The sequence below is a fragment of the Corvus kubaryi genome, unplaced genomic scaffold (genome assembly GCF_017639235.1).
Source record: "Corvus kubaryi isolate FWS band 111438036 unplaced genomic scaffold, C.kubaryi_AGA036_p1.0 split3-73, whole genome shotgun sequence".
Taxonomy (NCBI): Eukaryota; Metazoa; Chordata; class Aves; order Passeriformes; family Corvidae; genus Corvus; species Corvus kubaryi.
The window spans coordinates 36,581,046-36,725,224 of record NW_024582091.1 but is presented as its reverse complement, the minus strand read 5'-3'; the positions used below and the strand labels follow the sequence as shown (position 1 = coordinate 36,725,224).

The 144,179-nt window shown below is 41.4% G+C and overlaps 2 long non-coding RNA genes across 2 annotated transcripts; one reads left to right on the top strand and one right to left on the bottom strand.

The window, feature by feature from the left end:
• Positions 1 to 30,425: 30,425 nt before the first annotated feature.
• LOC121659200 lies at positions 30,426 to 121,464 on the bottom strand. Its single transcript, XR_006014205.1, has 11 exons — positions 121,177 to 121,464; positions 116,157 to 116,365; positions 60,830 to 60,993; positions 58,175 to 58,244; positions 46,564 to 46,805; positions 44,996 to 45,131; positions 44,070 to 44,132; positions 39,816 to 39,909; positions 35,599 to 36,657; positions 33,641 to 33,808; positions 30,426 to 33,320 (listed from the first exon to the last, which is right to left on the bottom strand). It is a non-coding gene; the product is annotated as an uncharacterized LOC121659200 (long non-coding RNA).
• A 3,750-nt stretch (positions 121,465 to 125,214) lies between these two features.
• Positions 125,215 to 134,922, top strand: LOC121658980. Its single transcript, XR_006014127.1, has 2 exons — positions 125,215 to 125,778; positions 134,501 to 134,922. It is a non-coding gene; the product is annotated as an uncharacterized LOC121658980 (long non-coding RNA).
• The last annotated feature ends 9,257 nt before the right edge of the window (positions 134,923 to 144,179 follow it).

Sequence of the window (144,179 nt, the reverse complement as noted above, 5' to 3'; positions counted from 1 at the left end):
TTCTGTGGCTCTGTGATTGCACTTTGACTGCCTGCAATCTGTATCAAAGCCAGCTCTAGAGCAGTCTCTGCCTGTGAGCACCCCTGTCTCCGAAAGTCCTTGCTCAGGGGCTATTGCCCTCTGTGCACCTGCTTGAAGTGATTACTGGCTGCTTTGCAGAGAGCAAAGATATGAAGCTATCATAGAAATATCCAAACATGTAAACTCTGAACAAATTCTGGGGCAACTAATTCCTAATCCATCTCTTATGCAAGATGTATCTATTTTGTGTGATCTGGTAAGTAAAAAAAAAAAAAATAAGTCACCAGCTACCATTCACCTGAATGTTGTCCTAGAATCGGCTGCTGCTTATAGCACAGCAGCCACCCATGGCCAAAAAATGATTAACTATTTGTTTATCTCCTCTCTGAGACATTTAAGACTCAATCAATTTTCTTTTCTGCTGCTGGGTGTATGCACTGTGTCAAGTGGCTGGACAGGAAAGGGCTTACATAAGGTTATTAGGGGATTAGGTAACACTAAGCTACAATTTCTCTTAGGAAGACACAGCGAGGTACAGTGAGGGGGCTGTCTGTCTTGGTGGCTTCTTCCCCAGGCCACAGCCAGGTGTGGCAGGTCAAAAGAATGAGGAATACACTGACAAAGTGGTTTGGGGTTTTTCTGTGTAAGTGGGAGGGGGGGTTGTATTTGTTTGGGTGGGTTTTTTTTTTGGGGGGGGGGAGGGGTTTGTTGTCATTTGTTTTATTGTGTTGTGTTTTGTTTTGCTTTTTACTGGATAGTGGGGGAAATCAACCTAATTGCATGAGGAAATATAATGATGAGAATCTAGCACAGAATCCGTGTAATTTGCCTGGTCTGACAGTGTTCCTGTGAAATGACACCAGTACTCACAGGAATATGGCCCATGGTTTTTTTTTGTTTTCTTTCTGCAATCCATCCAGAAAGAGCTGCCAATCACGTTATAGTGTTGGCTTTACAATGTACCACGTAGGTATTTTTTTCAAAGAAATCAACTGTAAATTAGCTTGATTTTTCTAAATCAATATTACTTTACCATATCCAGATAATTTGTCCTATGTAAAGATAAGCATTTGCAAATTCAAAACATTTAATTGCTGATCAGTGTTCCAGCCTCATGTCAACTGATTTATGAGTTAACAGTCAGTGAGAGCTGAGTGCTGCTTTCATTTCCAGTCAAGGAGGTTGTGCTTGGCAGGCATCATAGTTCTGTTATGTTCGGCCAATGAATACTTTTGTACAAACCTGTACAAAGTAGAGTAGAATATGGAAATAATGTTTTGAAGTAGAAAGTTCTGTCTAGAAGTGTCTGGTATATGAGGGAAGGTGAAAAAATAGTTGGTCAATTTACTTTTTCTATCACAGATGTCTAGGTACCTCAGTTTAATATGGTGTGCTGGTTTGGACAAATTTGGAGGAAAATATTCTCTTATAGAAGGCAGGTTACAACCATCCCTCCCCAACCAGGTTCAGGAAAAAATAAATTTTCCTCAGAGGAAAGTGAAAGAGATAAAAACTATTTATTTAACAAACACACAGGAAAAGGATAATAGTGCTAAATAATAAAACCTCTCACTGTGGAGAGAACCCTGGGAAGATTTCAGAGTCCTTCTGTAGATGTGGTCTCTCCTCCTCCTCGGAGCTGGGTCAGTGTGGGCCCACCCCAGGGCCTCGGTGGAAGATTCTGGTCGGTTTTGATGTTGAAACAGTCCAGAAGAGAAGAAGGGAAAAAACCGAAGTCCCAGGAAAACAAGTTCAACTCTCTGTCTCCCTCCGGAGAAAAGGAGCTGAAAGCTGGCTGAAAAGCAAGCAGGGTGCTTCCTCCACTCTTGCTACCGCAGCAGGAGAACACAGAGGAGTGTGTGTCTGTGTCCTTGCACAACTGCTTTGAAAAGTTCACTCGTTGTTTTCTTTTCTCCCCCCTCTCAAGCTCAGTTTAAAGGCACAGAAAACGCACAAAATTAATTTCTGGGCATAGAGCAGCAATAGGGGATACACATCATAAAGTCACCCCAAGACATATGGTAACACTTAATGATTAACACAAAGAACAAATAACTTTCTTCAATTCATCCACCCTGCTTGGATTTCTAAACTTCTGTGGAAATGACCACATGCACATATGGGCTCCTATAACAGCAAACTTTGAGGTTTATTAAAAAACAGAATTCATCAATCTAAATGTGCTAAACCTTTGGTAAGGACCATGAAAAAGGCTTTTTAGATACTTCAGTCAGCTTTTCCAGTACTGTATATCTGGGCAAACTTTTGCTCTGTCTTGTTTTTTCTCATACCCTTGTTGACCTTCACTTAACCTTAGATGCTTGATTTTCTGAAGGTATATTTGAATACCTGCTTCCATTGTTTTTTATCCCAAAGGGATTACAGAGAATTGGATGTTCTGTGATATCAACAAAGGATTTGCAATGTCAGGCTTTTGGAAACTAAATTATGTGATCATTCAAGGTATTTCAATGTACTGATACCACTAGTAAATGTATCAAGTGCAACCATGTACGTGTGGGTACTAGATGGTATGTATTGCTACTTTGGGTCTCAGTCATTTGAACTTTACAATCTCTTGGTTTTCACAAGATGAATTTTTTTTTTTCCTTAAGGAGAAGCATTCTCAGTGCTCCATAAGTCACAGAATATTCTGAATTGGGAGGGGCCCACAAGGATCATCTGTTTCAAACTGAAACCTGAAACAACTAATTTGTACTCCCTGTTGATTTCTTTTGTACCTATTGGCATCTTTTTAGCTACGCTGGATCACAATTTCTCCATTGATAAAACAAGATAAAGATGAAAGAATGTGACAGAAACTTGACACCATAATTGTTATTATTGCTGCTAAATTGGTTAGAGTTGAGGATTTCTGTTTTGTTGATATGACTGATATAAATATTCATAAACATTTCATTTCAAACTTAACACACTCCAGAACACGTTGAAAGTTCCAGATCCACAATTTCCTTCATGCCCACAACAAACCCCAAAAACCAACCAAACAAAAAACCCCAACCAACCAAACAAAAAAGCCCCCAAAACTAAAAATGAAATCAGATTAAATAAAAATCCAGTTGAGATAAAATTTTGTCTTGCCACTAGGGAAAAGCCCTGAAGAAATCTGCCCTGGCTTTCACAGCACACCTGAGAATGAGTCACTATGTTTTGATAATCTTGTATTACCAAGATATTTTCTTTTTAATTGCAACAACAACTAAATATATTTGAAAGAAAGCTACATCTGCTAGGTCGTCTTTTCCTTGGCAGAATTTAGCAACAAGTGTGCTATATAGTTGGCTCTCAGAATGACTAGCTAATGACAAGCCTGGGTGCTTGATTCTAGTCTTCCAAAGCCAACAGGATCCCAGTGCTGGACAAAACCCAGCAGAAACAAGACCAGAACTGGTCTGGCTTTTTCCTTTCCTGCTGATGACCCTTACCTGATGCTTTTTCCTCACCCAATTGCCTCACATGGGGCTTTGAGGGAGATTCCCAAGAAAGGTCGCCAACTGAATGTCTGCTCTTTTCATAGGCTTGCTGTAGTCTTAACAAAGTATGCCTAAAAATAGTAAAAATAACAATAACAGTCATATTCTGTGTGTGTGCCATCAACCCTAAGGACATGAAAGCCAGGCACCCATTGTGCTGACTTAATGACTGTTATAATGATTGGCATGAGAAAGGAACATCACAGTTCCTTTGATACTTCAGGGAACAAAGGCACACTTTTCATCCCCGAGTTTACTTACAAGTCTAAAGGATGAGACTGAACAGTGCAAAGAGTTGGCAGTGTCAGTGTGGGGGCAGGGTGGAAGGGAGAAACCCACGGCTTTTATTTCCACATGTAGATAAAGGCTTGTTTTTATTAATTCTCCTCTATGAGTTGAACCATGTGCTGTAGCACTGTATCACTTCAGAGTGATGTTGTTTTAACAGAAAAAAGGTATATTCCAGCTTTAATCCACTCATAAAAATATTATCACAAATGCTCCTTCTAATATGCATGCCTCAAGAAGCAAACATTTATGATCCCTGATGGTAGAAATGTGCCCACTAGTACTGTCATGTTCTGGTTTCCCCTGTCTTTGTTTGGATATTTTCCATTTTTGTTTTGTCCTCCTTGCGGCTATGGGTGCAACCTTATTTTTACACTGATCTGCTTTATCATGCCCCTTTGGATGAACTTACAAGAGAACTTCAAATCTCAGCATGCTTCTGCTCTTGGATTACACCAGCATCCATTTGAATTGAGAGTACTCAAGGCAGACAGGCATGGCCCTGGGGCTTTGGACACAGTCTAGACCTGATATGCAGTGATGAACTAGGACAGGGAGGATGTCACAGGTTATGAAATGCCAAAATGGTATAAGATGTAAGTAGAAATAGATGAGGAGTAGGCTGCAGGTCAGCTGTTGCAAAATATGTAACCAGATTGACTGCTCAGCTTATTTCAAAACACTGGGTTCCCCTTTTAGACTTGAAAAATAATTATGCACAGAAATCTGTTCTGTTTTCTAGAAATGGAAAGGAACTGGAATATCAGCAAGTTTAGTGTCCTTAATGAAAACAGAATTGCCATTATTTTGAGTGGAAGATATTAGCTATGATATTTGACTTGTTTCCCAAAAGACTAAGAAACAATAATATCTTTTAATGGCTACAGTTATTTCCATATTTTACTGCATTTTCTTTTTCAGTTGCCTCGAGGTTTTATTCTTTGCCAGTAGTTGTAGGGCATGGGTAACTTGTAATTAGTCAGCAGATTACAGATCTATTGCTGATTTAGCATCTCAGAAAAAAATATTACAGAGTGAAGATGAACTGTGCTGTTTAATTACAGCAACATCGAATTGCTTCAGTTAATCACTGAGTGAATATACTCTAAAGCTTTTAAATCAAAGTTATATAGTAATTTTCAATAATCCCACCATGGAAAGATCCCCATGACTTAAGAGCATACAGCCTGGCTATAACAGACTTGAATCACCTGCAAATTGTGTTTATCCTCATTCAGCTGCTTATTTTAAGTCCAAGTGCATCTCACCAGTACTTACATGAAGGCAACAGCTCATCAGTGAGCGTGTATCCTGAGCAGGTGGAAAGACCAAGCCTCTTTAGCATATTGGCTTGGTAAATGGGAAGCCCTAGTCAGTCTTCCCAACAACACCCAGGGTCAGCATGGTGGGACAGAGGCATTCCACACTGGGCAGATATCCTGTCTACCACTGCAAGCAGCAGCACAAGAATACCAGCATTTGCATGAGAATTTATTTCCAAATTAACTCACATAACTTGAATACTAACCTTGTGATTGCTTGGAACCTTCCAAAAAAATCCCTCACTTAGATGCTATTTATTCTTAATGTTTTAATGGTGAGTTTTAGCAAGGAGAGATTAAGGTACAACCTCTGGTATTTATTGCCATTTATGGTGATTTTAGGAGAGATCTATCTTTTGGACAGAAAATAAATGAAAGAATGCTGTACCAAGACTTTTTTTTCCACCTTATCTCTTTTTCTAAAATTCCATTTGACCATTTGCTATGATAGTCTGAGTTGTTAATTAAATTTTAATTGTTAATTAAAATAATTAATATTTAATATGAACATTTAAATCATAATCCCTTTAAGCACATCAAAAAAGGGGATGTAGAATTTGAAATTTATTACTGTCTTCCAGTTTAGTGTTTGCATTTCAACATCTCAGAAGGAGAACATTGGAGAATAAGGTTATGGAATACCCAGCCTAAAGACCGAACTTCTTGCTAGGGTTGCTGCTTTAGGGGATTTTGAAAAAGAATACAATGTCACACTGTGCCAGAGGGTTTCCTGATCCTGGCCATTGAGAACTGCTGATAGCACTGTGTTACTGGAATAGGAACTGTGGCAAAAGGCATTGAGGAACCTCTCTGGTACCAGCGCCTGTTCTGCAGCAGTGCTGAACATGAATTATTCTAGCTTCATGTCCTGTATTCACCTGACCTCGACTTCCCTTTCTTTACAGTCCAAACAAGACAAATTGCTCCATCTTTTTACTGAATTGTATTTTTAACTTCAGAGGTAGTCTTCAATTTCCATTCGGGATGTGTCAAATAATTTTTACCTTCTTCTTTCCTTTCTTTCCTTGCATTTTTATTTGGGATAGAAAAGAGTATTGCATGCATCTCTGGGGTTTCCGTCATTGGAAGGACACTGACTTCTTGGAGTCAGTCCAGAGGAGGGCCACCAATTTGATTAGAGGGATGGAGCACTTCTTCTATGAGGAAAGGCTGAGAGAATTGCATTTGTTCAGCCTGGGAAAGAAAAGTCTTTGGGGTGACCTAACTGTGGCCTTCCAGTAGCTGAAGGGAGCCTACAAGAAAGATGGAGAAGGGCTTTTTGCAAGGGCATGTAGTGACAGGACAAAAGGGAATGGTTTCAAACTGAAAGAGAGTAGGTTTAGATCAGATACAAGGAAAAACTTCTTTACTATGTGGGTGGTGAACCACTGGAACAGGTTGTCCAGAGAATTTGTGGATGCCCCATCCCAGGAAGTGCTTAAGAGTTGGTTGGATGGAGCTCTGAGGAACCTGGTCTAGTGAAAGATGACCCTGCCCATGGCAGGGAGTTGGAACTAGGTGGTCTTTAAGGTCCCTTACCGCCCAGGCCATTCCATGATCCCATGATTCTACGATATCTGGAATAAATAGCAATATCACAAGAACGTTTGTGCTGCATGCTTGAAAAATCGTGCCTGTGGTCATCAGCAGCAGGAGGAGAGGGTACGCTCAGGAGTTCCAACCCTTCCTGGTGGCCAGCACGGCCCTGCGTTGCCCAGACCCGAGGCGGGGTCCCGGGGGCAGGAGCGGGGCGGGGCGGGCGCAGTCCCGGGCGCTGCCGGCAGGGGGCGGGAGGGAACCGCCCGCAGCCCCCGGGGCGCGGCGGTCGCTGCCGGAGCCCCGGCGGGTCCTGCGGGATCCCCGCGCCGAAACCGCTCCCGAACGAGGGGTCCGGGGACGCTGCAGTGCTGCAGAGCAGCCTGACGGAGCACCAGGACGTGTGACTGCTAAAAGGTCTCCCTGTTTTTACTAAACGGCCTAATTTCTGTGACCTTCAGGAAAGTGTATTGTCGGAATAAAACCAGAAAAAGTCGATTTTTCAATCCTCCTTGCAGAAACTGGCGCCTCCTTTTCAATCCCCACCTTCATCTTCTGCTTGTCATCCCCTTTGTGCAAAGACTGATCATGATGGCATGACGTGATGCTAAATGGGGAATAAATGGAGTTGCTCCCAAGTGAGGTTTGGCTCTTTATTTGTCCAGTGTGTCATCATGTGCCCACTTCCTAAAAAGCAACCCACAGCAGTGATGTGGATTGCTGTCACTACGATGAGTAAGACCAGGAGAGAAAGCACAGGGCTGAAAATAATTTGTAGAACTGTAAAAATGCTTACAGGACTAACTGAGCCAAAGTCATGCAGAGTAATAAAAGACATACCAGATGCTGTAAACAGCCTCCTTTTAACATTAGCAAAGAGTAATATTAAAAAAACCCAGCTGATATTCATCAAATGCTACTAAGTGCTTGCAAAGGCTATGGAGCTGAAAGCTCACTCTGAGTGACCTTTTCCACTTTGCATTTTGTGGATTTGCCTTGTTCCAACACCCAGAGCAGCCAGCATCAACTATCTGCAGGGCATGGTGATACAAAACTGCTGAAAAAAGAAGGTCACAGAAGCCATGACTGAAGATTTTCCTGCTACTGGCACCCAGAGGCGTAGCAAGAAGTTTGGCTCCCAAAGATGTCCCTGAGAGCAGCCAGGGGACAGGCAGACAGCCCACTTGTGTGTGGCACTGCCAGCAATCCCTCCAGGGTCAGTCAGGACAATCTCTGGGCAGCTTGGGACCAGAGCAGAGCTGTCCCAGCGGAGAATTGGTTTCACTGGCTCTGGATGTGCGTGGCCTGGGTGACCTCCTAAGCCCACAGTGTCCAGGGGGTTGAAGGGCCGGGGGTTGCTGCAATGTCATGTTTACAGTGTTGTGGTAACCTACCCAAGATTTAGCAAGTCAAGCAGTAATTGTGGCAGGAACACTCAGAGCAGGTCATTTACACTTGTAGTTTGCAAGGCCCTCAATTCAGCTTTTGTTAGGGAAAATAAAAATAGAGCTGCTGCCTTGAGTACTACTGAGCAAGACAATAACCAGTGGCTGGCTGCAGATTGCCTATGAGGTTGATTTTTGGGAGGGTTAGCAACACTGTGATATTGTTCCCATGCTGTGCTGATATTTAGTCCTGTCTGATACAAAAAATGACAGTTTTAGCAGCTCGGGGTGGTGTAGCCTGACCCACTCTGTTTATGCCCCCCCAGTTTCCTTGTGGAGGACTTTGCTTTTCCACTCTGAAATGCTCCTTCTGGACTGTTTATTGAGCTTGGAAATGCTATCCTTATTGCTTTATGTACTGAAATATAACCTCTTATTCTCTGTCTGTTCTTTTCCTCACACTTTCTCTTCACCAAATGGAGGTGAGAGGTACTGATCTGTTTATAGCCACTCACTTCCCAGACCCCCATATTTCCTGTTTATTTACTTTAAAAAGGTCTGTGTATACATGTGCAGAAAATGATGAGAAATTTCATGGCAAGTGACAAGAGCCACAGCTGGGAGTAGCATTACCTGGGTCTGCATCTGTTTATTGGCAGGCCCCTAGCAGGTGAGATTTAAGAACACCCTTAACTTGGAGCCTGCCAGGTGGTCTCTGGGGTCTCTGCATTGCCATCAGATTGCTCCAGAAGAACTAAAGCCACAGGTCAGATCCTCCCCCCACAACTGTGTACTGGAGGACACTTTAGTACTCACAAAAATGATTAAAAAAGAACGTCACAGACGCCAGGACTGAAGATTTTCCTGCTACTGGTACCCAGAGGCATAGCAAGAAGTTTGGCTGTAGCTTTTGCAGCAGAGAGCTGAGTGGAGGAGCCTTCTGAAATGGGAACCGTCTGGTAGCACGAGAATTGCCTTTGGCACACCTCTCCGTAAACTACACCCAGGCATTCCGGTGTCGCTGAGAGGAAACTGGAGCTGGGTCCGTGCTCCCTGTGAAAGAGAGCAGCTGGGAGGGCTGGGGGGAGGAAGCAGCGTGGGTCTGGTGGCTGCTGGAGCGTGTTTGTGCTGGGGCCGAGGGTGCTGCGTGGCTCTGCTCGCAAGCTGCAAAAACAACCAGCCGGCCTATAATGGCTGTTGTTATTGGAGAGGCTGCGAAAATGGGATGCGACCATTTCGGCACTTAAAGGCATTAGCAAGCTCCATAATTCACCTCACTGTTCTTGCTGACATGATTAATTTTCAAAGGATCAGGCATGATTGTGTTAGATGCTGTAAATATCGGAAGCTTGCCAGATTCTGTAAATGTTGGAAATAATTTCCCAGAAATCTTTTTTTTCAAGCTGGTTGGTTAAAGGTGGCAAAAATAAAATTCTTATTGCTTTAATAAACAGGCTATTAACAAACATTGTGATAGAACAGCAAAGAACACAGAGATTCAATTTATGATTATGTCATACTGTTTTACAATGACCTAAAATTTTATATTGAAGAGGAACACGCATTGTTTTAATTATCTTGATGATACAACAGCTTTATAAAACTTGTTACAGGCTCATCAGTTCAGATGCAGGTATGATTCATACTAGCCATAAGAATATAATGTCACCACTGATAATAATCATTGTTCATAAAACATTAAACACAGTAAAAAGAGCATGTATTGTTTAAGGTTGCCAGCACCAGGGGATTTCCACTTTTCCCAAGAGTATAGAGCAGTTTTCTACAGTTTCCCCATGCATCTGCTCAGCTCAACATCTGCAAGCCTACCTCTGCACGTGACAGTTCAGCTGCCAAACCTGTCGTGTGTCATTACACAACCTTCCTTGTCTGCCTGTACAGAGTTGTGGTATGTGGCTAAGTCCTGCGGTAGTGCAGCTAGGTTAACTCACAGCTGAGAAAGGCTGTCCATCTCTGGAGGCTCCATGAACAACTGGGACACCTCAGGAATGGTGCAGGTTGCTTTCTTGATAAAAGTGATTTTTTGGAGTCCTTCCCCTCTTTATGTTCCATGACGTTTTAATAGTTTTGATTGTACTTGAACACCTGCTTGACCAGTAGACATGGCCTGTCAGGATTCTTACTGTAGAATATGGCTTTTTGTCTTTAGAATGAGCCTGGTTTAATTAGAAACTGACTGTAATATTCTCTTCATTTGCACCCCTAGTTTCTCTGAAGCTGTGCCTGTGGAGTGCTTTCCAAGGCCATACCTGCAGACCCTGATTTCTGCAGTCATCCTGTACTCTCTTGTAAAATCTTTACATTCAGACACTGTATGCAAACACAGCATACTGGCTGTAATGTAGTTACAGAATAGGATACAAATAAATCAGTTTCAGCTGCACTGCACTGTAGCCAAAAGTTTCCAAAGCATATCTGGAACACAATAATAATATAATTTCAGTAGAATTTAATGAGGCTGTAACTCCAGAGACAGGTAGTGGGAATAACTGTAATCCAAGAGTAAGGCCTTAGTTTCCTGAATCCTAAAATAGATTAATGGTTTCAGTGGATGTTCTCCTGAATATATCTCAAATAAAAGACATGCTTGTTTTTACTTTCTTTTCTCTACTGCACTCATCATATCGCTTTCTCATCCTCATCTGTTCTTTGGCTTTTGCCCTCCTTTTATGAGTTCCTCTCATGCTCCCATATTATACTGGTTCACAAAAGTTCACTCATAAAAATTTCAGTATTTATTTACCTTGTGCTACTTTCTTATTATAGAATCTCTGAGTGTACATTCCTGATTCCAGAGTAGTACATGGGGCTTGGAACACCTGGCTGACAAAGTCCATGCATGTATCTGGGATAATGTGCACACACACACACAACATTTTACAGGATTCTTTTCACTTATGCACCAACTACCGAAGTGTTTTAGCTTTTTCTTCTGTTTGTCATAATTCTTTTAAAACTAAATAAATGTGATTTGGAACAATGACAGGTTGTTTCTTGTGTTCATTAGCATAAAGATTCCTTGTGAAATCCTACCTCACATTATTACAATTGCTCATTTGAGTAATCACCTGAAGTTTTACTTCGTGATTCTCACCCTGATCTACTCAAGGTATACCATCTTGTGGGTTGCACTGCAGGAGGACTGGAACTTTAAATTATATTTGACTTTTACTTTACATTACACCTTTTATAACTTTTACCTTTTGCTGCTTTCTGTAGGCAGCAGGGTGTCTGGGACACAGGCCAGAGGTCTGCATAAAAATGGGCATAAATCATATAAATATATATATATACACATATGATTTTTTTTAATGTTAGATTCTTCAGTTTTCATTTTTCATCTATTATTCATTTTTTGCCTTCAGTTAGATCCACTCTCTCGTCGCCTTAAAATTCAAGTGGTTTGCAAAGGTCTCTGATTCGCCACTGACACCACTTCACTATAATGCCAGCATCATTTGAATTGTATATGAATAGTCACAGCTTTCATTGGAAAGAGGAGTGCAAAAGCCAGGAAAGAAACGTACTATCACCTCTCCCAGGCCACCTGCCTGCACTGGAGGAAGTAAGAAATTCCAGGACAAGCTGTTTTTTAAAGCTAGCACAACAAATACATTCAGAAGACTTTACTTTATAAGTCATTCCAAATGTTGGATCAGTTTGTCCTCTGAAGTAATAATATGATGCAGCTACTTTCAAAATCCATCTGCCAGCAAGACTGAGTAATTAAACTTCTCTCTCCCACTCCCTCATGTAGCCTCCCTGAAATGCCCTGAGGTCTGTCCCTCCTTCCCTTCTGCTGTGAGGCCTGAGAGGTCACCTGGCATGGGGCAGGTGGCTGCTGGTGTCCCTGCAGTAGGAGACCAAAGGGTCTGGGGTGGCCAGGCTGCTGGCCTAAAAGAAACCTATGGGATGCAGAAGCTGCCTCTCCTGACAGGTGCCTTCATCCATGTGCATCAGCACTGGTGCTGTGGTAGCCAGTTATTTTGCAGCTAATGCAGTTAAATCCCTGCCAGCCTCCTGAACCCTGTCTCTGCCATATATCTTGGTGAGCTGATGGGGATTTAAACAATATTTGACTTGGAGGTACTACAAGGCAAACGCATAAGCCATCAAAGGCATGTTTTATAATCATGGCTTAGCGTGATTCTTTTCTTTGGCATTTGACCGAAAGAAAAAAGACAAAAAAAAAATTTTAAAAGCCTTATGATTTTAAGCATGCAGAATGTCCCAGCCTTCTATAATTGTGAATCCATTTTCCCATGTTGAAGGGGGAAAGTTTACTCGGGAGTAATAAACAGGTCCCGTGGGACTGCAGCATGCTACTGCAGTCATGCACAAAGTGAGTCGGCCAGGAAAGGGATGTCAGCCAAGAGGCTTCAGTCCTACACTTCAAAGGACAACACTCATGGGCAACAGCTTTATTTTCCTTTTTAAAATGCTCTGATGAGCACTTTGCTGCATTGCTAGTGATACTGCTGAGAGACAATGTCCTATGCACATGGAAATATAAAAGGATGATTCTTGTCTTTTCTACGTCTGCTGTGATGTCCCAGAAAGGTGAACTACATAATGTAACAAATTTAAAATAACTGCACACCCAACCTCATTACCAGGCAGTGGATGAGAATCAAGTTAGTGGGATACTATTTCCTGAGAAGAGGTCATTGCTTCTCTGTCTCTCATTGTTTTGACCTATTTATAGGTTTTTAAAACATTCAAGCACTTAGGGAAAAGCCTTCCTGGAGAAATCTATTTGGAGTGGGTTACCTCCAGATGAGGTAGGTCTTATTTAGCTGGGCAAACATCAAGAGCAACACTGAAGATTGATAGTGGGTGGGAGGGACACCTATGTGGATGACATGACAAATGTTCAGGCCAGCCCTGCTGTCACCCCAAAACCAAGGTAACAGTGCACAGGGAACTCTTTCTCAGCTGTTTCAGGGCATTGTCTCTGCCTGGATAACCCCTCTGAAGTGCTGCTCTGCCTCTTGAGACTTGCTAATACCCATCCCAAGACAACATGTGAAAGAGTATTTTCACACTGCATGTGCAGCAATATGCAAGTAGATTTGAGAGCCTGGGAGACAAAGCCAGCCCTCCCGAGCATGATGCTCAAACTGAGGTGAATTCACTAGGCTGGGAGGTAGAATAGGATTCTAATGCAAAGCCTACATTTCCTAGTGCAAGCATTCAGTAAGGTCCCCCTGCACTGGACAGGGCTGGAATGGATTGCATCTTGATTTATAAAGTGTCAGCCTCATGGGTAGACAGAACCTGGAATTAGCACCCGGTGGGTTGTGCAGCCTCATGGATAATCTCAGCATCTGTTGTTGTAAGTGCCTACTGACAAAACTTGAGTCTGGGGGCGTGTGGGCTTATGTGTGATCTTTATCACATTTATGCAGGACTTTGCTCTAGAGATATTTTCTTCTTCATCTTTTCCCTGCCAGTTGACAGGTGTAAGCTGCTGCTCAAGAAATAAGACTTTTTACCTGTTGCTCTTTACCTTGCCACTATGACTGCAAAACTATTTAACTCACTAGTGTCTGCACTTTTTCATCAGAGACCTTAGGATATGCCATCAAATTTTCTACTGCATTATTTGGAAATCAGATTGTGTTGTTTTCATGAAAAACAATTTCAAATGGGAGAATTAATTACTATGAACCTATTTCTAACTTGATCAACTATTAAAAAGTTGACAGGCTTCAGAATGCAATTTCGTTCCCTGAGTAAGGTTCCTAACTTCCTATTATATTTGGGGTTTAGAGTTTATAGCAGCAATAAGTTCAACACTGGTATGTATTCAGCTGCTACTTTCATGGCAGTACCATGACCTGGTGACAGTTCTCTTCTCCAGTCTGAAGCAGAGAAGACAGCGTGGGATGATCAGCTGATATATTTATCACAGTCCTGGAGCCAGGGTAATGAGAGAAGTGAGGACTTGGAAATCTGAAGACTACTACTGCATGACATTTCAAAAAAGCACAAGTTGGGTAACAGTGGAGTTGCCTAAAACTCTGATACTTAAGTTATTAGTAAGGGTGAACATCTCTACATTAGATTTTGTATCTTTACATTCTGTATTAAACAGCTTCTGACCTCTGCCGCTCTCTGAAGGTAGAGGGTTACTCAGCTCACGGGATGGGGCTCTGAGCTAAAACCACTGCCCAGCCCATGCAGTGCTCAGCTCCTTCATCACCTGAATGGCAGCTGACACCTGGGCCTGGCCTTCTCTTCATGCCAGCATTTCATATGCTGCAAATGAGAAGTTCAAAGGCATTTCTGTTGCAGATAGGAGAGGGATCAGACTTCCAGGCAACAGAAGCACCACTGGCCTGGTGAAAATCCTACATAGGCTTGTTGATCTCGCCATAGCCTCCTTGGAGAAGAAGCATATTAGTGGGGTTCTGCTTCTCATGCCACTTTTTTTTCATAGATTCTCAAATTATTGGGTTTTACATCATCTTTGCTCAAGAACAGCCTCTTCTCACCTCCTCTGGAGCAATTGCCAGATTCTGCATTCTTTGACACTACCTTCTATTTTGATCACCTAGTAGAGCAGAAGCCATATGTGCACTCCTTGTACATATTTCATCTTGTTAGAAAGATATGGTCATTTGCAATCAAAGCAGGCCTACTGAAGGGTAACTGAGGGCACATTTAAATGTCTCTGTCAGAAGGCAGCCAACACAAAAGGCAAACAGGTATGTTCTGAAGATCTCACCATTATTCCCTGAATAAAGGGCAAATAAATGCTCCTAAATGTACCCATCCAACATCCATCTGTAGTCAATTTAGAGTAGGTTCATCTTTGAAAGGGTCATTTTTGGGGGTTTTGCTGAAAGCAAGACAGGAGGCTTTATGTTCTTACCTGGACTAGACACCTCTAAGCAATGCCTTCCTGGTCCAGTCACTCTGGAACTGATCCTTCAAGCATAAAGACAGACACGTTTGGCCTATCCTGGAAAATTCATCATCAAACAGAGAAAGGAGAGGTTTTATTCTGTAACGTCAGTGGTCTTTGCAAATATGAATTTTAGCAGGAAAGTTCACAGACTACTAGTAATCTGAAGTTTTACAAATCCAGTTGAAGGAGGCCAACAAAAAGCTTGGGCTAAACTGTTTATTATTCTGGAGATTTGTTCCCCTGAGACTTCCTAGAGGGCATTATTAATGCTGACTGGCATGAAGACTTTGATCTGGCAGCAGAGATCCTCAGAGCTGGGAACAGCTGCATCTCATCTTCCCCCAGCACTTCTCCTCACTTTGGCCATGGAGAACTTCCTTCTCAGAATCCAAAAAGGAAATAAAATCAACAGAGGAAGGCTGAACAGCTAATTTAAACCTGTCTCCAAACTGTTGCTATTTGCTGACTGACTAATACCTGGGAAACCTTGCTGGGAACAGATGCACACTGATGTCTCACCTTTTCAGCTGGTCTCTTTATATCCGCCAGGAAGGTTGCTGTATTCCCTGGGAGAAGACTGTCTGTTCCTGGCAAGAGGACAAGTGACTCAGGAATGACTCACTGGTGCAGGAGAACCTGCTGGCAGCCAGACACTGTCCTCAGTAGTGGCAAAAGTCCTTTCTGCAGCTCAGTCATCAGGAACTGCAGCAAGCCAGCCTGTACCCGGGTGCTGCAGTGTGGCACTGATGGCACAGACTGGTGAAGTGAAGGAAGCCCCAAGGACATGCAGTATAGCAACAAATCCTCTCAGAGCCGGCCACACAAGGTGCCCTTCCTGCTTTTGCTTCAGCTCAGAGGGGCCAGCGCATGTGCAAGTCTACTGGCTTTACCCTTGAGATAATTTTTCTTATTCTGCTTTGTTTGCCACAGCAGACAGTGCCACAGCCCTCACATCCATCACAACCAGCTGGAGACAGCTCCTCCCCAGCTTCCCCATGCAGCCCCATGGCTAGGCCATGGAGATGAGGAATGATGTTCCTCACAGCTGCAGTCACAGCAGTCAGGGTGCCAATTCATCACCCTTGCCTCCGCTGCAAGAGGCACCCAGCACAGTCTTTTCACAAAGTGGATCAAATGATCCTGGGCTTGTTATCCTAGGACCCAGCCAAATATGTTTACAATGGCTGGCATTTAATTCAGCAAGTAATCCAAAGAGCTACTATGTACAGTTTAAAGAGTAAAACGTTATTCCTCAAAAGACTTTCAGGCTTTGGTTGTTCCTGACATGGACTGTTCCTGGCAGGCTCTTTTCCTCTGAGGTCCAAGTCTTGTCTTCCATCTTAATGTTCTTTGTGGATTTGATACTTCTCTGTTGTCTTGTGCCATCTGTAAAATATCCAGTGACAATGATTAGTTTAGAAACTGACAATAATTTGAGGAGAGCTGAAGGTAAATTCTGTACATGGATGTAAGATCAGAAATGATGAATATTCTCACTGCAGGTGGGATAACTAGCAATGTTATCCCACCTGCAGTGAGAAAAAAAAAAAAACTGTAAAACTATTTTCCTGATGTCATGTGAAGAATCCCTGAGAAAATGCTGGAGAAAGGAGAAGTAGTTAGGCAACTGACAACTGCAGACGTGCTTTTCTGCTTGGGATGCTGTGGATCACACTCACATGGTTAGTATATGATCCCAAAGGAGGAAAGATTAAAGATAGCCACTCTGTTGATCAGAGATGCCATCAGCTGATCTGAGGCCACACTAGTTCATGTGAGACCCTGTGTTCTGTCTTTGTGATACCAGCATATCCCTCTGGGTGCTGGGAGTTGTCCCTTCGGTGTGTCATGTGTCTGTGTTGACTGCTCCCCAGGGCTGGTGTGACACATGGGCCATTCTGTAGCACTGCCTGAGGCAGGCAGGGAGACTTCTCTGGTGTTGCTATGGTGTAGCAGTGACTCTTCACAGAAACCTCTTCTTTTTTTTGTGTCTTATCACTCTAAGTACTCTACTTTCTGTGTCTGTTGGATGTGCAAAAAAAATGTTCTCTCGTGGCAAAACAAATTCTGATCGCAGGTATGAAAAAATAAAATTCTTGTGACAAGTTCCTCCTCAGAGGGATGTCACCAGCCTCAGTGGTATTTCATAGGAGTCAAATGTGGCCTGCTGACCTTAGAGATCAAGGGGTCTGGGTCCTGGATTCGAGTCTCTGACAAACAAGCTCAACAGTCTTTTTCGGTGAAAGATGTGGAGAACATGGGAAATCTAGCATACACAATTTATTTTAGGTAAAATGGCTGATGGACACAGAAGGACACCAATAGCTCAGCAAGATGCTGAAGGAGCACTGTTTGTCAAAGTGTCAAAAAGTGGATGACAAAACTGGCCGATCGGAGTGATACAGCAAGCAGTCAGCAGTGCTGTTTTATCAGAATAGGGCTTGCCCCAAGCATGGTTACCCTGGGATTAAGATATCCTACAATGACCAAGATTATTCTGCCTGGCTATTAGCAAGCTGTGAAAATAGTATCACAGAGTCATAGAATCATTTAGGTTGGAAAAGACCTTCAAAATCATTGAGTCCAGTTATAAACTTAACACTATGGTGTCCACCAAACTTGAAGCTGGTACAAGACACATTAGGTGCAGTAGCATACAAATAAAATATTACTAGGTCCCAGTTTTAAAGGAAGAACATGTATGAAATTATATGTTTAGGTAAGAAGTGCAGAAGAAATCTAAATAGCTGCACTACACAGTCTTTCTTCCACCTCTGATATGGCTCAGGCAGTAGTCTGTGAAAAGCTTCAGGTTAAATCTACAAGAAGACTTAGATATCAGATAGGCACTGTTGAATGTTGAATCTAAAATTACATCCACAGAATCTGTCTGTTGGCTGCTCTTAGTCTTGGAAACACATGAAGGCCCTAAACATTTGCGCTCCTGTCACTAATACCACTTGTGTCTCCGAGCGTACCCTATGTGAAACACAGTGAGGGGTAAAAGGCCTCTGACCTGCCTTCAGATGGGTTTGCACATGTAACTGGCACACCACAGTGCTGTGCAGAAATACCAGCCCAGAAACCTGAAGCTGTGAAGGCTTGCTGGGCTGATGCTGCCAGCAGGCAGAGTAGTCAGGGCAAATGTCTGCACCGCCATGACTCCCAGAGTGCAGGCTCACTTAGCTGCACTCTGCTCTGAGAACAGGGACAGGCTGCCCTGTGTGTCTGCTGGGAGGCTGAACAGGGCTGATGCAGGTCTGGTTTCTGCAGGGCTGTGCAGCTGGGTGCCCATCTCAGGCCATGCTGAAGGGCTGTCACAAGCAAGATAAATCTTTCCTGCCCCTTCTTGCCTACGAGATCTGAGCTGATAAGAATTTTCTGGAAATGACTGTCAGATGAGGCTGAAAGCTAAACGGGGAAGATGGTGACTAATTCCACCTGTTGATAAATTGCTTAATGCTGAAAGCATTCACTTATTAGGATGAGCAGTGTTTAAGTCCTGACTTGGTGAAAAGGATCCTGGACCTTATCCAGCCTCCCAATAATTTCCTCAAGCAGAGACTGATCATGTGTTCTGTGGTGAGGCTCACTGGGCCTCTTGCGCAAAGCAGCACAGCCTCCCTGGTATAATTGAACATGTATTGGTCCTGAGAGAACTAAAAAAATTCATGTTTGTAATATAAAGTGAATCTGGAGAAAGTTCTGGGTCTGCTCCAGTACCTCTCTCAAAGTCTTGATACTGGATGTGCCTATAAAGACTACCCAATTTGATGCTTACGTTTACGGCTTCATCTGCACTCCTGGCAGATACATGGAAAGTAGAGAAAACTTCCTTTACCAGACTTCTGTTCCCATGTAGCACTGAATACCCTGGGCTGGGAGATGGCATGAAGGTTATTTTCAAACCCATAATTATGGATTTGTCTAACTTAATTCTTTTGCAATTTATCAAATGAAGGAAAGAAAAAGTGATCTTTTGACTGAGGCAGAGGGCTGGCATTAATGAGTTTGGGACTTTATTCATCTGTTCCCTAGGTTTCCTGCTTGGCCCTGGGCAAACTGCAATCTGCCCATGCCAACATTTCCTCCTCTGTAATGTGCAGATAAGGGTGCCTACTTCACAGGGTTTGTGTTAAGCTAAATTTGTTATAATATTCTCATGTTTTCAGGATTTTTTTTCCTGAGATTTGCACTTGTACTGGAAGTACAAAGAATTATTTTAATCATTATTGCTAACAATAATGATGAATGCACTTCAGTTTGGAATGTATGCCTCTTACGTGTTTGTTTATAGCTTCAGAGCATAATAAATAATTCTGAAGATACAATCTCTTCATCTTGTTCCCCAGCCCTCTGCTCACCCTGCATGAACCTGCAGTTACACTGGCAGTCCTAGCCCAGAGCTTCAGGGTTAGCTTGGCCTGCCACATTCCCTCATGGAGTTTATAATCAGTAGGATCATCTCTAAGCATAGCCTCCCTCATCACAGTATTACCCTGCTATGGTTCCCCAGCATTTGAGGGGAAAGAAAGCAGCATTTGAGGGAAAAGAAAGAAGCATATCTCTCCTACAGGTCAGCAGTGGTCTACATAGCTCCACAGGCAATGTCTTTGCTCCAGGGCTTATGAAGATCCTACATGAATTGTGGTGATTATAATTTCATGCTCCTGTGAGTGTGAATAGTATTGGCCTCACCATATTCTTGTGGCTGCATGTACTGATGGTCCCATCTTCTCCTATTATATCCCTCCCATAATTTTATGCTTCCCCCTTCTCTCTGTTTTTTTGTTGTTACTCTCCCCTGAGAAATCTCAAATATCTCAAATTGCTTAATTTTTTCTTTTTTTCCCTTTTCCTTTGATGTATTCTTCATCCTTTCTCCATTCAGTTTAGTATTTTGTCAATTTTTCATTGGTCTTTCACTTCAGGGAACTCTACTTTGTAAAAAAGCCCATACAGCTGGGTAACAATGTTTGCTGCTATCCAGAGTCCGGGGGTTAACTCCACTAAGGATGATGTCTGCATGACCTCTGCATGGTCCTCACTGCTTTGAAAAAAATCCCAAGGAAATGGGGCATGACAGTAACTTGAGGAGAACAAGCAGCCAATATTCCATTTAAAGGCTGGTGCAAACTCTGAGAGAGATGGTCCAGCTGCAAATTAGTTATTTTTAGAAGATGTACCCACATGATGACATGGCCACTCTCCTCTCATGAGTTATGAACAGTGGGCATTAAACACAGATGGTATCAGATGTCACAGAGTAGACAGATCCCAAGAGATGAGGGGGACCACAGTCCTCAGCCACATGTATCCTGTATCATTTTTCTTTGTGAATGTGGTGCATGGGAAAGAGAAATCTCAGTGAAATAGAGGGGGTTTTGTCATGCTTTTGTATTCCTCTTCTTTTTCTAAATTATGCATCACATTTTCTACTGTCAACTTTCTCAGTGCTGAACAAGACACCATATTAAAACATTTTTGAATTGGAGGGAAATTAATCCCCCTGCCTTCTGTCTGAGCTGGTCACCCAAGTCCCTTGGTTGTCTTTCATTTTCATAATTCTGCTAGTATTGCAGATGTTTTTTATCTCACCTCTCAACCAAAGAAGTTCCTCGTCCTTGCGGACCAAGTCTTGGTGACTGGCCATGACCATGATCCATTGCACTGGTCTATCCCACAACATGTCCAGGCTCTATCCTGACTTGTCTCTTTGGGAGATCATAGCTGTCAGCTGTTACACTGTGACCCTTTTTAAACAGTGATGTCACCCACACTGGTTCGTGCCCTCACTAAGGTGATGGTGGATCTGACGATATTTGTTTCAAGTTTAGCACTGGGACCACAAGGAAGGGAGTGTGTTGATGTCATCCCAGAGAAGATATCCACGAATCAGATCAGCATGTTCTGGCCAGCTCAACACACCAGCTTGCCTTTCAAGTTGCTTCATAGAGGAATTAGGTAAGCAATAAGGGAGCAAAGAAGACTCCCTTTTAAGAGCTAGTTTCAGAAGGTCTGTCCTGTGTCAAAACAGCTGAGTTATCTTGATTGAGTCACCTTGGCCCAGAGCAATGATTTGAGGTGACAGTTTCTTGGAGGAGCTGTACCACGTATTTTCTGTCCTTTAGTTCTTCCTTTCTGTCCTTTGTATGCAAAATTTTCTGCTAAGAACAAACACCTTCCCACCTGGGATTCATGGAGCTCCTTTATAATCCTGTGAATATTTAGCAGCTCTAGTCTGCCTTTCTCTTAATGGTTGTCTGCTTGAGAACACTCAGAGGTGCAATATTCTAAATAACTGTAAATTCAAGGAAACAATCCCCTTCTCAAAAAATCTCTCAGGGGTAAAAATAACTACAGAAGTAAAAATGTGCGGGAGAATGAAATATCTAGTCAAAGAAATGAAACTTTATTTGTTTACTTATCATCAAAAATATCTTGCCTGTTAGCAAGTGGAAATGGCATATTACCTATGCCATAGGTATATACCTAGATGTGTTTAATTTTTTTCCTCTGCATGAGGACCACTATAGGCATTAGTAGATGTATAGTGCAATGTAAGGTACTTACAGGTAAATTTGCTTGCTGACATATCTCTGAACAAAATTCAAGTGTTGCAAATAGAAGGCATCAATGTAATTTATTTTTAACTTGAAAAGAAAGTTCACAGGATCACTGGGGTTGGTAAGAACCTCTGAAGACCATCTAGTCCTATCCCCTGTCAAGGCAGAGTCACCTAGACCTGGTGACCCAGAAATGTGTCCAGGTGGGTGCTGATTGTCTCCAGAGAGGGAGACCCCATGACATCCCTGGGCAGCCTGTTCCAGTGCCCTGCCACCCTCAACGTAAAGAAGTTCTTCTCATGTTGAGGTGAAACTTCTTGTGTTTTAATCTATGGTCACTGCCCCTCGTCCTGTCCCTGGGTACCACTGAAAAGAGTCTGGCACCATTCACCTAGCACCCACCTTTAAGATATTTATATGCATTACTGAGATTTGCTCTCAGTCTTCTCTTCTCCAGACTAAATAGGCCCAGTTCCTGCAGTGTCTCCTCATAAGAGATGCTCCAGCATCCTCATCATCTTCCTGGCTCCCCACTGGACCCTCTCCAGTCACATCTTTTCTTTCTTATACTGAGGAGCCTAGAACTGGACAGAGCTTTCCAAATGTGGCCTCACCAGGGCTGAGTAGAGGGGCAGGATCACCTCCCTCCACCTGCTGGTCACACTCTTCCTGATTCACCCTCCTGGCCACAAGGGCACTGCCGGCTCATAGTCAACTGGTCATCCTCCAAGACTTTCAGGTCCTTCTCCACAGAGCTGCTCTCTAGGAGGTCAACCTCCAGCCTGTGCTGGTACTTGGGGTTATTCCTCCCAAGGTGCAGGATCCTGCACTTGCCCTTGTTGAACCTCATGAAGTTTCTCTCCACCCAGTTTTCCAGCCTGCCAAGGTCCAGCTGAATGGCAGCACAGTCTTCAGGTGTATCAGTCATTCCCCCAGTTTCATATCATCATCAAACTTGCTGCGGGTACATTCCATCCCTTTGTCCACGTCACTGATAAACAAGTTGAATAAGACTGGACCCACAATTGATCCGTGGGGAACGCCACTGACTACAGGCCTCTAACTGGATTCTGCTGTGCTGATCGCAGCCCTCGAGCTCTGCCATTCAGCCTGTTCTTGTTATAGCCTCAGTGTTCCTAAATAGACAATGCTATAATGAGTACAGAGAAGAAATACACTTCTAGAAAATTGTCTGGAAAAGGATATCCCTGTCTATGCACTTTAGCAAAGTTAGCTCAGTCCTAAGGTCTGAGAGTAATAGTGGTACAATACCAGACTTTCTAGTAGTCTTATGTACCTACACAGTACTTTATGTACCTACACAGTACTTTATCAACATAGGCAAAATGCTGTGGCTGGAGGCAAAATTAGGCATTGTATGTACAAACACAATAAAATTAAACATTTTATGCAAGAAGATAAACTTTCTAATGCCTTCATAATAGAAGAAGATTTTCCTTGTAATTTCTCTAACCAGAACTGGATCTGAAAATTCTCATCTTAATTTTTGCTCTGATCTTTGTGTATTCCATCTGCAGTAGTGAAGATATGAAACATTTCCCAATCTTTCTACTCTCCCATGCAAAGGGAAAAGAAACATTGCATCAATATTTTATTTTACTTTTTCTCCAGATTTCTCTTCATATCAGATCTTCAGAAGAAAAACAAGTTGTCTAATCTGGGTTTCACATCTCAGCTGCTATTACTGTATAAATGATTTTGCTTAGAGACAGCTTGGCAGCGTGTGACACTCCATCATCAAAACCCAGCAAGCCTCAGTCATGTGTTTAGTGCCATCTCGGCATCTTTGTCTATAGCAATTTGTCACGTCCTTCAAAAAAACAGAAGTCAGATTTTGAGAACTTCTACCTATTAAATGCAGAACTCCACAGAGGGGATGAGATTTTCTATTTTGACAAAAAAAGCCTCTGTAGAAGAAGATTTTGAGAAAGAGCTATGTGAGGAAACCTCGCCAACATAGCAAGGGTCCGAATTGGATAACAGGAGCAATAACAATACAATGAACTTTTATTTGTATTTATATAGATTAATTTCTTAATTTAATTATGCTATTATGCACACAAATTTGTATCAAATCCAAGAACATAAAACCAAACTCCATTTAATGAAGACATAATAACACAGCAAGATCCCACTGTGTAATTACACTAAGGCCTTGATGAGTAGCCAAATGAATCCGCTGTCCTTTCCCTTGTCCTTTGGTGACAGTTGTTTGTTGTTCTGCTTGAACTGAAGCAAATTTTTTTTTCACTGTGAATGCTCGCATTAATATTTCTTGGAGTCTCCCCTGTAGCATGGGTAGGTTTAAAAAAAAAACAAACCCCAGAGCATAGCGTATGACCTAAACACTAGAAAAGTCAGGCCAGAACTGTGCAGGAACTTAATGTGCATTGCCAGGAGACAGTTTCCTGCTGCTGTCATGGAAAATTTACGGACACTCAAGATCTAAGGTGGCACTTTGATGGGCTGTATTTGCAACATGTGTTCAATCACCAACTGATTTTAAAAAAATATATTAAGTTCAAGAGGGCTGTGAGATCACAGTAAGCAAAAGGTCATTCACCTGTGCTTTGATGGATATGGTTACTGTCTTTTTTTTTTTGTGATGGCAGGCACCTCTGGCATTCACATGGCTGTTCGGACCTCTTTTCATCATTTTGGATTCAGGATACACATGGGCTAAGCTGCATTGGTAGTCCTACTACTGTTTTCTGGTGGCAGCTCTGAAAAAAAACATTGAAATAGAAGGGAGTGTGTGTTGTTTGTATGTTTAACACATTGGACTTTTCAGAGAACAATGTTGTCCTAAAGAAGACCTGCATAGATAATACTATCTGTGGTGTGGTGCTGAGGTGCATCAGGAGCAGAGCTCTCTGCAGCTTTACACTTAGGTGTGGGACCCTGGGAGAAAGGCCGACACTTACAACACTTCCTCACTCAGGTCTGCAGTCACTGAGACTGAAATATAACTACAGGTTCACACTTACAGTGTTTTCAAAGACTTATAGAATAGTTTGGGCTGGAATATACCTTTAAAGATCATCTAGCACAACCCTCCTTTCGTGTGTAGCCTCCTGCCTTGGTTTGTTTCTCTTGCCGCATTAGGCTGTAAGCTCTTGCCTCCAGGTTCTGCTAAAATAGTAATGAATAGATTCACTGCATGTCCTTTGCATGTGAGCCATATTCTTCAGTCTTGCCTGGCTAGGTATGACACGGTGCTTTTCCTGCTCCCTAGGTGGATAAACACTCTCAGCTGGTGAGAGTAAATTAATTTTGGATGCAAGTAATATTCAAGGGTCTCCATTGGCCTGCTTGTGCTTTTTGTTTTATTCAGCTCTGTTGTCTTCAACAGCTAATTTGGCTAAATAGAGATAATGAAGAAAAAAGTGAGAAAAGGCATAGCTGAGCTGGTAAAACAGGCTTTCATATGGCAAGTGGGCCCTTTTTATCTGGTAAGCAGGACTTAAGGGCTTGATTCTCTGATATCCTGTATCTTGTGACACTGGTAATACTAAAGCAAATACCTTTCTATAAGTTGGCAATTTTTTCTATCCACTTTGCATTCAGGCAAATACTGATTCAAAGAGCCAATCCAAAATCATCATAAATGAATATTTATAAGAGAAAATAATGAGTGAAATGACAAGATAAAGGGGAAAAATGTATTCACCTACATGGCTCATTCCTATCCCAGCTGAAAGATTAGCTTTTATTATCATGTTATTTAATGATCCCAGGAAATGTTTAGCATTTCTAACCCATGTTTAAGTAGCTGTTGCTGGCCTCCACATATTTTTAACCCATGATGTAAAAGCACTGCATAAAGTCAGCACTGTGTGTAGCATAAGTGCACTCATCTATTGAAATCATGTAATCAGAAGTGTTATTTTCATAGAATGAAAGAATCATTTACGTTGGAAAATACCTTTAGATCATCAAGCCAAACTGTAATTTTGCCGGTAACTGACAAAAGTTACTTAACCTTCTTAAAGCCTGTGGACTGACACCTTTAAAAAGTCTGAAAATTAGAGAGTTATGGTAGAAGAGCAGCCAACAATTTCATAGTTTGCCTTGTTTTTCTTTTCTGGCAAGATAAAAGGGCCTGGGAAAATTCTCCTGAGTTGAATTGCAGCTGTGTCACAGAAATGACACGACTACAGGAAATAGTTGCCTTATAGCTGCTTGCTGGGGTCCCAGATGACTTCAGTGACGTTCGCTCCATGTGTGTGCATCAGGGGCAGCAGAGCAATGTCCCCAAAACCAGTGCTCCTTGGGCCCCATGGGTTTCTCTGCCCCATTCAGTCTTTCTGTGACAACGGTGCTCGGAGGACTGCATGATTTTACAGGGGCTCCTATACCATTGCTTTACTTACTCCACAGAAAATTATCCAACATGAGGGACACTTCTATTGTTTTTGTCAAAGAGAAATATGAAATACTTACATCCCTTTCCAGTTAATTAGATAATTATGTAATTTTGTATCAAAAGAGGTTCCAGTGATTAAACTGTTGAAAGTGGTAACTTCAATTATAGGAAGCCTCCAGGGACAATATTGCAGCCACAGTACTAATAAATAATTGCCGTCATAATAATAGGTAACACAGAGGCATGCTACTTCTCAGTTGTCCTAATGGCTGCATAACTTGATAAGAAGAATACCATTGCTGATAGATAAGAAAATACTTGATATTTTACTAGGTCAAATTTAAATTGCTCTTTTAAAAATGCTTTTGTAAACAAAGCAATTATTTTCTCAGGTATGACAAGTTTGCATGCTTCCTACTAGGAAAATTAATTACTTGGGAATCAAGATATACAAAGTCACACAAGACAAAGAATGACATAAAAAAATCACAAAAAATCACATGTGATCCATGTGCTGAAAACTCCTGTCAGAGCTTGTAGTAGCAAACAAATCAGTGATGTGCAGGTTTCATAACTTTCTAGTTAATTGTTAAGACTAAAAGGAAAGTAAGCACATGAAAGACTGTAATAAAATAGTACTAATATCTTTGAAGATCAGAAGATGTGCATATCTTCATCTATTTTGCTTTTCATTGTAATTTAAGATGCTAAGTTAGCTTATTGTACAAAATTATTATCTAAAATCAAATGCTGGGGTTTTTTTACTGTTCTCCCTTCTATTTTTGTATTTTACTGCTGTTGCATTTCAATCCAAATGTCTCCATTTAAACATTTTGCAAATACATGGGATAAAATAATCCAGGAATCCTAATGGACAGCTTTATGAAGCGCATTAGATAAATGTAAAGCAGACAACACTAGTATTCATTTTGCAAAAGACTTTGATGAAATTTTCATTCAAGAGTTGTGTAAGTACCAAGCTAACTATTGGCATTTTTGTATAATAGTCCTTTAATTTCTAAATTTTGTAAGTTTTGGTGCTTTTTTTTCACAGATTCGATTTCTGTTTGGTACTATGAATTCATCCTCCTGCCAGCATCCTATAGAGAAGGAACTGAATGAAGAGTGGAGAAAACCTGCAGGGTTCTCCTGTCACTCTGAAATTCATTTACTCCTGACTCGTTTTCTATAATGATATATAGGAATTCTAATTAACCATTCTGTAACTGCTTGACAGCAAAATAGTAAACATTTGTAAAGTTCTTTCCTGGTTCTAAACTCTGTTTCACATCATGTTTTATTTCAAGGTGTCCTAGACTTACAGATGAGAAAGATGACAGAGTAACAAATGGTGTCTTTCCAGACACCTCTCTTAGTGTCTGTGAAGGTACTTCACAAGCAGCTTCATCTTTGTTTTTATCTTTCAAAAAATTATCTTAATGGAGCTGGTTGTCTGACAGAAGGGAAGCAGCTAATGATGTGTGGACAGAAAGGAAAATGTAGGTGATACATTAGGAAATGGAGAAAATGGCAGATCCCTCACTTCTTCAAACATACACACAGAAATGCTGCACTTCAGAAACACTCCGTAATTATGGAGAGATAGTGTAACACAGAAATAAACCCTTCAGTGCACTGCTGAATGCAGCAAATGATGGGCATTTGGTTGGGAATGAACTAAAGAGATGTGTAAACATATTTTTTTATTCAGGCACTGGCGTTTTTTCCTTGGCAAGCCATTAGGACAACGTAGGAGGCACACATGGGATGAGGACACCATTAGCATTCGTCTTCAGAGCTGGGCAGAGAGAAGCTCTGTGTCGCCCTCCTTCCCTCGCTTCCATGATTTCTGCAGAGTGAGAGTACAACCTGGTTTGTGGCTCTTCAAGGAAAACCTTGTCCATGCATGCTCAGAGCAGGACATGACTACACACAGGATCAAATGCTGGCTGTGACTGAGGCCTTGCTCCTGGTCCAGCGTCTCTGCTGGAGATAGAAGATGTGAGGAGGAAAAAACCCCAAAGGCCTGTGCTGGCAGGAGCCAGGAAAGCTGCTGTTGGCAGTCCATAAATGCAGTGGGTAATAGGTTCTGCTGAGTTTTTTTGCAGGACAGCTTGTGCAGCAGAGAATGTCATGCATACATTTTTTCAGGACCCAGTTCAAGCTGAGACTTGATTCTCCCTGTCCTACTTTTAAACCAGAATGATACAGTTAATTTCAATAGGCAGGCACAGGTTTACTGCTGAGTTTAGTAACCCAGCTCATTCAAATATTCCCTTCACCTGAATATATGCTTACAACTGTGGTGTGCAGAGGGGAGAAGAAAAGCCTTTTCCCACCATGCATGATGCCATCAGCAGATTGCACACTGGACAGTGCAATTCAGATCCTGCACACAAAATACTGGGAGTCGGGCTCAGGACACATCCATAGCCCACACATAGTGGATTATAAAATAATAAAACAGTAATAAACCTGAAGAGATCCCCTGATGCCTGCTTCTACTGCACTCCAAGCATGATCTATTCTTTCTTGCTCCAAGCAGGTGGCAGTGTGGTGGGGACTTGATCCCTTTGCTCTAGGGAAGCCTCCTTCTCAAGTACCAGCCTCCTCCTATGTCTTGCTGGGATTCACTTGGCACACATTAGCTAAAAGGAGCTGCAAGAAAGCTGGAGAGGGACTCAACAAAAATGTGTAGTGATAGAACAACGGAGAATGACTTCAAATTGAAAGAGGGTAGGTTTAAATTAGATATTAGGAAAAAATTATTTACTGTGAGGGTAGAGAGGCACTGGAACTGGTTGCCCAGAGAAGTTCTAGATGCCCCAATCCTGGAAGCTTTAGGCAACCCGATCCAGTGGAAGGTGTCACTGACCATGACACCATGACTGGGGATTGGAATGAGATGATCTTTAAAGTCTCTTACAACCCAAACCATTCTGTGATTCTATGATTCATGTGGCTGGCAGCCACCAGAGCTGCTCCTCAGCTGGGAAGAGCAGGGAGTCAGCAAGTGGCCCAGCTCTGTAGCAAAGGGCACCTGGAAAGCAAGGCTGAGAGTGTTTGGGTTCTAAGGTTATGTTTTGGGACTGAGGGAAAGGAATGTTGGAAGGGCCAGGACAATCTAGAGAAGAGGCCACCACTGCCTCCCATGCTGGCACTGGCACCAGCAGCAGCAGGTCCCTCTCTGCAGCCCCTAGCTGTAGTGCTGCACTGCCCCTCTCCTTCCCTTCCTGAGGCAGGAGCCCAAGCCTCTGTCTTTCAGCTGCCATCATCTTCCTCCTGCCACAAAGATCCCTTGAGCAGGCCGTGCCCGGGTGTGACACGCTGCCCCTGTGGTGGGGTTGTCTGGCTAGATACAGCCCAGCCCAGAGCGTGTCTGCGAGGGTCATGCAATGGGTGTGCAACACTCAACACATCTTACAAAGGTCTGTTTTGAGACAGCAATGATGACATTAATAATGACTGGCCTTTATTAAGTACTGGTGTAACTTAATTAAATTCACTGCAATTGGATCATCAGTTTTGACTTTTTTTTTTTGCCAAAGGAGTAATCTAGAGACAGCCTGCAGTCACCAGGGAGAGGACAGCCAAATGAAATGTTCAAGCTGGAATCAACTCAACAGGCAAGTTTAAGCCTGGCTTTGGACATGGATTGAACAGTATGGTCAGACACAGTTTATACCCTCAGCTGCTGTGAGCAAGCCTAGCTTTAGTGAAGGTGAGACAGCCATTTCCATCCATAGTGATAAATCCAGAAAATCTAACTTCTGCCTGGTGAACTTAAAATAATGCAGCAGTCTCTGCACTTGTGTAGGTTAGAAAGACAGTATTATTTTATACTGCTTTGCCTAATTCCATATGGAAACTGAAAGGAATGTTAAATGACCATTAACATGGTCATATTTATATGCCTGTACCATGACCTCTACCAGTTAAAAAGAAATTCCATCTCTAATCTAAATAGTCAGACCAGTAAAATATTTGAAGCACAAAGCAGGCCTGAGTGGGTGTGCCTGCCCCTGTAGTCAATGCCGGTAAGATAGGAAGAGTTGGTGCTATTTTAAACACAACCATTGCACTTTTCCTGCAACACCCCTGCATGTACATCTAGCATGGTGTGCACTTAGCTCCAAAATGGGCAGTGAGGAAGCTGACAAATTTTGTGTGTGTTTGAACTTTCATAACCCCCTCATATGATGTGCTGCAATCTCTGCAACAGCGAAAGACTTCTTTCTTCTTGCACCCTGAAGAAATAAATTCTCATTGCTTTTTCAAGAGTAAAAAATGAGAAAATATTTTTCAACTTTACTTTTCACTTTTTCTGGCTGACCCAGTGGACACCTGTAACTCACTAGATCAATTATAATAACTTCTTAATTCTTTCTCATTATTTTTCCTTAGTTCTCTCACACTGTCCTTCTCTCCTTATTTTCACCCAAATTTGTCAACCTTCCACTTCAGAGCCTAGTCTTGTTTCATATCGTCCCTTAGTTTTAGAGTTTTTCAGACTTCTCCATTCCTGGGGACCAGGATGGAGATTTAGCCTTTTGTCCCCTACTTGTCTGTCATTCTGGGGAAAGACATGTGACAGCACACAGGAGTCATGAGTTTTGAATGCTTTCATGCTCTGGGATTGCTTAATCTGTTTTCTCCCCCCAGCACCCACTTTTCCCTTTTCACACTGTTTTTGTGGAGTGAGCCTGACTGCTGCTGCAGGAGGAAAAGTCAGACTGGCACTGGGTCTCCTGACACCCCTCTGGGAAGCCAGGCTTCTGCAAACCCTGCCTGACCCAGGTGCCACATGACTTCAGCCCATGCTTCTTGACAGCAACAATAAGGAGTTGTTAGTTATCCTTTCCATTCAGGTATCTTCATCTGCTGTCCATACTCAAACAAAACTTTAAAGCACTTCTGTGGCATGTTAATATATAGAAAGTGCCCAAGACCATGCAATGGAAGAAAGGAATGAAAAGGTGAAGAATTTACATCACTGGTTACATCTTTTTTCCTTCTTCTGGACTCCTTCCTCTGTGACCATGTACAAGTCACAATATTTCTGTGACTCAGTTTCCACTTTAACAATGAAGTAATAATCCCTGCTTTCTAGGAATGCTGTGACGATAATGCTTCAACCATTGCATACTGTTTTGGGATCATCACTCAAAAAGGTCATAACAAGTGACAACAAGAGTCCAGGCCTCTGTCCTCAACTGTTTTAGTTCACAGCATTAAGAACCTCCTGGAGAGGGTTCACTAGCCTCAGCTCTGGTGAGACACTTGCACTACCCTCCTCTCACAGGGAAAAAGGCAGAAAAAATAGTTTTCTCTGTGAGACTCTATACAAGGCTTGTATGTTCTAACACCTTCCATGCACAAGATATGTTGTGCCATTACTTAAAGACAAGAACTTGAAGAAACATAACAGTTAAAGAAGTGGCCGCCAGACAGTAAAACTGGAATTGTTCAGTCTGCATTTGTGCGGGGGTATAAGTGTCCTGCTACAGAGAAATGGTGAGCAATTACCAATTCCAATCTGTGGTAGGAATTTTATTTGAATGAGGATTTAATCTGTGATCTGTATATCTGAGTTCAGAGGAATTGCTATTATGTCTTGTCCTGAGGTGGCTAATGAGCCTTTTCTCCACTGATGGGTCTATGTAGCTCTTGTCAGCAAGAACTGTAGTAAAATTTTGGTACCAACAGGGAAATAACTCCTAGTGCTTAGCAGTATTTCTGAAGCAAAATCAAAAGCAGAAAGCCATTCTATTTTATTCCTCTTTTCCTTTTGGGAGGGAAGCCACAGCAGCTCACTGTGGCTTAGTCAGTAAATCCCCAGCTGGGATTTGAAACTCATGACATCAGAGAACAAAGCATCTTTGCTGTGCTAATGTAGGCAGCAGTGATGTGTCATCAGCTACCACGCACATGTTAGTGTATCATGAGGGTTCAGTTCTGTTTTATCCACAAGGAGCAACCTTATACTTTGGTACTATGTAAACACTATGTCTATTCATGGTCTCTCTCCTTGGGTAATGGTTCTCACATACAAAGTAGCAGCATGCAAAAATCAGTCTGCTCATGAATGAATTGCTTTGATCAGGGCATGTTGTTAGTGTTCTTTATTTTTAGGTAGTGATAAAAGAAGCTTCTTTTGTACGAGAGTCACAGGCCAAGGAAGAAAAAGCATGATTTGTATAAAGTGTCAACAGGAACTCATCCATGCATTGGGTTTCCTGGAAAGCAGAAGGTAGAGAGTAGCATTCAGAATACTCTTTTATGCTATAGCTATTTTTTGAATGCCAAAAAAAATAGAGCAGGAGTACAGAAATTGCTGCCTAAAATCAGGTCACCAGTAAGCTTAGCTCTATTTTCCTTTCTTAAAGAGTGCCCAGCTGCCACAAACTCAAAAATAACAGCCTTTAGTTAACACTATCAAGAAGTCGAGCTGGTGCTGGGTATGTCCACACGCTAAAAGCCAAAATGTGTATCAGGGTTTTATGTGCGACTACCTGGCTCCAGCTATTCCACAGGACCTGTGTGTTTGCACAGACCTGTCCTGTGCAGCTTCCTGTCACAAGGTGAGGTCTTATCCTCTCTGGCAGTGGGGGGAAACATCTGTGCACCGTTCCCACGTGGTGGTGGATGCTGAATGGGAAAGTCCCAGTGCACCACAGAGCGCCTGCATCCACCAGAGCTGCTGAGTTCCTCACATGTGGAAAACATTCCATACTGTGCTGTGGCTTCACCTAGGCGTGGGCAACCTTCCTGGAGGCCACCTGCCAGGCTGTCCTGGTACAGTCACCCTCAGTCACCTGTGACCAGTTTCCACCTTCCCCCAGCAGCGTGGGGGTAGTGCTATGTCTGGGGCTCAGCCATGGAGGGAGAAAGCCACATGTGCTGGGCCCCAAGAGACCAACTGCTGCTTACAGGTATTTCTGCTCTCTGTGGAAATGTGCTTACAAGGTTTTTGAAGGTGAATATGTTGGTGTATTTTCATAGTCCAGCTTACATATGGCTTATATTTCCTGTGCTGTTTCTTTACGTGAGTTATCTCATTTCTGCTCCCCCTTCCTCTCTCTCCCTAGTGCCTTTGATAATTCAAAACAGACTGCAGTTAAAAAGTGAATTATGCCCTTCTAAACATCTTCTTACATTTTTATTACAACTCAGAATATTCTTGCTATTACTCCATCTCTCCAGGAATATAATTAACTAACTACTTGAGGGATTTTTAAAAGTTGTATCATAGTCATTATTTCAAGAGTCTTCACCTTTACAACATCAATTTCGAACAAAAAAATGTAAGTAACTGGCAAGATTTTGAAAAACTAGGTATTGGATCATGGCAGGAAGGAATCATCCTCTTCAAAGTTAAAAATGAGACCTAGGAAGAGAAGATAAACACATTAAGAATACTAGAATATTACCTATTAACCCATTTGGGAAATAGCAGCACAGATGCTGTGCCTTCACAGCAAAGGTGAGGAAGTCAATCTGTTCATTCATTTCAGAAATATTATTACAGCATATACAACATATGAGGGCAAACTACCTTTAAGTTCATCTTCTATGCATTCCAAAATGTTGCCATTATATCCTCTTTCCTTGAATACTTTATACATCTCACTGAAATTTGTCATTTTCTTTCACAATTCTAAAACATTATTTGACAATGTTTTTGTACTAAAGTATTTAAATATGTACCTTAACTGTTTCCATTAAGAATCAGTGCCAGATTTAATGCTGTCACATTGCTATCTGAAACCCTAGGACTGTGTTGTTAAGAATTGTAGTGCTCTAAGCCATTACTGTAGAGGTTGTAGAGAAACTTGTATTAAGTCCCATTGTGGGCAACTGAGGACTTGACAGTTTCTGGAAAACAGCAACAAGTAAACTTTAAGAATGCAGACACTCAGTAGTGACAAAGAATACCATACTTAGCAGAAAGGGCTTGTGTATTGTGCTGTGGCACTAAATTCTAGACATGAAAAATCATCCTTGGAAAAGAAAAGCCTTTTCTAGCTGAATTGTTGTGAAAAATCTGGAAAGAGGACTTTAATTAAAAGCCATATCTAGTAGAAGTACAATCCTATTGACATTTAATATCAGTGATAGTCATCAGAGAAAGGGTAAGAGGGCCTTGTACAGATGCCATATGTAAATCTCTGCAGCCTTTTGTGCTTAAGTTTCTGCCTGTCATTTTGAATCTGTGCTAGCATGACAAAGCAATGGTTTACAACCAAAACACTTTATTTTATAATCTCAAGTAGTACAAAAACTTATTCACAGAAGCTAAAAAGCTTATAACTTTGTGTTCTGTGTATACAACACAGGTTTCACGTTTAACAGTAACTCAGGATTTTCAAAGTGACACAGTCATCAGAGAGGGGTTATGTGGTGTCTTGCCTAATGATAGCATGATAATCCATTCAAGAGCTAGAAATGGCCCCAAAGAAGCTATTACAGTGAGATAATGTACTGAAAAAGACATAATCAGAGCCCATAGAACTGGGAAGAAGCCTTCAAACAGAAGAGTTTTAACAGCGATTGTTCCCAGCAGAACTATGAAGCCTGTCTGGCTATACCCTATTGAAGAGGAGTCTGAGAGGTGCAAATATTCATGAACTCGGCTGACAGCTGAGCAGCAGATTTCTGTGCTCCTGAGGGCACTTGAGAAGCACAAACTGCAAAAAATCACCCAGAGAGAAATTAAAGGGTGAGTTACAAGTGCTAATAGCCTACAGGTTGAAAGGAGTCAGCATATCCAAGCAAGTGCCCTCACCCCCAAACCCAGACACAGTGGGGTGCCCTGCTATGGCTCAGACTCGCCTGCCTCAGCAAGCAGTAGGGACAGTCAATACATGTTCATTTGGGAAAAAGTAAAAAAAAGGATAGATCAGGAAAAAACATTTTTTATAACTAAATACAGAGTTTTCGTCTGACTTGGTCTCCATCCATTGTTGCAGGCTAAAGCACTGAGTTGTCCTAAATTTTGTGCAAGCCACAGACTGAGTAGCACAATTGTTTTATTAGCAGTAAGTGACACCAGAGATGATGTCACGAGACCACAGCTGCCACTAAACTTCCTGAGAAGCCAATATCAGGCAGAGATCTTGCTGTAGGTATGGCAATAAACTTTCCATTTGGCATTCCTACGCAGCACAGGGTGTAAGCAAATAGGCCTTCCTGAAATCCACGATTTTTTTCTAGTTCTGCTTAGTAAACTACATATGCTTTGAGAAATTCTCAGTCAATTAGTCAACGCTTCTGAAAGCTGCAGACTGCACTATATGGTATCAAATTTGCAAGAGCTAAATTTGCTGTGTCCAATTAATGTCAGCAGCAACACATAACAGGCAGTAGTTTTTAAGAAGTTGCTTAGTGTTGCCCAGGGTCAGCTCTGGCTGAATGAATGGGATTTGGGAGAATTCTGAGAAATCAGAGAAGCTGCTCAAAATGAATATTTTTCTACGGGGCTTCTGAAGGGTGTAGAACTTTGTTCAGCAGGTCTCAAAATGAACCAATGCAATGATATCTTGGTGGCTTCTTAGGATGAAATACTCCCTTCCACAGGGCTTCGACTAGGTAGATGTAAAAGAGCAAGGGGTTTATGTGTGTAAGGAAATAAATATTTTATAAGGGAACAATATCTAGTAACTTACACAGCCTCATTTCTCACTCTCAGAGGGCAATGACACACAGGAATCCCTAGAAAAGCAAGCTGGAAAAAATATGTCAGATTTGAATGTGATTTACATCCTCCACAGACCTCAGTGCAGATAAGTATTTTGCTCGAAAACATTAAAAAATTGTTGAGATAAGAGGCACAGCAGGCTGTGTTGATGCAGAACAAATGAAAAGTTTTGAAAAGCCAAGTTCAGGTCAGTGCCAAGTGCCGAACTCTGCCACAACCACGAGAGGCAGGAGTGAGTTTTCCAAGCTAAAAAAAAACCCAAACCCAAACCAAAAACCAACAACAACAACAAAAAAACCCCAAACCAAACACGCTTATATACATAAAAGAGCACAGGAATTTTCCATGGGGGTGGGGAACAACAATAGAGAAGTGATGACCTTGGGATGGCGCCTGGAGCCTGAACAGCTTGGCTATTGTATGGAAACAGCTGACTTCTGCACAGGAAGCAATCATTGATTAGGGACTCCAAACCCCTATCTCTATTTTTTTCTGTCCCCCCCCCCCCCTTTTTTTTTTTTGTACATAAGGCAAAGCTCCCGAGGGCTCTTCAGAGTCTCACCAAACGCCCCTGGCCTGCTACGCCCGGGTGCATGCATCACGGGCGGCAGGGAGGCAGCAGCCAGGGACCCTGCGGGGCCCTGCTGTTCCTGCGCTCCGGCTGCCAGGGGACACGGGATCCAAGGGCACAGGGTCAGCCTAGAAGGCACTTTTGGGGACACAGTCACTGATATTCTGCAGTGGACCTGGGATGTGGCCTTCTGTTTCTTGTTGACTCTGTGGGCTTTCTCCCAGGTATCCTAGTTTAAAAAAGAAATTTTCATTATTAGCGCTTTAATGTGTATCCCCCCTGCAGCCTTTTTTTGTAACAGGTTTTTCCAATGAGTTAAATGTTAAATTAATGCTAGATGGAACTTTGTCAATTTGAGGATGAGCTCCTTAAAAGAATACTGTGTTGAAAAGCTTCAGCCTTTACTGACTCAGGAATAGGGATGCGGAGAACAAAATGAAGCACAAAACCAGCCTCCTGGAGAGCAAGAAAAGTTGTAGGTTTAATTGCACACCATGAGTTTTGTTAAACCGATGTACGCTGAATGCACAGAGAAAAAAGACAACCACAAACTCTGCAGCCAGCTGGGTGGAGGTCAGTAGGGAGGTGCTTGCAATTCTTGTTGATTCAGCTGGGAAAGCCAGCTCCAAAGACACGGGTAGCACTGAGTGGGGATGGAGGTAGAAGGACAGAAAGGGGGAGGACACTGAAAAACTGATTAAAGTTCCTTCTCGCATCTCCTTCCAGTGCAGCAACCAGGGAGGAAAAGATAGAGGGGACAGCAAAGAAGCAGAGCTTAATTAATTGGCTGGAAAAGCCACAGAGGAAAGGGAGCCTTGCTCTGTAAGCTGCCTCAGTCTCTACCTCTTCCCAGGAGCTTGTCCTGCTGCCACTGTGCTACACACACCCCCCCCAACCTCTCCCCCGGTGTTTTAGCTCATGCCCCATGAGCAACAAAAGTATCATGGAGAATTTAAACAACTCCAGACTTAACCAACAGCAGAGCTAGGGTTTTTCAGATTTTAATGATGGCTTTGTGTGTCTGTGGACGCAGTTAGGAACTTAAGCTGCTTTAGGCTTAAAATATTTAGACTGTAGTTATGCTGACATACTTTATCTACTGACACCCACATTTGATATTATGCTGCATATTCACCGCTTGCCCAGACCAGGGCAACCAAGAGGTGCTGTGACTACCGTGCCCCACTGCAGTGCTTTACAGATCTCCTACTACCCGGTAGTTTCAGATGCTATGGCAAATTGCTAAAGATGCAGCACTGTGACAAAGCAGTTGAGATCCATGTTGATGAAATATGTTACTTGGTCGATGAATTTTACATGAAGTGATTCAGACTGCTATCAGCTAAAGGAAAGAAGAGGCCAAGGGATGATAGTCCCTGTGCAATAGGATGTTTTTAAGGTATCATTTAGCTAAATCTCTAGGAAATACCAGTGGAACCAGAGGTCGCAATATCATGTTTACTCTTTTACTACTCTGTTTGAGACTCTAGACTTTTGGTTAATAAACTGGTCTCGTTTGTGATGACTGTATGGTTTAATTTCCACCATGCTTTGAGTATCACATTCAGTGAAAGCAAGTAGAAGCAGCTGTTTAGTCTGGCGAGTTTGTGGGAGGATGGCTAAACCGGGAAATGAATAAAGAACAATTCTAAAACTGATATAAGATGTTATATTCCTCCATCACGTCCTTTTAAATCATTGCCAGGAAGTCTCACTTTGCTCTGCTGACCTTCTCTCTGTTTCAGGTACACTCCTAAGTGTCAGTGCAAGTCTTTTAGGTAGTCACTTCTAGAAAAATAGATTTGGGATTTAGACAGATGTCTTTTCAGAGATGCATTGAGAATAATTAAAAATACAGCGAGCCTGAGTTACTAATCAAAAGAATTATTATATTAAGTATGCCTGAGATCTTCAGCCTTCCAACACAGAGCACTTTCTTTCAACACACGGTATCCAAGAAGCCCCAGAGAATGGTTAGGCATATTTGGAAGTGACATGGCTGCTTTCTAAACAGTGCTTATCTTGAAGATACGTTTTACTCTGAAAAGACACAGTCATACTAAGACAGTCTTTACCATATGGTATTCTTTACCTGTCTGCTCCCTTGATTTCTGCACTGTGGGAACCATATACTTCAGCAGTGCATAATTTCTAAAATAACGCCTTAATCTCATAAATTTGGCAAATTAAAGGTTTGGTTTCTATTCTATTCTATTCATCACAACACTAATACCATTTCCAGCATGACTGCCTTTTAGGTGAAAGATTTCAAGGCTGGAATTTATTTCGCCTCGTTTTAATTGTCTATAGTTATGGGAATAGCCTCAGCCTGAGCCAGGAAGCCTCTTCAGTTAACTCAGATCAAGAGGAAAATTCATCCTTTCCCAGTTCAGGTGTATCAATTGATCCTCAACCTTCCTGTGTGGGGCATTAAAGTTCCTAATGGTGCCCAAAGGTCAGCCACGGAAAAGACATTGAATAGATGTCACTGTGGGATAACCATATACATGTACCTGTGGGTGGTGGCCAGGGTGCTTGTTTGTTCATCAGACACTCAGCTATTTAAGATGACTGAAGCTTTAAACCCACTCTTACGATAGTTGTTATACAGTGTTCTTGGATGGGCATTATATGCTTACACACCATTACTCACAGCAAAGGCCTAACATGACTGAAGTCTTTAGGCATCATTGTAGTCCTCAGTATTATTATCAAAATTCTTACTAGCCATATTTTTTCCTAACATTTAAGCAAACCTTTCCTTTGGTCACTGAGCTGAATTGCTTTCCCCTTACTACAGTAAATTAATATTTCAATAAGTTAACAGTCTTTTGATTTTTCTAATGTGTATCCTGATGCCCTTTTATCATACCCTGAACTGTCGTGGTAAAAAAATTACAAAACTTTATAAGACATTTAATTCTTCCCTTTTCTCTTTTTTTTTTTTTTCTTGTTTTTGGTTTTGTTGTTTTTTTTGGTTTTTTTTTTTTTTTTTTGTGTGATTTTCCTTTCACTCTGCCTTTGCCTTAAGTTCTGATCCAATGACTCTTCTCCAGCAGTATTGTGGGGCAGGCAGAGTACCCTCCTGCCTGTGTGCCCTGCCTGCTGTGTCCCTGCCCCAGCTCGGCCTCACCCCATGGCTCTGAGCCCACCCTGGGAGCCTCATGATGTCTAGACTGAGATAGACAAGAGATCAATATTAAAAAGAGACATTCTTCTTCCTTTCAGATGGCACATAGTCATTAGAGGCAGATGGAAGTAAGGAGGCTTTTTTAGAGTGCCTGAATAATTCACACAGAGGGGATCTGCCAGTAGTAAGTATTTCTTGACATGAAAATTTAAAAATAGATTTTGCAACCAAAGTGGACTGTGAGAGGATGATATTTTTTTTTTTGTAATAATTTCCTCCTCCCACACAACACAGCATCCATCTCCACATACCCTCAATGACTTTTTGGTTGAATGTTTTCCTCTCTTTATGAGCCTTTCAAGATGAGTTAGTAGTGGAGCTATCTCCAGCTACCAAAACCTGCAGTTTGTGATCCATGCCCTGGGCTCAGGCCTAAGACTCAGTAACTGATTTTTGAGAGAAGCTACTTCTATTTCCTTCTTACCAGTCTCATCCCCCTGCAGTTCAAGACTTCCTGAAATACTTCTGGTAGGGAGATGCCAATTAAGTAGAGCAGGTCTATCTCTTTCCTTTGGACCCTATAACAGAAAAGGGGATTTATTCCACAGGATTTTATGAGAACATTTATTCCTCAGAAATAGCTACATTTTGTCCTTATGCTCCCATGTTCAGTTACACACTTTTCCACATGGCAAGGTACTCATTTGCACTTGCAACCAGTCTAGGCTTAATTACAAGGCTCCACGAACAACAATAAATTCTGCAAAGTCACAGCCTGAAGACTGGTCAGTCGACGTCTGACAAGAAAAGTACTGTTGGTGTGAGTTACTTTCACAGTGTCTTAGTTAACAGCTGAAGCTACCCTCTCTCAGTGGCAGTGTCTTCCTCAACTGTATTTCTGGTACCATCCAATCTGCCAATTACGATGGAACGACACTCAGTGTTCTAGCCTTTGTGGTTTACTCCCAGTTACAGTATTGCTCTCCAGGGCTGTTCAGCGTCATAAGTGTTGGTGGCCCTTCCTTTCCAAGAGAAACTCTGAACAACGGAGCACAGTGCATCACCACAGCCAGATACAAAATGCTTTTAAACCGTTCTATAATGAGACTGCTATTCTTAAGGAGAGGGAAGGAGAGAGAGGAGGTAATTCAACATGTCATCCACTTCCACCAGAGGCTCCTGAGGATACTGTTATTACTAATGTCTACTGTTTTCTGCAGCCCAGAATAATGCCCACCCTCCAGTACAATTTGTGCCTGGTTTAAGGTGCTGCCATCCGTCCCTCTGGAACAAACACAGGAAATGCATCAGGAGGCCTCGGCTGCAGATGGAAAGCACATCACCGAGCGGCACTTACGCTGCGAGATCCCCTAGATGAAAGTCTACTTCAATGAGCATTGTGTTTCAAGGTCCACTTCCTCCGAATCTGGAAAGCTTAAGAGGGAACATCCCACTTGTGTCTGCCGACACAAAGGGCTGCTCTGGCTTGGGAGATGTTATCGGCCTTCCCGTGCCACGGCAGCAGCCTTCCAGTGGCGTCTCCCAAGAATTACCCATTGTTCCCAGTGAGGCTTGACTCTTCTGGGTGGGATCTCATGGCATCCAGTTCAGATGAAAGCAGGTGTTGCTGGGAGGCCAGCCAGACTCATGACAAAGATCTCTTGCTATTGGGGGAGTTACATTGGGGGACCAAGCTAACAAAGTCCATAGTGATCACAGATGCAAATACTGATTCATAAAATGCGTCCCTTTTTGTTGGTTCTAGTTAGTAAGTACTGTTTAGAGCAATCAGATGTGAGTCTTGACTCCTGGGCTGAGCTTTAGAAACTGAGATGTCTTTGTACTTTTTTTTTTTTTCCATGTACTTAGGCACTATTGATTTCTAAATATTCTTTCCCATAGTTTGTCAACTTGGAGCTCAGTTATGTGCTGGCCAAATTAAATGAGGAAATAAGGAGTGATCCATGCTTTTAAAGACCCTCACTCGAAATCCAAGGCTTCTGGGAGACACACATGACCCTTGAAAGGCTCTATTCGGGTTCAGTTTGCAGAAGCAAGGTGGATGCACGCTCACATTACCCTAATGTCTTGTCTCTAAAATTAGAGCGGAAGTATAAAAAGCAATTTTCCTGGGAGACTTCCTAGAACTGGTGCTTCTGGTGCCAACTGAAGATACTGGGAACAACCACTTTTTCCACAGTGATTTGGCTTTGTCTTCCAGACTGAACCTCGAAGCACACAAGAGGAAAAGGAAAAATGACCTGAACATTTCTGGAATTTAGCAAATCTTTGATTTGCAGTCTGGCAGGCTCACATTTGAACTGAGGAATTTATTCCTTTTATTTCCTCATCTCTCTTCTGTCATACCAGTAAATCCATCTCTGGTTTCTCTTTCTTATCTCTTTTATATTTTTAGGAGGTCAGTAGAAGATAAACTGCAAAGGAAAAATGTCTGTCGGCAGTGATTTCTTATATATAAATGAAAAAGATTGAAAACATATGTTTTGGAGAGGTATGGGAGAGAGGCAGCAGAGAGAAAGAGATACAGCCTTTCGAAAAAGAAAACTTTCAGTCTGCCTTGCAAGCAATGGAAATTCCAATTTTAGAAATTGTGCTACAGGCTAATAACGTACAACATTGTTGGCTATGGCACATGGAAAAAAAGAAAAAAAAGCTGTTGCAATTCTGTCTCTCTCGCCCGAGGAATGACACAAAGCCAGTCAAGCACATCGGGGGAAACATTAATTTTCCACAGATACAGTCTAAGAACATTCAGCTAATACTGGTCATGCATAACTATGCCTTGTACCCACGCCATAGAGGTGTACCATGTTGTTTGGTAAAATGTGAACTTTTGAGTTTTCCATCAATGGCAAACCTGCAAGCTCCCGTTAGTTAGCATCCCAGCAATCAGCATGTAGGGAGTCTGGTGGACTAAGGACAGAAGTTCATTGCATAGTTTTCCTAAAATAACGTTGTTATTTTGTGTAGCATATGCTACAACTCCATGGCAACGCAGCCAGGGAAAATGGTGACAATGATGTTGAATTACCTTCTGATAACCTCACTCACCCCATTTCTGGACCAAGTGTCATGCTAGTCAGCTGCTGATGGCACATTGCCACCTCCAGACTGAAGCAGAGAGAGGTTTTGAAAGAACTGCTGACAAATAAGGCCAAACATATGCCTGGAATAACTTTTTAGTTCAGCAGTTACCACAGGAGTGGATTTGGTCTGTGCCTGTGTTTAAACCACTTTCTCAAGGATCCTGTGCTGTTTCTGTGGAGGCAGAAGAAAGTGCTTCTGACCCATGAGCACAGTAATCAGTGCAGTTACAACCTCTGTGGCTCCTGGAGTATGCCATAGGGCTCATGGAGAGAGAGAATGATACTATTAACAGCTGACATGATGGCAGAAGGACGAACAAAAAGGAAATCATTACAAATGCATGGAACTGAGAAATTCAAGTTATCCCTGCATGAAATCTCCAGTTCACTTACAGCCTGAGCTGTAAATATTTGGCACAGTTTAACAAAAGAGAAAAGAATAAATCCATAACTGTTTTTCCATGTTACAGATCAATTTGTGGTGGGTAATTCCTAATGCATGCCAGAGCAGACTGTAGAATGTCAATGAGTACTGTTTCCTTGGGCCATGATGGGTCAATTCAGTAGTTAAGGCTCTACAGGGCTCGAGGCAGCTCTATGTGTACCCACTAGTAGTTGGATACACTGTGAGATAGACATAAAAGTCCAACAACATACAAGACAACAACATACTCTGCTCAGCTGTGCAACTCTGGAGCTGTTTCTGAGCATCTCCAAAGATGGAGACTCCTATTTTACAAGGAGTCATATGGAGAAGACAAGAGGTATTTGGTAAAAATCACTTCTGAGGAGATTCCAACTTGACACAAGAGGAAAATTTTTCACAATGAGAGCGAACAATCAGCCATTGGAATAATCTCCCTAGGGAAGTTGTGGATTCCCCAACATTGGTCACTTTTAGGATTTGACTGGACAGGGTGCTGGACTATTTTGTCTAGATTGTGCTTTTGCCAAGAAAAGTTGAATCAGATGATCCTTGAAGTCCTTTCCAAACTAGTATTCTATGATCTCTCTCAGTGATGGGAATTGCTTCTCACTACTACAGGTAGTAGCTGGATGGAGCCTCTGAAGTTTATGGGATTGTACTTAAGTGCCCCAAAATAGAGGTTGGATAAAAGTTAAATATCTAAACTTTGCATGCCTGGCACTGCCTAACTGCCACCGATTTGTGAGCTGCAGAATGATGCAGTTTGGAGACTCTCAATCAGTGCCTATCTACATGTTCAGGCATTGACACCTTTAGCTGGCAGTGGAAAAAAGCTTTATCCCTGGTGCCAAAGACGAGACTAAAGCAAATGGAGTTAAAAATAAAACCAACATGCTTGGAAGGAGTGTCAGGAAGGGGTCTCCCCAGTTAACCAGAATAGAAAGCCCTTCATCTTCTGGAAAAACATGATCTTTATTGTGTAGCACCCAGGCCTCCTGGAACCACTGCCAGGGGATATTAGCTGCTCACTTTGGACTTACTGACATTGAGGGAGTGACGGCTCTGCTGCACAAAAGCAAAGAGCTCCTTTGTACTCCTTTGGAAGCAGTACAACTCTTCCGTGAGATGGTGATAAATACAGATAGCTTTTGGACTAGGCTAGAGGGCTGCCAGTGAAAGTGACTTGCTGAGAAAATGTATGTACCTTTGTCACTTTCGTAATCTGCAAGTTGAAAGTGACTTCAAGGCAATTCCAGACTGGATAGGTCTGACAAGAGAAAGAGACAGACATGGCACAAGTAATTAGCAGAATTGGAAAACAAATACTAAAATCAATGAGCATGATAGATACCATTTTCTTGGCTGTGTACTCCTTTTCTTCCCCACCCAAAACCATGTCACTAACAACATGAATATTTCTTAGACTGTTCTTATTTTCTGGTGTTAAATAGAAAAAAAAATAAAAAGTGGGAATTTTTTTTCTGACTACCTACCTCTTTCCTGGCTGTTCCATTTTTTGGAGAGACATGTTTCAAAGAATACAGTAGCTGTGATACTGCATGTATTGTCCTTGTCTAGATGTCACTTCAGTGACCAGTTGGCATCTACCACTGAGGTTGTTTAAACTGGTTGAGCATTAAAAACATTTGCAATCTGAAAGAGATACATCAGGTCCAAGGAATAAACTAAAGTGGTGATTCCCCTCAGTTAATGCCATTCATTGCTACCTCCAAGCTACATCTTGCATTATATCATTTCCAGGCAGTTTTTGTAGTCAGGAAAAAAATATTGAAGAACAGTTTGTCACTGATGTTCCCTTAGGACAAATACAGGTTGAGGAATGCATGAACCTGGTTTTCTGCTCTGATAGAAAGCTATTAACACAAGAAAGAAAAGGAAACTGCTGGCTACTTTTTGCTGCTTCTCAGCTGATACACCTTAGTTGGCTCTGATCTATGACTGTGGACAATGACTCCCTTGGATACATGCAATGGACATGTCAGGATCTGTCAGATGAGTAGGAGATCTGGCACACACTCATTCTTCTCATTTGATCAATAAATCTCCCACCAGCTCTATTTGCTGTTTTGCTCCCAGATGACCAGCTGCAATCATGACACCATAACTTACCTGAGGGCAAACTTTACACCTTGTTCCAAGAGTTTGAGTGTCTGTTGTTTTCCACATGGACAGTCAAGGTTTTCAGTGGTATTTTTAGAATATTGTGATGTTGGAAAGTCCAGTAGTCCCAACCACCATAATCAGCCTAAGGTTAATGTGTAAAAAAAACCCCTCTTGGTGCCAGATTTTACAACAGCAAAGTACTATATATAGCTTTGCAGGAGATAAGGGTAATTCAGCCTGATACTTGAAGGCACAAGGTCATCAGCAGTGAGAGCTGGAAAGAAATGCTTCACACCATGTGTAGCAATGTCTGATTGGGTAAGGACAGCACGCTTTGTCTGTAATTCCTTTTCATCACCACGTGCTGTTTGTTTCTACACAGGCTGAATACCAGGTAGGGTTGACTAATAGCTTCACCCATTGGGCCAAATCTATGTTCTGAAATTATGGTTATTTTTTGGAATGCAAATCAGCCCAGTGACTTACTGAATCAGATTTACTCTACTTGTTACCTCAGAAAACCTTCTCAACTTTTTTATTTCTATAATAAATTTGCCATAAAGCTCCTATCTTCTTCTTTAACCAGTATCGAAACTTAAGATCTTCTCTTTCTGTAACACAAACTTGCTACTTCTGGCACAATCTAACACCAGAACTCCCTGTTGGAGCAGATCTCACTCTTCTCTGTAAATTCCCCTTCTAAAGACTGTATCTACGTTCAAGGTTCTAGGCAACATAAGAGAGCAGCTTCGCTGAGCATTAAACACAAAAGTCCTGGGCTTGGTTCTGAGCCAGCCCATCACCTAATTTTGACCTCATTTCCATAATTAGTAAATGAAACTGGCAACAGTTCTTAGACTTAGTAATGATCAGAGAACAGCAAGAACCACCTACTACAGCATGATGTCAAGGCTGGGGTGGGCCTACGTGGCTGTGACTGTACCACAGACTGAACAAAGTGGCTCCTGGACACAAGAGTAGCAGAATGTCCTCCACCCACCCATTGCTCCATCCCCATGTTTCCAGAGCAGACTGGCTACATGCATATGTTGTAGCAGTTGGCCCTGAGTTTGTTTAGGTCTCATGGGTTATGTCTCAGGCATTAAGACATAATGGTTATCTTTTTGTGGGGTAATTTTTTTGAGTTCAAAGTGATCTGGATAACGATAGGATTGCTTTGCATCCCACCCAGACAGTGTTTTTGTGTTCTGACACTGAGGACATGCATGCTATGGCTTGAGGCTAGAGGCCACAAACTACTGCAGAGGACAAAGCCTACTGTGTAACTATGTAAGCCAGGGGAGACAACTCAAAAGCATCATCAAAACTTTTGGGACTGGCCTGCTGAGTGACCTGATTTACTCTGAGAAATCTTGTTGCAGTGATCCAAACAGGGTAAGTGATGTAGACACTTGTATGTGTAGTGCTCAGCTGGATCTCCTCCATTTAGCATAAATCTCTGACAGACACCAGTGTGCCAGGGATCTAAAGCTAAAGCACAGGCTTACAGCAGGAACCTCTCCAGGCTTATAGTCACAGTGAAATGCAGGAAAAACCCTCTAAACTTTACTCACCTTTGAAGTATATCTCTCTTTGCACAAGAAGGTAGACTTTCTCAGAAGACTGTCTGGAGAAAACCCTGGCATGTCTCCTTCCCCATTTCTCTTGATATCTGCCTTGCACTGGAGAGGGGCAATCCAGAAGCCAGATTCTTGCTTGTGATACAGATGCTTGCTTGTGATACAGATGCAGCAGTGGGTTGTTTGACCAGGGCAATATACTGCTGGGTTACTCACCAGCTGGTGCCAAGCTGCTCCTACGACAGTGTGGCATAAAAAAACTAACTTGAGAATAGTGCTCAATATTTCTGCAGTTGCCTTCCCTTTCTCCCTCCCTGCTTACCTCACCCTTGCCTCAGACTCTTCCACAAAGATCTGCCAGCTCTGAAGCTCCGGTCGATAGATATAAGCAAGTCCTTTCAGCCTGCCTATAATCCATTCTGGCTTATGTTGAGCTGCAGAAAGATCTGCCTTTCTCTCCTTGGCATTTGTTGCTACTTATGCCAAGGGCTGTTGATACAAGTCTGGAGACCAGGCACATAAAAGTTTGGAGCAGAGGGTCAAAAACTGAGGTTCCTTTGTCCTTGATGTGCCTCAGACATCCAATGGAGTGATACGCTGGTTCTGATTTATGTGTATATCAACAACGAATACTCACACCACCCCCCTGGGCCTCCTCCACTTCCCCAGTCTTCTCTGCAGAGTCTCTGGGTGTATTAATTCCAGCTGGGCACACAAGTTCAGAGACCCCCCGTGGAAGGAAAATAGTGAAACAAAAGGAAGAGAGAGACACTTTCAGTGCCGTTTTGTTTTGCTGCAGGAAGCTCAGAGACAGCCGTTCAGACAGCAGAAACTACAGGTCACAGAGTGGGCACTTCCTACGAGACGGGAAGCCGCAGCTCCCTGTACACGGGGCTGTGGCGGGATGCAGGCTCCATTCCCTCCTTTGGACTTTTATTGCCGCAGCCGGCGCCGCTGCGGCTCAAAGGCACGACTGCAAGGGGCCAGGCACCCCGCTGCCACAGGAGCTGTTCAAACAGCTCTGTGTTCAGAGCCGTGTGTTGCCATCCTCCAGCACAAGTCTGTGGCTGAGTTATGGAGAGCCACACAATAGCAGGAGCACTGGGAGAACAATCACTGGGTAGCAGAGGCACGTGGCTGAGTATGCATGGATCATGAATGGTGTTCGTATAGCACATTTATGAGGAGAAAAAAGCAGCTGTCAGAAAAACTACCTAAAACTTCTCTTCTTTAATGTATTTAATGAGTTATGTCATACCTTAAATGTCTAGTAAAGTTACCCATGTGAAGGGGTATCTGAGGAGAGTATAACTGCTTTTTAATAAAATTGATTTTAAAAGAAATTTCAAGTGTGCCTTCCAGCATTAGTTTGTATGTTATATCCTGTATTTATTACTCTTAGTGTAAAAGTTGTTGTTTACATTTCACGAATGCAATGGAAGCTCTGGATATTTACTCTAATGGTAGGCCATGTGGAAACGCAACAAGCTTAAGGCTCCTCCAAATACTGATGAATTACAATCTAAAAAATCACAGAATCACAGTGTATTCTGAGTTGGAAGAGACCCACAAGGATCAACAAGTCCCACGCTTAAGTGAATGGCCCATATGGGGATTGAAGCCCTCTGTGTGAGAGAGCAAGAGACAGAGACAGAGAGACAGAGATAGAGACAGAGACAGAGACAGAGAGAGAAAATTAGTACACAGAAGAGGAAAATCTATCTCCTGTCAGAAAACTTAACGCAAATATAAAAGTGTACGTAGACTTATGCATGTACACATTCTCTTTCTACTGGGTGAGATGAAGTGAAAGCACAACAGGGTTATGACTCTAATGTATGAGTCCCAACACTCAAAAAGATCAATGCATCCTGAAGACTTTTCTACTCTGTGCTGGCCAGTAAGCGTCCTTTGCCATCTGCACATTGCGCCAGAATGGCTCTAACTTTTAGGACTGATAGAGGGTGACATGATATTATACCTACCAGCCCTTCAGAGCTTGTTTTGCTGCTGGTGCAACCGTCCGTGAGGAATGACTGTGAGATATTTTATTCTCACAGAAGTGCCAAGATGACAATTTGGCTCCATATATCCCAACTCATTTTGATTCAAGTGATATCATCAGTTACAGTCTTGTGATTAAAGCTGTCAATACACTGACATTCATAAATACAATTAATACTCAGAAACCTGGCCTTAATTTTCTATACCACAATGATTATGCTGTCTTGAGCTCAGGAACCAGATGTGAGACAGTGCTCCTGATTTAGGCTTTTGAATAATCTTTCCAAGACTAAATATGCTAACATTTCAAATAACTAAAAGTGTGAAGCCAAAACATGCAAATTAATACACGAAGAGACCAAATTATGGAAAGACCACAACTTCCCTTATCTATAACCAGCGAGTGTGGTGATGCAACAAAAAGAGAGAGGTGAATGACCTCTGAAAGCCTCTAGGATTTCCAGTTGTTCCAAAATTGTTGAGTTGTTGCACAGCAGATAGAAGCCTGCTTTGATCTTGTGGTTTGTGCTGGGAAGTGTATAACTGTCAGCAAGAAGAAATGTGGCCTAGTGGAGCGCTGAGATTTCTGCACACCAGATACAAATGGAACTGGCATGATTTCCAGGGCTGTGGGAAGAAGACAAAAACAGCATGGAGAGTTATGTAGGGAAATTACAGGAAGTTTGTTAATTACAGGAGTTATGGAGAGTGATTTTATATGAGGATTCATGTATACATCCTACTGAACTGTGTTTCCAAATGGATGAATACTCATGAAGAAAATGTCACCTTTTTTTTTCAGCTAAGCTGAGGTGATTGGAACAGCTCATATTATTTTTCATGTAAGTCCATTCAGTTCTTGTTAAACCCAAGGGGTTACTTCATTACACAGTAAAAAAAATACAGATTGTTCAGAATAGCAGCCTAAATTTGTTTCAAGTTTGAGTAGGTTCACTTAAAGAAATAAAAAATGAAAAGCATTTCAGAAAACAATAATTTTAGGAATTGCTTAGAAAAGCTTCCTGCTAAAAAGATTACATCTTTTAAGTTGCTAAAGGATTTCAAATTGGGAAAGATTCAAGTAATTTCTAACTTATCAGAATTTTTCAAGAGCTGTTTTACTTAAAAGAAAAAAAATCCACCAAACCACTCCAATAATTTATGGTATTTGGAAAGGACTACACAAGTACATCACTTTGTTTTCATTTTGCCTATAAGCATTATGTTTCTATATCAGTTTTGCATTTATAGAGTTGCAAAGGAGCTGGGGAAATCCAAGTGAATTATTTCACCTACAGAGCAGAAAACACACTGGAAAAATTCCTATGACATATCCAAGCCATCTTCCAGTGTCCAGTCCCTTGTTCTCACTGCTGCAAGGGGCTCCGACAGAAAAGCTTGAAAGGTCACGACCCTACCTTAAAACGACTGTGCTGGGTAGATCATGCTACCCTGCCCACTCCCCTTTGTAGCCATTTATAGCAGGGTCAAATACATTTCAAGTGGTCCCTTAAATTCACAACTGGTTTCTACTGCCAGACTGTCACAGAGCAGCAGCAGTAGATAGATCAATTTGATTCCAGTCCATTGGACTCAAAGGAGAGTTGGACAGAGTCCATTCACATGATGCTTGCATTTTAAGTGGGATATCTGCATCAATAAGTGATGTTCTGTATTTGCTAAATAGGCTGGATTTCAGCTCAGGTGTTCTGACTGAAGTGTAGTCTGAATTCAGCCCCACCTGGGGTGGGAGGGCTTCAGCACGAAGACCGGCTTTTGGCTTGAATAGACAGTTTCTGCAAGAGATGAGAACTCTGCTCTTCACTGAAGCAGTGGCAGGTCTGATCCAAAGGTCATTGAGGCTGATGGAAGAGCTCCAGATAAATCTAATAGCCCTAGAACAGGCTGTAATTTATACTTTGCTCTCCTTTATTTTTTTTTTTTTGTACAATTTTTAGATATCCACTTTTCTGTATACAGCCACACCTTTCCTATTTCTTATTTCTTGTTTGCATTTGCTTATTTAAGAGCCCTTCACAAGCAAGAGTGAGACAGAGGAGAAGTGACTAGAGTTATTAGTCAGCTTGGGGATATTTCTCAAGTCCTAGAGTGAAAAAAAATTCCTATTTGTATTTGTTGTTCCATACCTCTGATCTATTGTCATCAAGCTGAAATATTTGCCTTATATTGCTAAATAGAAAGATATTCAGAAAGCTTTGCAGTTTGTTAGTCACTGTTTCATGAACTACCTGAACACGAGGAAAGCCAGCTTGCGTTTGCTTGTATTAAAAATGCAGAACATTTTCTTCCAAGGGACTTTTACGTGCTAATTAAATGGATATTTCTCTGTTTTCTTCAAATCATTCCAGTGGTTTCTTCATCATCTAGAATGTCTTTCCTTGGACAAACCTAGAAATTTTCCATAGCCTTTTAATCTGCAGAAGTGCTGTTTCTAGGCCTGACAATTGTTTCCCTTATTGATAAAATTAATCAAAGAAAATACAAAAAGCATTAGCCATTTTACCAAAACATGATGAAAAATAGTATATTATTGAAAGATTAGCAGTAACATAGTGTATACCAATCAATTATAGTACACATTTATGACATATTAAATGAAATGTCAAAAACAGTAATTCAGTTTTGGGGGATTATATTTTGTTGAGCAAGTGCAGAACCAGAGGTGTGAGACTGAAAGCACGGGCAGAGATTCTGTCTTCATCCCTTCTCAGTGACATTATTTGAAGTGTTGGTTATAGGGCACAGGACAGCAGTGGGTAGAATATTGTGTGGTGGGGGAAAAATGAGATTGACAGAAATGAAAGTCTTCAAGATTCAGATGGATGTTTGTGTTCCCTGCTAGCAATTCCTGGTTCCAACCAAACAGTGTGACTCGGCTTAGGTAAGATGGACTGTGGTCTCAGTGACTTTGATCTCTCCTATCTCCTGTGGTCTTACACAACCCTGAGATGAGGAGAAAAAGGGCCTGCTATTATCAAGGGGAGTTACCCCCTACTAATGATGAAAAAAAGTAGAATTTGATAAAATGAGGGATTTTGCTTCAATTCCTGAAACAATTCTTTCTTTGTGGTGGTTGAAGATATGTGCTGCCAAGAAATTGTTTTTCTTTATGTCTGAGAAATCTTTCAGACTCTAGGTCGTCTGATACTTAGACAACAAAAAGCCAGATGTAGCTTCGATTAAAGCAGAATTTCCACTGATAACATTTAAAACTAAAGAAAAATGACCACTCTTTGCACAACTCTTTCAATTTCTGAAGGAAAGCAGAGTGCTTTTATATCATAAGGAACCAATCTTATGACAAAAGGGCAATCCTTACAGAGGGGTTTTGTTTAAAGCCGGTTTCCTCAAACAGGTGTAAAAGACATCAGCGTTGTGACTACCTTTTGTCCTTATGTTCTAATATATATGTACTTTTTAGTTAGTTTGAAAAAAAATGGTTTCAAAAGGAAGCAACTTTTAATTATATTTAACATTTGCATCAGTTTAATGGACAGTATGTCTCTTACTCTTGTTTAAGTGCTACTAAGTGAATATGCATGGATACTCCTTTCATAGGCAGAACTGCAGTCATCTGTCAACAGTTGTTCAATGAGGAGGGCATAAAATCTTTTTTTGAGCGTAGCTATTAAATTTTTAAACTTTTTATTCCCAATCTAATGAAAACATATTTTGAAATCTATGTCTGTTTTCTCATTATTCCCACTGGCAGGCTTAGCATTGAATAATTCAGCAGACTGAGTAGCCTATGCCAAGTATAACCTCAAATCCCCAGACTTACTAAACTCAATTTCAAGTTTCTCACTTTAAGCAATACATTTAATAAATTATGTATTTTCCTTTCAAATATGCATTTTCCAATGGATTGCAAGTAGCTGAGACACCATCCCTTGATACTATTCATTTTCATATTAAAGGAAGAAAAAAGCTGAATATGGTGTAAATATTCCCCTAACCTCACTGTTAGCCTTACTGTTGGCTTTGCTGTTTTGGTTTGGGTTTTTTTTGTCAGTGAAATCTAACCCTGGGAAAATGTGACCATACAGAAAAATTATTCTGAGTTCCTGTCATCTGTACTAGATACTATTGCATGAAGAAAATGAGAGGTAAACATCTAATTAAGTGTATAATCATCTCCTTGTGTAATTTGCCAAAGATATAATTTATTCTAAAATTACTGAGAAAAGTAGAGAAGAAGGAAGAATCAACACAGCCTGGTAATTAGGTATGTGTCCTCTGGCATGTGGCCTGTAATATTTTAGACCAAAAGTGGATCTGAGCTGCACATTTTTGATGCAGATCTTGACTGATTACGATCTATCCAAAACTCAGGGTGTTTGGCTTACGGTGTTGGCAGAACCCAGCGGAAAGGGTACAGCTGTGTCCTGCATCGCAATCAGATTCCTACATCTGCAAACACTTATGGGATTTCAGATTGAATTTTAGCTTTATCACGCTCTCACGGATACATACCACAGAAAGCAATTAAGATGTTGGGAAATCTAAGTGATTGTAAAGCTTCAGGGTTCGTTAAAACTGCTTGTTATCCTCTTCAGGAGAAGGAAACATGGGGAAAAATAAAACCATAAAGAGCTACTATGACCTCTTCTGACCTCTCATCTCTTGCCTCTGAAAGAGCAATATAAGAAAGATATTAAGCTATTAAAGAGCCTCCAAAGGAGGGCAACGAAGACAGTAAAGGGCCTTGAGGGGAAGCTCTATGAGGAGCAGCTGAGGTCACTTAGTCTGTTCAGTCTGGAGAAGAGACTGAGGGGAGACCTCATTGCAGTCACAACTTCCTTGTGAGGGGAAGAGGAGGCACAGGCACTGATCTCTTCTCTGTGGTGACCAGTGACAGGACCCGAGGAAATGGCCTGAAGTTGTGTCAGGGGAGGTTTAGGTTGGATATTAGAGAAAGGTTTTTCACTCAGAGAGTGGTTGAGCACTGGAACAGGCTCCCCAGGGAAGTGGTCACAGCACCAAGCCTGACAGAGTTCAAGAAGTGTTTGGACAATGCTCTCAGGCACATGGTGTGACTCTTTGGGATGGTCCTGGGTGGGGCTGGGGGTTGGACTCGGTGATCCTTGTCAGTCCCTTCCAACTCAGGATATTCTATGATTCTGTAATTCTGTGATACAAGTGACTGTGTGAGTAACAGGCAGATGCCCTTGTGGGTGGATCAATTCGTCGCCATTCGCACCACAAGTGGAAGTAGAGCAGTGATCTAATCTACAGAAGCTTTTATCAAACAGCTTGCCTTAGTCTTCTCTACTGAGCTTTCTGCTTTAGCCCCTTGCCAAATTAACTTTGAAGGTATAACTTGACATTCTAGACCCTGCCCAGTGTCTGCAAAGGAGTTGTTTTCCACTTTGAAATGCTCTAGCAGTGGGAGTCAAGGGCAACAACATTTTGACATCATTAAATAAATAACACCTTGTTCTTCGTTAGAATAATCCTCAGATAAACAAAGATCTGTTCATTATGCTGTGTGCTTGGTGGTCATATCTACAGAATGAGTAGAAATGATAACAGCTGGCTTGATGTTCTACAGGAGACATGTTCTCTCACTTATTCTGAGCACTAGTTACTATGCAACACAGCAAGATCACTGACAAGGCAAAACACTGCCCTGCATCTACCCTAAATCTCTGTGGTGAGAAATGACCCCCAGTGAGATTACTAGGACCACTTGTACAGGAGACACCTTTTGAAAGGACAAGAGATCATTGTCTTGACAAATGAGAGAAGAGGTTTTGGAATCTGTCTCTTGAGGGAATGTGATTGGAAATGTGCCTTTGGCAAAGGTGATAAAAGAAATCTAGAAACAGTAAAAACTAGAGAAACAGTCAGAAGGTCTCCAAGGGGGAAAATATTCTCTAAAAACAGAAAGACCAAAGCTGCATTATATCAGCTATTTGACAGATTGGCTGGATGTTGCATCTGGAAAATATTGTAGGAATTTGCACAAAAGCTTTAAGTTTCCTTGAAAGCCATTTTTATTTTAGACTCTCGCTTTTGGTTTGCTTTACAGCACTAACAATTACAACTTTGTCCCATCTGAAGGAAAAAAAAAAAAAGAAAACTCTTCATTGTCCTTTGTCTTTATTTTTAACTTTCAGGTACATTTGAGAAACACTTTATGTGGTAATGGGAGATAAGTGGCCACTTATCTTTTCTGAGAAGAGCCACTTGAGTTGACTCAGCTGATTCAGTCCTGTGGTGTTTAATGAAATATGAAAGAAATCTAGCACAACCATTATAATTTGCTGCTTGTTTGGAAATAGCTGCTGTCTTTCTTAAGTCTCTCTATAGTATCGTAAGACCTTCTCTACTCTCTAGAGAAATATGTTTCTAAGATCATATAAACTGAAAACCAAAAGACTGCATGAACCCCATTTTGGAGGAGGAAACCCTGTATCTGGAATAACAAACATTTTCATAACCTCAAGACAGGCAATATTCAGAAATAGAAAAAGACAATAGAAGAAGAAAGGGGAAAAAGGGATCAGAAGCCACTGAGGTTTTTACTGCCTACATATAGCGACATGGGTCTTCATTCCACAAGTCCTCCTCTCTCCTTTTTTTTTAATCTATTTGTTATCAAAGCTGAAATAACTACTAAACCTTCCAGAAGAAGTGGCTGGTAAACAGCTCTGTGGGGGTGCTGATCTGAACAAATCCTCCCCTCATGGGCTCCTGATGCAAGTCATTATGTCCTCAGGGCAGGGAGCCTGTGAGACTTCTGAAATCTCATTAAAAATGTTATCTGTTCCTCCTACTTCTTATCAATCAATATGTGATTTTTATTGCTTTCAGAAGTAGCTGTCACATAAAAGAAAATACAGTTTTTTCCAGGTTGCTGTACTGTTCAGATAGACTAATAAATACACATTTTAGTTACCAGACCTGATGCACCAAACAATATATGAAAAGTAAAGTAGTATTAGAGGATAAACAAAACCACATGCATCCTCATCTCTGGAGACATTGTTAGAGCATTGCTCTGGCTTGGCCTTGAGACTAAATAGGGCTCTTTCAATCAAGCAAACAAACTGCAGCTAAAGAATCCACTGCAACTAAGACAACACTAATTACTTGATCATAAAATGTTAAAAAGGAAATAGGCAAGGTGAAAAGGGGAAAAAAAGGTAAACAAATAACATGCTGATCTGCTGCATTTCTCTTTTGCATACCTCCAGAGCTACATGAAGCCCTTGAGGAAACTGCTGGCATGTGGAGCAGGAGCATTTGTTATACATCCAACCATTTACTTGAATTTACCTTTCAAATTCAGAGAGCAGCCTAGCTAATCAACAGAGATAACTATATACAATTAGCTCTCAGGACTTGGTGCATGTTGCTATGAAGTCTGAACGTGTAGACATAGATGAACTACACATTTCGATTTCCCAAAGGAGAGGACTTGAGAAAAGCTTTAAAATCCTCTCCATTATCTCTGCTACAACTCAGCTGAGCACCAGGAGCCAGCCTGCATCTGCCTCCCCCACTCCTGCAGCACAGCACCTTCCTTCCAGCAGCTTCAGAGCCACTGGGAAATTGCAACAGTGGGGAATGCCTCTGTTTTTGCCTGTCCCCAGGGTGTGAGCCAGGATGCACTCCCTGATCTAGAGGGTCTGGCATGGAGGCATCATCTCACTGGGAGGAGGCAGTTCCCTCCTGTTCTCCCCTTTTTGGGAGCCGTGCCTGTTGTTGGAGCTGCCTGAGCCCCCAGTCATGCCAGGATACTGGCACTGTGAGAGGGCTGCAAATGTTAGAGTGGGCAAGTGAGAAGCTGAGCACATCGTGACTTCCCTGAGGCAATAAAAACACACAACATGAGCATCACCAGCCCCTGAGACTCCAGAGAGTCTCTCCCTCCAGAGAGTCTCTTCCCCTTCCAAACTCAGAGATTGGAAACCTGAGGGTGTGGAAGAAGCTAGAGAGTGCACAACAGCCTAATTAATGTCATCACTGAGCTTTAGTTAATATATAAATACATAAGTTATTGGTCCAAGGAAGATGTGCAAACAGTTTAAATCCAATTGAAAGAGAAAGTAAGAATTATAATCTGACCCTCTTGTCTCCACAGTTTGAGGGAAGCAAGGAAAGACGGGGGAAGGTGGAGGATTGTGCAGAAGTGTGTGGAGAGGCCTTAACCTGCAGAAGCTAGAAGATACAGGATTGTGTGGCAGAAATAATAAATTTCTGGTTTTAACTCACACATGATTTGAAAGAAATAACTGTAAGGGCAGAGACACGTAGGAAAAAAGAAAAGGGCCAGCAGGAGGATTTCAGAAGGAGGCAAGCAAAGGGAGCATGTCCCCAAGCCAGGGAGAAGGAGCAGTGTGCCCAGCACGTGTGGAAAGCTGCACATGCATGGGGGACAGATACTGCAAAGGGAAAAACCGCTCCCCAGGCCAAGTGTTGGAGATATGAGCAGTCCTGTTGACAGGCAATTGAAGAGGAGCCAGTGCTTATCTTCCCCTCTTAGACTACTGCGACTTCGTTTGTTACGCTTTGACTTCCTTTTTGAACCTTTGCATCTGTTTGTTTTCTCCTCCTGTGTGCCAAGTGTATAGTGACATTTTACACAATGCTGTTCTCCACTGGGAAAATGCCTGAGGAGCCTTGCACAGAGCCCAGGCTCAGTTCTGGCATGTCCATAGGTGCTGATACCTGGGTCATGCCTTATCTGGGGCTCTTTCAGCCCAGGACAGTCACTTTGCTCCACGAAAGCATAATAACGTCAGATTTTATGGTACTATGGGAATAGCAATCCAGATGTTTCAGGAGCTGCTTGAAATTTTTAGGCGTTTCATAAAACAACTGGATAAAAACCAAGCAAGAAGACTGGTCCGTTCACTGAAAGTCTGTTACTTTTACTCATTATGCTAACCGGATGACTGAAAGATTACTGCAAAATAATGAAAATTGTAGTCATTTTTCAAAATGACTGATTTCACTTGCAACTCATCCAGATGTGCTGAGAATATAAAATTGCATAGGGACTGTTTCAGCAATAGTGAGCTGTATGAAACACAAATTGTTGTCACAGTCTCTCCTCTTACACAATGAATTAGACTGAAATAATAGCTGAAAACAACTAAAAAGCAGACGGCACATCAGTGCCTTTTTTCTCATCTTGGACTGGCTCAACATTTGACTTCACATTTTGAAGGAATTTTTATGGTACTCTAGATCTGCTATGACACAGAAAACTGTTGCTGAAGTGTCCTGAAACTCCCTCTGAACTCTCAGGTCAAACCTCAGAAGGTTGGGAACAGCCAAAAGCATGGAGGGAGTGGGGGATGGGGGAAGAAATGGGGAAAGAAAGTGTTTCTAGTGTGCAGCATTCTGCTTCAGAAGATGTAAAATGTAAGATACTAAATTATTCTTCACTCTGTAGCTTGTGAGGAAGAAGAAAAGCCCACTCTCAGCTGGCTTTCTTCTCACTGAAGGAGCACAACAGGAGGGGTTTTTGTGTCCCCTGCACTTTCTTCAGCCATTTCCCCCTCTGCACTCTACCACCATTCTACTCCAGCCCTCCTGGCTCAGCAGCTGGGTGAGATAAAAGGTTTACCTTGCAGTAAGCAAAAGCTTGTCTGCTACTCCCCAGTGGGCCAGGCTTTGTCTCAAGAACTTGCACGTTACTGCAATGGATAAAAAAAGCAAAGAAATTCATTAAAATAATTGAAGAAGGGACTTACGTAGCAGTCAAGTACACATTATAAAAGGAAGTACTTGGATAAATATTTAAGTAAAGCTCAGAACTCCTGCTCACCTCCTGTCAAATCCTGAAAGTAACTAAGCTCCTTGACAGGCTTGCTAGTCTGGTTTTCTAAGGAAAAAGTCCATGAGCTTGAACTTTGACTATAATGTCGCCTCATCATAGCTTTTGAACCCTTGGGAGAATTCACATCATGCTCAGAAGATGACTGGAGTCTCAAAGATAGTTGTGTTCCTATGGGTTTTGGGAAAAACTGAAGACAATGTAACACTCAATCCCAATAGAAAGCCACAGGCAAGAGGCTTAGGTACTCAAAACATCTGCGATGATTTGATAGTTATCACCAGTTCACGTGGGAATCCCAGCTCTACACTACAGTTCTTGCTCAGCTAAATCCCGTCCTGTATATTCTTCCACCACATCCTCTGGTGATGATCCAGCCTCCAAATATTTTCAGAATATACCTTGGACAACAACAGATTAACAAACTCCTTCTTAGGACAGCTGTGATGTTTATCAAGAAGTATGGCCAAATGAGGACTGGTGCCATAGCCCACTTTTAATCAATCACACTAGCTCAGTATCACCACCTTTGCCCAGCAAGTGATGGACAAGCAGGGATGCATTTTAGGAAGTGGTTTGGTTTCCAGACTTTCCTATTAGTTGGTTTTAAGTGGCAGTTCATTGAACAAATGTCAGTGATACAACAAAAGTCCTAGGAGACTGTAGGAAACTCCTCTCCTTGCTGACTGCCTTGAAGGCCACTTTGAAGCAGCCATTTGTCAGAGACCGAGAGTGATACCACAAACAGTCAGCTTGGTGAAATAACATAAAGCTGGAGTCACTAGGAGAGTGTCAGAAACCAGCATCTCAGCTGGCTATTGTAGTCCCACTGTTTCTATGGCTTAATGTCAGCTGAAAAGGAGGTTCTTGGTGATGTAGAAATGGCCAATGTCCATTTCTTTTCATATTCTCGGTAGAAAGGTCAGGCAGAGCTCTTGAAGCCTGGCCTTGAAATTTTTACAGTGACGTTCTGGCAAGTGGCAATTTCATTACTAACCAATATTGTTTTATTAGCTGTTGTGTTATTAGACAGACACACAACATACATTATACCTTTGTACATAGATTTAGCATAGAAACAGACAGCTTTAAATAGAAAATTTTCTGTGTTTTTTTATAAATGGAAACATTAATTACATACCTCCATACTCTGTCTGTTGCTCTGACATTAAGGTCAGAGACAGCTTTGAAAGCATGTAAAGTACACTAAGAATTTTCCCAGACAGATTAGGTATATACTTAAGTTTTATAAACCTACTCTTAACCCTCTTTTTCAAATACCCTTTTCCAGGAGCTCAATTACCGCATGAACAATAGTTTGATTATAACTGCTGTAACACAAAGACCTGCATTACATCTTGGTTTTGTGTTGCTTTCAGAGAGCTCTAGAGTAGGCAATAATTTGATTCAGCACCTCAGGGGCAAATTTTGTCAAGTGACAAGGAAGATGCTTCTAAATGCACTCACTCACTCACCACAGAACTGTATGTATGGCAAGATTTTTTAAAAAACAAGTATCCCTCTTTCTGACAGGCCATGTTCTCTGGCAGGGAACAAAACTACCTGCTGTGTAGAAAAATAGGAAGGTGTCTACAGGCAAGCCTGACCTTTCTGCATCATCTCCTTCACAGCAAAAGCCCTAAACAACAGGTTTCTGAGGCCCTCTGAAAAACAAAGTGTGGTTTTGCTGACATTCTGACTTATCCTGGTTGTTCCCAGACTGTGCTTTTGTTGGGTTTGCATTGCAGTGGACTAGGAACAAAAGAGGAAGCTTTAATTCACTGGTCCCCCTCCTGCTGCACAGAATTACGGGTTAATGAGATGCTATCTGTAACACCCTGGAAAGGCCCTCCTGCCAGTGTTACATTTACTTATGTAAGCAAGTGCCCACTCCAGATACATTGGAAAAGGATTAAATATTGCTTAAGACAAATAGCTTATTTGCAAAGGGTGTAATGGAGACAAATACTGTCTCAACAGAATTAAAACCTGTCAAGCGTGACTTTAGGTCAGTATTTTTTTATGCTATTTTTGCGATCCTTGTACTTCTGAATTCCCTCTGACATAGTAAGCCATGTCTACACTGCTGGAGAGAGAGACACAGAAAGGCCACAGATGCATGGCTAGTCATCTTAGGAGCCTGATAAACCAGCCTGTCTGAACTCTCTGCTAATGTGACTGCTTTTCAGTTGTTTTGTAGGTTAAAGAACTTCAATGCAAAGTTCACTCCAAAATCTTTTGATTGTATCACTGCCTGTGCTGTCAGCACAACCCATGTACAATCCAGATTTTGCTCCTAAATGGAGCAGAACTGATCCTCTGAGGCCATGGCTAAGAGATGAAAGCAGATATCATGTCACAGCAATACACAAAGATTATATTAAATGCGTGCAATTTAATAGTAGAAAACTTGCCATGGGAAAACAATAAAAAAGAAAAAGTTACATTTTATGCATGCTGCATTTCCAGTAGTAGATATCTGAATTTTGCAGTCAGTTTCCCAAGAGGCTGTCATGCATCACCTTCAAGATCAAATTTCTCATCTGTATATACTACACAAATTTGGACACAACCGTCACACCGTCATTTGATTCAGCCATTCTTATGACCTGGAAAAGTACAAACAAAGGAGGACATGTAAAATTAGTTGTAGTCTCAGCAAAACATAGTTTCAATAACTCTACTTAATTGTTCTGGAACCACATGAATGATATTTTACGGCCTACCTTAGAGACTGACTGTCTGCATAATCTGATGATCTAATGTGCTGATGTTGTAAAATTTGTGGCATTTTTGTTTCGTGCTCTTTCTCATTGGTTGCTTGACCATATAATTGTGGGTATTCATCTTGCAGTTGACTAGGACATCATAGAATCATGCAATGGTTTGGCTTGGAAGGGACCTTAAAGATCATCTAGTTCCAAACCCCCTGCCACTAGACCATGTTGCTTGAAGCCCCATCCTTGAACACTTCCAAGTGCCTCACCACCCTCATATTGAAGAAATTTCCCCATTTGTCATGGTAAACTGAAAATTTGAAACTCTCTTCACTGCCTCTCCATCACTGTGAACAATTTTTCAAGAGTCTCTAATGAGTATTTGGGGTGGCAGTGACTGCTAACAAACCTACTCATCCATCTATTGATTTGCAAAGGATTATGCTCATTCTGTGAAAAATATGACCATTTCAAACTTTATTTTTCAGCCCCAAAATGACAAAATATGGCCCACAGAATATCAAAAGTGCCTTGCAAAATTGCTTTGTCAGAATGTTTCATTTTGACTCCTTGTTCATACACAGGTCCATCAGATACTGCACAAGTATGTTTATGAAATCCTAGAGAAAGGGTCCAACAGTTATTTACATTCCTGTGAAATGTTTTGATTTCCTTAAATCTCTGCTTCCTAACACAGTAGTTTTCTAACAGAAAGTTTTCAACAACTTTTACTCTTGATTCCCAAACATGCTTTATCAATGTCTGTTGAACTTTTTACTCTTATACTTCTTTAAAAATCCCATTATTTTTCTTAGTCTAGTGCTTGGTCATATTTTAGGATGTTTTTCTAGTTGACATGGCTTATCAAATGAAATATTGTGAAAAAATGTTATTCAAGCTTGTCTGTACCTTAGGATTTCTAATCCTCTTAGTTAACGAGTGCACTGCACTTTCTTTCTCTAAACCTCTCTCACCCTTTGTTTGGAAGCAAGGCAATAGTGCTATTTTTTTTAAGGATTAGAAATTCATCTCATAAGTGCGTATACTTGTCAGTTAATTACCTGTTGATGCCAACAAGAGCCAGTTCTAGCAATATTTGGTCAGAAAGTTGCATATTAGAGTGAACAGGGCAAAATAATGCATATTTCTGCTGTTCTGTGGTCTTTGATTTGTCCAACCTTTGCTTTCAATATTTTCCAAAAACAAGTCATGGTTATTATGTAAAGACCAGACTTGGCTCTTTGATAAATAGGTTGGAGCTTGTTTTTTCGTTTCCTGCTCCTGCACTGTAATTTATAATTGAATTGAAGGAAGGTTTGCCAAACAGCAGTCACATGGAGAAGATTTGCATGCTTCAGCTGATCTTTGGGTCTAGCAGGTTCTCAGAGATGTTGAACTGTCTGTGCAAGCATGACTAAGAGAGATAAAACTTGCATTGCTGTAATCCCTCCCCCAAAAGATGGGCACACAGTGTGGCTCTTGCATCCCCTGTGAGAACTTTCCTCCTTAAGAGTTTCTGAGTTTCAGCCCTGAAGTGGCCCATTGTCCCCTGGCACAACACCACATACATCTGGGAAGTAGGGGGTGGGTCTGCAGGGTAGCAGGATCCCCTCCCTGTGTGCATCCACAGTGCCTGCAGTACTGGTCTTTCCCTGTGGCCTGCTGCACTGGCTGCATGGGACCAGTGAGAAGCTCGTGATGCTCTGCTGGCACCACCAAGTTTCATCAGCTGCAGCAGGACACAAGGAGACAGAATTTAAAGTCTCTATGGTTGTTGTTAGAAATTAAACATGGGAATTTCTCAATGCCAGTTACTTCTGGGCAGAATACAATCCTGGCAAAAGCAGGGAGGAAAAGCCTCTCTCAGTCCTCAAATAAATTGTTGTTCCACTCATGAGGGCACATAAGAACCACCCTTTCTAAATCTTCCAATCTGAATGAATTTAGAATAAAATTAATTCAAGATTCCTTACCTCCTCCACAACTTTATGCAGCTTTGTTCCTTCTTTGTGTTTAGCTACCATTTATATTATGTCCTCATACACTTTGCTTTTGAGAGTGATGACACTGGAATGTTTGGAGCCGACAGAGCTACAAGGAATTGTTTTGCCAGAAAGTGCTTTCAGGGAGAATGGAAACTATTTGTGAAGTTGGATCTAAATCAGTAAATGGTTTCAAGAAAGCAAGCAGTTTGCATTTGAATCAATCAGCTGAAGTCTAAGAGTTGTGTTACACAAAAAAAAAAAAAAAAAAAAAAAAAAAAAAAAATTGAAACATGTTTATGGATACATTTTCCAAGAATTTCAGCTTCTGGTTTTGAAACAGATCTGATTTTACTCAGGTTAAAGTATCTCCCAAAAGAAAAACTTAAATATTTCATTTTCAATTGATCAGTGTTTTAACTTAGCAGACAATGATGTTAGGCAGCAATATAATTTAAAAAAAAAAAGTCCAGTGTGAACAGCCTGAACCACTTGGGATTTTTCAGTCTTAGTTTGGCTTCCTGGAGAAATGCAAGGATTACATGAGTGCTCTGTACAACTGTGTGCCCCTTGACTAATCACCATCAACTTTATTTGTGATCACTGTCTGACTTGAAATTCTCGTCTGGACTGCAGGTATGCTGCAAAGATACTTTATGCAAATTTCATAAATAATGGGAGATGAAAAAGAGACTTAAGCTCATTACAACAGAAGATAGATCAGAAAGGAGGAGTAAGCATCAGGATGACCTCAACTAAAACCCCATTTTGGGCACCTGCATAGATTTAATAAGGCAGCAAAGATGAGAGCTGTAAGACCTGCCCTTCATGAGTTGCCCTGGCTCCTGCTGCAATATGGCATCCATACATTAATACCATCCACACCCTTTACATGCTCCTCACCTGCTTTTTGTACAAGATACCAAACAATGTGCTTTGCTTCCTCCAGCACAGCAAGTGAGTATCACTCCATGGAGTATTGTGATTTACAGACGATGGAAAGCATGCCATATAGAACAGGAACTGAGATAGATCCTTGATTCCCCTGTACCGATGCTCCCAAAACCGTTTACTGTGCTTCCTTAGTTAGATTTTTATTAATTCAAGACAATCTGGTTCAGCTACTAGGAGGAAAGGATGATTTGCTTGTATGTGTTGGTGAAAAGACAGAAATGAATAGAATTCTTTTAAAAAGTCAGTCATCATCAAAGCAAAATCCAGACAGAGAGCTTTTGATGACTTTCCCAAAACCCTGGTCTTCAAACAGCTCTGGAGTCCACATCATACCTCCACATCAATCCTCCATGTCAAGCAAGAGTTGAGGCTATTGTTTTGGCTGCATAAAAAGAAGAAGTAACCACATGGCACTCCATACTTGCATGGGAGTGTGGCCACGTTTGCTTTCGTGACGGAAAACTGCTTTCCTAATCAGCACAACCATTTCTATCATGGAACCATTGTGCTATTTTCCATTCAAAGGAATCAAGTCACACTGATTCTCTTCTAACAGCTTAAAGATCAGCAGAAACAATGAAGAGAATTGACCTTACGTAATCCTAAACTGATGCCTGGGATTGAACTCTTGCCCAGTGCTCTCATGCCAACTTCACCAAAACAAGCTCTTTCAGGAGGCTACACTTCTATCCTTTTTCCAGATGTAGTTTTGAGGCAGGTGACAGTGACTCAAGAAGGGGGAGGGGGAGGAGCCACTAGAATTTTATTGAAATGCCTTTTGCAGCTCTTGGGTTATGCATAATTTTATTATTATTCTGTATTTATTAATGGTTTAAATAAAAGGACAAAATGCCCTTCCTTTAATTTGGGTGATATTAGGCAGGAAGAATAATTCTTTATATCATGTTCAGTGGAAATATGTTCACAAATAATCCGTGCTCTTTAGCCTTGGGCTGTTACCACATTTCAAATTCTTTGTTGGCATGGATTAACCAACAAAACTACACCCATAAGCCCTTCTCTCTCATAGTGGCAGGTAGATTTAGCTTTGTCAATATGAAGGAATATTTGCTGAAGCTTTGTGGCTCGCCTGTGTTTGTTAAAAATTATTCTTATGTCCATATTCCTAATCAGGTGTTGAGAATTCTGTGAAGGGCTAGGTTTGGGTTGAGTTAAATATCAGTGAACTTTTGTATTGTGTGGATGGAGACATCCCCATCACATTCATTCACCAGAGAACAGTGAACTGCAACCATGTGCAGTTTGACTGCCATGAGAAGAAATTTTATTTGTGAGTAGAGCTGGATGTCTTGTGGAAAAATCATTCTCAACATGCTCTATGAAAATTGAATAATTTCTTAGTTTATTGTGATCTATCACTATTTTTTTTCTACTATCAACATACCTGCAGAGAATCTAAACTTTTATTTGGATGGAATTGCCATTATTTAGGCTGCACTTATTGCATCTACAAATGTGGAAGCTCACTGTATTTGCTGCTGTACTAGCAGAATAGAAGGACAATGAATTTACGACCTGTTGTGTTGGGTTTTCGTGGCCAGGCTTTGGTAGCAGGGGGGCTGCAGGGTGGCTTCTGTGAGAAGCTGCCAGAAGCTTCCTCTACGTCCAGCAGAGACAATGCCAGATGGCTCCAAGACAGACACGCCGCTGGCCAAGGCTGGGCCAATCAGAAATTGTGGGAATGTCTCTGGGATAACAGAAGTAAAAAAAGAAGTAAAAAAAAGGTTATTGGTCAGATGTAATTGCAGCCAGTGAAGAGCCATGAGAATATGGGAGAGGAACAGCTATTCAGACCCCAAGGTCAGTGGAGAAGGAGTGGGAGAAGGTGCTTCAGGTACTGGAGCTGAGATTCCTTTGCAGCCTGTGGTGAAGACCATGGTCAAGCAGCTGTGCTCCTGCAGCCCCTGGAGGATCACAGGGATGCTCATCTCTGCAGCCCGTGGAGCACGTCAATGCCTAGACAAGGCTGTGAACCCATGGGAGGCCCGTGCTGGAGCAGGGTCCTGGCAGGGGCCTGCAGACCCATGCAAAGAGGAGCCCACACTGGAGCAGGTTTCCTGGTAGGACTTGTGACCCTGTGGGGGATCCATGTTGGAGCAGCCTGTCCTCAAAGGACTCTACCCTGTGGAAGAGTGACCCAAATAGGAGCAGTTTGTGGAGAATGGTTTCTCAAAGGATGGGCTCATATTGGAGAAGTTCTTGGAGAACTGTGAAGCAGTTGTGTGATGAACTGACCATAACCCCCAATCCCCATGTGCCTGCACAGCAGGTGGGGAGGAGGTAGGGCTGAGAGTTTTTAAGGTCTTTCTTTCTTCTCATTATCCTGTTCTGATTTGTTAGTAATATATTCAATTAATATCACCAAGTTGAATCTCTTTTGCCCATGACAGTATTTGGTGTGTGATCTCTCCTGGTTCTTATCTCAATTCATGAACCTTTGTTATATTTTCTCTCCCCTGTTCAGCTAACTGTGAGTATCCAGATGCTTCTATACCAACTGAGAAAAGTGAGCAAGTCCACCTTGGCTTTCTTGCTGTTCTTCATCAGGTTTTGCAGCTCTCCTACTTTTCACCAATCAGTGTGAAATATGAAGCACAGCAAAAGACAACAAGTGAGACATTCTACTGTGTGCTTCATAAGCTCTCTGGTAAGCAACGTGGCAGGCAGGAAAAGAGCCAGGGTCTTGGCAGAGCTCAGATGGTCTGAAGGAGAAAAAGCCTGGCTCAGCCAGGAATTCCTGCAAGATCAGCTGGACCCTGCAGAAGAGTATGGAGAAGTGGCTCCTGCTCCAGGCCAGCTCTCTGTCCTACTCCCTGTTGCAAACTGTACTGTAGGAGATGGTGTGAACACGTGAAGAATTTGAAGGGCAGTAGTTCACAACTGCTGCACTCTACAGACAGGATATCTTTATCACAAACATGGTGTGTGCAATATTAGTCCCTCCTCAGTTCTGTCCCTTGCATAAGACAAATGGGCTGCTGGTGTGTGCTCCAAGGTGTCAGCAGCTGTCAGCATCCTAAAGATCCCCCTCTGCATGATGCAGGCTGTCAGCAGAAGACAATCTGGTCAGGTGTTCTTTTTTCTAAGAATCAACACTTTTCCCTACATTTCAGAGTAAAGAAACTATTCTGGTGGTGACACCTGACTTTCTAGATAACAGGGGCCTAAAAATGGGCCAGGGAAAATAGTAACTGACCTAAATGGTTAGCTTCATGGTAAAGCAAAGGCACCAATGTCAAGAAAAGAAAGATTTATAATTTTGTTTTCACATGGAAAACAATGGAAAATAATCTGCTTAAGCTTGTCATATGGTCCTCATTGGAGACATTCTGTGGTTATATATGTGTGTCTGTATGTATATACATGTGTAAGCTATTATATCAGATTCTGACCTGCTACATAAAACAAGGATATCTGAAAATATGTCTGTCACTCATTAATTGTTCTTTTCCTTATGCATCTAAAACTTAGGGTTGTCTTGTTCTGAATTCCCAGAGATTTCAACTTCAATATTAACAAAAGTAACTAAAAAGATCCTAAATGTTCTACCTTGTCTAGCTTGCATTTCACTTCATAATACACTTCATATACACAGGCTCAAGGACAGCCCATCTAACCGGGCTGGATGGCACTTGAATAATGTCAATTGTCATGCTACAATTTTCTACTTTGATAAGTGTAATTTTAGGTTCTTCTGAAAAAATGTAATTTACTTATTTAAATATCTATTTCAATTTACATTTAGTGTGATTTATGACCATTATCTCCTATCTTTACTGGAAGCAACCCTTGCTCTGGTAATAGATATAAAGCCAGTGGGAAATGTGAGTAAAATGTGACGATACGAGAATCTTAAAAAATGCTGCCATTGACAAGCTGATTTGAAAAACCCCCACTTATTTCTACTGTGAAATCTGTAAGAGTAGATAACACGTAATTTCTTACAGATTGATAGTATTTGGTATTTTCTATATGTATATTATGGTTTTGATTTTTAAATAAAAATAGCTGCTAATCTCAGCTGTTGATATGTCCATGTCTCCTATGACCAAGAAAAACAACACAGCTGATAAAATACCATAAAATGAGCTCTCTGAAATGAGTAATTTTGTTGGGAATGAATCTGCATCCATTCAGTTTAGTAAATCTCAGCATAACTAAAAGCACAGTCTATATAACGTGGCAGAGAGTGGAATATTAATATATCTGTAAGATGTTGACAAGTATTGCATCTGTCATGAGTAGAGGCTGTAAAAAAATGTCCTCTTCATTCTGTCTGTGCTTGATATTTCTTACATTTCAAACAAGGAACGCTCTCATCTCCCCAGAGTTTGGCTGCTGCAGCCCTGCAGTGGAACATTTGCTAATACATTTGATACTGTCATGATGAAACTCAGACTATAATCTGCCAAGAACAGAGGTTGCCAGGTCAATCTTCTGATAAGTATGGCTGATTTGCCTCAATACAGCAGTGGAAAATATGCAAATTCACAGGGTGACTAATCACCCCTTGGGAAAACTTAAGCAACTGGTCTGAACTCTCCTGTAATTAAAACCATCTAGATAATGCAAACAATTGTCTGGTAAACATTTTGCACTGGAAACTTTCTGCAACTACTTATTCTGTGGCCTGGCTTTGTATCTGCCAAGCTCCTCAATACATTTTAAGCTCATTAAGGCTTAGCTCCTGCCAAGGACTTTCTGTCCCAAGTCATCCAGTGCTCACAGGTGGCAGCTCTGGTTGGAGGCTGGAACTATAACACTGTCGAGTATTTGTATCTGAGGGGGCAGAACATCACCTGTCTGTGGTCCCCAGCACCAGCAGAAGTGGCAGCAAGAGAGAGGCAGCTGCACTTTTCAGAAGCACCTGAAACTCCAGATGAAATTACTGAGAACTGGAGATGTAGTACTGGGGGAAAATCAGCATGTGCAATGTTGGGGGCTTGGGATGCATATACATGAAAAGCAAGGGCACCAGCTGTAATTAAAGTCAGGTGCTTGTTACTTTATTTTGTTAAAGCTCCTGCCTTGTTCTCTTGCCCCATTTTTATCCAACATGTCTTTCCAAAAATGGTAGCAAAATGGTTAATCAAAAGACTCTTAACCTCAGTTAGACTTCTGATCTAAAGACTAATAAACTCTCTGATTAGAGGAAACTGCAAATAAGTGCTTTTATCACATGAAATAACAGATGCTTTTTTTTTTGTCAAGTGGGCTCAGTGATTCTGGAAAAATTGCTTTTACTACAGATTGTCGTTGGTTACAGTATTTCTCTATGGGATGTGTTCTGAATACATGTTCTAGATGTCTCCTACTGAGCACTGAGACATGAACGTTCAGGTTGTTTCTTTCCAGCTTCCCCACTCTTCCCTCGGAATAGGAGAACACTGGTAACTGCAGGGACTCTGAGATCTACTGGTGGTGACTTGCAGTGCTTATTTAATAGATCATGAGCTAATAAATAATATTGCACTTGGAAGGGGATTTAGTTTCTGTGGAATGAGAGCTACCAGATGAGGAAGAAAAAATGCAACATTCAAGTATCACATATTTCAAGCCCTGAGTAAGGCAAGAACCAGTGTAAGGGCATGTGTGCATGTGTGCTTTGTACCAGAGACTGGTCACAAGAGAGCAGTGAATTGAAATTTCAATTGCATGGGAGTTCAGCCAGGTCAATATCCAATAATGAACTTGAACCTTTATAACAGGCAAACAGTTGGACTGAGAGATGCTGTGTTGTGTGGTGATTCAGTCCTGAATCTGAATGCAGCTGAGCTGTGGAACTTCAATTTGCCTGATATCAGTTTCCAGAAATCACTGGTTGGTGGTCCAGAAGATTAGTTTTGTTTACTCACAGAAAGATACAGGAGAGGCTGACACAGAGACTTCCTTGTGCATTATGCTGAGGAATTCCCTTCTCCAAAACTGCTAGCTGACTGGGAGTAGACACCTCCCAGAAAAAAAAAAAAATAAAAAGGCTGGGGAAGATCAGAATCTGCAATTCACCTTTGATGCCTTTTCCTGGTCTTAAAATCAAGAGGCAGACACGGTTAGAAGGGAAAAGGGATTTTACCTTGGTATTTATTTTAAGGATCCTTAGGTGCACACATCTAGGTCAAATGCACCTCAATGCACCCCGCAATGCAGACCCCGAAAAGATCTGGTATAACATTATAGGTTTTACTAATTAGCATAACTATCAAAGATTCCCCAATGAGGGGCTCGAGTGAACCCCCCTCCCCAAGGAACCTTCCCCTGGATGGTTCTATCTTAGTTTACAGAATGTGTTCTGGAGAGGACCTTGGGGTCTGGGGCACACTGATCCCTAGCTACGAAGCTTCTAAAATGTTTAGTCTCTTAGCTTGACAAACAAGGCCAAGAATGTAGGCAAAAAGCACTAAAGAATACAGAAGTTGTAAAAAGGTATAACAGGGACATAAAAGAAAAGGCAAAAAATCTTCATGGCTTCACCTTAGCTCCCAGACTTCTTGAAAAAGATCTTTGCAAAGCTGTTCAGAAAAATTGAACTATTTTTGGCTGGGAGCTGCTCTTTTGCTGAGGCTCTGCTGTCAAAATTAATTGCTGCTTACTAGTATCCTCCTCCAACAGCATCTCCAAAACATTTGATGGAGCTTACTGCAACTGCAAAATGGGCCAGAGAAGCACTACAGGGACATTTGTTTTTCCATTCTAACAGTTCATGTTCCTATTTCTTCAGATACAGTGTTAGGACTAGTTCATAGAGTACAGGTACAGAAAATAAAGTAGGCTCTTACCACAACCCAAGATGTGACAAAATCCTCTTATCAAATCCTGTAAGTGGAAGAATCACTCAACAGAGTTCCATCACAGCTTAACTAGGGACCCTGGGCTAGCTGCCTCATTTTTTGATGGGTTCCTATTGGAAAGTGGGTGCTACAAGAGAGCCAGAGAGGGACTTCTTACAAGGCCATGTGTGACAGGACTGGAGGAATGGCTTCAAACTGAACAAGAGTGTATTTAGATTTGATATTAGGAAGAAATTCTTTACCCAGAGGGTAGTAAACAGGTGGAACAGGTTGCCCAGAGAAATTATGGATGTTCTGTCTCTGAAAGTGTTGAAGGCCAGGTTGGATGGGGCTTTGAGCCTTTCTAGACAGGTGTCCCTGCCCACAGCAGGGGGGTTGGAACTAGATGGTCTTTAAGATCCCTCCCAACCCAAACCGTTCCATGATTCCGTGGTATGTGCTGGATCTTGATCTTTCCACATTGTCGGCCTCTCAGGAATTTTAATTTGTAGATATTTCTATTGCATGCAATCTTCAAGGCAAGAGTTAAAAATCTGCTTTTGAGCTTGGTAAAAGCTATTTTTTTTTCAAAATTTGTGAAACAGAGGTAGATCCAATCCTGGGGCAAAGGACAGAGCATAGACAGACCAGGACTTTACACTGTCAGATGGTGAAGAAACTCATATCCCTCCTGCCTCTCTTAAAACATGTGGGGGACACTGAAGTCCTTTCAGTTCCACTTCTACATCTGTTCTTAGTTAGAAACAGTAAAACTAAATGAAAAGAAATGGTGACAGTTGGGGCTACCAGAAGTAAGTATAAAGGGTGTTTCTTAACATTAGATACTTTTCCAATCCAGAGCATAGAGAAAAGATGTAAATGTCTCAGAAGAAATGAAGTTTCTGTTCCTCTGTGTCTCCTGCTGGTTACCAAATGTTATGGAAGTCTGCCTGAGGCTCACTAACACTAAAACTATTATCTATCTAAATCTGGGGCAGCTGAAGTTGCATTCATATGTTCATTAGAGCTATTCTGGCAATAGAAAATGAAAGATTCTGAAGCTATATTACATCAGAGACAAGTACTTTTTCATTCTCACAGTGCTGCTCTGGCTATATCAACATGGCAGGTTGCCCATCTCATGTTAAATTGAACCAAAAACTGCTGCATACTGTGACAATGAAATAACTTCCAGTACCTGGGCTCTTACACTTAAAACCACCTGACTAATCTTCTCTGCTCTCTCTGCCTGTAGAAGGTCATAATGTCAAGAAATAGCAGAATTCCTGTGCTGCAGGAATTCTACTGGATTGCTGGCTACGGCCTAGAGAGCTGAGCAAAGGACCTGAAAAAGTACCCCTCAATTCTGGTTTTAGGGGTTATCACACCACTAGTGCAGAAACAGTTGCTATTAAGTTGCCAAAACAGAATTCAGTATCATCCTTCAAAAGTGATTTTTCACATATCCAGAAAACTATATTCATCCTGTCAGATATGTTTTCCCAAATAGAAAGGAATGATGTTACTGAATATTTGCAATGTAAGATTTGTTTCATTTTGTTTTCCTTTTAATATTCTTTATTTGACACATCTTGCTATCATGTTTTGAAATTATATTCTTTATGATTTTCATTGCCATGAATGACAAGAAAAAGGTCAAGTCTCCCTGGTGTCAAGCAATATAACTGAGGGGGGAAAAAAGTGTCTGTGTGGGTTTACAAAGTAAATGAAAATTGAGAGGCAAAAAATGGCTACATCCAAAATAATAGGTCCAGTAGCCCAGTACTGACCAGCATATCTCAGACAATTGCCTCAGCACATCGGCAGCTTAGCTTTTGCCAAGTTTTCTGAAAAAAGTAATTGTACGTGGGAATCTGAAGAACAGTTTTTTGTGATTGGTTATAGAGAATTTCCTAGTGCTAAATACCATGCAGAGGGTAGCATGAAATAAACAATGGAAGTTCTCATTTCTACACCAATGCAAACCACAGAGGAAGGACCTGGGTAGTCAGTGATGACAGACATTGAGAAGGAAAGATAAAGAGTCAGATAGTGGGGAAAACTGGACAGTGATGAAATGGAAGAGGAGAGGCTGATTATTACAGCCTGGAGAGTGTGGGAGAAGAGCAGCAGAAAGACTATCAGGTAGGCCTAGGTGTGCAGCATAGCCGGCAGCTGAAGGCAGCAGGTCATGTTGAGTTCAACAGTGCCAGACCACTGTAGAATAGAAGCTGGGTCTCAAGAAACAGTACAAGAGAGTACTAAGGATGAGATGATGAAAGTGTTAAGGGAACCAGACATATGAGCAGAAGAGTGTGAGGCTGGGGAGACGCCAGGGCTTGTAGCAAGGTGAAGGGCCAGGCCAGGCAAAAGTTGGGTGACAGGGGTATGGAATTTGAATTTATCTTGATGGGAGAGAGGGAGAGATTGAATTGGAAAGGGTAAAACACCATCAGAGCCACAGAAGCATGATCCCAAAAGGAAAAGGAGAAGGACAGAGAAAAGAGAGAAATGAGAGAAGAGGGAAATGCTGAGAACTGTATTGTGTATAATAAGAATGCTAAATGGCAGGTAGGAAAGAAAGGGGAACATGCTTACAATTTTTCAGTGAACAGATCTGAGAAAGCTGATAGACAGAATATTCTGCAACAGCAGCAATTTCCTGTGTTTTCCTATTTATAGGAATGACCCAGATAAAATTGCAATGTTCCTCATCTTACTTTTCTAGTAAAATATTGACATTTATTTTGTGTGCGAAGAGGATTTGCATGACTAAGAAAAAATATTTCAAACAAGGAAATGGCATTAAGTTTATCCAGTCCTTGCTGCTTCTCTAGATGCTTGGTATTTCAGAGGCTGTGTCTATGAAAGAAATAGCCTTTTCTTTGGTGCAGGAGTTATATTGAATGGTGCTCGGAAAATATCTTCCCTCACAAATGCAGGGGAAACAATAACCCCTAAGAATTTCATACTTGCATATGAACCAAACCTCTGTGCCTGACTTATCACTACACTGCTCCAGTTTTCCTCTGCATGAATTCTACTGGCGCAAGTACACTTATACCACCATAACACTGTACTACAGAAAGACAGATTCCCACCTCCTAATTGCATGCACCTCCTAAATGCTCCTAGTGGAGCATTTCCTATTGTACGAACTTGTGCCATTTGGGATTTTAAAGAGATTTCTGGGAGCAGTAAATTTATGTATGGTTTTCACTTTTTAAAACAAAATAGCAATTCTCCAGGCATTAGAAAAACTGAGCTAGAGAGGAGGAAAAGGTTGAATGGGCAGATTAACATCTGCATTTTTTCCAGAGTTTGGTTTTGGCTTATTATAGGCAAAATGTTGCCACAAAAATAGAATGCAAATGAATCCATTAATATGCAAATATGCAAGTCTAAAAATGACACTGTAAGGAAGAAAACAAAAATCCAAGGTAGATCTCTCAAGCCACTGTGCAGTCACGTTTTCAGACAGAGAATTTAGTCATCAAACATGCTGTTGGTGGAGCATTCTCAAAACTGCTGCTCTTTTGGAACCCAGAAGAAGTGTGAGAGCATGGCAAGACCTCGCTGTGGCTGTGACTCAATATATCACAGACTTCACCACAGAGGACCCCTTTGAAGATCAGCAGACAACTCAGTCTTTTACTGCTCTTATTTAGTCTGGCACGTCTTGTCTGAGACTGAGAAAGGAGATGACAATTTTCTGAGATAAACCCTGACCTGAGGCTACCCATTCATTCAGCTGTTTTGGGAAGCCATTTGTTACAAGCCCATGCTCTACATACATGGAGCTTGCCTTTCATCTTCTTGGCCCTTCAGAGGTCATTTTATAAGTTTCCTTTTAATACCATCAGCCTTTTGGGTGAGTTGGGACAGATGAACACCATCAAGGAGAAGAAACACTATCTTGTGTTTGTAAATTCTGCCATGACTCTTTTGTGGCTTATTACCATGTCTGAATACTTGATTAATACTAGACAAAAAAGAATGAAGAATGCACTGGTGCCAAATCAAGAACTGAAACCACACCACCATCAGGCACGAAGTTATGTGATTTAAAACCACATCATTTTAAAGAATAGCCATGCTCAGTTTTTCTTACTTTTTCTTTTTTAGTTAATTGAAGTTTCTTATGTTTTGGACTTTACAGTGCTGTGTCTAAAATCTCTTAGCTTTGACTTAAATGAAAGTTGAGATTTCTCAGTACTCATTGAACTTCTGAGGAAGCCTTTAGGAATAATGAATTGTAAGTCTGACTCTGAAGTCAGCAGAACTAGTTACAACACATGAATGCCCTAGAGATCCAGCTTAAATTAGAGCAAAGTTCTGCTCCCAGCTGAAGCAGCATGAGTGTGGAGTAGCAGACATAAAGATTTGTTCCACAAAAAATGAAAACATACATATACTGAAATGAGAAGATACAGATGTCCAGGTTTTTTTCTGTATTGTTAATTTAAAAAAAAAATAATCCAGAGAAACTGGAATAAATAATGCTATTTTGTAAAACCACAGACTATTTTCCAATTAAAAGTAGATTGAGATATTAGCCAATGATGTTTTCTAGACAAATATTACAATCTTAAATGTAGCCTTGAGCCAATAGTTGTTACAGCCATCTACTCAGGGTGTGTTCATCCTAGAATTTAGTGTATTGAAGAGACACAAACCAGTAACTTCCACACATTGTGCAGCCCAGGATTCATTAGCTGGAGGATATTCTATGCCAGCACTTGGCTGACATGCCTTTTAACCTTGTTTTCTGTATAGTAAATGACCTGGCACTTCTGGTTGTTGACTAGGCAGAGGGGATATGAACTTGGATGTTTCTGTATCTCCCACACTTTAAGTGTCTTTTTTCACAACTTGCAAATTCAAACCAAATTTAACTAATAGTTTTTGCTTGCTATCCTTCACTGCTGGTGACTGGCTCAGGAGTAGCTGTGGGTCATGGGTTCATCCTCCTCTTTATTCTCCTTAGGAAAACCAGACACGTTGGGAAGGAACTTTTCCAATATTTATGAGTAGATGCTTTGGATAGCTTCTTTCAAAGGATGCAGTAAACAAATAAAGCATCTGGTGTCTTTTATTCTTACTTTTTGTAATCCTAGTTGTGTGTTTAATGCAAAATGTGCTATGTAACATATATATGTATATGTATATATATAATATATTGGTTGAATTTTGATTTTACTGCCATCAAAGGCTTTAAAATTGGATATAATTATGTAATGTGAGGAACATGCTATATCCTTCTACATGAAAATCATCACTGCCCACCACAATATTATACAAAATTATATAATATAATTTAGTATAATACAATATAATACAATACTGACTGACAGCTGACACACTATTGCTTGTTAACTGAGAAACCTCTCCAGAACAAGTCAGATAGAGCAGGAATAAAAGCAATGAAATATAGCTCTGGGTGAGTAACAGGGAAGGTGAACAGTCGTTAGAGAGTAAGTAGAGCTATAAGTGGTTTTCAGAAGCCCCAAGGATTCCTGACTGCCAGTTGTCAGTGCTGAAAACATGGATTGAACAGGACATGCAGAGTCAGCTAATGCTGTGCCAGTGCTCCAGGAAAAAGGAACTCAAGCACCAGTAGGAATGCAGCTGAAGGGCTGATGAAGTCCATTTGGCTTCTGCTGGCTGCTTTGTACCTCACTGATTTTTTCCCTCCATCCAGTAATAACTTAATCTCCCTCTGTTTCCTTTGCACATTCTCCTGTATTTATATAACTCCGTAACCAGGACAGTTACAGCATCCGAAGTGGAATATCTGCCCCTTGGTCCCTCCCTGTGGTGTTGCTGGTCTATGGTGGAGGCAGGGCTGGGTACTAATCACTTGCAGAAGGGCTGCCAGCTTCAGACTCTTTCCTAGGTCTTCAAATACATACTTCAATCAAGCTACATAAATCAGACCCGTCTGGGCTTACTGTCCAGCCTGCAGCTGAACTTATTTCTCCCTTTCTGTTTACTGAAAGCTGCAATTGGACATATTAGCCAGTCAAAAGGATAAAGTCTTTACCTCCTTCCTGTAATTTTTTTTTTTAAATTTTCTAAGGAGTATCCAGGCACTTCTAGCTCTGTCAAAGAAGGTGAATTACAGAGGCAATTACTTTTGTCCCTTCCTTCTTTTCTCTTCCTGCCCCCCAAAACAAGAAACAAAATGATTCCTATTAAGGTAAGAGCAGATAAACCAGACCAAATTGCTTTACTCCAGGGGTTCAGTGTACACTGCTCTGCACAGAAATTACCTGGTTTATGGTGCTGTTTGCCTTACACTGAGGGAAAGAATATCGTTTTCAGAATAAGGTCTTACAAAAACATAGACTTCTATGGCAGAGCTGAGCTGTAAGCTGCCTTCTAAAAGCCATATATAAATGAACTCCATGACAGTTCATATTACAGTTATAAATAAAAAGGGATAGAAAAGGCCTCACCTGACACCCTGACTGGTTTTTGCAAGTGTTACTTTGCATTCCTACAAGTCAAGTGAAAATTCCCAAACGCTGGCCATCGTCCAGTGATATTTCCCCACGCCCTGGCTCACCACCTTGGCAGTGTTTGAAGAGCAGTGGTGCATTGTAATTGGTGGTTTTTCTGAGCCCATGCAGACGGCAAGTGTCGTCAGGGAGCATTACTGGGAATGGCAGTGACTTGGAGCCTTGCTCCAAGGCTCTGGGCAGCACAGGATACCCTACGCCTGCACCCCAGCCAGCCAGACACATACCAGACAAACTGAATGCTGAAGAAATGGTGTCACCCAAGCCAGTGTCACCTAATCTGAGTGGCAAAATCCTTCAGTTAATGATAAGAGAGCATTCTGGAAGAGGTTAACTTCGTTTCAATGTGGCCTTCTGGACCTGCTTCAGAGCTGTCTGCAGCACAGCATCAGGTGTTCTGGTATCTGAAAAACAGATGTCAGGGAGTCCACAAGGCCACTTGCAGTGGCACATACCTGAGGGTACTGACACCTCTGGGTCTCTTAGTTCCTCCCTGGTAGGGTTACCATAGACCTTGAGAGACATATTCATCATATTCTTTGGAAAAGTCATTGTGGAGACACTGAATAAAGATGTCCTGGAGATAATCTGAGTATCACCCTACTGTGACAACCCTCAGAGCAACAGAGGCCAGCAGTGAGGTGTTTGCACAGGCCACAGCTGCAACTCAGAGAAGAAAAAAGGGCCACAGACCACCACCTGAAATACTTCTTTTGTCATCTCTCATCCCCCCCTCCTCCCTCTGGAGCTTTCTATTTCAAGACATAGTGAGAATCCCAGATTGCTGCAGCCTTGTCCCCTTCTCATGAACCTTGGGGACACAGCATGGTCTTTTCTGTAACTTCATTCTCCCAAATTCAAAGCCCAATGGGTTTTTTTGTGATTTTATTTACTGATTACACCACATGCAGAAGATGAGAAATGCTGTGGGTGTGAGGTTGGAAAGGATTCCTCACTTGAATATATATTGTGGAATGAAAAAAGCCTCCTCAGTGACTCAAGAGTGTTTTCCTCAACCAGAGAAGAACACAACGGTTTTGGGCTTTCCTAAGGAACTTCTTCTACCACAGCAGCCAGGACTTCTTGAGAAAGAGGTTTTTTCTGTGTCACAGGAAGAAAGGGTATTAAAATTTGTCATTAAGGTCAGGATAATAATCCGGGCCAGAAGTTCTTAACATCTTGGGGTTTATCACTAAGTAAACAAGAAGAAATGAGTCACCAGTAGACCAAACTCTACGAAAAGACAAAAAAACCCACCCCAACCTCAAAAACAAATAAAATCTTTTCCCTGTGGTCTGTAGTCCTGTTTCAGATATGAGGCTCTGTAAGACTACATGTAACTTCAGCTTGTGAGTGACAGAACTAAGAGGACTTGATTAAACCTGCAGCACAGACACAAGCTAAAGGAGAAGGAGCAATGGATAGGATATTTTGATAGACATGGGGAAACTGTGCCCTGTCCTTCTGTTCAGAAGGTATTTTAGGTTGCCTGTGAAGCAAACAAGGCAGTATGTCTGAGATAAAAAAACTTCTTTTCCTATTCCTTCAAAATCAAAAGTTGTTAATGGTTAGGAAAAGGGGGGGGGGCGGGGGGGAAGAAATATGTACCTAGAGGAGCCCTTTTTGATGGAAAATAATAAATAAAGCAATGTTTGGTTTAGGATTAAAGAGTTGAAGTGTTTGTGTGCTGGCATACAGACCATTTCTGAGAATATCAGAGATGGAAAGAAGCCTTTCCTCACACCTGTGAGCTTTCACAAGGGAGCAGAGAGCAGACAGTTCCCTGCCCTCAGTGTCAGGCAGTACCCAGTGACCCAGTGACAGTGCAGTGATGCACTCTTTCCACTGATGGTAGCAACGCCCCAAGACAATTCTTCACCAGGCAGCCAGCAGGAAATACATCTTGGTTTGGTCTGGCCACATTGCGCACACAGTTAATCCCTGTAACTCCCATCACAATTAGAAACTCTGATTTAGTTCCTAGGAAGACACTGCCTTGCTATTTTAATGACCCAATTATTTTTACAATGGCTGTTACACCAAGACTTGGCTTCCAAACTCCTCTCTGCAGGTCAGACAGTTCTCCACAGGGATTGTCACTGGTGCAGGGACTGTCACTGGTGGCTGTGCAGGTGTCAGCAGTGGCACCTGCTAGACACCAGTGCCATTTGCTGCCCTCCCCTGCAGGCAGGTGACTGAGTAATGAGTAGTTCATCTGAGGACATGCTGTTGCAAGCTGTACTCACTGTTTTCCATACACCAGTTTGTTACAACTCTTATCTAAAAGTGCCCTATATCAGCAGGGGTAGTCTAGGTTCAAATGTGACTACAAAGCTCACAGGCTGCCTGGATGCTGGGGTCCAGCTGCAGTCTTCCCTGTCCCTCTCCCAGTGGGTGTTTGATCAGTGAACAAGCCTCAGCATGAGCCCAGTCAGCATTTCTGGAGGCAGATGATCTTGGGACCAGAGCAAACTTTCTCACCTAACTTGCTGACTCAGGATGCTTCAAGGCAATGATCTCATGTCCCATTTTGCTAATCCTTTCTCCCCTTTCAGGAAGCAGCTGTTGATTGCTTGTTGGTTGGCAACTTGATTAAATTGCTGCTTTTGAAATCAAAGGCATCAGTAGCAGTTATGCTCTGTCATTTCTGTGCTGACCTTCAAAACATTCTCAGCTAAGGGCCATCTGCCATTGCAGTCTAGCGAGCCAGTCAGGGATAACATTTCTATTGCATAAGATTTCACAGCAATTTGACATTTATTTTCATTCTGAACTGGAACTAAAACTCAACACACTCAGACTTTCCCTGTCATTGAAGTTCTTAGTGCTAACTCAAGGAAAATATTTTTTTATTCATAATGCTGCAGTATTTGATAAGGTAACAGTATTTGCCTTCAGTAATGCTGAAAAGTTGAAGTATAATGTTGGAAAAAAATTATGAAATATTAATATGTTAAATTTAGTTTAGTGATGCATTTAGATATATTGACCGCAATGAAACATGAAAATATATCTAAATGAGGAATTCAAAATATTTTGAGTGCATCAAGCATAATTGGGAAAACAGAGACAGCAGATTTGAATCTGGTTTTGAAAATGTAGTGGTATTTAACATATATTTGCAGCATCATATTTCTGACAAGAGATATTTTTCTGTCTTCTGTCCAAAATCTCTGTCTGGTTCTAATAATCAGATGGTGTCCTGGTTTAGCTAAATACTGTCTTACCCTGCTCCTTAGTGCAAGAGTTCTAGCTTCCCTTCAGCCATGTATCATTCCTTTTCCTGTAGCTTCTGGGACTGTTTCTGGGTGCATGATGGTGACTGACAGTCTTCTGCTGGACTCTTTAGTTAAGCTCTGTGACAGACTTTTACAGCTCCCTGCTGCAACTTGCTGCCAAATCCCTACCCAGAAAGGTCTCCTAAGTTGTCTGTTGCTGGCTGCTTGTAAGATCTGTGTGAGCACTGCCCCACTGACTTGTCCCCATCCCCTTGCCTTGACTAGCAGCAGTTCTGCTGCTTCTCCTTTTCCCACTGCTGTCAATGTTGGCATTTTAAAAAAATTTCAGAGCTGCTCTGTCAAGATATATATTCAGACACTAAGTGCAGAACATGTCTGACTTCAGACCCTTACTTCAGGAAAAAAACTTATTAGACCAGCATTCAGCATTAACCTGCCCTCTTCCCTAATTAGATTTTGCTCTGTGCTTCAAGTATGATTTCCTTACTCCATGGTATTTAACAGCATGGGCCTCTATCACACCAGAGACTGCTCTCCTCTCCTTGAGACAGACAAGCTGGTTGCAGTGAAAGGACTTGGACATGCCTTTTTCAGGTAAAAACACCCCATGGCCTACCAGTAAGAGAAGGAAATAGAAATGTCATGACAGTTTTTCTCTAATAGCATCCAGACTGGCTGTCTTCCTGGAAATCCCAGAAGGTTTCTCCATTCTATTGGACTTTGGGGAAGAAATGTATAAGACGAAGTTAAAGAAGTTGATTTTGAGAAGTTATTCTGGGGCATTAGCACTGCCTGCTTTCTGCATCATGGTTAAACCTTACAAGAGTGCCCAGAATCTTAGGAGAGTGCTCAGACCACTGGACAGATGCATTTTGTGTAAATTAGTAGTAAAAGGAGTTCAGGAAACAATTCAGATATGTGAGCTTCCACTCCAGCTGTGGGGTACAAGGTTCATGAAATGTTTTCATGCATGATGTCTCGTGGCAGGTCTCATGCTGTTTGTACCTTTGTGTTTGACAAATTGTTTTAAAAAGAGAGCAAAGATACTTGGCCCTTTTTTTTGCCATGTATTTGGATGTACTATTATGGTGTCAAGTAGGATAGATCACCACACTGATGTCAACAATATTTAAAAGAATGTAAAACTGAGACTAGTTAAGGGTTGTGGCAGACCTCACAGACAAACTTCTCCAAGCATGAAAGAAGGTACCTAATGTTCTCATTCAAGGTAGGATATGAAAGCAATAAAAGGCTAAAAACAAATCCAAGAAGAGATTTAGGCATAGTGAATAAAGTGAGCATCTTTGTATCTGTCTGATCCTTAAAGCCTTTCAGAATGTGCTTGTGTATTTTGCATTAAAAAGTCAATGAATAAAACCCATAAAGGCAGGGCATCTCTCTTTCAAGAGACCTCACTGAGATACAATTACATTCTTACAGTTTGCTATCACTCTCCAGACTTGTGATCTTCCTCTTGGCCTGACAGTATCTAATCTTGGCCAGGAGATGCCTTACAGTTATCAAGTCTCCTTCCATGAACCATCTTCTGAGGATATGGCAGGTGACACAATGTTCTCCTCAGCCTGAAGAGACCTGAAAACACACAGGTCTTTGCATTCTAGGTAAGTGCTTTAACCACAAGCATTCAGCACAAATAGGAGCAATAACATCTCATCCAGGATCAGCAGCAGGTAGGGCCTATGAAAAAAGAAAGAGATGGGTGGCTGTGCTTGAATGGGTGGCTTAGGTGCCTTAAGTTTTGGAAAGTACAGTTTTCTCTTTCTCTTTGACATACTATTCAGACTGAGCTGCAGGAAAACACCTCAGTCCCTGTGTGTGATAGTGCTTCAGACGAATCCCACTTTGATCTTTTCCTCTTGGCTGTTTTATGGGCTCTGGTGTTGTGTGTCCAGTCTCCCCACCTCTGAACTCTCTGTCTGCAGCACTGGGAAAATAAGTGGTGCGGACAAGGCTGTGAATTCCGCTCTCATAGCCAAGACCTCCGACACTAGAGTGTAACAGTGTGTGGTATCATCTTTAGTTCATGGAAGTAGAAAAAGAGCCTCTGGAAACAAATGCTACTGTAAAACAGGTGTGGGAATGACAAATTTTTTTCCTGCTGACCAGTATATCTCAAGCTATCATTTCAATTCAGACAAAAATGCTGCAAATATTTGGGCAGAGTTCTAAACAGAAATCACCTGTAAACTCACCATAACCCAAGAAATACTCCTAAGACCTCATATCCAGACTATCTACTCCCAAGCATAAATTTCTCTCCCAGAATTTAGAGTGAAGGAAATTCAAAGGAACAAATGTACTCTTCATCTTTTCACGTCTTCTAAGCTTTAAATGTTTTCTGACATGAGTTATCTCTTTTGATACTTTGGTACAAAGCTAGCAGAACAGAATCCTTAGAACAAAATTTTTAAATGTAGAGTTTTAATTTAGTATAAATGTTCACTGCTTCTGAAGACAAATTCTATGTGTGGGAGTCACCATTTACAGAGTGGACCTTGAACATTTTATCAGCTCGTATCACTACAAATATTGAAGGGTTTTCCTGCAGGTTCCATTTTTCATCTCCCTTTTTTCTTGTCTCCTCCTTTGAAATGCTTCATTGTGCACGTTTCTCATTGTCAAATGTTTTAAAATTGCTTCTGGCAGAAACGTTTTACAAGTGGGGAGGATGCCCCAGGCTTCTTCCCGGAAAATAGGAGACTCTGTGTGTGGGGAGGCTGACGCCAGCTCTGCAAACCTTGTAGCTTTGCATAAAAAAAAGTATTTTTTTGAGTAAACAATGGAATCCATTATTTACAGACCGTATTGTAAACATCTGTGGCAGAGAAGTCTTCTTACTGTATGCCTGCAATGACAAGGGCAAACCCAGCACAGGAAGAAGGAAGGACCAACCCACTTAACAGAATGAGACTTACTTGAATTCATTTTAAAGCCACCAACAAACAATCAATGGTTTAGCTGACGCAGGACATAAGCAATAAGAAATATTAGGATACCGACGTGACATTCTGGCTCCATCAAAACAAGCAGGATGTTTGAAATGGGCATTAGAGGTCAAGGCTCATTTTCTAATCTTTTTTTCCTAAAGAAACCTCAAAAGCAAAACAACTAAAATTGCTCAGCTTAGATTGTAAAAGGAGTGTTAAATTACGGTTTTCTGGTTGATTGAGGTACTTAACACATATTTTTTTAGACACTTTGATAACTACACAAAAAATGTGAATATTGTGCTACCTCTAAAAAAGGAAATAAAAACGATTCCTTTATGGACCTTGGCAAAGGACATTTCCACATTGTTACTGGCTGGCTGAGCTCTTGGCCTTAGGTCATCTGTTGTTTCAATTAGTCATTAGTGCTTTTGACTTCAGTTGTTGTATTCAACTTCATTGCCTTGGAACCACACTGAGGAGAGATTGTCCATCATTCTTTGCCATGTTGTACCAAAGGCAGTCCTCCAGGAAGTCCCCACAGCCTCTCTGCTGTGTACTCATCCCAACTTTGAGGCTCCAAAGAATGTTGGGGCAAATGTTTGCTGCCATTTTTTGACAGAAGACTGAATTTCTAACTTTTATTCCTCCCCAAAATACTCCCTACTTCAGCTGTTGAAAGCAGCCAGAACTAGAATTCAAGTTTGGTTCTCTCCTTTTTTTTATAAATTTGGTTTTCACATAGTTAATCAGATACAATAATCTGTTTTCACATTCTTCTATCATCAAACCTTTTCCTGATTTATATTACCTGTTTTAGCTAATCCCTTTGCAGTCAAAGGTACAGAGTGTGTTCCCTCTGTCACAGCCTTCTTGTCTCTGCCCACACTCCCTTAAGGCTGGCCTGATCACCAGATGCTTTTCACTTTTCACAGGCTTTAGACAATGCAGATCTTGGTGCAACTGGAGTTACTGTCATCAGCACAAGATGGAAAACCTGAATGTGCTTCTGCAAAACTCAATCCCAACTGATGCTTTTGTGCTAGTCGACACTACCAAATAAAGGTTACCTTTCCCAATGTTCTAGAGAAACAAGTCACAGAATCTAGAATAAATGCTATTTCTTATATACTAGTATCTTGCCTGTCCATAGGAAGCTTTTGGGAGGCAATGGGAAGTTAGTCTGCAAGAACACTTCAGACTACTCAACTTTGCCTCAATCAGAAAAAATGTTAGTGATACTCTCTATATCAGCAGTTATTAGATGGTGCGTTAGCGCTGGCTAAAGCCACCGTTATAAACAATTGTACTTAAAAAAACTAAGCCAAGAATTTTCCTTCTTCTCATTCTCTAAAGTTTGTCATTTAAAGCTCATCAGTTAAAAACTTACAAACATCAGTGAATACATTTGAACAAGCTAAAAATTATGTTTCTATATAAATTTCTTTTTGTTTCCGTCTTTCAGACAGCAGGAATTCTTCTCTGTGACATCAGTCAGAATGTTGCAAAAATGAAGAGGTTAAGGAACTTGGATTTTATTACTCACAGTGAGCCATACTGTGTCTTATGAAGAATTCCTCTGTACATGTGTACAGGACTCCAAAGGTAGGACTAACTCAGGAGCTTGTGAGATTTGTTTGCCAAACTTCTAATGATTTTTTTTCCTTTCTTGCTAGTTTTTTAAGGTAAAGATACTTAGCAGAGTGGCTTGATTTACTAAACACAAATTATTACATGGACAACTATGTATGGCACAAGTGAGCATACTTGCTCTATTCATTGGAATAACTCTGTCATACCAGGAGTGGATCTTGCCTGGAGCTGTTAGCCAAGAACAATCTCTTCAGCAAAAGGAATTTCTAGTGGCTAACAAAACAATTATTCTAATTGTACAACCTAAAAACTGGTCAAGACATAGAAAGCTGGAGATGGTTTGCTCATTTATTCCCTTCCTAAAACAATGCAAGAGTGTTCCCTACACAGCAATTCATGTAATGCAGATTTTATGTAATCTAGCCTGATTTTAAATAACATAACTTTACAGTTTTCCAGACACTTTACTTGGGATGCTGTTCACAGTCTAACAGACTGTAAGAAATAATTGTTTCTTTTCAACCTACAGCTTCTTTTTCAGATGTAAATCATGACGGTCAGTGCACCCCAATGATTCTGTCTCCTCTCACCTGATAGAACCTTCAGGATCTTCTGGGACAACATCATTCAAACCATCACATTCCTGCCAGACAGGCTGTCTGGATGCAACATTTTCAACTAGACCAGAAATTATTGTGGGCAAATATGAGGGAAAAGAGGACAAGAAAAGATAAACTGGTTAAAAAATGCAAGCTTGTAACCCTATTCTTTAATAGATTAAAATGTTGCCTTTGTGACCCAGGGTAGCATTTGTGTGTCTTTAAGCCCAATTCTGGCTATAGTCAGGTAGACATTGACTGACCTAAAGCTGTGTCAGTACCAGCAGAAAAGGCCCAACAGGTGACCATGGCGACATCATCCACTGCTTTCTTTTGCAGAGTTCACAGCTGGTGACCCTTGCTCAGTGCCTAATCCTAAAGGTCCCATTTCCCTATGCATTTATTTTTAAAATATTGACTTAATGGGATGGGACAAAAGAATGTGGAATGTGTCCTGAACACCCATAGGAAACGAAATGGTTTAGAGATGGCTGTGGATGCCAGAAAATCTGCAACACTGAACTTGAAAAGCTCTGTCCAGGTCTCTGACTACAAGTAAAAAGATAACCTGCTTTGGCACAGACAGTGATGCTGCTGTTCAAAAACAGACCAAGTACAATGGTGGCAGGGTACGAAGAAATGTGTGATGAGAGATTAACATCATGGCTTTCCCAGCCCTGAAGTGTAGGACTTCACCTTTGATGGTGAAGCCATCCCAAACTCAGATCTTCCAGTAGTGGACAGGAAGTCAGAGGGGTGGACTACACAGAAAAGAGCAATGCTCACTGTTAGCATCTTGATTTTGCTAGAAATTCCCATCCTGAGCCATCCTCCACCTCTACATACACAAAAGTAGGTGCATGATTTTCTTTTACACACTATTTGTCACAACCTATAAGAACCCTTGTACATTTTCCAAAAGAATAAATGTAAAACAAAATTTAGTGAATGGCATTTTTTTCCTTTTTTCCCCTCAGAGTACTTCATAAAAGTATTTAACATAGCCAAATAAAACTCATGTTAATGATGAAAAGCTTTAGGTTCCTGTGGCAACTTATATTTAACTGCCTTAATGAAAAAAGGGCAAAAAAAATTGTAACTTTTTCCAGAACTATAATGATTTTTTTTTCACTCTTATAGCAGGAATCATATATATGCCAATGGTACATAAATTAGCAAATCTCCTTCAAATATTAACATTAATGTATGACATCATGAACTTTATGTGAAAATGGAGGAACATGAAGTTCTTTTGGCATTCTATATATGCACATTTCTCACCTTAAAATAAAAGCCATTAGTGGTGATATTTTCAGTCTAGTTCAATACGTTGTTTTCTCGAGCATAACCAAGTGATCCTGTCTTTTAAGGGAGTCTTGGCTAAGTCTAGCCTATCAGACCTGGAAAGGGAATAAATATAACACCAGCATTGTTAGGAAATGTAGGTTTGTAGTGCAGAAAGGAAAGGCAGATTTTGCTTTAAGTGTTTTAGAATCATTAGAATCACAGAACCAGTAAGGTTGGAAAAGGTGTCTAAGATCATCAAGTCTAACTATTAACACTGCCAGGTGCATGTTTTAAATTGCATTTTTGAAGAGCACAAGCTTACTGTCATTGAGGTGAAGGAAATCTTGATACAGACTACATCTAGCAGATGCACTGTAGAATTAAATAAGTCTAGGTAATGTTTGTTTGGAGCTGGAAACTGGAAAGTTCACATTTACTACTGAAAGCCAGTTTATGCAAACCGAAAGTCAGTCTGAGTGTGAGATCTAACGAGGGACATTTAAGGACCATATTATAAAAAAAGATGGAGAGCAATGGAGTTAGTGTCCTGCCTCACCTTTCACAAAGCTTTCAGCTCAGATCTGATGGAAAATGCCATTCCTACTGTGTTTTGTTACTGCCTAAGGACAGACATTTTTTAGGCCCCTTCTCTACAGCTGACTTACATCCTATCTGCATGGTTTTCATCCTTAATGTCAGATCCGTAATAACATCAATTCATTATCCTATGGAAGTAAATTTCAATCCAGTAGAGGCAGCATTGGGAGGCATATGGCAAGTAGCCTGCAGCAAACTAATCTGCCGACAAACCCCTCCTCTCAGTGCTTTGACTTTGACAACGTCTTTGTTTTTATGCAGTGCTTCAGCATTTCCATTACGTGTGTTTAGCGGAGGGTAGGCTTCTGTAGCATTTTCTCTGAAATTAAATCCCACTGCTTTCATTCTAGAAGTGAAAATCCCTCCTAGAAATTCTTTCCAGCCTCTGAGTGCCCTTTCTGGGTACCCTGCGGCTACAACCCTATCATAACACAAACCCCGTGGGTTTCAACTCAGCTGTTCAAACACGTGGATGACCTGAACAGTTAACACTCACTCAATCCTTTTATCTGTCCCGCTTCAGCTCTTTGGGAACAGCTCTTCATTTTCTCCGTGTTTGTATCAGGGCAAGTTTGAATCAACATCTCTTCATCACAACACATCATCTCTGGGAAAAACACTTATAATTGTTAAGGGAATGAAGCAAACAAGCAAGCAAGTAAGTGTTGACAGGTGCATGTAATCCAAAAGTTTAGTGTCACTGTGCTGGAACACAATTGCCTGAAAGAGAGAGGAAAGAGGAGGGGTTTTGTTCTTTAAGTTCCAATATTAGAATATCTCAAGGGACAGACACAGTCTCTTTAGAGCAAATATACTCCTTTTGCATTTTGAGCCCATCTGCAAATGATTCAGAATGTGTTTCAAAACTTGAAATTTGTAAAGCTTTCTTCATTCTCCAACTGAACAATATAAAGAATTTTTCAATGGTATTTTATTGAAAAGTGTGACACTACGGACATAGACTGATCATCCATTTCACTTACTAGTCCTTTGCAAAAGCAAAGGGGGATGAAATAAGAAATGTGAGTCCAAGTAACAGGACAGTTGAAACTGAACTTGTTCAGAAGTCAAAGTTCATGAAAGAGAGACAAGAAGGAAAAACACCCCAAAGAATTGTTAATGAACTTTTCTGTTCAAAATACAAATACATGAGAATGAATTCAGATTTCAAAAAGCAATGTAGATCACGCTTTTCACCTGTCTTTGCATTGCATATAGTCACTGTGTTTTTAGTCTATCATCTGCTGCCTGGAGCTTCTTGAACTGGAGAGATGTGCTATCATAACAAAATTCTGCTGTGAACTGTTTCACCACAGTCACATTTCTCCCCACATGTGGTTGCTTTTCAATGGTTCATAAAAGCAAATCATGCACACAGAGGTTAAAACTACATGTTGTCTGATAAAAAGCACTGCATAAAGCCAAGCTATCCATAATATCTGTGTTATTAGAAGCTTTATGTCACTTTTTCCAGTCAGATGGTGCCTGATCTAATGTCCATCCAAGATTATGGCAAGATTCCCCTTGCATTAGTGGATAGTGGATCAGCCCAAAACTCCCAACAAAAGGAAGCAAAGAAAGGAGACTGCAGGCAAATACATAGTGTGCAGAGTTTACTCTCAGTGATTCACAGAAGCAGAGGTGCTGAGGTCTTGGAATTTGTATTTTTCCTCAGCCATGAAGACTTCAATGTATGAGGAGCTGAGGGAGCTGGGTCTGTCATCCACCTCTACTATGTGTGCCAAGTGAGTGTAACCATTAGGCAGAGACATGGGCTGCAGCCCAGGCCCTGAGATACTGCAGTCCTGTGTCTTCCATGGCAGAGATTCAGGAGGGAAGGTGGGGAGAAGTAATCCCCCAAAGTATGTGAAATCCTCCAGCTGGGCCACCTCCTGGAGATGATGGAAAGGGAATTTCAACTGTAGACTCCAAGGCCTCACATTTTCATAGGAAGAAAGAATGTGGATTAAATAGATACCATTACTAGTTCTGGAGTCAGGGAGAGGGAGGCTCTGGACACAGTTCACAAGCCATATCCCAGATTAGGCCTCGGAGCACACATAGAGCCTGAAGACCCATTCTGAGGGAGGAATCAGCTTAGGGATGTAGTTATTGAGAGCAGCACCTACAAAGTAAGGGTAGCCTTGTAAGAGGCTACATGTTAGGTTTGTAAATCTGAGATTTGTCTGATGGCTCTCATCCTAAACATGACCTTCTTCTAAACTCAATGTTCTCCTAAGAGTTGTCCTGGTGCCCCGGTTGCCCTGGTGGCTTGGTGCTCCTGGACAAACCTTTGAATGATTCTTAAAAGGCAAACTGTAGACAGGTCTTACTCAATGTGGATTTATTATGCTCAAGCATATCCCAAATCCCCAAAGCAACAAGTTTAACCTATGTGATCCATCAGACTGTTCATTAGAGTTTCCCTCTTCAGAACTCACAGGTGCATTTATATGAGATGGAGCACCTTGCACTAGCAGGAGGTGATATTTAATAATAGATCTCAGACCAGCCTTGTGTTAATAATTTATATAGATTCTCCATTCAAAAATGTTATTTTCTGCTGTCTATGGAAACTCTGTGCCTATTTCCTAAGTCTGTGATTTCACCATAGTTTACTTTGTGAATACATTGCTCAGAGGTAGATCCAGCCAGCAAAATGACTGGGGAAAAAAAAAGACACCTTTTTTCCTCTTATCAAAATAGCCAAAATGGTATTTAGTGCTGATTGTGATGCTACTAATAGGAATAATGAAAAGATATGCAAAAGAGCTACATTAGCATAGCCAGGTTGGCTACAGATGTAGATATCCCTCACTTCATCCTATGCATAACTGGCTGAGAGAGCTCTTAACTAGTCTCTTTGTTCTTGTGCAAGTTGCTGTGAAGATTGCCCAAGCTACAACTGAAGATACAATCTGAGCACAGTGACTGCTGCATTCCCAGGAACAAAGTTTTAAGATGACAAATTCAAACGCTTTTATCTGAAGGCAGAATCTGACTTTCAATATCTTGATCATAGGTGACATATTAAAGAGAAAGCATCAACATAACCTCGATTGCCCATTGTGACTTTGTGTACCTGGCAAGCAGAAACCTTACCCTTTCACCTGTCACTGAAAATGATTTGATATGGAAATTAGGCTGGAATTCCACAGGGCCATTGTCACAGTTATTCACATTGACTTCAATGACTATTGCCATAATAAACATCACTAAAGCACCAAGTGCCCGGTCCTGATGGATTGCTTCATTAACTAATAATTGCAGGCTATGACCAGCTTGACCCTGTAGGGTGTGTGTTCTCTCCCCTTGAAAGTACTTCTCAAGTAATTACCTGGCTACTAGTGAAGAAACCATCACTACTATTTTTAAAACTTTCTTCAGAAGTTCAGAAAGTTTCTTGCAATGCACTTTTTAATTTGTTAAAAAAAAATTCTCCAGTTTTAATAGTAAGTGTTCAGAGCATGTATGCATATGTGTGTGTGTGTGTGTGTGTGTGTGTGCGTGTGTGTGTCCCCATACTGCTCTGGGGATTATAGATCAATACTGTGTAATTCACTTTAGCATCATCTGAAAATTCTTCTATGCCAGTGGTCCAACACAAAGTTGGTTTAGTTGAAATGTCAACCGTACTCTAAACATTTGCAAAAGTATATATTCCTTTCAAAATACTAATAAGTATTTAAGAGAACTAGAAATGTTTTAATTGAAAGCAAAGCACTGGTCCCACAACACCAAAAAGTCCTTCTGCAACTGTAATCACAGTAATAGGGTCTGCAGTTCTTGCAGAGCTGGGTGAATGGCTGGAAACCAGCATATCAAGAAAGCAAAATCAGTCCACAGGTATTGCCCAGATATTCTCTTGGCTGACATACATGCAGTTCCTGTCCAAGGGTCAGAGAATAATTCACTTAGTACCCTGAAGCCAAACCAGTACGTAACACAGAACACGTTGTTCTTCTTTAGAGTTTCCTCAGTACCCTGTACAGTCCCAGTCTGTCTGTCCCAACTCTTCCTGTTCCTGAATATGCAGCTCCTCCAAGTCCCAAACAAAGGATGCTCAATGCAAAAAAAAAAGATAGGCAGGTAATGATATCTTCTAAATATTTGCTGTGGGTGGGATTTTCCCCACCACCTGATATAGGGGAAAACCAGATAAGGCACAGTCACCTAAACCAAATGTCCCTAGCAGATACATGCCAGTCAGCAGAAAGGCTCTGATTTAAAGTATCAGCACACAACAAATATAATCAAAAGGGGGTGAGTAAAGGGAAGCCCCTGACAATAGTCACTGGGTTTGATGTCAGATCATGTATCAGGGATCCATATTTGCTGTTGTAGCAGCTTCATGAAAAGCATTTTAGTGCTTTAAGGATCATCCAAGTGGCATGTGATTGCTAAGAGGACCCAGGAAGGAGGGAGCTGAAGGATGGGGAGATTAATGGAAAGGTGAAATATGTGGAAGTCCCAAATACCTATCTCAGTATAAACACAGCTAGCACGAACCCCTTGACCTTTTGAACTGCCCACAACTGCTAGATGTTAAATGCTTCTGGAAGCAGTGCCATGCTGGGTTTTTTTGCATAATTAAAGGAAGTTTGCATTCGAATTCCTTCATCTGTGGTGGTGTCACAAACCACTGAAACTCTAAGAGCAAATTATGCAAAGTGGAGGTATGACACAGCTTCCTGATCTGGTCATTTTGTGCTTGTAAGATACACATACATTTAACTGCCATGTATGAAGAACACCTCCGGCTGGAACGTCATCCTAAGCTTGCTTAATTAGTCAATTGAAGTAATTCCATATGTTTGACCCCAAACTTCCTCAAGAGTTCCCACCATCGATCAGAGGGAGGTAGTCACAGACACAGGAAGTAATCATGTTACCAAAACAAACCCAGCTTACAATTTGACAGTTTCATAGATTTCTTATGCCACACTGCACTGAAAAATAATAGCAAAAACACATTGATGAAGAGATTCAAGCCATAAGTATTTTTAATTATCAGTTTAAAACAGATTCATTGTGTCTTCATACTACTTCATGCCTTATGTTTTCATCCACATAACTCACTTCCTGAAGTTGATTATGCTGTCATTCTTCTCTCCCTGGGGCTGAGTTAGAGCAAATCAAAATAACTAAAGAAGTCCTCACAGTGTGCAACCCAATGAGTAGATAACAACTGAAGAGCCTCTGTTTGTCTGGGTCTTACTGCACTCTTAGGAACTGTATTGAAAACAAGCTCTTAACAAGATGATGTTGAATTTTCCCATGTGATTGCCTAATTTGTCTGGGTTGCTACTATACAATCCAATACTACAGAAGCTGATGTATAGTCTCATTTTCCCTTATGGCTTTCTCAGAGTCTCCATTTAATACAATTTAATGGTCAAGCTACACAGCCCTGTGCATCTTTCTGTACTTGCAGTAATTGTATTGGAGCCTCCAAATGCGGTGGGCCCTTTTCAGATTTTCATGGTGAGTTGTTGTGAGAGGCACATGAGCTGAGGACATCCAAATGGAGACACTCAGTTGCAGGTAAAACAGATCAGGAGTAAAAAATACCTAAAAATAGTGTCTGTATTTATAGTCGACCCTAAAAATAATGAGCTTTTGTCTTGTTTTCTCTCTTGCTAGGACTGTGCCCTCTTGGAAGAGGCTTCTCCTTTCAGCACTTAGGCTTCCATTGGGCACCACAAGGTTCGTCATAGAGGCAGTAGCAAATCTGATGTTAGGTTTGATGTGACCACAGCCCTGCTAGCACCTCAATTAGCAGCCACAATCAAAAGGAAAAAATAAGCATGGGTAAGAAGAACTGTTGCTTGCTTGGCTTTGTATGAATTACTTTTCTGCCAAGAGCAGGTAATAACCTGCACTTGAACATGGTTGGCAGTTCAATGCCCCTCCAGCCCACAGTGACTGGGAAGCTGGTTTTCTCCAGCAGAGGATGATTCCCTGGAAAAACAGTTTGTGGCTTCATGCTCCAGCGCTGCTTCCAGAGGCTGAGTGATCACCAGAGTTACATCAGTAGGCAGGAAGTGGGGAAGCCAAAACACCCCAGGAGCAATTAAAATGCCTACCCAGAGGCATCTGAGGTCATCTATGACCATGCCACTTCACCTCCTGCTGCTGCTTCAGAAGGGTCTGCTGTTAGACATGAGTCATAGCTGAGTTTGTGTCCTTGGTACTTTCAGGTCTGGACACCTGGACTGCTCTGTTCGTGTTGTGATTGTCCCAAAGGGGGAGAATTGTCCTTCTCACTGACCGTCATCTCGTATCTGTGTTCTTCCAAAAATTAAACTCAGCCAGATGCAAGGGTCATAACCCTGGTGCTTGTACCCCAGCATCTTCACACAGAAGACATTCAGAGGCTACCAGAGCGGTCCCAAAGCCTGAGGAGGTTATTCTCACCTTCACCACAAAACCCTTACTATCTACTTGGGTATTGCAACATTGTCTTTACATTTGCTCTTTACATGCAACAGAGCAGGAACAGCTGTCTCTGATTTTTGGTGATGTACCTGACATATGATCGGAAATCTGAAACGGTGAACAAACAAAGTTTGTCAGTTCTGGGAAAAAGTTTGCTTGCTTAACATGGAGTATGGGAGCACAGCATTTTTTTCACAAGAACATTTCAATTCCAATGAAAATTTTCCATTTTATAGGAAGAAAGAAGCAAAAAAAGTGTTTGCTTCAAAGTGAAATTGAGAAAGGAAAACATTTTCATTTCAGCTCACAATGTCAATTTATTATTTAAAGGACATGTTGTAACAGCATTCCTTCAGTCCAGACAAAACAGTTCTCTCTGTTTCTCTTCTAGTTTCTCCACTTTCCACATCTCTATCATTTGTCTAAAACCCAAATACCTAAAGATAACAACAACTGCATAAAATTTATTAGGTAGCTTAGGGAGTCATTCTGGATTTTGTTCACAGTCCACTTTAACAGTGACTGAAACTGATGGGAATTTAACTAGTAATCTCAACAGGAACAAGATCACGTCCTTTCGATGGAAATGTCGTGACCTTCTTCCATAAACTAGCTCATGTAGAATTTGTTTTCCTTCAGATTGTGTATGCATATGAAACCTATTCCAAGAAAGAGAGAGGCTAGGAGAATTTCCATTTCTTTTTAGTAAATGGTCATCTAAGGAGTGTCTCTGTAAACTAATGTGGAATGGGATACAGGAATTCAGGCTCCCTGTAGCCTGAAATATGGACCACAGCAGCAATGTTCTCAGCACTAACAAGTACAGAGAAAATAAAGGTGTCAGCTTTGCAGTCTATGTAGAGCAGCAGAAAACGAGCTTGCATCAAAGGCATTCAAGGATTAAGAGCATCTTTTGTACGTCATGGGTTTTTTTACAAATTCATAAAGCCTGATTACTTTAAAAAATAAATTTGCCAGTTTTGATGATGTGACAAGCATTAACAAGTTATTCTGAGCATTTCTGCAAAATCTGTATCTAGTTTCTGTGTTACAGGTAAACAGTTGAATATCCTGCATGTGAGAAGCAGAAAGGCAGCTGCCACTTACCTGCCCTCCTTTCACAGTAGTGAACCATGACTGGGAGATGTTCCTGTTTGCGCCAGTACCTGCTAAATACACAGAGCACCACTGGAATTCCAAAGCTTTGACCTCAATATCTTACTTTCTGGGAGGAGAATGTGTTTCAGATATTACACCTGATATTTCTGTGTGTAAACAAGGTAGCTTGAGGCACTTTCTGGAGTGTAAGAACTGGCTGTTTTGCTTTCAGCATCGCTATGTTGTAAAAGTGAAAGGAGAAGGGGATCTAAGGTGCTGAAGGTAGATGGAAGACAACCAGGACCTTAAAGAATTCCTGGCTTTGAAATTGAATAACTCCAACTAACTGAAACGTGAATCACACAGAATCATTTAGAAAATGATTTTTGGAAAATCATTTTGGAAAAGACCTCTAAGATCATGGAGTCCAACCTTTGACTGATTATTATTATGGTCAACTAGACCATAGCTCTAAGTGCCACATCCTGCCATTTCTTAACACCTCCAGTGATGGTGAATCCACCACCTCCCTGGGCAGCCTGGTCCCATACTTAATGACCCTTCCTTTCCATGAAGAAATTCTTCCTGATGTCCAACGTGAACCTCCCCTTGCACAGCTTGAGGCTATGGGAGAAGAGGTCAACCCCCACCTTACCACACTACCTTTCAGGTAGTTGTAAAGAGTCATAATGCCTCCCCCAACCTCCTTTTCTCAAGAATAAACATCCCAGGTCCCTCAGCAGCTCCTCTCTGGATCCTTCATCAGCTTTGTTGCCCTTCTCTGGACATGTTCCAGGACCTCAATGTCTTCCTTGAGGAAAGGGGCCCAGAACTGGACTGAAGGAGAGGAGGATCTGTTATGGGTTTCCATGTATACGATTCTTCATGACCTCATGTGCTCCAGTTCTTAGAGCTGTTACCTGAATGATGACTCACAAATGATGACTCTCTTCACTTCTGACCTTTTGCCTACTGCCCACTCTCATATTTCTGGTTGTCAAGCAACATTTACTACAGATGTCCAATAATAGAACTAAAAAAATTCTGCTACTTTTTCCTGAACAGCAGACCTAAAATGATCTTTCCTCTCCAACTACATTTCTAGGTGCTTTGCATCATGTATTCTCACAGCTCCAGGCAGACTGCTTGCTCGGGATCTTGGTCCTCCTGGATGTTTCACACCCCATTTTCTCAGTGTGGGTGCTTCCCTCCACTTTCTCATGAAGTTAGCCTCTTTTGTTTTACTGTTCAAATACTTTAAATCGTTTTTATTACACACACACACGCACACACACACAGGCACCATTCAGTACAACTTATTTGTAGTGAAACTGCTACTCTTGTCTTCACACTTGGGTGAATTTGATTGCAAACTCCTTCAGGCAATTTTGAGTGCAAGAACGCTGTTGCAAATTCAAAGTTGCACAGTTACAACTCTACTTTCCTGGACTGAGAAAATGTACTTGCTGCTGGAACACAAGACTTTCTTCCCCTTGATTCACTATTTCATATCTTCCCGTTTTCTCAGACATTACAGGAGTTCAGAGATGAGAAGTTCTCCCTTGAATCTGGTTCTTACATGTAAGTTTCGGAAGAAAAATAACAGGTTTCTTTAAGGTACGGAAGTGTTTGGTTCAATGCCTCATTTAGCAGCATGGGCACGTCTATAACCTGTGTTGTTCTATGAACAATAACACATTAGTCACAGAAGACATCAGCAGTTTCTTAAGGCAACACATTTCCTTGGACTTCTAACATTAGCCCCTCCCTGTGCATTTTGCAACTATTTCCTCTTCCTTTACAGGGTGGCTGACCCTTTGTACATTTTAGGTATTCTCATTAAGGGCATTATTGAACCCATATCTTAAATAATGTTAAAACAAAAGACTTCCCAAGAGATTCCAACTGTTCTGGCATGGACCACGTGACACCAAGTCTGCACTCTGCTCGGAGACACTGTGCACCATGCAAATGTCCTGCTGGCAGTTTTCAGAACAAGGTACCAAATTACCACTTCAAATCAACATGCATAAAGTCTCCCTTTCATTTTCACTGAGATTAATTGCTATTTTTAAATGCCAAATCCAGAGAACTGTTCCAAGTCCCAGTGCATTCTATTCGCACTCTGTTCTTGCCAGTGTAGGTGGCTCATCTGAGGCCCACTGCTGCAAGGTATATCCCTGCATTATCACAGGGGAAGTTTGGGCTCAGTGGCAGAAGAGAGATTGCAGAACTACTGAAAATCAGCCTGACATTAGTTTATGTGAAAGGGAGGTCATGTCTAGATGAGTTTTTATTGACTTGAGGTCCACGCTAAATACCTCTCCTCCAAGCACTGAGGATTTTATCAGCTTGAGCCTGACTCCCCACACACAGTAACAGCAAAAAGAGCTTCCCTAAACACAGTCATGGAGCAATAGCCATTTAGGGGGGGTGTGTGTGTGTGGAGAGAGTACAAAACAACTTGGAAAAACTGAGTATGTGGAAATAGCTTTCAGAGACAAAATTATTCACCATCATGCTGTACCTTCTGCCCTGTCTGTTGTACTGGACTCTCTGTGCAGCTGTTAGATCAGCAAAGACAGTGATCTTTACAATTGTATGTCTACTACATCTGGAGAGCCACCAAAATTGTTTAATTATGGCAGAAACTAAATCAAAATAAATCAGGAATTAATCTGTGCACTGCACTTCCCACTTACCATTCTCTTGTCCTGGCTACGCCTACCGTAAACAGAGTGTAAATAGCAATAATACTTATTTATAGCAACAATAACACTGATTAAAACATGGAACAAGATGTTCATGGGTGCCAAATTAGGTTGTGTCTATGTCCACAGAGAAGTAGTTTACTGAAGGCAAAGGAAGAAATACTCTCTCCTCAAAGACCATTCATGTCTACTCCTTAATGAGTAAGAGAAATATTTCCTCAGTGCATGTGCTAAGCAATTGGATCACCTACACTTGTCAGTGGTACATAAGGACATCCTGTCGGGTACAACCTGTACTTGATATTTATCTAAAGATTTGTCTTCGATAAAGATGAGACTCTGTGTGTCTCTATTTCCATCTTTGCCTACATCAGGAGTGCATGTTTGGAATGGACACCCCCATGTCCCACAGACATCCCCACATGCTGCATGCTATCATATTGCAAATAATCTTGGGTTTCATAAACTGGACTCCTGGAGATGTGCCCTGGCTGCCTATGGATGTCTTGTCCCTGGGACCAAACCAGAGACAGTATCTAGTGAAAAACTTGCAGATGTTTGATCCTCCTCTTGACTGCTATGTGACTCTAAAATAAGACTGAGTGATTTGCGCTCTGGAAGCTCCTGTTCTCCTCAATTGACTACACAGGCAGCTGAAGTTGCCTAGCTCAGATACAGATGATTGACTTGGCAGACATATAAAGCTAGGAAAGATAAATCCCACCCTAGGCATCCAATTCAAGGCAAAATGAAATGCTCCTCATTCTTTTAAACACAGTCACACAGCAGAGAGGCTTAATATATCGTCCTGTCCCTCATGGTTGTCTGACTTCTCTGGTCTCATCTCATAGGAAAAAAAAAATTACCTCTCTAAAAGGTGGGGAATGACAAATTTCACATTTAAAACAGATGGATATTTTTTGCAGCAGGGTGTGACAATGGATAATGTTCGTACTGAAAACAACCAGCACTGCTCCCATGTCACCAGCCCCGACCTTTGGCCAGTTTGCACCATGATACAGACCTGTGGACTCGAAGCTTTGTTATCAGCAGCAGGCCAAAGCATAACACCATCGTAAAACACCCTGCCATAAAAGACATGTACAACAGTCCAGACCTACAATGGTTAAAAAAATTCCATGAGAGTGCAGGAAAGGCCACCAAGCAGTGCACTAAAGGCACTCTGCCAGGCTCTGCAGGCTCTTTGGGGCAGTCAAGGCTGGCAGAAGCATGGCCAATCGGGCACACTGGCTCCTGTTCCCAGTTTTGCCTCCACAACAGCTTTACTTTGTCCACCTCCATAAATTGTTCTGACTATTTAATGCTATATTATTTTAAATGTTTTCTGGTACTGATATGCAGGGAGGATTATATTTTTCAAAAGGAAAAGGCAGGGCCATTTTATGGGGGTGTTTGAGCATATACCCCTCAGATCAATCAACTTTTTTTGCTTTGCTACTGCACTTGCTTTGTTACAGCAATTGCTCTGCTACTGCAATTACTCTTCTTTCCCCCCTCCCTCTGTGCTACTTTTATCCTGCTGCTCAGCATTTATGGTCATAACATATAACTGTGCATAGGGAAAAAAAAGGAAAAGTAAAAAAAAGCAGCTACAATGCTTAAAATCTGACAACTTTGTCACATGTGAATTGACATTGAAAAAATTGTGTTCTTATTGCTTGGACTTGCTCTAGTCATGAGAACATCAGTTCTATAAGAGGAATATTGGTCAAAATGATAGTCAAGATTTCCTACTGTGCTTTGCCACATTAAAGTAATAATACATGCCTCAGGTCAACTTCTCATGTACTCCACTGCATTTTGCTTCACCGCCCATGGAACAAACAAGGTGTAAGTTCATTTCCAATGCTGAGCTCAAGGCTCTGATTGACTCTAATTATCTAATGAATCTAAGGAATATTTTCCTAGTTGATCCTGGGGCTTCCCATGTATTGATGAAATCTGTGTCATGGTACAAATGTGTCCAGTGGTTGGAATTGTTTTAGTGTCTCACAGGTCTCACCTGTGCTGACCCCAGACACAACTAGCAACTAGGTTCAAAAAACATATGAAGGGGAGACAGGGTTAATTTTCTCACTTCTTCATAGGAAAAATACTTATTTCACAGAGCATAGCAATCCTCCTCTTTTTTCCAGGAGAGTCAGAGAGTGAGAATGAGTTAGGCTATTTTCTAGAAGAGGAGTGGCCATCCATTCTGGTTTTCTGTGTCAGCTTCCTCACGTGAACAGACAATCTCTTTTATAGAGCAGTTTTTTTCTCTACTGCAGAGATGCCACGTGATGAGTATATTATTGGTCATCTTTCTCTCTTTTTAAGTTTTTCCTTTCACTGTGTTTCCTGGCTTTTTTCTCTACCTTGAAAAGCTTAAGTACGAGTACTGCCCTGCTTTTTACTTGGAAAAACTGTATTGTCCTGTGGTAAAGGCTAATGTTACAACACTGAAGAGTTTTATTATCCCTCTGGCGTCTGGCAGGGCAAAGACAGAATGATAGGGAGTGAGCAGAGATAAATGAGAAAACAAGGGAGAAATGGGAACACCTACCACTGGAACATCTACTGTCCTTGAGGACTTCCAGCCACTACAGTCTGGCACTCAATGCAGCCTGGAAATGCCAAAAACCTCTTCTCCTCTGGGACACTGACTCCCCATTGGCCAAAGCCCACCTGGACTGTAATTCTGCACCTCTCAGTGAATTGCACTACATAAACTCAGCTATATGTTTTCCTGGGTAAGAGAGTTCCCTATTAATAATGGACAAACTTATGTTGCAATTCTTCTGGGAAAACTCAGTGATATGAAGAATGCTTTAGCTTTCATCTGACCTAAAACTATGCAACATACTATTACTTCACACTGGCACTAAGCACACAGTCTAATTCACAGTTGTTCACAAGCAGAAACAAGGCAAATTAAAAGCAAGCAATTGCAAACAAGAGGGTTGGTGTTCCACTCCATATGATTTTCCCTCATTACTTGTGCACCCTCCAGAGTTTATGGTCCAAAAGATAACTAAATCCTTTCAATACAGTCCTGGTCACTAAATCTGTCCTTAGAATATAATATTGATAAAATACTGCACCACTTTGCTCTAACCAGCCTCTATGAGCTCTGGGTTGTTTGGTTTTTTTTTTTTTTTTTTTTTAAGTTTCAGATAAGTATTTGTTTTCTGACTGCTCATCTGACCATGTAGTAAATTCAGCTGGTATTTTGATGGTTCGTCTGTGGTGTGGATTTTTGGCAGTATGAGAATTACATAAGTGATTGTTTTTCCAGTACTGAAAGAAGAATGGCACCTGCTGATGCATCCACGCCAGGGAGCTGTGAACTGCTCATCAGCAGCAATTCTCAGATAAAAAATGAGTAAGAAAAGAAGCCATTGCTTTTGCGATGACATTTGCTTTGACTGATCAGCAGAATTTGAACATGTGACCTTCAGTGTCATAACACAGACTACTTAAGTAATGTTATTAACTAGCAGAGGGAAGGTGTTACACTTTAAGGAGAGTGGCAAAGTCCACCTTATTTTATAAACCTGTCAAACTAGAATATTGGGACATCATAAAAAGACACTGACAATTTCATTAAAGTGCTGTTTTATGTTTACATAATGGGAGTTTTAACATATCTCTGGTTTGAGGAGGAAGAATGAGGTTTCCTAATGGGGAATAAAGATTACTTTTTCCTCATATGGTCCCATTGCTAAAGGAAAAGAGTGTCTGGCAAGAAGGAATCCTGTACTGACTCTGAGGGAAAGTCTGCCTTATGCAAGACTTGCAGGGAGTGTGGAATTCCCACAAGAACAGCATCCAGGCTCCCTCCCATACTAATGACTGGTTGCAATCCTCTGGTCATTATAATAAATAAATGAAAGAAAAGCAGGCAACTGCTCAAGAAAAAAGCATAAAATTGCAGTGATGATTCGCTCTCTTTCTCTTAAGTTGGGAGATTAAGACTTTCTGCAACTTCAGGCTGTAGACATCAAAAGGAAAGAACCCAACTGATTACTTCTATCAAACTTAGGCAATGTTTATTTAAATTTCCTTTAGGAATCAACTTGTAGTGCTGCAAAGTCCCAGGAGATTTTATTCCATGAGGAATTACAGCAGAGGCAATGGAGATGAAAAAGAGGTTGCATTCCATTTCAGTTATCATTAATGAACAACGGTACTCAAATGTGTTCTCTGATAAAGGCTTTTTTGGCCAGAGCAGGGCTCAAAAGGGAAGCAAAGAACATGCCTCTCTTAGGTACATTGCAGCCCTGTGCACAGCAGGGATTGAATTGAAGGAAATGCATAACCTAGCCAGCCCGTGATAACAGCTTCCACCTAATCCCCAACCAACCATCCCCAGCCTCCAAGCCCTCACTGGGGAGTTTGGAAGCTGACTGATAGGTTTGCAGGAACCACCTCCTATATCTTTCTGAACATTTTAGAGAGATTCTGGCTGCTGCTTCCCCAAAGAGGCTCTTTAGCTTTTCCTTTAATTGTTTGACAGTTCTCTTAAAAAAAACCAAACCCAAACCAAAAGCAGCACATGTCCAAAAGACAGAATTGCACCTGCAGTCAAGGTGCATTAACATTGGAAGCTACAGGCAAATATGTCAATTTAAAGTTCTCCAGAAAACAGTTCATAAACTACAACAGCTGATAACAAATGCAGAACAACACAGCCATATAAAGAAGAAGGTTGGCTGACATAATTGCCAGAAAACCGTCCTCATTGATGGAGTCTGCCAACAACAGGTGATGTAAGAGCTGGCAGTGAATGAAGCCATGAATGTGATGTCTGGCAGAATTTCTTGAGAGATGTTCACAGCACAGCAGCTGGAGACTTACAGATCACCATTAAAAAGAGATGGCTGAGGATAAACCTGTGCAGTCTGACTCCTGTGGCCAACAGGAAATACCTCCTGTGTGTTTCGTTTCTCTGTTCTGTGCATCTGGCTTGGGTTGGATTGAGCATTATAACTCATGTACAATGAACCAAGTCATCTAAGACATTCTTGACCCTTTATTTGCTTGCTTTATCCCTCAGTCTCCCCACAGAAAGGTGACATAAAGTAAAATGGGGATAACAAAATATGCCTGTGTTCCAAGTGATTGCAGAGCATGGTCAGTCATGTAAGTGCAAATGCACCATCATCCACACTAAGAACTGTAGCAGCTGCAGGGTAAAGGCACAACACTCTGCCATCCCTGCTGTGACCCACAGGTGGGCAGCTGCTCAGGGACATGGAGGATGTCACAGCTGCTCATGGCTAAGAGATCCTCACTCAGTCCCCCCCGACAGCAGTAATCCAGCTGTTTTCTGCAACACAGCTTTGTTACTGTTGCTGGAGTGGGGCCACTGTGTGTTGATTCACCAGCACTTACGGTCGCATGCATTCAGGGTCGCTTGATCCTCAACCTTGGGCAAACTCCATCACTTCCTGTTGCCTGGTGTGCCCAACTGCCTGAAGCCCTGGAGCTGCAGATTCTCTGCCAGGACACTCTTCCGACTAGCATAGCTACATCTGACTGGATGAACCCGTTGTCATCCTTTCTGCCCCTTGGCACGTGCCCTATCTTATTCAGCGATTGGCAGCTTCGCTTGCTGTTTCTGACTGCCCTGTCCATGAACGGTGCTGGGAAAAGCTGCCCTTCACAGCAGCCCCAAGCAGCATGGACTGAGCCTGGCTCCAGCCAAACTGCCTGGAGTTCTCCATCAGGAGGGCTGAGAGGATCTGGGGGTGGTGCACAAACACATCTTAAGTGGATGTTTGAACCTTTGTCACACTTGCTGCTTCAGAGAAAGAAACAGGGCGTTGAAATGGAATTCAGGCATTGTCAGACTGTTTCTCCTAAAGCAGGGTTTTGCTCTCAGCTTGGAATGTAATTCTGGTCTTGTTGTCCAACATAATTGAAAAGGAAACAAATATTTAGAAGGTTGCAGGGGAAGTAGAGAATGTCTTGAGAATTAAATGGACTGAAGGATAAGGACTCTCCATGAGTGAGCCAACATATCCTTAAGTTTAATGCTTAAAAAACCTGATGGATTTTATGAAATGAGATCATGGCTTCTCCCTAGTTCAAGCAAGCACATTCACATACAGAAAAACAGCAAAGGCCAAACTAATGCGCATTACTTGGCAAGTGCAGCAGACGAGCCAGACGGATAACTGGTGTGCTGCAACTCAAATGGCAGCCTGGGTAAAGTTCAGCAGCTGGGCAGGAAAAAGAAGACCATGGGCAAATGCTTGGCTGAAAAAGCATTGAAAAAGCATTCAGCTTGGCTGAAAAAGACCATGGGCAGCAGCCATGGCTGAAAAAGAGGCTGTTGCTACGAGGCTCCAGTGTGTCGTGTGTAACTGCATTTGTGTCTGCAAAATGGCCCATTACTCTACAGTGATACAGTTCTAGATTACAAATAATTTAGATAACACAGTAATAAGGACCATGTAAATATGTAATCTAGGCAGAAGATGAATTCTTTCTAGATGAGAAAGTTCCCTTTGGACTGAGCCACGTTGCCAGTTCGCTGGAGCTGGAACATCTCGTGGGTGCATGTTTGTTTGTCTGTCCCTCTGAAGGACCTTCAGTCCTCTCATCTGTTGAACTGGCATCTTTCAGTGGCACACAGTTCACTTTGAAATGTAGCTGATAAGTAATCAGGAAACACATTCTGCAGACAGGATTTTATCTGAGGAGTTTTTTCTGCAGAGAGGAGTATCTTAGGAGAGACCTTCACCTAAAAAACTTAAAGTCCATGACACACTTTCAAGTAGTCCAGGATTTTTCTTTTATTTTCTTTTTTGACTTTTGCTTGTCATGCCAAAATCTCATCAGTCTAATCTGTCTTTATAAAATAATTTAATTTGTGGCACAGAAGCAGGAACTTGTGAAGTGCCTGTAAACACTTCAGACATCCTGAAGGATTTCTTTTCTGGGAGGAAATCTCATTGTACCTGGTGTATGTATGCATGCTGCAGATAAAAGTCCTCTGAAAGCCCATATACCAGGGAGCAAAATGTTCTCTAGCAGCAAGGACCCCACGCTTGCACTAACTTCAGAAATTCCTAGGCATCATTACAGAAGAACTTGCACACTATAAAAACATTTTTAAGCCAGCTGAAATGAAGAACGGGATGGAGAAAAATATAGATTCCTTTATGGTGTCTGTCTGTAAAGCAATACTCAGGACTTATGCAGAATCCAGTAAGTGGTACTGGCCATGTGATCTCTGAGAGGTTATGGTAGAACTGAAGGAGTTTGTACATGGGTGATGGGACTGAGCAAAGACTCAGAAAAACTTTAATATGTCAGAGAAATTGAAAATATTTGAAACATTGGCCCTAGAACAGAGAATAGTAAGAGGGGAGGAAGTCTGTAGAATAATGAAAGCTCTAGAGATGACAGGGAGCATCACTGCTCATGCAGTAACAAGGGAGCATTCAGTAAGTGCAGAGGCAGCAAACTCAAAACTGGTAAAGGACGTATTTTTTCTCACCAAGTGTAGCTGGGCTATGGAATCAAAGTAGTCAAGAACCTGAAGAGAATGAAAAAGGAATACATATTTTAATTAATATCTGGAATATACTTTGCTGGCATTGCATTGTACCTACTGCCTAACACAGATTAAAAAAGAGATCTACAAAGATATATACAAACACCATGCCCTACTTTGAATGAATGTGTTTATAGTCTTTGGGATTTAAAAACTTTGTAGCCATTTGCACTGTTATGAGGAAGAAATTTCTTCTGATGAGGGTAAGAAAACGTGGCTAAGAGGAGTACTCATGCACACTTAGTGGCATAGCACAAGCTCCTCTCTGGATCTGAAGTCAACGCATTTTGATATTCTGTAAATATACTTCAATTCTCTTAGAAAGGTGTTATTCCTTCAAAAATGGTTTTGTTTCTGACTGTTCAGTGAAAAAAATATGCAGAAAAAGGGGACATTCACCCTGCAGCAAAAAAAAAAGGAAAGCCTGACAGGTAACGATGACCTTGGAAAGCATTCTCTGTGCCTTTTTTTTTGTTGTTGTTATTTTTTTAATTGAATGCGTAACACTAAATGATGACCTTTCCCTTGATCAGTGGACTGTAGCATTCTGATGTCACATTCAGATAGCAGGGTCTGTCACACAGTACAGGGAAAAAAAATATGTTATTATCTGACTTTTACAGATTAGAGGCTGACACACACAGATTTATTGAACAGCTGAAGCCTGTGCTTGAGCCAAGAGCTGAACCTGGATCTCTAGAGCCACATTAACCATAAGAGCAACATTCATAACCTTAAACTGTGTTGTCAAACTGTGTCTCAATCTGTGATGACAAAACAATAGCAGCTAAACTGAAGACTTAATTCCAGGTCTCTAAAGAGCAATATTAACGTGTCATTTTCCATATTACTCCAGCAAGGCCCAGAGACCCTGCCTTCAGCTGAGGATTTTGTTCTGTTGGACACTAATATAAACTTAGCAAAACAGGTGCTTGGGCAACCAAATGACAAAATACAAGTGGGGAAAAAGAGTAATTTCAGATTTAATCCTATACATTAAAGATTTTTTTCCTTAGTAGCTGTGTAAGCTACTTAGCTAAGTAGTTAAGGATTGCCTGTAGCCTGTACACAGAGAAGTTCTTTGGGCTATTATTCCTTATTTTGATTTTACATCCCACTTGAAAGCCGACTGGTAAGTTTGAAATTCCTTTCCCTGTTCTCTGGCATTTCAGACTTCACACTATAAAAAAAGATTGAATCATGTTATGCTTGTGTGGGCAAAAAATAATCTAGCATTTTTTCCAGTAGAACTTGTCCTTGACTCTCCTTACACAAGGCATGTAGTGATTGGACAAGAGGCAATGGTTTCAAAAAGGTTTAGATTAGATATTATGAAGAAATTCTTTATTGTGAGGGTGGTGAGGCACTGGAACAAGGTGCCCAGAGATGTTGTGGATGCCCCATCCCTGGAAGTGCTCAAGGCCAGGTTGGATGGAGCTCTGAGTAATCTGGTCTAGTGAAAGGTGTCCCAGTCCACAGCAGGGAGATTGGAACTAGTGATCTCTAAGGTCTCTTCCAATCCAGTTCACTCTGTGATTCCATGATTGTAGCTTTTTGCCCTGTGGCCTAAAGATCAGGGACTATTGTACTGTCTTCTGTAAATTTGGTGTGCTTCTCTTGGTTAAAACAAAGACTGATAGTCATAAAGGCTGTATATAAGCAATGTTTGAATAATTTTACTGTGCCTGTGTCAGATATTTTATCCTGTTTGGGGAAAAAAAAATGGTGCTTTAATGAAGATCTAGAAAAGATTGCCACAGGTTTTAGATGGTGTTTGTGCATTAATAGACAGCCCTTAGGTGAAAATTAGACTAAAGCATTGCATTTTCTTAGTCTGACTGCTTTTGTATACTAAAACATGCTGTCCTCAGCCTCAGAGCCGCAGGAACTTTCCACCCCAGCCCCCATGCAGCCTGGCTAATGGAGAAATTGCTCCTGGGTGGGTGAAAAATTTAAGTGAGGTCATTGCAGGTTCTTGCAGAGTGATACACTACCAGCAATACATAATGAAAATTCATCTCATGTTGTGAAACATATTGAACTGCTAAAATAAACAAAGTGCTGGCAGGGAATGTTCTTTGAGGTTATCTTTAGATTGAATTTGCTTGGACTTTTGACACCTACTCAGCAATGTCTCTTGGCACACAAGAAACATCTTATCAAAATGCTGAAAATATTTAGTCAGTAACTAATTTATTCCCTCATAAATGCCTTTATTTCCCAAATTGTCTCCCTCATTTCTCTCTTATTTAGTATTTGGATGCTTAGTTATAATCATGCAATAACCAGGAGGTGAAGGAGATACAACTTGTGACCTTGAGAAAGACTTACCTCTCAGTGTAAAAGGTTTTTCATATAAATAGTCTATCACTAAGTTTTATACCTTCACTATATTAATTTCACTTGCTACTATGGTAATGTTACGTGCATTTCTTTTACACTGGTATGACCTCTAGTTTTGCCCAGCAGTGGGCAAATTGGTCATTTTTAAGGAACAGCATACTTACACATTATAAGTGTTATCTAAAACACATATACATATTAGAGTGTTATTTAAAACACTCAGTGTGACAACAGTACATGCTTGTGCTTACCTCACATTAAGCTTGGAAGCAAAAAGTAGTGTAAGAAACAAGCCAAAACTAAAACCAAACCAAAACAAAGGTGGCACATGCAAACAGATGACACATTCCACATGTACAAGGGACTTAAATAAAGTCCTCTGTGTGGGAACAAGTAGTTAGCACATCTATAAATGAGGTTATGTGAACTTATGCCTACAAATAGTACCATAACCTCAGCTGCAAATTGATGACTTCTTCTAGAACATAGATTTATCACGTACTTAATCAGCAGCACTCTGCATTATTAATTGCAATTCAGCACCCTCACAAAATGCAATCATACATTCTCTGCAAATCTCCTAACTGTCTCTCACCTTAGGATCTTATTTCTGTAAGTGCTTGCTTCATGTATTCTTTAAAGTCTAACGTTGACCCTCCCTACCCAGTCCTTGAACTACTTCAAGACAAAACAACAGAAAACTTAATTCTAAACAAAAGATAGTACAACTCAAGTACACAAAATATTTCGAAAGTAAAAAGAAAACACAGATATATCTTTTCTGGCTGCAAAATCCCAGCAGGAAAGCTAAGTTAGGGGCTTTAACCAAACAGCCAAAATATTTGTACTTCAATCTGAAGTTGTGAACATGCAGATATATTTCCAAGGACGAAGGCAGGACTGTAAATTTTGAGCTCCTGGGACCCGCTACAAAAAAAGAGTCAGAAAATTCTCTTTAAATGCTGTTTCTGCTAAACAAGAGTAAAGCAAGGACATTATGAAGGTTATAAAGAAAAATATTCCTTTTCTATAACTGGTAAGCTTACTGTCATAGAGGGAATCTGCTCCAGAAAAGATTTAACAGCAGTCAAGAGAATAATTATAACACTAGACTTCACCTAAAAAGTAATAATGTCTTTCATCTCATCGTACGCCACGTGTGAGTTTTGCAGCCTTCCCATGTTACAGAATTAGAGCAGTACAAACCCCTTTGGTGCAAGAGGGTTGAAGCAACACAGACTAGTCTTTAAAGTAAGTGAACAGCTTTATGTGAGGCTTCATACTTTAGCTCAGCCAGCTTTATTGCAATCAGGCATTGTACATAAACCTTATTCTCCCCAGACAGGTTTTGCTGCAGTTTGTAGCTGGGAGGAGAGATATTGCACTACAGCAGAGTGGAAGAGGAAATGAAGGAAAATACCACACTCAGAGGAATTTTTATTGAATTCCACCCTAAATTCCCTGTCCTTAAAGAACATGGTGTTATTTCCAGACCTAATCTCATCAGGAGAGACTTTGGCCAAAGAACCCCTCAAGACAAGTAGATTTTGACCTTGGTCTTCAGAATAACGGTGCAGTGAGTCCTCTTCTTGTGTAGAGGACATTGCCTTTTTTCCCAGGGCTTGACTCATACAGTTTTCAACAGAAGAATGAAGTCTCAGACGTTTTCTCCCATTAACATCTGGGGCATTAAGTTTTTAAAAACAAAGCAAAAGTGTTCTCTGTGTAAATACAATCCTTGCCAGAAGGGGTTTACTGAGCAGCATATGTATTTTTTATCATAATTCTTCTCCACCTCTCTACCCCATTGTGGTCAGGTTCCCCACAACTGTTCTTATTGTAATATGTTCCTGTTCTTCTACATTTTCCTCTTGCTGTAATAGATTTTTCCCCTCTTCCTGTTTCTGGAAGTCCTGTTTCTGTCTTCTGAGGGAATTCAACTTTCCTTGTTATAGCTTCCATTAATTGTGCTTCAGCAGGTCACAGGAAAGCTCAAGACATGCACAAAGTTGATCCTATAAATCACTAATAATGGAGATGAAACCTTTTTCTGGAGTCTCCTACATGGAAGTAATTACAGTAGTAAAATACCATATTAGCAAGAAAAATCGTGTAATAATAACTTGGTGGGGTTTCATCTTACTGCTGTAACTTAGAGATGAGCACTCAGGTGCATCAAAAGCTTTAATAATGTATGGGTAGGTGGCAAATTATCCATAAAGAACCTACTGGATTGCAGATAATGTTCATTTGATATTCTCAAAGATAATGTAAGCCTTCATGCACATGTCATCTCATGCGCCATGCTCATGACATCTAGCAGGAATACTGAAGTACAGCGTGCTGGCCACTTTCCTGAGCATAAGCATTCTTCATCCTGCAAGCAGTAAAAACACCTATGGAGTCAGGGAATGAAGAGTTTTTATTAAAGTCACAATGACACAGAATAAGCTAAACTTCATGTCAAGAGCCTGCATTGAAACATTACTTCACTCGGTCGCTAGCCGGGTGCTGCGGCTTTGCGGTGCCGGAGTGCGAGATGCCGCGACCTTCCTAAAAGCATCTCCTTAGTGAAGCCCCTCGGAAGGACCATCACACACTCACATACACATACATGCACACACGCACAGATAGCTTCAGTATATGGGTCAACGACAAAGAGCTGGGAAGGGTCCTCGTATGGGGTTCCACGGACAAGGTTTATTGCAGCCACACCAAGAAGAGATCCAGGGACAAAGATCAGGAACAATAGAGGGTCCAGGTTTAAGTAGGGGACCTGATCGAGCATCAGAGACCAATGGTCTGAGGGCACAGGGGCGGTACACAGGCAGGACTAGGGTAAGGGAGCCAATGGGGAAACTCTGGGGGAATGGCGATGGGACAAGGACCAATGGGGGAACCTGGAGTGGAGAACCTTCTAGGGCAGGGACATACCAGGTAACAAGGGGCGGGGAGGCCAACAGGCCAAACAGGGAAGCAGAACTGGGGCACATTAACATAGCAGGACAGAGCATCCTGGGAGAAGCCTCTTTTGTCACCCTGATATGGGAGGAATTTCTGGTACTAGGGACTGTCCTACCAGTGGACTTTCTTTGTCCCTTGTGTGGTAGGGTCACTGGCCATCACATCACTTTACAGTAAACTTGCTACTGGAGTCACTTAGGTGTCTGATGAGTCAGAACCTTGAAAAGGGAGGCTTGTGATCCAGCCTCCTTACCTGCAAATATTTGGTAAAAAGTTATGAGATATTTCTTAATGCAGCATGTGGATTCCTGCACTCCGTGCTCCATCCACCAGATACCCAAAGTGGTCTCTCTCTTGTTATCTGTGTTGTTAGGAACATTTGATTGTTTCATGTTAAGGAAAATAACTCTAACAGAAAGGGTTAAAAGCGACAAAAGAAGTGAAAACTTTCATTCGTAGTCCAGTGTGGCTGTTTATCTAGCAGCACTTCTTAAAAGTAGTCCGTGCAATGGGATATTAGAGCTTTTGCTTTTAATCAACAGCTGGGTAGTGACTAGTATTAGCAGAAAATAAACAGGCATGAGCTCACATGAGAGGTAAATCTCCCCCTGCCTTTCTCAAACATCTCCAAGCCTGAGATAGGACTGTATTCATCCCTTCATTGATTTGAGAAGTATAGCACATATTGTCAGAACATAAAGATATTTAGAAAATTTTTAAAAACCATTTTGCTATTTTTAAGTGGCAGAACTAAAAATCTGTCAACAAGATTACTCTTTTCTGGACCCTCCATAGTACAAAAAGCTATTTCTCAAAAAAAGACAACTATAAATACTTTTTAAAAAATTGTACCATGCTGGCTAGTTTTCTAAGCATTTTCTTTCTAAGCATTTTATATGTGAAGAAGCAAGTTCATACTTCTGAATAGTCATACAACATTCTGGAAGAAAATTTACTTTGTTTGGCTTTTTCTATTTCTTTCTTTATGGTGTATGGCAGGAAACCTTGAAATATATTAATCTGATCACTAACCACCATGCCCTTAGAGGGGCATTAGAGGATCCTAAGGAAAGATACCCTCAATAGTTCAAAACCCTTGTTTGTGCCATGCACAGTAAATCCAATATAGCGAGTTACTAAATATGATGAACTTCAGAGATTTGCTGAGCTCTTTGTACTAGGTGTTTGGCAGGTTTTATCCTTGATCTCCTGCTAGGGACCTTGGTGTGTTTATTGATCTTTGTCACCCAGAGGACAAATTACAGCTACATAGAACTCCACCTTCCAGCCACTCAGAAATTACAGCTGAGGCAATGCAGCAGGGCACAGTCCCTCAGCTGTGTTTGCTACCAAGAGCTCGTGAACTCCAGGCTCCTGGCCACCAGCTGGACAACTCCCAAGTGAAGATCGAGCTCTTCTTCAAATGGGCTGCTATGGAGACTCTTTTCTTTCCATATGTGTCTCTATTATAATCAGACAATAGTGTTCAGCCTGGCAGTTGCTTCCTTCTCTGAAGTGTTGGGAGTGGCCAAAAACGGAGGGTTTTTTCATGTATCACTCCCAACTGCATGTTCTGGCTGCCTGAAAACAACCCTGAAAACGTCTCCCAGAGCACCTGCCATTTTCCTGTCATTGTTCCCCTGTCAGAAGTGACTTTCCATCCCTTTCAGACAGCTCAGCTTTGACCACAGGAGCCATGCAGGTCAGCCCCAGCAATGGGCATTTCTGGATGGGGATAGGTGAGGCAGAGGCCACTTCCCCTCTTTGGGAAAAGTCTTTAATGGTAACTGATCACTTCAGAAAAGGTGTTAAAATGGTGAGCTAGCATATGAAACAACCTCTTAATGAGAAAGTGAAAAACATCTGCATGTATTTTTGAGCAAGGCTTTAATAACCTATTCTACACTAGCGGGGGTTTTGCTTGAGTATGCAGATATGCAAATCAGGACCAAGTGCTCACACAAACCAAAAATACAAACCAATGCATATATTATTTCACTGCATCATTAATAGTCAAATAGACATTTGTTAACAGACTAAATTGACTAAACTGCAATCATCAGCTTTTGAGCATTATTTTAAAGAATTTCCATAATTCAGAAATTTCACATTTTATTAAGTCATTGAGAACTTCCTCAAAATGGAAAAGTAGAAAAAACTTTTTCTTTTCTTATTCCAAACAAGACCTATTTTTAGTTACTTAAATCTGCTTTGGCAATTTTAAAATGGAAAAGTTTTGGGTTTTTTTAATTGTTTTCATTTCATTTGCAGTTTTTATTACACCTCTAGCTGGACTTTATTTGTTTACAGTAATCACTTTTAAAATACCACCTTGGGATACAAATGTTCTTTTCTGTTCTCTGCATGGGCAAATGCGTTTTGTATCCTAAACTTTGTGGAGGTAGTTTTATGATTAAATAGATTTAAAGAAAGTGTATGCACCTGGCTGTATATAATAAGGAGATGATTGAATGGTGTTGATGATGTAAACTCAGAAGGGAAGTGATAATCTGCATTAGAGCATTATATTCCCCACTGACTGGCTGTGTTTTATTTCACCTGCAAACAAGTAAACACAGCAGGCGATACATCTTGCCCTGCCCCTGAGCTGAGTGCCTTGCCAGGCTTAGTTTGCAAAGCATACAGTACTCCTGCACTGACTGTGCTGCTCACAGGCTGCCAGCAGTGCCATGCCATCTCTCAGAGGACAGCTTATCTGAAACTATGGGGCCCATCCTGGACTACTTGACCTGCAGAAAAAAAGGCTTTTGAGAAAAGGAGCTGTGTCTTTTGACAGTCCCCTGCATCCCTATTCTCAGAGCTGAAGTCACTGAGAAAAGGCAAACCCAGCATCTCCTGCAGGCTCTGATCCACAGGGCACCAGTGAGCGCTTGGGTCCTGCACCATGGGGGTGGGCTGCGAGGGGCTGAGCAGCAATTGCCTCATCAATAGAGGTGAACACATGAGGTCAGATGTGTGAGGAACCAACCAGAGCCTTTGTCTCAAGGTTGAGCCAAATTTATTGCAAAATACTTCAAAATATGCCACTTGGTGAAAAAAAAGAAATCCCATACTGGGCCATTTCTCTTCCTCTGTCTCAGTGTTTTCTGAGATGACAAATTGCTTTTGGATGTTCTTTGTTTCATTTTAAGGAAGAACAAAGCAAAAAAATGCAAAGTGCACAGGACACTGACTTTCCTTGGGAGATTGTTTTCAGTTGTACAAGTCAGTGTGGTCCTAATGGTTAGGTGACATTTCACTAAAAATCCAGACTCTAGACTGGGATCTATTTGAAATGAAACTGCAAATCCAGCCACTATTGATGAGAACTGTAATGCTGATTGTTCTTCTTCTATTTACATCATCTATGCAAATGACATAATGGAGTACCTAAAAGAACTGACATCATCAAAAAATTGGATTCTACTTGTACTGCAAAAATAGATCATAATTATTTCTGTAGTCTCTAAAGAGAAATTGATTTTTTTGTGCCTTCTGTGAATGCTGCAATGCTATTTTGGTGTAATGCTTTTATGTCTATGGCAGCCAATTGCTTTGACCCTGAAGTCTTTCTTGCAGTACTGCTGACTTGCTGAATCAGAGTTCATTCATATCCTCTTACCACAGAATAATATGCTGAATACAAGACTTTCCATAATAGCAATACAAAAAATGCCACGAGATAACGCAAAAGTAAATATAAAAGAAAAAATGGAAAATACATAAAATAATAATAAAAGACCTGTCAAGTTCCAGCAAATGTGAATGGCAGTATGACTTTACATGCCACAATTTTAAGTATTGCTCTTTATCCTGGAAGGGTTCATATGAAATCTTATCTGGCTTCCCCTGGTGTTTCAGTGACGGTAAGAACACTAAAGTCAGGAAACCCAAGTCTGATTCTTGCGTCACCTTTATTATTCCCATAGGATGTTAAAACTTCAGAATAGTATAAAATGGTTACGGAGGGATGGAGGTTCCTGAATTTTCCTACTTCCACTATTAGAGGTGCAACTTCTGCATGGCTGTGACTAGATCACAAAGATAGCCAAAGGCACTTTATGTGTTATGACATTAAAGTTCTTGAAGTATCAGAAATTCCATTTCCTGAAAGGAGAAGTCTCTAAAAGCCCTGATACTTCCAATGAAGCAGTTTGGACTTAATGCCTAGTTGGATGCCCATGCACACCAATGCAGATTAATCTCTCTCTCCTTCTCCTTCTGAGTGCATCTGCCACCCTGGCATCACTGCTGTTCCTCCAGTATACAACAAGCTTTGTATCTGGGGTCACACAACAAGAGAGGAGTTTTCTCCCACTGCAATTTTAACACCAAAGGCACCTCTCAACCATGCCTTGATTTGTTGTGCCTGGGATTCACCTGACCTCTGACCAGGTAGACCTGAACACTCATTCCTGTCTTGTGTCCAGAGGGACTTTACTGGGAATTCAAGGGGTATGCATATACTCCCTTTCTTCCCTCTGTCACCTGAGGGAGTCATCCTTACCTGCTTGTTTAGAGAACACTGAATACAGTACAGATCTGACTGTTTCCTGATCTCCATCCAGGTCGAGATTAAGCCCCGACCACCCTCTGGTCAGGGTATGAGGGAGGGAGGTGGAAGGGCAGCCAGGGAAAGAAAGTGGGAACACTGAGATGCACCCTGACTTCCATAGTCCCAGATTCCCACCCTGCATCCCTTCCTTTCTGCACCATTTTTTCTGAGTTACTTGACCTTCTCCGTACAGAGCAGTGCGAGTCTGAGTACCTAAATAAGGACTTGGAACCTGCTAAACCCTTTGGGGCTTGTGACACCAACCGTTGAGTAACTAGGCATCAGTTTTTGTGCACTTTCCTGCCAATGACAGCTGTAAGCAGGCTCGTACACAAGGTGGTCACACTGCCTTGCTCTCCATTGGCAGAAGTATGAAGTGCAAAATTCATCATAGGCAGTAAGACCAACACGTGTGATTGAGTGTGCTTGGATATCTCCCTGTCCCAGCAATGAGAATTTTCTAAAACCCTTTACGGATTAGATCTTCAAACCATGATGGACATCTCACTGCTTTTATTTCTTCCTGCTGCATAATGTATCCAGAAGCAGCATTTACTAATGATACTGCAGTGAATACAACCTGGAAGTAGAGAAGCATGAAACTCAGAGGCAGAAATAAAGAGGAGAGATTTTTTCGAGCCACAGCTGAAGCAGAGGCTTTTTTTGGTTTCCAAAGGATTCTGGCCTTCAAGGCCCCAAATGGATCTTCATTGACATATTATACAGCTGAAAGAAGACTGCTAGGTAATAACAGATAAATTGAAAACCTGTATTCAAAACCTCTTTTAAGACACATTATTGAAAGATAAGAAAGGACTTTGTCTGTATACCAGCTACAAGTGCTTTATGCCATTAACTCCATTATCAGCCTTACCTTCTTCTCCTGGGTGGACTCCTCCAGGATGCTCAGACTCCTACTGACAATGCCCATAGTGACACATTTTCCCCAGCAGCTCCTTTGCTTCAGTGACCTGGCCACAGCAGGGCATGCAGTGGGCTTACAGACCCCATGAAACTGCTAAAGGCACCTGCCAGGCGCAGCAGGATCATGGGGTGAGGCCTGTCCTCTGCACTCCTCAGCAGCTTAATAAGGGAAGCAATTAGGGAGTCACAGCTTATTTACAGATGAACTGGGAAGCATAAGTGTGTGGTGCAATCCTCTTCCCCCTCATGGGATGCTCAGTTTCCCAGCGTGTAGTTATGATAGAAAAACCTTGTGTATGTACACTCTTGAGTAGGGCTTGGGTACACAGCTAGTTACTTAGGGAGTGTAATGAGACCATTTAAGTCAGATTCTTGCCAAAAGAAGCACTTTTACTCGATCATTTGTAAACAGGGACTTACAGCCATCCAAATCCTACTATAGCTGAAGAAAGTGTCTTACAGGCTCACAAGCTGTGTGACATGGCCTGCACTGCTCCTGCTTTTGAAACTGGTGGATTGTAATGGCAGTCTGCCATGTCTCAGTGCAGCAATCAAAATAGTACATAAAACTTCCCCAGCTGTCTGACACTAGACTGCATTCAAGCATGTAGCATAAAACAGAAATGAGTTTGTGATGTTACTCCATCTCAGCTTCCGATGTTCTAAAAAATTACACCATGTTTAGCTTCAGAACAATATTTTAAAGTCTTACATAGTTTCTTACATAGTTTTCATGCACTGCTCCTATCAGCTGCCATGAAATTTAGGATTTTGGTTTTCTCTTGCATGTCCAGTGTTCCCAGATGAAGCATGTGTTTCCAGACAATTATGTTCAATATCCTACCTGAGGTGTAGGAGAATATTTTTATTTTTGTAAGAGAAAGAAATAGAAGGAAAGGTAGAAAGAAGAGCAATACTTTAATCTAGGATTTACTGTCACAACAAGTAAGCAGTGTTATTTTAGGAAGCTCTTCAGAAACAGGATTCCCTTAGTCTGTTAAGTCATCGAAAATAAAGCATTAGCCAACCCCTCTCTTGGTGCGGTGGTCACACTGGGCAATCCTCTTCTCTGCACACATATGGGAGCAGTTCGAGGGCATAACTGGGTATAAATGACTCACTAATCCTTTAATATTTCCGTTCACAATGAGGATCAAGTCTAAATGACAATGACATGATCTTTTTTCAAAATGAAAGGGATGAGTCCTTCTTTTCTGCTCCTCACTGCCCTTGTTACTGTCATTCTTACATTCTAAATAAGATGGTGACTGTGGGTGAGCAAAGCAGGGAGTAGTAACTCTTTAATTTGTTCCAGAAGTGCCTGATGAGACAGTACCTCTCACCACATGATCTTGCATCTCTAATAGCTAATGTCAACATATTGATCAGCTGAGGTGGCTGGAGTAAAATCAGGCTTCTACCACACGTGGAAAATATGACTATGAGGTTTACAGAGGAGCTGGGCTGGGCTCTGCAGGGCATAGTCAGTGCTGAGTTATCTATGGAAATGCAGCACTGTCCCCCCATCCCAAGCAGGGGCTGTGTGGCTGACATCTGCTCACTGTGGGAGAATGGAAACATGCTAGTTTGGCTGCATTGCTGAGGAAAATAAAACAGATGAAGCTGTGGCATAGGTCCTGTCAGTAACAATGCTGAAAGAGTCTTAGTCTGCCTGAGCTTCCTGACCACAGTCCAACATAAATAACTGATGAGTGTACAGGGAAAAGAGATCCTGGTCATCTAATAAAGACTTCTACACAGATGAAATCAAACAGACCTATAATGGGATTTAAACCACGTTACCAAAGCAACCTGCAGCCTGTAAACATCTGAAAACAAATTTACGTAGGGTTCAATCTGACTTCTGCCAATCTGTCAAGAAACCCTGGAGGGGGAGAGCCTGAGGAGCCCAGCAGGGTGGTAGGCACCATCTCCTCTGGCAGCAATCCACAGGGGAGGGCTCTTTCAGGACTGCCAAAGGATGTGCTGATTCAGGGACACCCCTCAGCCCTTTCCTGCCCGTTGGTGGGGATGCTGTAGGGCAGAAGTCTCAGGAGAGATCTAATGCCTTGACTGTATGAAGATGAGATTAGCTCTATCTCTCTACCCTGCTATTAGTGCATGTGACACCAGACCTGAAGCATACTGTAGCAATGTGTTAGGACTCCATAAGTACCTACTTCACTGAGTGACTCGAACATAGCTGGTGTATATTCAGTGCATTTCAGAAGAGAGGCTCATCCCTTTGGAGGTTTATCGGTTGCCACTTTCAGTTTATGATGTAGGAATTCAAGGGCAGTCTGTCATCAGATCACGGATTCAATCTCCTTATGCTTTATAGGTAAAGAGAGGTTGAGGTTTTAAAATGTAATTGATTTTCTTACTGTAAGATTAGCATGTTCCTGTTTGTCAGATTTTGATTGGACTTCTAGGATATGTTTATACAAAGTCATGCTACCACCCTTAATTTGATGGCCTCGATAAATACTATTGTTTTGCCAATTCAATATGACTCTATAGGGATTGCAACTTGGAGGCACTTCAGAGGTTCTATCCTTTAGTCATGTCAATACTACTTGAAAGATCTAAAGTACTTAGATTTAGACTAAAGCTCACAGCTGAGATCTTGCTGGACATCACTGAGTTTAGTGTGTGTTCAGAAGCAGAATTAAGAGATATTTGACATTGCAAAATATTTCAAAGTATTCATTCCTTATAGGAGTAAAGAAACATAAAATAATAAAGGCAATAAAGGATAATACATTTTCATTGCAATCTGTGTTTATACAGCAGCTTTTAATCTAAAGACTAGCCCTAGAATGCAGAGTGCTATGACTTAACAATTAAGAATTGCTCTTCCCACAACCTCAGCATAGTCTCCTGTGCAGTGGAAGGAAACAGACCTTTAACAGCATGCCAGAGTGCTCTTGTGTTTGAATGTAAACTACAGTGTCTCTGAAAAAGTGGAGGAATACAAAGACAAAAGGAAACTAATAACCCTAAATAGAATTTGGCCAGGAAATGAGGCTGATTCACTCTCCCTCAAATTATATTGTCTTCTTCTAACCTTTCCTACAAAAGATTAAAATCTAGTGTCTTAGAAGACATTGTCTACTTTTAATTGTCATGAAATGCCTTTATTGATCAGGAAAGTTGACATTTGAAAGGGCTGTTCAACACAGGACAAAATAAAAGGCAAAAAAACCCCCCTGAAGTATCCATTTCTGTTGTGTCCATGCCTTCTGTCTAAGATCCTACTCAATGCAATGGCAAAAGCAACTCTGATGACAATGCAGTGATGTTGAGGGCTGTTCCTCTTCCCGTATTATTCTGCTCTTGGGAGAAGGGGCTGCTAGAATACTTCAGGGATGTGCACAAACTAAAGGTGACAATGGCAAGCACCAAGGTGATTGTGTCACAATTCTTCTTTCAAAACCCATGATTTGCCTGGAAATATACCTTATATAAACTTCAAAGCTGTTTTCAATCCAGCACTTTGTTTCCATATGCCTGTGCACTTTGGCTTAAATCTTCCAAGTGCTGCCAGTGCAAGGTGATCTTTATGAACATTAATTCAATAGCTGGATGGCTAATACAGCATTTTGATCTCTGACAGAGTCCATGCCAATGCTGAAAATAGCACCTCTGAAAACACTTTATCTTGATGCCTGTCTCTGAATCAATGAAGTGATCCAATTTGTTTGTTTTGAGCAGCTTGGTCTTGGTCACTGAGCTGTGAAGCTCTGACTCCAACATCTGATACACATGAGATGTCTTAAAGGGAAATCCTTTTAATGTGCCAGCACATATGCAAGTGAATTCACCTGGCAATACATTCACTTTTAAATTAAAACTATTGTGTGCAACTAGAAGGAATTGCTTCATTAAACAAATGAAGAAATCCTAGCGCTTAATACAGTGTTTTCTTTAAGATGATTAACAGAATAATTGAAATTCAGTTATTTGGATGTGTATTCCCAGGTAGATTCTTATTTTAACATAGAAGATTTTATAGACAGAGACACTAATATCATTTAAGGCAGGAAGACTGCTAATCTTAGATTTAGTAGCCCATTTAGATTACCGGAGAGGAAATGGCTCATCCTTGCTTGTGAGGCTCTAGAAATAGCCCAGACCTGATATAACTAGTGCTTAAAAATAAAAGTGTTTGCATTGATAGCAGACAAGTCAAGTTATTGCAAAGAAGGTGGGACCCCCCCGAGGCACATGCTGTCGCTGGTGTGACAGAGGGATTCCCTACACACAGGCTGAAAAGGAGACTCTATGGGGTGCAGCTTGTTGCTATCTTTTTTTTTGACTGCTGAAAAACAAGCAATTTAAGAGTAAGAACTGGCTAAGTTAAAATTGCATCAACAACAGGAGAGTACTTCTGTGAAGAATTTTAGGGGGGAAAATAGATGAGTTCCTTGTACACTCGCTGCAGAGAGGCTGTTTGCTATTACACGCCTCTCTCTCCCAAGGCATCTTCCTCATTACCAGAAAAGTCAGCTATTCACATCATGTCCTCTCACGTCATTTTTAATCTATGATTTAGTTAAGCCAAATATTTAATTAGAGATTTCAATATAAAAACAATTAGCATGCTTCCTATGTATAAACCATAATTATGATGCAGCTTAGTAATAGAAGAATGACTAATAAACAACATTTTGTTGAAATTCTGTTTAGATACTTTTGCGATATGTTTTAAACTGCTGATTTATTTTTGACTCACCAGTCTTGGCTAAAAATAAATGAAATCCTCCTATATCTCATATTTTTGCTTGTAATTCTTATTGCTTTGCAAATGCCAGTGTGTCACTTTGCTACATAGTGACATCACAACAGAGCAGCTTGTGGCAATGGCATCAAATGCCTACACCACAACAATGCAAATAAAAGTCTTGTTAGCAAGAAAATAGTTTCCAGACTATTAAAATGTAATTGCAGGTTTCAGGACATGGACCCACCTCTAAAATCAGGCTGATCCTATGGAAGCTGATGCTTCAGCCAAGGCACTTATTTGTAGCAGGATCCTTCACAAATCCAGGACAAGATAAACAGGAAACACTCTCTATGTCATCTAAATAATAAGCATCTTCAACAGGCTTGTATTCATGTAGAGGTCATCTTGCAATTATTGATTTATGATTATGGGGTTCAGGTGAGAGGTAAGAGTTTGTGGAGTAAAATGAGGAAGGAGGGATTGAGCTGCTGGAGGATGGGATAGAAGGAGGGAGAAGCAGGTGAGTGCTGAGGGAGTGGCAGCTGGGGTGCAGGACTTATGACTTGTGCATGCCTGTGGCTTCTTGTGTCACTGAAATGGCGCAGTGAAGAAGCAGGCAAGGAATTCAGCTCTGCGTCATTTACTTTGTAAATCTGGTAACATGTCAGAAAACTCTCCCCTTGGAAGCAATTTCAAAAAATGCTTGCAGCAATATCTTAAGGCAATTGCAAATACCAGCTTATGAAGGAATTAGCATACACACAATAATCTTTCAAAAATCAGAGATAAGGAAATGCTGGCTACCTTAACTTGTACCTCCAGAAATCAGCTTCTCCAACCATTGCACGTCTGTCCAGTCTGCTAAGTGTCCTACCCCCATTTTCATATTCACTTTAGCCAAGGGATATGAAAGACATGGATCAGCCGTTTTGTTCCCTTCCCTTCCTAAAGCAGGAAAATTTCACTTGGTTCAGAATTATTCAATGGCATCCATGCAAGCAGAGAGACTGGAGACTGATGAAGGCTGGATGCTATATTCCAAGCTTCCCCCATGCTTCTGTCCCTCCACCCCTACCTCCCTCTCTCGCACTCCCAAAACTCAGGCATCCCCAGCAGAGTGGGAGAAATGCTCTCCAACAAGGTGGTGAAATACATAAGATCATCACTCTGCTTTTATCGTTGTAGACTTCACCACCTGTGGATATATAGCCTGGTTAGGGTAGACCACAGTTGTCTTTACACACCTAGTTTTCCACATGTAATACCTAGTCTCCCAGCTGCCATTATAATGTGGATTTCTAGAGGAGTTATGGACAAAGCCTGACCTTATGGCTGATACTGATGCTGTAAAATAAGAAACTGCCAGCTTCTTTCCTTCTTGGATGCTCTTTTTCATCACCTTCACAGAAGGGAGCTATTCAAAACTGGAGGTAAAATCAAGCAGGTGTAGGCAGAAGAGCCATTGTACGCCAAATGCCCCTGTATGTAAGGCTTCCTGTATTTGCATGGTGTTCTTGGATGGAGACTCTGTCTGCTGCAGCAGAAAACAGCCATTTCTTTGGAAAAGGTATGCTTGAACAGAGTAATGGGTCATTTTATTGCCATAACGCTATTTTCACTTCACTGCTTTAAATAATCTGAAAAACTGCTAGGAATTAAAAATAAATACCAAAAATTACCCTGCACAGAACTGGTTGGAGTGTGTGTCCATGCCTGGGTAGTAGACTCAAGTAAGCTTCATTTTGTTTGGAAGCAAGACCAAATATCCTGGAAAAGACAGCCCATATTTGCTTTGTGGAACAGGGCTCCTTTCACAGTTTGAGCCAAATCTCACTGAAACCCCAGGAACATTCACACTTGGTTTAATTGGGCACTGTGTCAGGGAAAATTGGCATAATTTTCTAATGAAAGACCTAGCTCGCTTAGGAATCCCTCCTAAGTTTACTGGGGAGAAGATAAGTCATAGACTCTGGATGTGTCCTATAGAGCAAATCAGCCTTTCCACCTTCAGAGCTAAATACAAGGCTGATTTCTCCTGATCTGCTGTTTCATAAAGAGTTATAGAAATACAAACTAGAAACAAAGATTCCAAATGAGAAAAATAGGATCTGTTTTTGAAAACTATTCACTCATGGGAAAGTTAAATAAACTAGTGTATTAAGCAGTGGCAGACTGTTAGGTAGCCAGGTAATCTGACAGGAAACATTTCCTGTTTGGATGTGTGTATCCAAATTCCGGTGAAAGGGACATATGAGGACTATGACAGATTGAGTACTGTCAGCTGAGAGGGCACACTCAATTGAAAACTCCAGGAACTAGGAACTAGGAAAAGCTGCACACCTTAATGTTGTGTTTAATAAAGAGTGATCTGCTGTCTAATCACTAATTTTGGGAAAGCCCACAACCTCTTCAGGAAAAGAGGAGTACTGATGTAAGGCCAGAAACTGTTTCCTCTGATATTAATGGCAAGATATTTAATTATTTCGGTGAAGAGAGGATCGGGCCCTTAGGTAAAGGCATGAAAATATATCTACATACTAATTGACGCAGCATCAGCAGGAGAGAGAGCCTGTAGTGTCGAGACAGCTAATTGTAAATGCAAGTCCGTGACAGATTCCACGTTTATGTTTGCAAAAAGACAGACAAGACATGAAAAACAAGCCTTTTAGCCAAGGAAAATTGACATTAATTCAGCTCCCCAGCTAGGGCACCTGTGCAAACAATACCATCCCCAGGCAATTAAAACAGAGAACTCCATAGTTAACAGGGTAATGTGGATTAACACCTGACCACTTCACGGGGGTAGAAGAATAGCTTTGGCAGATTTGCAAAATGAAATGATGTCACCTAAAAAGCCATTTTTTCACACTCAGTGCTTCTACAAGAACATTCTAGATTTGAATAGCTTTGCTCAGACAAAAGTGGAATATGTAACTATTTTTGTGAGGTTAGAAAAAATTTTTGATTTGGTAAATCTAAATATTCCATGCATGCAATTTTAAACAAACTTTACTTCTAACCATTTTAAAAAGACCGTGTATTTTTGTTGTAAACCAAGCTAATTTTTTTAACCAGAAAAAATATTTTGACACAAGTGGGTACTTGAGTAGTTTAAAAACATTCTTCTAAAGCTTTACCAAAGTAGAAGTTTAATTAAATCAACTGACACTCATGAGTAATTTCAATATCAACTTTTTCTTAATGTTCAGTAAAAGACTTCTTATCAAAACACCCCTGGTGCAACAAACTCTAGGACAACAAGTTTTGATACATTTTTGAGAAAATCAGATACTTCTCAGTGACCTCGCTGAAGCAATTTACCTCACCCAAGGTCTTGCAGGTGGTTTTTGGCTTTTCTTTAAAAGTGGACCTTAGAAACATGTAGGAAAGCCAAACAATCTCCTTTTTTTACCCTTTTTCCCCTCATTTTTATTTTTCTTTTTTTTTTTCCTTCTTCTTTTTTTTTTTTTTTTTCCCCTGTAAGAGCAGAAAGTTTCCTTGTCCAGGAGCTTTTAGTCTACAACAAACGTGCTTCATCTGTGTTTACATTCAGCTCTGGTTGTTCCACTTTAGGAGGGAAATGAACACTGTATGTTGATCACTAATACAAAAAAAAAAATCCAGGATCTAAAAAAATAGCCGAGAGGCCTATTCTTATCCTATTGCTAGGAAGACTAGAGAGATTTGTGGGATCAGAATACTTCCTATCTTATATTAAGGTCTGTAACTAGACTGACAGGAATTAAAGTAATCAGAACCCTTTAGATACTTTTAGCATCAGGCACATATATATCACTCACCTAGCCTTAGACTGACCTCAGTTTAAGGTCAATTTTATTACAAGTTGATTTAAAAGAAGAAGAAAACCAAATCCAAACTATGAGGTAACTGCCAACAGCTGAGCAGGACAGCAGCCTGTCATGGACAGCCAGCTCAAGGCATTCCTCAAAGCAGCCTATTCACAGTCCAGCAAAACACAGACATATTTTATTTACACTTTCCCAGCTCCATCCAGACCAGCAGCTAATTGGGAATGTACTATTTTCATGCTTGATCTTTGCTGAGCTATAAATGATGAACACCAAAGAAGTATTTTCCCTCACACGCTTAAGCAGTGCAACTTACACTTGCACTCATGAAATTTCCAAGCAGACACTGACAAGTGCCAAAAGCTCATTAAAGATTATGGACCCACTGAGTCATCATGCAATGATTTTTGAGTGACCTAAGAGAACATTTTATATAAGCGACTTTGTGGATCAAGGAGAAAGGATGTAAGCAATCCCTGTAAGTGCAGGTTTGGAACTAGGTGTAGGACATTAGGCCTAAAGTTTGGAAACTGTGCTCCTTTCATTTTGTTCCAATCCCAGCTTTGCTGGGTGAGTCAGAGAAAGGCTGGCAAGCAGCTGTGTGAGAGACTACCTCACAGGAGATAAGGGAACACCGAATACCTCTAGCACCTTGATTTCGTCACTACTTAGAATGAAATTGCAGTGCAGGAGCCTACCCCAGCTTTTCCATGGGCTGACTTCTTGCAGGACTCTGCTGTTAATTAGGTTTGCAGGGCAGGATAGAAGAGAGAATTTATTGGAGGCTCCAGATATGGAGGTTGAGGAATTTGAATTTGGTCTGCAGGAAAAAGGGAAGAAAAATATGAGTGAGAAATTATTCTGCTAGAAAGATTGCTATGCAGAGCCACATAAGACTGCCAGTGGAAGATAAAAAGACAAAACACAAAGTAAAACTGGCATGTAAGCAACTCAGAAGAGGAAGGGAGAATTATTTTGCTTCATTTAAGAAGAGTTTTTGGGGCAAGGATCATGCTTTTTTACCCTTTCCTACCTAGGTGAGTAAAACTCTGTTGTCAATTCTATTTACATACTTATTTTTCATGTTGTTAAGATTAAACTAGGAGTGGAGATCTCCTGTCCTAGGCATTGTGTGGGTGAGGAGAAGAGGACAGTCTCACCCTGAATTGCTTGCAGTCAAAACAGACAAGACAGGCAAAAACTAGAGAAAGGTGATAAAACAAGAGATCCACACCAGCAAACACTATGGTACCCCTGGTTTCAATGGGGGCAGGGACAGGAATGTGATAAGGGAAAGAAGACAAAGCAAACGGAGGAGTGAGAGGAGGGCAGACAGGACAGAGAGTGGAATCATCAGAGGCAAGTCCAGGGGAGACTAGGGATGAAGAGCCTTGGATAAGGCTTGTGCATCGCAGCAAACAGCTGCTTGGCACCAGCTAGTCAAAGCTGTAGAAAATATTATCAGTGTCCCTGAGGCTCATCTCATGTTTTCTCTGGCTGTTGGCACAAATGACCAGTCATGTCCCTGAAAGCAACACTTCTGGAAGGACAAGAGGTCCCTGACCTACTGACAGATATAATTTTTCTCTTGCGCATTTCTAAATATGGAAAGAATTGGAAATATTTCTGTCTGTGTATCTTTTTCTCCAAAAAAGGGGGTGTTAAATCAGGCAAAATTACATGGAAATACCTACAAAATACTTGAAATTGTTTCAGTAATGGAAAAAAAATAAAGGAATGTGCTTATTTAAGTTCAAATATTTTACTTTGAAATTTTTCAACAAATATTACCTGGATTTATTTTTAAATTAATTGGATTAAACTTTACCCTCATTTTATTGGGCCTTAAATTATTTTTTAAAATACTGACTAAGCCTGAAAAGTCACTAAATAGTGTCCTGTATGCAGCATGAGCCTAGAGTTATTTGACAGCAAATGAAAGAGTGCAATGAAAAGTTTGTGGCTGTACTAAGTAAAGCAGTCAGCATTTATCATTAATACTATCATTAACCTCTTAACAAATTATTTTGCATACCACACTGCTCTTCTTTTTCTTTCTTTTTAAGGTGATGTAGACAAATGTACACCTGATTAATTGATTCAGAAAATTCTGCTTGTTCATCACCAGCAATACTTGCTTACCCTGCTCTCAAAACAAAATTGAGCTTACTTTCAGTTTTTCAGACACTAGACATTTTTGTTCGAACACTGGAGAAAACAGAAATGGCTTTATGTTATTCTGCAGCTTAGCCATTTCAAGGTGAGAGCAAAAGGAGCTCTGGAGTTCATCTCTTTCTGTGGAAATTAACTTTCCAGAAGAGTTTTTGCATAGAAATGAGGGGTTCCTATGAAACATCTCAGAGTCCTCCACTTCCATGGTCTCACACAAGCAATGGGGGAGCCTTTAAGGAACCTTTTCCAGATTTGGTATGAGTTTAACGGTGAAAGACAATACCCCAGTTTGCACCCAGGAATGAAATGGAAACAGAGCATGGCACAGACTGCATCCTTTAAGAAAGCCTGGCCAACAAGCCAGCAACAGCGTGCCGCTCCAGCTGTAAGCAGTCCCAACCCACAGCCAAACTATGCAGGGCCTAAACTGTGCTCTGCACTTGGCACAGCAAATAAGCAATCTAATGGGCAGAGAATTTGCACACTGAATTTAGGTGTGGTGCCACAATGAGTACAACCATCATGGTCCTTACGGACTAAGGGAGTATGAAAATCACAGCCTTCACCTCCAAAGGTAATTGCTCACATATGATGCAAGTAATGTTTTGTTGATGCTTCCATTCATTTTAAAGGTATTGTTGAATAAACTTGGGCTTCATCACAATAGAAGCAAACTTTACTAAGGCATGGAAAGAGAGGCACAACACCTCTGCGAATAAGACTTAAGAGCCCTTCCACTATGAACAGCTTAGGAATGGGGAGAAGAGGTCACCCAGGCCCAGGTGAAGAATGTGACATAACTTTGAACAAGAACGAGAGGCTTTTAAAGTTGCAGTCTGGAGTGCTACAGGAAGTCTTTCAGGCCAGTAGGAGTGTGAATGTGATATGTAGTTCATCAGGAAACCAATGAAGGGTTTAAGGGGAAGAGAGGCTTGAATGAAAAACATGGGGTTTTTTGGCAAACCAAGAGGGAACGATGAAGAAGACCATAGTGGAAACCACTGCAGTAATCATCCAACCACCCATGCATTCCTGCACCATATCCAGCAAGGGTTCCTTGCACAGTCTAATCAGGGAGGTTCCATGACAAATGCCCCTTTTCAAATATGGGCCTGGAAAAGAAGCTTGGCTCTTGTGCTTGCCACAGAAAGATGGCAAGCAGAACCAAAAAAAACCTGTTTTGACTTCTGCAGGAATTTTAACAGATTTTGCCAATATTCCTAGCATGAGAGGAGTCCAGTAAGGTGACAAAATAGATTGATGCTGCCCAAGGTCCAAACACACTTCCCTCATGACTTTTCATAATTGCTGCTTGAAGTGTATATATAACTCTCTAACTTATCAGAGGTATGCGCGCACTTCTGCCCACCCACTTTCAGAATACTGAAGCCTTTAGTATAAAATGCATGTGAAGGTGGAAAATGGTTGGAGAAAATGAAAAAATTATGCACAGCTTCCTTCTATTGATTCTGTTCATGTTTTGCAGCTTCAGAAGCTCAATTTAAATAAGACGCTACTTTAGTGACTTCACAGCATGCCAATGTTCAAAATTTCAGATGAGAATGAAGCAAATTATTAAAATTGAAATTATGGGAAATGTAAGTGCAACATACAACACAATTACATACTGCCAAATAGATATTACCCATGGCCATTATTCTGGGAGGAAATGAAAAACACCTGGAGAACAATGCAGTCATTGGTCACAGCCAGAATGGCTTCATTAGGGGAAAATCCAGCTTATCCAACTTAATTTAGTTTCATGACAAGGTAAGCCACCTAGGTGATCAAGGTCAGCCTGCTGATATAATCTTTTTGGATTTCAGTAAAGCTTTCAATACTGTCTCTCACAGGATCCTTCTGGACAAAATGTCCATCACACAGCTGGATAAACACATCGTGAAAAGGGTGAGCAGCTGGCTCATGGGTCAGGCACAGAGGGTTGTAGTGAAAGGGGGGACATCAGAGTGGTGACCTCTCACTAGTGGGGTAACACAGGGCTCCATCCTCTGCTCTGTGCTCTTCATCATCATAAATTTCTTGGATGAAGGACTGGAAGGGATACTGAGCAAGTTCCCAGATGGTACAAAACTGGGAGAAGCTTTATGAGGAGCAGCTGAGGTCACTTGGTCCATTCAGCCTGGAGGAGACTGAGGAGAGACCTCATTGCAGTTACAAATTCCTTGTGAGGGGAAGAGGAGGGGCAGGCACTGATCTCTTCTCTGTGGTGACCAGTGACAGGACCCAAGGAAATGGCCTGAAGTTGTGTCAGGGGAGGTTTAGGCTGGATATTAGAGAAAGGTTTTTCACTCAGAGAGTGGTTGGGCACTGGAACAGGCTCCCCAGGGAAGTGGTGACAGCACCAGACTGACAGAGTTCAAGGAGTGTTTGGACAATACTTTTGGGTACACGGTGTGACTCGTGGGAGTGGTGCTGTGCAGGGCCAGCAATCGGACTTGATGATCCTTGTGGGTCACTCCCAGCTCAACATAATCTATCATTCTGTGACTGAGCTTTTTCGTTTGCCAATCCTCAGAAATTGTCATTGTGAATTAACCTGACATTGCTGGAGTTTTATATTTTTCAGATAATATCTCTTCCACCTTTTTGCTGCCTATAACTTTACTTCATTCTTTCTTTAGGATCATATTATGTCTATCCTCTCACATAACAGGGTAACAGTCCAGATGTGCAACAGCTGATATCTTAGCTGACCTAAGCAAGGTATCTACAAATGCTGTCTTCTGCACCTGGTTCTGCTGTTTTAACTCACCTTGGAATTAATGGTGAGGAACAGGCAATGCCAGGACCCGTATCCCTTCATCCATACCCAGATTTCTAAAAGAATCCAAATGCATGCTGTCCTCAAGAACAGGAAAAGAAAGGGCTCCTTTCTTGCACTGACTGAAAAGGGAAGGACAGGGAGACCAGTTAAAAGGCAAGAGAGGATACAATAGCTAAGACACTAGACACTTAAATTTTAAATACAAGAGAGAGGCACGGTGTCTTGAAAAAAACCAATTATCTTCCATGTTTCAGAAGCAGAAATATTTTGTCCCTGACACTGTGCTGCTCTCCTTTTTTATTTTTTTCTATGTTGTATCTCTACAGTGTTAAAAATTAGACTTCTTCCTTTTTCTCCAAAAGAAAAACTTTGAATTTTTCAAAATAGAGATTAAAAAGTATCCAAAATGAAAAAATCTGGAATAAACAGAAGTTCTAATAATATATCTGGCCTCAGTAGAGGAATAACATGATCTAAAGAACATCTAATGACAATCAAAACCACATCTGCAGCTTTTTATTCATATATCTGCTAGGCTGAGAGAGGAATCAAAATTAATGCAGAATCTGAGCTCCATGAAAAACAAAAGGAATTTTTTCCATTGCCTTTTGTGAAAATTGGATTAGATCCTTTGTGCTCATAACAAAATAGCCAGTTGGTAGAATATCAGCTAGGCAAAAACCCCAAAATACACTTGGTAAAACTGAGAGGCCCTTCCCATTTCATTCCAGCCTTGGGGGATTCATTCTAAATAATCTTATCTACAAGCAATTATAATTTTCCAGGCAACCACCACATTGTAAGCATTGGCCATGAACTAAAGGTCTCAGAGGACAGAAGAGTGGGAAAAGAAGACAATCTGAGTGAATGACAAACTTATTCACATATCAGGAATCAGAAATTTCTTTGAGCATGTACAAGTTGGACTTTGTGTATATGTAACCAATTATCTTAATGCAGTTATTATATACAAGGTCATGACAGTATTAAATATGAAGTGCTACAGTACCACACCCAGGTGATATCACTGGCATCTAAAGGTCTGGAAATAATCTACTGCTTATCAGAGCTCTGAACAGAGCTGGATACTAATCTGAAGAAGGGGGTGGGGACTTGCAGGATGTCTCCTCTGACCCCATGAAAGACTCATTTGCCGCCCCAGGCAGTGCCAGTTGGAGAGGAGCCACCATTTCTGTTGCCTCTAAACCCTTCTGGTAAATCTATGCATTTTGTCATTCTAGGCAGGATAAAAATGAATTTCCATTCTGCTTTACTCAAAACTGAGCTTTCCTACCCTGTGACAACCATTATTTTTGCAAAACTCAGTTTGCAGCCAAATAGGTTATGTGCAGTCTCATGGCAATGTGCATTTTTCCAGGTTTTCCTCAGCAAAGGAAGGTATGGGATGCACTTCTAAAAGTTGGAAGTGTTTGGGTTGAACATTCAAAGTCTCTAAATCTGGAGGAGCATCGCTGTGATGCACTGAAGTGCAGCCTAAAAATCTGCAGTGTGGTGGTGGTGATATTATATTTTCTAAATATTAATGAATGCAGTAATATTCCAGTAAAGTTCTCATTTTGTGTGTGAATTTTCAGGTTTTGGAAGGGAATGCCCTACTCTATGGTTGCAGGCCTTTCCAAAAGGACATCTGCCTCCATTTATTCACAGTCTCTGCTTGCAACCTGAGTATTATAGAACATGTATGGAAAGAGGGGATGCTCAGATCACAGTTCTTAACTGAATCCCTTTCAGGAAATGATACAGAATTCCATTTTAATTCAGACTGAATCAGGATTAATTTTATATAGTGTTTTGTATGGTTTTGTGGTATTCATATGGGTCATTTATTCTTATTTCCAGTCTGATAACAAAATTAGTTTTATGAGATCTTGTCCTCAGATTAACCAAGTGTAGCCATGTACCTTTCACGGTTTCAGTAATACGTGCCAAGACAGAGGGACAAGTTCTCAGTGTGATAATGGTTTATTTTGCTGCACGCTACTGTCTTGGCATGTTGAGATCTACAGCACACAGAATGTAAATGTTCTGTCTTTCCCATACTGATTATTATTTTAAAATGCTGCAAGATAATTGAGCAAATGTCAGAAATCACAAGACTGCCTTCTTGTCAGGTGAAAGATTTACTTCCTTTTTTTTTTTTTTAATTTGTTTTCCTGAATGGTCTATCTCTAGAGCACTATCTCTGTAAGTAAACGCTTGATGGAGAAGTGAGGATTGTTTGAGAGAGTTCCAGAAGTTTGCAGATTTTCTGCATATTTTTACTGTTGAGAAGACACAAATCTGCAGTTCTGAGTAATGTCAGGTTTGCAGGAGGTTTGAAAGGCCATCTGTAGTAAATGTGCTCTTTTCTGTCATGCATTTTCCCTTCCAGTGCTCTAAGAGGAGACATTGAATACTTTGTGAGAATTTTCCTGGATTTCTGGTACTCATATTGGTCATGATTTTTCCAGATTAAATAAAACTAGTGCTCATTTTGACCTTATGACTGGTTTTCTCAAGAACTGACAGTTGTATGTGCTCATCTCAATGCATCTCCTTAAGGAGAAATCAGTGAACTAATTTTAGTGGTACTCATGTATGATGAGCAGATACTCTATTTGGAAGTACACCTTCCAAGTTCATGCTGAAGCCCAGACCCTCAAGAGAAATGATGTGTTTACCTTCATGAAACTGAGGCTTAGGGTCTAGGTGCTTATCCTGGCAAGTGTTTTAGACATAAGCCAGAGGAGTGGATGAAAACAGAGAATGATTTTCTTTTCCACTTTTAGAAATAAGCATTTGAGCTGAGGAGAGAAGCACACTGGACCTTTCTAAGACATTCCTCTGCATAACTTAAGGATTTATCTCACTGTTATAAGAGAGCCAAATGCATTTCACTATGTATTCACAAAGCATGGCATTGGTTCTCACCTTGTGCTCTTTGGGAGCCCATGGCTTCATTTTTTTCAAGCCCAGTGATCTGTCTATTTCTACCTGAGGCTTCTGATGTGCTTCTGATAAGTTACAATTACAGATGAACAGGTAAAACAAGAATTCAAGGACATTGCTGAAATGCTGGGCTCAGCATCCCTACTCCTCCCTATCACCACCTTTGTTTTTCTACATTAAGAACATAGTAACAGCTCAGAAATAAAATTCATAGACCCATAAGTGAACTCATAAGTGAACCCGACTGCTTTTCATTTATATGAGAAAAAAGATCCTGTCCTCTCTCATATTAAATTTCTTTTTACCATGTCTGTTCCTTTTTACTGCACCTGCCCACATGCAGCATGCACTAAACCAGGTTCCATGAGCAAAATGGACTGAAGCTAACTTGCAGAATAAGAAATAGAGCCAATCTCTCCCTCCCTGTTCCATCTTTCCATCTAGTTGGGCATGGATCCATAGGGATTTTACTGACATAAAATGAGAGTTAGTAGTATGCAATCAATGGGCAGAGGAGGATAGACAGGAAAGAAGGATTCTTCAAGCTATGTGCCTGTGTCAGGACCCTGGGAGGGTCCAGTCACAACCCCCACACTGTGGGGCCTCTTTCCTGCTCACCAAACCTCTGCAATTCTTTTTCTCACAAAACTGAAACACTGCTTGGTTTCCGGATGTAGCTGTGTGTTTATGCCTGTGCATTGAATAAGCGTGTGCAGGAGACCCAGTATTTCGGTGAGAAGGTAAACATTTGTGACCTCTACCTGGTGAGAAGTTCATTCCAGTAGCTCAACAGGGTTGTTTAAAACATAGTCATTGCTGGAATATGAGGGACACTGCCAATTGCTTTGAAAGTAGGGGCTTTCCCCAAGAAAGCTGGGGTCATTGTGATACTGAACAGTACAGTGATGCAGATCCGAAACACAAGCATGAGGGCTCTTGCCCTTTCCTGCCACCACCCTCCCTGCTTTGTACACACATTCCCTGTCATTTGATGCTGCAGTCCTGTGACTGCAGAGCCTTTCTTCTCCCCCACATCCACACTCAGGTTTCACCTGTCTCTGTAACCTCTACCTCCACCAGGTCATGAACGCTGAAAAAAATGCAAGTTGAGCTACAGTGGTAGCCACAAACCAGCTCACTTATATAATAATATAAAATGGGAGCCCTGCAGAGCTCAGGTCAGTCTGTCTCCCAAGGGAATAGGGGGATCATCTGGTTACATGTCATTGTCACCTTTGGCGCCTTTTCATACAAACCCAGAGTTCAGCGGATTTCTGATAACTCCAGCTATAGTCCATGGGCAGGCAGTTCCTGCTAGGGGGTAGATACCAGCATGATTGTGAAGGCCTGCCTGATGAGCCCAGCTTCTCAAAGGCTGAAAGCAAAGTACACCTGTGTGCAAACAACAGGACTGAAAAATCTCAGATGATGCTGGCTGATTGCTTTTAGCTAAGTGATCCCAAGCAGGTGTCTTAGCAGCACTTACTCTTGTCCTTCTAAGTCAGCAAAGGAAGGCAGAAAGAGCCTGAAGTACTGAGAGCTCTGAAATGCATTCCTGCTACAGGCAGGAATTAGCAAGAGATCAAGTGTGCCCAAAGACATTCAGCGACATGAAATTCATGCAATATTCTTGCTGCTACTCTCTGGATAGGCTGACACACCATGTGAACTGGCAGGCACATCTTCAGACCTTGTTGTTGATATACACACACACGTGTATATACATCTATCTAAACTTTGTATTTACTGCAAACAGAGCTCAGCAAATCATTTGCACTAAGTGCTTCTCAATGAGTATTATTGTTATCTTCTGTACACTGCTTACCCATTAATGCTTTTGCCATGTTCCCCAGATTCTTCAGTGTTTGGACAAATTATGTGTAATCAACAATGAAATTGTGCTACTATCTTGGAGCTGCTTGGACAAGCTAGCCACACATCCTCTGAACCAAAAAAGAAGAAGGCAGACAAATGGCAAAGACTCCACTGTGACAGTAAGGTTGTCTGCAGAAGGAGAAAATACTTTAATGGGGAAGGCAGAGAGCAGTTTAAACTGATGCTCATTGAAGCCATCTTCCTATGCAAACCTCTGCTTCCTTTCTCAAATCCAGAATCAGACAGAGAAGACATCCTCTACCTTGAGACATGAGGAATCAAATAGTGACTCTCATTCCTTGTTGCCAGGTGGGCTGGGGGAAAACAGAAGTGTGAGAAACTGACGATTGTAAGAAAGAGGAAATGCCATTTATTCATTTATTAAAAAATTGAACAATGACTACTTAAGAAAAAAATGTGTAATGGTTCCTTAGGTCTGTTCTCAAGTGCAGTTTCACCGATGGACTTGTTTACAGCACAAGCCACTCCCAGTACACTTTAAGTGCATTTAGGTCATTGCCTCGTCTGAAGTGCAAGAGCATCTTGAAGCAGTTTCCACAACAATCTCATTCTCTGATCACGATGTCAGCTACATTTACAAAACTCAAGTGGCTGTAGAAACTACCTGCATGTACAGTTGGATTATGCATTATTAATCCATGCTACTGAAATTACCTAAGTCAGCTTGTAATATGTGCAGAATCTCACCTTGCAGAGAACAGAAAGAAAGATTGGCAGTGTTTATGGAAAGAGAAATAATCCCCAGATGTTTCTCTACAGCTGTCACTGCTAGCTGGGGAATTTTCTGTACAGTTCTCAGTTTACTTCCCCATAGCTTGCCATGGACTTTCATACTTGTGCAGCACCACAGACTTCCACCAAACCTTACACCACCTTTCTCCCAACGCCAGGCATAGTCCACAGCTCACCTCTGATGAATTCACCACTTTTCCACACAGATCTGCAGTCCATTTTGTCCCAGTCCCAAGAAAAACCCTATGGGTCAACTCTCTTAACCCTGGAATTCATCCTCAGCATATTTTCCCTTCAATTCATGCACAAGTCTCTACAGAGCTCTGCTCCCCAAGTCCTACCTCCGTCACAGCCCACTTACCAGTCACGTCATTGCTAGAGCAACAGCTAGGTGCCGGGTTCTTGGGGTCTGTGTACTGCTGGCACATTTTTGAAGGTCATGATTCCTAGGTGTTTGGTTTGTGTGTTGCCAATTAAACAAGCCTCCAGTGAGTGTTCTGGGACTGCTTGAACAAAGCATTGGAGGACATGCCTGAGTTAGGAGAAGTGATGGCATTAAAGGCAACAAGGCTATTCACACACTCATTAATAAACATTTGTGCCACTGCTTGGCCGTAATGGGGCTGATTTCATTCAAAAATCAGCTTTACAGATTAAGCCCTTGGTGTCTGAACTTTTCTCCTGCTGTTTTTAATAGAAAATGTCCTCATTTAGAAACAGATCCTTCCCATGCACACCACAGGAGAGAGCAATTATATGTGATAGAAGTCATGACTTCTAAGAGGAGATATAAGGTATCTGAATTCCCTGCCTTCCTTATAGACTTATTCTTAGATCATTGCTGGTTTAATTAACTTTTAAATTTTAATTATCCTGTGGACTATAGTTCTGATTAAATGATCTGATGAACAAAACCTAGCCTTTAGGTCAGCATAGCAAAATTATTTTTAATGTAAGAGGGAGAAATTGCTCAATTTAACTACACATTTCCAAGTCCCTGTAGTCTGCTTTCACCACCTGATTTCATTAAATGCCACAGCTACTCCCAGTAAAACAGGTCACATGCACAGTGAAGGGAGATTCATGACTCTCTTAAGTCTTCCTGCAGTACCTCCATCATCATACTCAGTCCCTATGTAGTCATGCTGGCAACAGCAGTCAGGTCTCATGGGCTGAACATAAGACTAGGGAAGTAGATGATGCATGTCTTGCTTTTTCTCCCCTTTGCCATCTCTTCCCTTCTCCCACATGCCCAGTATCACAAACACCTGCAGAGCAGCACCTGCTGCTGAGGTCCCTTTCAGCAGTTGCAGCTGCTCAGTGGGTCACAGATCTGGTTGACCAGCTGCTTAAAGTATAGGGAGCTGGGATGTGTAGGAGAGGCTTTAACACCTGGGGATTTGACATGTGAGACCACATTAGTGTGACTTGCTGCAAATTTGGTATGTGGGGGTGTGCAAACCAGGACAGCTTGTGCAAACCAGGACAGCTTGTGCAGTCAGGGACAGAGAGGTCAAGGAAAAAGAGTATGACAGGACAGAAAAGCACGCTGCTACATGCACTTGAGTCTTCTGGTCACCCTGCTCATTGTTCCTGATGGCACTTTCACAGATTAACCATATGCAAAGGTGTGGTGCTGTGTAGTGCCCACCCAGAGCAGCTGTGCCTGTGGAGGTGACTGATGCACAGGACAGTGTTTCCTGACACGATGCTGACAGCCAAGCAATTTTTTTACAAGCCATCTACCTGTTTCCAGGAGTGTTGCCCTTGGTCAAGTCTTGATGAGTTCATCAGGAGCTGGGAGTGCTCCATACTAAAGCAAATTGTTCCACTTTGGGGATACCAGTTTTAAGGTTCCATAGATCATTTTGCTGGGAAGATTCAGTTAACCTAACAGAGATGAAAATTAGAACCTGGATCCCTCTTGCAGCTTTGCACTCTGGTTTTGCATGCCTCTGCATCCAAGACAGCCCTTCAGAGTTTCCTCCTCTGTAAGGCCAAGAAACAGGTGCTCCCAGGACGTGACTCCCCTTGGCCCCAAGTAAAAGGGGCCAAAGGGAGTAAGTAAAAGGCTGTAGTGGTGTGAGGAGTTGACAGCAGCCGCTCAGGTGTCCCCATCCCACCCCTGCAGAGGCCCTGGCAGGGCAGCAGGGGTACAGGAGCTCAGCCCCTTGACAAACTCTAGCCACTATATCTTCCTTGATCCCAGTGGCAGCAGAGGCCAGGCTCTTAAGACGGCCGCCAGTTCCCAAGCTGGTTCATGGGGCGCTCATTTACCTCCCCTTTCTCCTCCCACCACCAGCCATCACTGGCAGATCCCATGCTCCCCCCTGTCCCTGCCATGGGGATGCTGGGGGCATTAGAATCGCATCGCCACAGCAGCTGGCACTGGCCCTGGAACAGGCCAGACCCACATGTGGGCTTCTCCCTGTGTGCCCGTGTGGAGTGCAGCCCTGTGGCCTTTCTGAGAGCCCAGCAGTGCCTCCTTGACTCCTTGGGAGGCAGGGAGTCCTAACAGCCTCTTGCCACTGTTCATGCCCCTCACCCAAATACTTCCTTTTAATAGCTGATGTTGCGGTATTCTAGTTAAAATCATGGTGGCCAGAGGCATGGGTAAACTCACGAGCAAGTGACCAGGTGATTGAGACCAGAAAACACAGCCAGCGTGGCAGCACTCCAGGACAAGCCACCCTACAGGCAGCCCTACAAGGAGCTCTTTGTATTCGGCCAGGCAGCACCATCAACAACCCTGCCATGTGCCACACTCTCTGAAAAACAAGAGCATCTGCCCAGGCGCCAGAGCTCTGGGTTTTATTAGAGCATGCTGGTATTGCCGTGGGAGTTTCCCTTCCCCCCCCCCCGACCCCCCCGCTTCTCTGTGTCTGTCCCTCCCCAGCACCCAGTCAGCACAGCTGCCCCAGTAGCCCCATCAGCCAGTCCAGCATGTAGCCACTGACTTCCCAGGCTGTTTGCAGATGATCAGCAGCATGGCTCCTCACTTTTGATAATTTCCAGCTTTTCAGCATTGCAACTTTAGCAACATTAACATAAGCTGAGTCCACCAGAGAGCCTCATGATCAGTAACAGGGACAGCTTTTATTGCATTTCTTTGTCCTTTACTCGTAAAACCATTGCCTTTTCATCTTCTTGATGCACTGCTTGTCAAGTTGCTGGTCAGGGATTGAAGGAAATGCCTACTTAGATGTCAGAGAAGGTGACATGGCTGTCAAACATGCAGTCAATTGAAAATCACAGGGAGTGCAGGCTGGCTGCAAAGGCAGAGGGAAGTGTGCATACATTGTGCCAAAAGTAATATTTCATCAGTTTGGAGGGAAATGTTAAATTGATTTAAATTATATTGAGTTTTGAAGGTGCTATACTGCCACTTATACTCACCTTTCTTCATACTTGATTCCAATCCTCACCTCTTGTTGCAGCACTGAAGATCTCCCAGACAGGAGATCAGTGATTTCCCAGACAGGAATACAGCTTTGCAAAACATCTGTGTAGAGCCTGATCCACCTGCTGTGTTTGCCTACTCGCTCTGTGTAGAATCATAGGATCATAGAATGGTTTGGGTTGGAAGAGAACTTAATGATCACCTAGTTCTGACCCCCTTCCACTAGACCAGGCTGCTCTGAATTCCAGTTCTCCAGCCTGGCCTTGAACATTTCCAGGGACAGGGCATCCACAACTTTTCTGGGCAACTTGTTCTAGTGCCACATCACCTTAACTGTAAAGTATTATTTCCTAATATCAAATCTAAACCTACTCTCTTTTAGGTTTAATCCACTTCCCCTCATCCTGTAACTACATGCTGCTCTTGTAAAAAGGTCCCTGTGTCTTTCCTTGTAGGCTCCCTTCATATCCAGATACGTAGGTTATAATCACATAGCTCAGGAAGTGTGAAGGGATCCAGAGGATGAAATATGAGAAAACTGTACTTGGATAAGGCTCCTTTTCTCTTCTTTGACAGTGTATAAAGTCATTAGTGTAAACACAAACAGAGCCAGCAGAAATTTCCTCAGCAGAAGTCTAACGGAACACTGCAATCAGACACAGAGCTACTCCTGAGCAATGGCTGCATGCCTTAGCTGACATGTGGCACTGAGCTAATGAAAGTCACGCAATTACCCTCCAAATGGTTGTCACTGAACTGAGAGCTTGTACAGTGGTAGCTTTCATGGCTAATAACTGAAAATAGAATCAGACCTCACATGAGCTGTGTAAATGTGCACTGTTTAAAATTAACTTCTATTACATGGTAGCATGGGTTATATTTACACCCCAGAAGCAGACAGCAAACATAATTATTACTATAATTATTTAGATTGCATTGCCTAGAAAATGATGTTTTAATTCTTTCTTCTTCTAAGTCTTTTTGAAATATGTAAGGGCACAGAAAACATGCATAAAAAGAACAAATGTGCCTTTTTAAATGAATGCACTTTGACTGTCATGAATGGTCAGTAACAAGATTCTTACCCTGTAATGTTGGACATGAAAGTTATTTATCAATTTGCAACCTTTTAAATATATCTCTAGTATTTAGAGCACCAGGATACAGCGATCTCTATGTATGATAGCACAGTGCAGATGATCCTCTCCCATGCCTTTCCACATGCTGATCAAATGATGTTTGCTGTCCTGAAACTATATTTCATCCACATATTACCTCCATCCTTACCCACTCTTTCCAAGAAAAACAACAGAGAGCTCTGCATGGCTGTATTAACAGTGAGAAAGTGATGACTGGTTACATGAGTCTGGACTTGCTCTGGCTCACAGCTGGCCAAACAAACCTCCCTGCATGCTGTAGCCTGCTCTTCATTGGTGAATCACAAGCAGAAGTTGAAGAACTTAAAACCAATAAACCAGTTTCTACTAGCCTGCATTTCAACCTGCGATTTCAAGGGGAATATGTTGGAATGGGTAAAGTAGCTTGAGCCCTCCTCCTCTCATTAACTCCAGCTGGTATCAGGTGGTTTGTTCATGGCTTCAGGGCTGACAAGCTTTTCTATTTTTGTCTGAACTGCACCCTGAATATATTTTCCCCTTCAGTAGTCACAGAACTTGTTGGCTGATTTGAACCAAATTTGACAACCTTTGGATATATTGCTCCTGCGAGGTTCCTGCAAGGGTCACACGAACAGACTGCTATTGGAGGGGCCTATGAGTGAGGCTCAGACCTTCAGAAACTCTGGGTATTAGCTGCAGAAAGGAAGAGAAAGTCAGATAAAAGCACTGAGTACAAAACATCAAGTCAGTCTTCTTACAGAGATGTATCTCTTGGCTGATTTAACATAACAATATTAACATTTTCTGTCCCCTCTCCTTGTACTTTTTCACCTTTCAGCTCCCCTCCAGAATAATGTTCTAGCAGTGAAAACCATTGAGGGTTTCAGTCATGTCTTGAATTTGCTTCAAATCAAGGAGTAGGTTCAAAAGCTAAAGAGAAACAGAGTATATGCATACAGCTCACTTAGATATGTCCCATTAAAAAATAAAAGGCTAAAAACGTGACTGAAAGAGGCATGCCAATAATTCTTGGTTTACACCTAAGGTTTTGTTTTTGGTTTTTTTCCTTCTCACTGAATAACTTCATTTGTGACAAAAGATTTTGTAAGAAACTAGGTATTTCTCATGGGCATCCTATAGAAGTGACCACATACTGAATATAATTTTAGGTTTCTTCTTCTGGCATAGCCTTTCTCTGTTTCTTTCTTATCCAGCTGTTTCTGAAAACTTTAATCTTCAAGTTCACAGAAGGGCTACCAGGCACAAGACCATGGCTGTTTGCTAGTCCTGGGATAGGCTCCTCACACAGTGTAGTGGGGAGCCCTGCGTGTGACAGTGGATAACAGCAGAAGTGAAGACAAGCTGATGGAGCACTATGACAACCAAGCCCAAACTCCTGTATTCCAAATCTATTTACAGACAGGTATCTGAATACTTTCACTTAGTGTTCCCAGGCTTTAATTTACATTAGAAAGGCTGTGTCAGTGCTCTTCCTTCAAACACACTGAGTGGACATTACACTTTTCTTCAGTACCATGACTGATGTTGGCATTTATCGAGTTGTAAAATGTTCTTTTAACTGGTGCTCAGAAGAGTGCCAGAAGCAAAGATTTCTTCCTCTGAAGTTTAAATTCCCCCAGGCAGAGAAAGGACAATTAAACCTGTGTCAACTGACCACAACTCGGTTGGACATTTTAACCCTTTACCAGAAACATAATTATGTTTTTCTTGTCCAGCTATGTTTTAAATTGCATTTTGAGTGCAGTGTGCTCACACTGGGATATTCTTGAAACTCCAGCTAGATTAGGTTATTAAAGGGAGATATGGAGAAAGAGTTCCATTTTCTTGATTCTGATAGGGAACAGAAATGAGACAGACTTCAAGATGCTCATCGCTGCCAGGGTACTTGCATGAGGAGTTTAGGCATTGTCAGGATGGGCCAGTGGCTGAGAAGGAGTTTGTGTGACTTTGTTTTAAAAGTTTACTTGGGTGGTGGGCTTAATGGCCCAAGAGAATTGTTTGAATTCCTGCATGTCCCAAAGACTACAGTTATATTAAGCATTGGTTATAATAAGTGTTTCAGATTTTTTGAGAAAAAGCTCTGTACCAGGTACAAGAACAACCAAGTACTGCACCCTGAAGACCCCTGACAATGAGGAATTCCAGCCTGCAAACTACAATCCGTGCTGAAGATAAAGGGAAAAAAAATCTCTCAAGATCCTGCTTGGCTATCTTTGGGACAAAAATGCTTTTCCCACCCCAAATCTGGTTATTGCTGTGACCCTGAGCACCAGGGGAAGATACACAAAGCAGAATGCTGAGAATGTTTAGTGCCTTTTGCCAGTGGTCTACCCAGTCATTGTCCTGTTTCCAACTGGTGACCAAGTTCTGACACTTCAGAAAGCAGTAGGTTGATAGGGAAGTAATCAAAATATATCTTGGAGACAGAGAGAAGGAATTCTTTCATAGCCTGAAGTCAATCATGTGAGCTACTCACCACTGATTACAGGCTGTGATTTGGAGTTTCTCCCACCAAAGGACATTTATCAGTGATTGGATCTTGTCACACCTTCGTCAGTAAAAGTTTAAAAGCTCTCTACTCTCAGATATTTATCCTGTGTGCTAACACTTGTACAAAACACCCAAATCACTTCAGGTTTCTTTTTTTCAGTAACTTGAATAAATTGTGGTCTTTATGTATGTCTCCCCTCCTACAGTCTGCTTGGCAGCCCACAAGCCAGCTTTGTGGCTCCCCTTTGAAACCTCTGTAGTCTTTCCTCAGCCTCCCTTAACAGCAGGGACCAGAAAGGCAAGCCAGCATGGCTAACTAATGCCATACACTCACTTCTCTGCTTCTGCTTTCTAAATAGCTGTTAAACACTTTTGACAGAGCACTTAAAGCACTTATTAAAGGTAGCAGCAATAGTGTTCCTCAAGGTAAACCTCCACTGCACTCACGGTTACTCACCCAGGTTTCAGGAGGTGCCAGGGTTCAAACTCTGGGTTTGGCACAGACCCTTTGGGCAATCTTAAGAAATTAATGTGACCTTCCTGTGTTGCCATCATTGTTACCTCATCCTCATTTCTGTAGGACATGTACAGGACTTGCACTGCACCTTTTCCACCTGGTATATCTGCAGGCACATCTGCACAGACAGTAGCTCTGCCTTCCCTCTGAGTCAGACGAGTGAAAGCCTTCTCCAGGCTGGAAGCTGTTAGGACGTGTTACTGAGGGCTGTGTCCCTGCTAGTTTTTCCTGCTTCCCCATGGAAAAAAAAGGCTAGTGAGGGAGTTGAATTGACTGTTGTAAATACAGAGTCTTGGTGCTGAAGCTGTCTCAAGTCTCACATTTCTCCTGTCCGGCATCTGATTCTGCCCTAACTGGGCTCAGCCCGATTTCCTCCTTCAGCCCTCCCCAGTCCTTCTGGAGGGCTACATGAAGGTTGCATTACAGCAGATGGAGGTCTCAAAACCAAATGGGCTGGCAGAGGCGGCCCTTCCCCTGCCACCAATCCCACACAAGGGCAGAAATCATTTAATTTGCTCTGGAAGTGGGAACATGCTGTCCTTGTGTTGCTGCTTGGGAATGCTGTCATGATATAGCATCAAGGTGCTTTCTGATGACAGAGACTCCTCGGGTGGTGCAGCTGCTGGGTTGAGTATCTCTTGTGTGCTCAGCTGCCCTGAGAGCTCTCCTGAAAGTCACAGCTGCAGTGAGACACCAAACCTCTCATGTGCAGTCCCTTGCCCTGCAGTTACAAGCTTTTAGCTTGCAGTGAGTTTAGTCTGAAGTACTGTGTACAGCAAGTTTTTAAACCTACTATTAATCGTACGATCCACTAGCAGTGTTGTGGATATTTTACAGCTGGGTAATAAAATTATTATCTCCAGATGGAAAGTCCTAAAGCCTTTGTCATTACAAATAATAAGTAATAACATTGTGAGCTACAAGTCTCCTTTTCCCCCATCACCATTAATGGTGGAGCAGTGCTAAATTTATTTCTTCGATTTTGGAAATGTTAAAATGATAGCTAAGCTTCTTGACACATATGATGTAAAATAGCCATACAAATTCACAATATTCTTTCAAAGTATGGGCATATCCAGGCACTTCTACTGCACAGAAGCAGGAATCATGTAATGCTTCCTATGGCTTGCTATGATTTCCCTACACCCTTGCTGTGTGGGCTTCTGTGGTGGCAGAGGGGATGATAATTAAAATGGCAAAACGGCAAAGGAATGTGTAAACTAGTAAAAATCTAGGGAGAAGGTTTTGCTATTGTTCCTGAAGCATGACCTAAACTCATTTATTCCTTTGTTTATCAATTTAACCATTTATTTGTAAGGCTTAAGCCTGGGATTTTCTTGTTTAATTCCTCTGAACAG